General features: G+C 54.1%; 1 protein-coding gene across 1 annotated transcript; it reads left to right on the top strand.

The window, feature by feature from the left end:
* Window positions 1-28,146: 28,146 nt before the first annotated feature.
* NKD1 (NKD inhibitor of WNT signaling pathway 1) lies at window positions 28,147-109,603 on the top strand. Its single transcript, XM_047077398.1, has 10 exons — window positions 28,147-28,191; window positions 28,643-28,721; window positions 28,910-29,043; window positions 82,803-82,869; window positions 97,153-97,259; window positions 100,352-100,447; window positions 105,592-105,739; window positions 106,275-106,359; window positions 107,738-107,865; window positions 108,572-109,603. Exons 1-10 carry the CDS (start codon window positions 28,147-28,149, stop codon window positions 109,159-109,161), a joined length of 1,479 nt encoding a protein of 492 aa, XP_046933354.1. The 3' UTR covers window positions 109,162-109,603.
* Window positions 109,604-118,525: the final 8,922 nt, after the last annotated feature.

Raw genomic sequence — 118,525 nt, forward strand, 5'->3', positions numbered from 1 at the left:
CGGTGTCGAACATCTTTTCATGTGCTTGTTTGCCATCTGTGTATTGTCTTTGGTGATGTGTCCACATCTTTCGTTCAGTTTGTTTTTAATTAGGCTTTGAGGGTAATTTATATATTCTGGATACAATATAAAGGGGTTTTTAAAAATCGGAATCTGTTTGTAATATTCAAAGAGATTCCAGGAGATTTCACGTCAAAGTTGGCTTTCTGGTTTAAAAAAAAATGGGAAGATCTGACAAGGTTGAGGCCAGCATCCCATGTGACAGCAGTGGCTGAGGCAGGGTGGTGCCTGCGTCTTCATATTGGCTCCCTTCCCCAGCCTCCTGCCTGTACACGCCAGCCTGGCTCCCGCAGGCATTGGAGTTCGAGACCCTCTGAATGGTGTGTTCAAGGCTTGTCCTGTGGGTTGGCCACATAGACAGCGCCCCCTAGGGCTGAGTTCAGGCTTTGCACCGTTTTGCTTCCCATCTTCCCAACGACCCCTTGTCTGAGATTGAATCCCCAAAACCTACTTTTTCAAAAGAACACAAGGCTGATGCTCCTTGGACGCTTGATGTTCCCCACCTGGCCACCATGTGGTTCATTCACATGGTAGCTTATGTGGCTGGTGCCCCCTGGAGTTGTGCAGTGCACAACCCACATTACCATACGTGCCAGCCGAGGCCTTTGTCGCGCCCTAGCCCAGGCCTCAGGTGTTTATTGTTTGCTCACCAGACGGGAGGATGCTATGTAGCATGTACTGGAACCTGAAGTTGTCTCAAGACACCCTACCTTCTCGGCCTTTGGTTTTAAACTTATAAATTCACAAAGAGGATTATACAGGATGAGTGGTTCTTAAACTTCAGCATTTGCTAGAATCTCTTGGAAGCCTGGCTAAAACACGGATTGCCAGGGTTCCTGGGTGACTCAGTGGGTTGAGCACCTGACTTCTGATTTCAGTTCAGGTCATGATCTCATGGTTCATGAGTTCAAGCCCCGCATTGGGCTCTGTGCTGAGAGCTTGGAACCTGCTTGGGATTCTCTCTCTCCCTTTTCTCTCTGCCTCTCTCCTATTCTCTCTCTCTCAAAAGAAACAACAAACAACGACAACAAAACATGCTTTGCTAAGCTCCAAGAAATCGCATTTCTAACAAATTCTCAGGTGATGTAGATGCTCCTGGTCCAGAACCATGCTTTGGGAACCACTGTTCTAGATCATTCCAGAGGGAAGGAGAGAGAGAAGAGTGATTCTGAGTGGGAGAGGTTAATTTAGGGAGAGGAGGTCATGAGAAGAAAATGAAATGCCCTGAGAGAGGAAAGGGAGGTATGGGATTCTCAGGTCCCCAAAGGACAGAACCAGGGGAGAAGGCTGTGGCAGTCCCTCTGAGTGACATGGCTACACCTGGGCTGGCTGGATCGCGGCCCCGGGCCTTCGCAAAGGTGCTGCACCCAGGTGAGGCTCAAGGCGGCAGAGGTGCAGCCTTGGGGGAGTGGGGGGAAGAGGGGGTGGGGGGAGGAGGGGGTAGGGGGAGGAGGGGAGGAGAAGGCGGGGAGGAGGGGGTGGGTGGGCCCTGCAGGGCTGTCAGGCTCTGCCTTGGGCTGGAGACCTGTCAGAAGTGATCAGGACCCCGTGTCTAGTCAGGCTGCTGGGATAGTGCTTGGAATCTTGTTTAATTTGATTTTAGAAAACCAAAATAAGGACTTTATTTTACACATCGAGATCATGGAGTAAAATTCATAGCTGCCGTCCATGATTTCACTGTGAGCGCCTCTGCCTTCACAACTGCAGGGGTTTTAGCCAAGGATACAATAATTCCGGGGTGCCTGGGCGTCCAGCTTTGGCTCAAGGTCATGGTCTCAGTTTTTGGGTTTGGGCTCTACGTCGGGCTCTGTGCTGACAGCTGGGAGCCTGGACGGAGCCTGCTTCAGATTCTGTGTCTCCCTCTCTCTCTGCCCCTCCCCCGCTCTCTCTCTCGCTCTCTCTCAAAAATGAATAAACATTAAAAAGAAATTAAAGGAAAGATAAAACAATTCTTAAGCCTGCAGAAACCCATGGTGGAAAGAAGTCAACAGATGATGAAAATCAGTTTGTAAATAGCCTGCAAAGTAGAACCGTCAAGAGGTGGTTGAAACTACTGCTCGTTCTCCCTACCTCGGAATCTGTGTAATATCGTAGTGATCAAAGGTGCAGAGGTGATCAAAGCACGAGACAGGTGCCGAGGGTCTGCTGTATCGGGCACTATGGGCAAGAATTTCCAAGTACATTACATATTTTGAATCGCCCCACAGCCCTGTGAGGTAGGGATCTATTGCTCCCATTTTATAAAGGAGAAACTGAAGTCAGTAAAAAGCACTGTGTCTGAAAGCACACAGCCAGGGGCAAAGGCAGGATTAGAACCCAGATCTGTTTTACTATTTACGTTGTGGATTATACGCTGTGGGAGAGGATAATCTCTCAAATCACCTTAAACATAAAATGGCTCTCCACAGGAAGGGTACGGGGTGACGGCAAAGGGCAAGGGCTGGGGGTGGCCTGGACCTCAGCAGGCTTCTCCCTGGCTCTCTGGGGCCATCTGGCCTCTGTGTCTATTTCTCCCCGCACATCAATTTCATCCTTCTTTCCTTTGGACACTGCATCATCTGGCTTGCCTGTGGTCCAGTCTTGGTCAGCCCCAGCGACTGGATCCCAGTCCCTACTCCCCAGGAGGGAGGAGCCGATGGGTCCCGCTGGGGTCAGGTGTCTCCCACTGGTCCAACTGGCTGTTTCAAGGGAGGACGTGGTGGTCAGGGGAAGGAAGTCTAGCCCTGGGTGAAACAGCTGTCCTCTGAGCAGGTGGCCCCCATGTTGTATAGGAAAACGCAAGGCTCTGAGACTAATCACCCAGCTCGCGATGCACTGGGAATGAAGGCTGCTTACTGGGTTTTGAGCCAGGCAGACGGGGGTAGATCCCTTGGCCCCACTGTGTAAACTCGGACAAGTTCTAGAGCCCCTAAAGCCTTGGTTTTCTCAACTGTAAAATGTAGAAACTGTAACCATCTCATAGGATCTTTGTGAAGAGTGGGTAATGTCTTGCTCCTTGCACGTAATAGACCTTTAGTGTTAACATCACAACATCCCTACGTATAGGAAGGCACCTTTGGGGCTGTTACTTTTCCAAAATAGCTCTAGTACCAAAATATCCAAATAGAAGAGGACAGATAAGTGCTAATTCCCTGTGTCTTGTACTTCTTGATTCTTTGCGTCTATCATCAACCTCTGGGGGGACCTCAGGCTGGCTATTTGAATGGCACAGGGCCTCAGTTTTCTCGTCTGTAAAATGGGCACAATTATTTCCTCACCACCCCCTACCATCTCCAACAGCAACGCAGAGGTTCCTGCAGGCCCAGGGATGCACAAGAAGGAACTTCAGGGGAATCGATACTTTACAGCAACAGGTTATTATTATTTTTTAAGGTACCTGAAGAGACTTGAAAACCCCTATGCCCCAAGGATCAGGAAAAACCTTCAGAAAACTGGTTATCTCATTTCAGTTATAGATGCCCAGTATTGCCAGATCATCTGATTTTTAAGGAGAAATTAGAAGGAAGATACTTGATTTAAGGAATACTTGAGTATCTGGTCTATTTTAAAAATCATTTAATATTTGAATCAGTACTCATATCAAAAATCATCATGGGGGTCAAATAAGACACTCCCCGGGGCCACCAGTTTGAGTCCCCTCCCCCCACCCCCTCCCACATCAAGGCAGGCAGGGGGTTCGGGGCCTCGCTGCGAAAGCTGTCCCCCCACTCAAGCTCTGGTCCAAGCCTCTGGCCAGGCTACAGAGGCGGCCTTCCCCCAGCCTCCTCCCTGCCTGGGGCCAGGGATGACTTCAGCTGGAAGACAAAGGGGCCTTCATGTTCAAAGGCCGGCAAGACGGTTCATCCTCCGTCCTCCACAAACAAACAGGGAGGCTTTGATCTGGGTGGGGGTGGAAGCTGCAGCTCCAATTAGGAGATCAGCCCGTGCCTGGGCTAAAGAATGTTTGTAATAAAATAAAAGATCTAAGTGACGGTAATGAAGGGTAATAGAAAAATGGTGTCACTCAGGATTCCCCCTGAGCTGTCCCATTTGAAGTGGATGAACCGACTGGTGCAGGAGACGGGACAAAGGGCCGGTCCGCCGGTCTCTCCCTGCCTTCGCCCTCACCCCCACTCTGGGTGCACGTAAAAGGGCCACCGGGAGAGACGGCATGGCCGTGTTTGCGGAAGCATGTCCCTCCTCACCTTTGCGGACATTGCCACTATCACCCAGGGGTGACCACCCTCCTTCCTTCAAGACGTGCGAGTCAAGACCTTCCCCAGGGACCTTCCTACCAGGAAGAAGTCCCTGCTGTCTCGGCCTTTCTTCTCCTTATCCTGCTGTGAGTTGCTTCACACTCCGGAAGCTGATCCATGGGGTTTGGTCCTGCAATATAGCAGGGCTTGGGCTATTTCTTGCTGGAAACTTTTGTTGAGGGCAGAGGCACTTGCAGATTGGGGATGGCAGTTCTTCCTCCCGTGCTGACGTCCACCGTAAGGATGGAGGAAGGTGCATGGAAAAGACTGAGCTGAAGTCGATGGTTTGATATGTAAGCTTACACAGACAGAGGCACAACACATCAACTGCTTTATGTTCGTCATCGGGGCTGCTATGTATGGTTGCCCGGATCATGCACTGCACAATCCTAGAGGATGCCATTTATTGTTTAGGGAGTAACTATTTCCCTAATTCCATTTCTCTTCCTGATAAGGCTCAAGGCAGTCGTTTTGGTTCCCAGATAAGGAAATTGAGGCTCGGAGGGGTTGCATGATATTCTCTAGGCAAGACAAGTAAGCTAGGAATGTGGGTCCTGCTGGCCAATGAAGCCCTTGTGTTACCACATCAGGATACGACACTGAAGGTGATGGCCCAGGATAGGAATTTAGAAGGCACGCTTCTCGGGCTGTATCTTTATTAATTCCTTGAATCCTTCCACATCCTGGTGAGGTGGTAAGTGATTGTCATCTCCGTTTTCCAAATGAGGAAGCCGGGGCAGAGGTTGGGCTGGAGGTAGCTTGCCCAAGGACATTTAGTAAGCAGAGCTGTGGGTACTTGAAGGCAATGGGCTGGGTGCTCAAAGCCCGTGATGTTACCCACTGTACTATCTTGCCATCATCGTGACCCTATTTCCGGCTCCTTGGTCCGACGTGGTTTCTATCCCCTTCCAAACTGGTGATTCCATTCGTCTGAGAAAGCCTGGGGGTAGAATATGAATTCCATCCCTGACCACACTTGTCCCCCTCCACGACGGCAGGGATCCCTGAACAGAAATTTCTGGGGGCGATGGGGTCTTGCTCCTTCTTGACCACATCATCCAGCACCCCTCTCCCTGCTCTATCCGGAGGCAGCAGACATCACTCCCGCTCTCTCCTCCTCCCTCAAGGGGGTCCTGCTTCTGGGGAAACTGCCTGAGTACACCCGGATTTATCGACCATGTATGAAGCAGAAGGCAGCTCTTTTTTTTTTTTTTAATTTTTTTTTACATTTATTTATTTATTTTTGAGAGACAGAGTGTGAGCGGGGGAGGGACAGAGAGAGAAGGAGACACGGAATCCAAAGCAGGTTCCAGACCTCACGCTGTCCAGCACAGAGCCGGACGCGGGGCTCGAGCCCACAAACCGTGAGATCGCGACCTGAGCCGAAGTTAGACACTCAACCGACTGAGCCACCCAGGTGCCCCCCGGAGGGCAGCTCTTGCCTCGACGTGGAAGTCCTTTTAGCTTTTATTTTATTTTTTCTGTTTCTTATTAGTAGTTTCAACTAACCTGGTATGACTTGACATGGGTTGCCTCCCAACTAGCAGAGAGTAGACGTCATGGGGGGACATTAGCCTCGTTCCTGTGTGTTCAAGGACACGAGACACGCCTTTTGAAGAAGACGGGACGACTCCCAGGGAGCAGCAGTCTCCCACCCTCCTGGTGGTTCCAAGGGAGAGGGACAAGGCAGGTGGCTCTGGAACCAGGACTTGGATTTAGCCCTTAAAACAGAGGAGGTCACTGAGCCTGCAAGGTCGGGCGGGTCCCCCTCAGAGCAAGGACAAGCAAATCCAGAACGCCCCTCTGGAGTCAGCTCTGGAGCCACACATGTGTAGTTTCCTCCTGGCCGGCTGCAGACTTAAAATCCGCCAGACTTTAGAAGCTCTTGAGTTAGGTTCAAATTTCACAATCGCCACCGGCCACAGAAGCCAGCTCCTCCGAGAAGAGGTGGAGATCTGCCCCTTACCCCACTGGCTTGGCATTCTGGGGGGAAGGTTTGAGCGCGTAGAACGACATAGGCCACTCCGTGGGCCACGGCAGGGGTCTTCCAGGGTAAATCTGACCGTATTCGGGTCTTGCCCTCCCGGCGGTGAGCGCCTGGTACCCCCTAAACTGCACATTCACACACACCGCTCAGGCCCCCTCCCCTCCAGGTTTGCTCCTTCACGGGCACATCCGGTCCTGGGTCCCGGCTACCTCTACCTCAAGGCTGACACCTGGGCAGCTCCCGCCTCCCCATCCCGCCGGGTGGGTGCTCTCCTTTGTCAGAGACCCCCAGAGTGAGAGTGAGTTGTGGGGGGGGGTGACACATAGGGGTGTGTTGCGCCCATAGGGAGGTATGTGAGCACGTGTGCCTTCTAGAGAAGGACCCCCAGGCAGCGGATGCCGGATTGCGTGGGGTGGGGGGCAAAGGAGCTGGGCAGGGCCAAGCAGGGTGAGCTAGCTAAAGAATAAAATCGATTCTCCAGGATCTTCATTAAGGGAACGAGAGCTCCGCCCACTCCAGACACATCCCACTTTCACGCATATGTTACCGGGGAGGTTGGTGGAGGCCCGGAGGGGGCTTGAACCGGGGCCGCTCTGCTCCTAGCTCTCCTGGGTGGGGGGGGGGGGGGGAGCAGGTGTCTGTGACAGCTCACCCAGGGTCCTCCTGCCAGTCAGTGCCCTGTCTGCAGGCAAAGCCAGGGTCCGGCTCTCTTGAACCATTTCTTGCCGTGTGCCCCCGCCCCGCTCGCACGCACGCGCCCTTCAGGGCCTAATTTCTGTCATCTGGACAGGAAGGGGTGTGTCCGGCTGGAGGCGGTTTCCAAACCTCAGTTTTCCCTGCCAGCATCTGCCCCCTGGCCCTGGCAAAACCAGAAAAGGGAGGACAATGCAGTGGGTTGTTCGTACATCTAAATGCATTCCGTTTAACGGACTTGCCTTTCTTCTGAGAGGACGCCCTTCTTCTTTTTTGAGATTTAAATGCCCTTTTAAAAATCAAACGATAGACCGATAGACGCCGGACGTGTGTGGGCACGTGTGCACGTGTGTTTACATGCATATATATATATATATATATATATATATATATATATATAAAAGCAGAATGGCAAAAGGCAGAGTGTTATCGAAGCACAGTCTGAGAACGCCCGGAGGTCTCCCTAGGACCCTTTCGGGGGTCTGCAAGGTCAGGACTATTTTCCTAATGATTCTGAGCTGTCGTTTTCCCTTTCCACGCCAATGGTGCAGGAGCAATGGTGGGTAGACCCACTGATGCTGGAGCATGATGCCCTCACAGTTAACACAAAACACCGAGGGGCGCCTGGGGGGCGCGGGTGGTTAAGCGTCGGACTCTTATCTCGGCTCAGGTCCTGATCTCACGGTTTGTGAGTTCCAGCCCCGAAATGGGGCTGTCAGTAGAGAGCCTGCTTGGGATTTTCTCTCTCCCTTTCTCGTTCCCCCTCCCCGGCTCGAGTGCTCTCTCTCTCTCTCTCAAAATAAATAAATACATAAGCAACCATTAACAATGACAACAACACAGAAAGAGACAGTATCACTGAGGAAGGTCCTTGAGGTGGGGACATGGATTAATATGTGTTAATTTCTTGACCCTCGAGACAGCCATTTTAATATTGTCGGTCACCAAATGCATAAAACATTCCTCCTACAGACTGAAATACAGTAATTGTCTTAAGGAGAAGTCTTTGCGTGGTAGGCTGAGTTGTGAGCTGACCTAACTGAACACCGCTTTTACTTTGAGAAAAAAAAAAAAAACTAACCGAGAAATTATGGTTATTGCGACTTGAGTCCTGGCAGCCAGTAAATGAAACGTGTGTCACTTCAAGGAAAATAATGGAGAGTATTTGCTGCCAATGATAAAATTCAAGCTTTCAAATACCTGGAACGGAATGAGTGTCTGATAAATGCTTCTGTCCCTCTCCCTCCCTCCCCTGCTTCTTTCCTTCCTTCCTTCCTCCCTTCCTTCCTTGCTTCCTTCCTTCCTTCCTTCCTTCCTTCTTTCTTTCTTTCCTTCCTTCCTTCGTTTTTTCCTTCCTTCCTTCCTTCCTTCCTTCCTTCCTTCCTTCCTTCCTCCCTTCCCTCTCTTCATGGTGGAGATTAGCTCCTCGGCCCTGGATGGCGAGGCCTCTGAGAATTTAGTGTGAGCAGGGAGAGGAGGTGTCAGTTAGGGCACAGGGTAAATTGCCGGAAGAATAGTGTCTCCAAGTACAGCGACTTAGATAAGACAGAAGGCTCTTCTGCCTACGTAAAAAACACCAAGATGGGGAGTAGTCTGGAAGTGGAGGGCAAGTGGACTCCGTCAAGTGGGTCAGGGGCCCAGGCCACTTCCATCTGGCTCTCTGCCCACCGCATGGCTGAAGCTGGATCTTGGCCCCCTGTGTGTGCTCTAACCCGCCAACAGAGGGCAGGTGCACGCATCCCCGGCAAGCAGGGCCACACTTAGCTGCAAGGGAGGCCGGAAAGTGGAGGCTCTCGCTGTGTGGCCTTTCTATTTCTAAAACAAATACGGACAGAGATGCTGGGGCGGGGTTAGCTGTTTCTGCCGTGATGGGTGTGGTGCAGGACGGGAGAGGAGAATGTGGAGAGAGCAGGACGTGGCATCTCTAGGCTCCCACTTCAAAGAGAGGCTCACAAGGACTCAGCACCCTGGCACTGATGCCTCTTCCCACCTTGTCAGTCTGTGCAGGTGATGTGGGCCATGTGCCCTCACGAGTGGCCACGCGCTCTCACAAGTACCCCAAGCATCTGACCTTGTTAGACCTAGAAGGGACCTTAGAGATGCACCCTCATTCTATAAAAGGGGAACTGAGCCCCAGAGAGGGGGGAGACTCTTGCCCAGTGGCATACCGTGAGTCAGGGGTGCTACCAGAACCAACTCTCCTTCCCCTGGCCCGTGGCCTTCCTGCCGCACCGTGCACCCCTCCGCCATGTTGCACCCCGCCTGCTTGCCCCTGGGTGCTCCACGTGACTCCATGCCCGAGCTGACCACCCAATTCCTTCTCCTGTGTGACCTTGAAAAGCACCGGGAAAGGAGTTAAGCACACGAAGAGAAGAACAAACAGAAGGATGTAGCTGACGGAAGCTACATCCTGAGGAGGGGTTTTCCATCCCTTCTCACGTGTAGATCCCTCGAGATCCTTTTGGCAGTAGGAGCAAAAATCCCACTCAACCCTGCTTACACAATTAAGGGGGAATTTATTGGCTGACGTACCCAACAATTCCGTATTTTTGGGCTGGGTCGCTTTCCACACGCCACTTCCGGTACCAATTTCTAGATCACGTGAGGTGTCTTGTTGACCAGTGGCAGCCCCAGGCGCTGGCTCACCTGAGCCATTTGGGCCTTCCATTGGAACCCCCCACAGAGGACTGGAGAAAGGACTGGACAATTTGATCTGGAGGCTGTATCTCAGAGGATGTCAGAACAAGGGATCTGTCAACTTATGCTTTGATCGCAGCCAACTTCCACCCCTGAGATCAAGGGCCAGGTCTGGGGAAAGAAATTCTGATGGCATGCCGACCCCTGTCTGAGGTCACAAAACGGCGTGGCGAAGAGGGGGAGACATGCCCGATAGACAAAAACATGGTGATCACAACCTCCCATCTCCCCGTGGGGGGACACTGTCATTCCCTGCGTTTATGGGGTCATGCCATACGGTTATGGCTTTTATTCTCAAGTTTTAACTTACAGATACACACACAGCCTCTGTCGAACAGGAGGCAGTACATATATATAGTAGTGAGAAAATCTTGACCCAACATTCAGTAACCATATAACCTTGGGCAGGTTAGTCAACTTCTCTGAGATTCCGTTTCTTCCTCTGTAAAACGGGGGTGAAAACTCCCTGCTGTCGAGATAACGAAAGACAGAAGGCACCGAAGGATCTTGAAGTGGAGTGGCAGTCAATCAACAGTGGCGACATTTATCACTGCGGTCTCCCTCCCTCTCTACTCTCTTAGGTTGGGTTCCCGGGAGCAGCTCCCAAGAGGAGGGAATGTGTAGGAGGTGGGGAAGCGGGGCCAGGAAGGGAAAGTATCAGTTAGGGCACAGATACCCAAGCAAGCATGTGATATCGAGGCCGTGATAGCAGCAAAGCAGGGAAGTGATCTCAAGCAAGCCTGGGGTATTGAGCAAGGATGTCATATCAAGAAAGGGTGGCGGGTCAAGCAACGATGGATTTGATATCAAGGATGTGATGTGATATCAAGCAAGGATAGGGCATCAAGCAAAGCAAGGATGGGCTGTCATGCAAAGACCTGCCGGAGGGTCACGGGGGCTCCCTTCCACCTGGGTGCCCCGGAGATGTATGCGTCATGCCTCAGAGTTGCAGAGGAGCGAGGGAACAGGGGTAGCGATGCCCTCACTCTGCTGGGTGTTGGCCGAGTTCTCCAGTCGCCTGAAGGGAGCTTGCCAACAGCGAGACACAGGTTCTGGCGATCGGGACTCAGGGCGCACATCGGGGTCAGGCAGAGGGGTCCGAGGAGACATGGGCGGACCTACCGGCCTCAGCAGCTCTTTCATACTCGCCCAGGAAACCTGAAGCCGGGAATGATTTTCATGGTGAGGCCAGAGTTAAAGAAGGCCCAGGGGCAGGTCCAGCAGCCTCCGTTCTCTGGATCAGAGCTCACCCACTCTGGCTCCAGGGTGCACCCCTTGGAGCTGCCAAATTGCAAAGCACTTCCAAACAGGAGAATCAACGTGCTCAGCTCAAAAGCTGGAGGTGGTTATTTGAAATACCGACCTGAGGAATGAGGGATTTCGACCCCAGAGGCCTTTGCACTGTGGCCTTGCACCAGCAGGCGCTAAGCTGGACCAGGCACATATATATACATATATATCAGCCCAAGCTCAACTCGTATTCCTGCTGCTCGAATTTTGAGGGTATAGAGAGACGCTGGAATTTCTCAATTGGCAAAAGGCCTCCCTGCTCAGGTGTCCTCCCAGTGTCTCCTAAGCACCTACCAGGCACCAGGCACTGGCCTCAGCCCTGGGAAGACCTCAGGCCTCACAAATTCATCAGTGACTCCAGTTGCGGCTCAGAAAAGACAGGCAGACCACGTGTGTTGGAGTGCCAAGGAGAGGATGCCACTTCCCACCTGGAGAGGGGGGAGGCCTCAGGGAAGGGATAGATTTTGAGCTGCCCTGAGAAAGGATCTGAACTCACTGAATTGGGAAAGGGAAATCAAAAGGGCCTCAGTTCACTCACGGCCTAGAGCAATGTTTTAGAATATTCTAGAATATTCTAGAATATTTTACTCTTTATTGAGAAACATTACCAGGGCACTTGTATGTTCTAGGACAAGTTCAGGAGTTTTTATATTTGTAAAAAGTATGAAGGTCCAAGGGATGTTGGGGATTTGGGCTCCCTAGCATCTGACCCTATCCTCTTCAGGAGTCATATATCTGTTCTTTGTCTTCTAATGGCTAAGGCATGACTGGGCCAATGGGATGCTTCCCCCTTCAGAGAAGCAGGGGGAGCCAGAGATGCCCACCCTGCCAGCAGCGGCCTAAGGATCCAGCACCCAGAGTCCAGGTAGCCAGTGGTGGTCTGTTTCTCACCTATGTGTCTTCTGACCCTGGTCCCAGCTGCCTGACACTTCTTGCTTCCTGCCTATTTTCTCAGTCTGATTTTACAGCTACCTGTGAGTCCCTTCTCTGTTAGGATTAATCAAGGTTAGATTCTGCTTTGGCACGCAGAGTCCTGACAGGTCCAGAAGAGAAAGTGAGATGATAAGGCCGGAGAGAGAAATGGGAGACTGACTGATGAAGGCCTTGAATGCCAGGCTAAGCATCCTTTTGGCCAGTCGTTCTTTTTTTTTTTTTTTAAGTAGGCTCCATGCCCGACGTGAGGCTTAAATTAAACTCACGGCCTTGAGATTGAGAATCACGTACTCTACCGACTGAGCCAGGCAGGTGCCCGTAGGCCCGTGGTTCTTAATCGGGGATATGCTTCAGAATCACCTGATGCATTAGTTAGATATGGCTGCAATAATGCTGCATAACAAGCGAGTCCATGAGGCATATGACAGCAAAGATTTCTTTTTCTCACTACAGGTCTGAAAACCAACTGGGGTGACTGATGAACCTGAGTAGAATTGGCTGAGCCAGACTAGGGGTTGGATTCATATCTGCTCTGCGTATCTCTCATTTGGGGACCCAGGCTGAAAGGCTATTTGGGGCAAATCCTTCACGGTGAATAGTAGAAGTGTGAGAGGGAGGGGTGGAAATACGAAATGCCTCTTACGGCCTTGGCTTGGAACTGGCACCGTGTCACCTCTGCCCCTATTCGACGGGGCAAGATAAATCCCACGGCCAAGTCCTGCCTCCTGGGTATGGGAGAGCCTCCTCCGCTCACCGTGAATTGTTCAGAAGTAGACAAGGAAGAGCCGTGGACAAATCGTTTCATCTACCACACCAGCGGTGTTTCCACAATCTGATACCCTGATTCCAAGCCCTCGAGTGGAATATCTGTATTTTGAAAAACCCGGTCGTTCTGATGCACACTCCCGTGGGGTATGTCCTCCTTCTGTGGACAATGAGAAGCCATTGAAGGCTTTGAGCAGAAGCAGGACATCATCAGTCCTGCGCGTGGGAAACGGCTTTGGCCAATAGACGGATGTGGAGGCTGGGACATCAGTCGGTGAGCGTGTGGTTGCCTCTGAGCCAGAGGAGACGATGAAGTCTTGGGCCTGGAGTTCAAGTACGTCTGCTGTGTCACAAGGCACCATAAAACTCAGTGGCTCAACGCAGCCACCGTTTCATTGTCTCTGGTGATTTGAGGGGTTCGCCGGGCTCAGCGGGGACAGTCTTGCTCGATGTGATGTCGACAGGGACCCCAGTCATCTGGGGACTCTCTTATGTTAGACACCCACAATGGCCGTTGTTGCTGGCTGCCGTCTGGACACTCAGCCGGGGCTGTCTGCTGGCACGCAAACATGACCTCTCCATGTGGCTTGGGCTTCTGGCATCGCGGCTAGGTTCTGAGAGGGAATGTTCCAGAAGCAAACATTCCAAGTGGGAGAAAACAAGAGCGGCTCACCACTGCCACCATACACTCTGTTGGTTCAATGGTCACAGGCCAGCCCAGACTCAGGGGGAAATAAGCAGCTCTGCTTAACAGGGACAGTGACAAGTAGGGACAGTGACACATAAGAGTGGCCATCATCAATCAGTCACACCTGGGCGGCGGCAGTGTGGAGGGAGGGGCTGCAGATCTAAGAGAATGGACGCAACGTGGCACCTCATGGGTCATGGAAGGAAGAACGGAGATGCCCAGAAAGCCTGGCCCTGGGGGTTTGTCAGGGTGGCTATGGGGATCTCACGTGGAGTGGCCCCTCTGTCATGTATTGTGTTCCCCGGGAGGGATGGCAACGGTTTTCCTTTATCCTTGGAGGCCCAGGGCCATCTGGAGAAGGGGGTCTTCTGGTTCTAGTCACCAGGAGACAATCCAAAAATCATCTTCGTGAACACTGAGACCAGGCCTCGGAGGGCAGCCCCGGATCAGAGTATGATACAGACTTTTCTTTTTCTTTTCTCAACCTCTGGCTCCCTCACAGCTTTCCTTCAGATCTGTGGCTTCTGGTCTCCATGTTCACCTGTGTCACCAAGGACGGTTGCTCTCTGGCCACTCAGATTGTTCAGTCTCTCATTCCTGTGTCTCTACTGTTTTCTATTTCCCTTTCCCCGGGGCCAATTTCATGGGGTCAAGTCTACCCATTTGTGCATTGGAGGGTGGAGTTAGGAGGATATTCTGCCTTCCTCAGGTAAGATAATGACTCCTGTTCCCTGCTTTCTTTGGGGGCCTTGTTCCTTCCCATCCAATGCTGTGGTTGGGGGTGGAGCCACCACTCAACTCCATCAGGCCACAGGGTTGGTTGGGCACCTGACTCAAGTTGGACCAACCAAACGCCTGTAGTGATTGGTTCAGAAATGTGCACATGACCCACCCTGGACCAATCAGAGTCCTTCCCCAGGATTTTTCTCTCCTGAGCTGGGGAAGAATAATTCTGTTTTCACGCTGAACACAAGGTTGTTTGGTTATAAGTCTGAAGCTGCTCATGATCTGTCTTCCCAGTACCTGGGTTATGTGACCTCATAAACTAACTTTTTTCTTTCTTTCTTTCTTTCTTTCTTTCTTTCTTTCTTTCTTTCTATTTATTTATTTATCTTGAGACAGACAGCATGAGCAGGGGAAGGGCAGAGAGAGAGGGAGAGAGAGAGAGAATCCCAAGCAGGCTCTGGACTGCTGTGGAGCCTGACGCCAGGCTCGAACTCATGGACCGTGGGATATTTACCTGAGCCGAAACCGAGAGTCGGTCGTTTAACCGACTGAGCCACCCAGGCGCCCCAAGCCCATACATTTCCTTTCTGCTTGGGCTACTTTCAGTTGGGTTTTGTCACTGCCGTTTACAACCAAAAAGTGCTAAAGAAAACATTATTTTTTGGTGTTTTCATGAATGACAATGATGACGGCGATGACGATATGATGGTCCGTTTTATCGCAGGTCTGTTATTTGCAGGCTCTGTGCCAAGTGTTGCACACATTGGCTGGTGATTCACCTTGGTCTGTGGTTATTTGCATGCACGGTGACACTTCCCATGAACCTAATCTCCTCTCCGAGATTGGGTTTGTCCCAACACTGTGTAGTGCACCCAGCTTGGTGCCTGTCCTGCATGAGGTGTAGGGCAGCCTGATGACAGCCCCTCAGTGGGTCACCTCCGACTTAGCGTTCGGTGTGACGTGAACAGGGTGGTCAGTGCAGACGTTCTGTTACCGCACAGATTCCACAGGCCACCTGGGTTTGGTCCTCTGGCCAGAAGTTGTGTGGGGCCTGATCTTTGGGAGGTGGGTGCCTAAAAGTGGAAAGGACCCCCCCTCCAGCGCCTCCTGCAAACCCAAGCCTCAGTTCCTCCTTCCCTATTAGTATGTTGACAGCTGGCTCCAGAATTCCTTCTGGGGACGGTGAGGAACCGTGAGGAACTGTTCATTTCTACTAAGTCACTTGGGCTGGAGGCGAGACCTCCCCAGGGCTCCAGCTGGGGGTTCACATGGAGGCTGGACAGTTGGCACGTGGAGGAAGAGGTGACATCTACACCGGCCCTGAAGGATGAGCAGGGGCCCGGAGTGGAGAGAGTAGGGGGCAGAACAGCAGAGAGAGGGCATGGCCTCAGGAGCCTGCTTGGGACTCTCTCTCTCTCCCGCTCTCTCTGCCCCCCTCCTCCAGATAAATAGGTAAACTTAAAAAACAGAAAAACCTGCTAACTTGAATGGAGAGCCAAGGTTACCTTGACTTTCCAGAGGGACCACAGCTTTCCTCTGTTTAAAACCTTATTTATTGTGATCTTGTGCCCATTGTCTGGGTTTTTGGTGAGGCCCAAGAGCTTTTCAGCGGTTTGCTAGTCCTCTGTCTGCCCCCCTGGACCATCTAGGCCCCCTGCATGCTCTTATGTAGACAGGTTAATGTTTAGGGGACGAGAAGGAAGAAGATGGGGCGGGGCTCCCAGGCCCCATTCTCAGTCCCTCCTTCCTCTCCCCGTCCCCCCACCCCAGACATCCAAGACTCAGCATGTGACGACAGAGGACAGCAGGTAGTATGGGCCCCACCTCACCTCACACAGTGTGGGACCTCGGTCACCTTCCTCCCAGGTCGTAAACAGCAAAGGTCGACAGTGATGTGCAGCCTGGTGAATTCTTGAAAGATGGTCTGATGCCCGATGAAACTGAGAGCCACGCGAGTGTCTATGCAGGAGGGAGGCCTGGCCCATCCTGAGCATGGTTCCCACGGTGGGAGGTCACAGAGGTGATGTTCTTGACGACAAGGCAGCATGAATGATGGATAACGTCTGTGGAGAGCCCACCCTCAGCGGGGGGAACTGCAGACCATTTTACAGACGGAGGAAGTGAGGCCGAGTATCCAGCCAAGGCCGCTCAGCTGGCAGGTGAGGAAGGCAGAGCCATATCGAATAGCCTAGAATCCCTCTCCAATCGTTTCAGCATGTTCCTTTCTTAGCTGTAATCCCCATACACAGATGAGAAAACTGAGGGCAGATATGGGAGACAGGAAGCACTGATGCTCTGCGTGGTCTTGGTTTCCCTCGGGTACCCACGGAAGGCAGAAGGTCTGGGTAAAGGAGGGACTCATTTCTTCACCAGAAGCAAGATTTGTGCCGGGAAGAAGGGTCTCAGGGGAGGCTTCAGACTCAACATTCCTTGGCTGAGCCCCAGGCCTTTACACAGACGTTGATAAACACTTGATTTGTCATAATTTTTTCTACCACTGGTTGGCATGTACAGTTGCACAGTGTACACACTGCCCAGCTTGAAGCGTTATGTGGGCATAAACCTGGACGACCCATCTTGCAGTACGCCAGGGCTTGGCTGGCAAGCAGTGGGAAATCCAGTCTCTGCAACTGTGTTGAGAAGCTCCATTCCTTTCCTTGAACCTGTATCCTCATCTACAAAGTGGAAACGATAATCAGAGTCCCTTCATTTCCAGGGGGTTGTAAGGACCACGTGGGATGACAAAATGCCCGTAGCCCTTCACACAGGGCCTGGCAACAGTGGGCTTTCAGTACAATTTAGCTTCTCACACTTGTCTCCTTGCCTGGTCGAGGGCAGGCAGGAGCCCCACCTGATTAATTCCTGCATCCTTCCTGCCCAGCCTGGTCCCGGCACATTGGAGAAACTGGGTACCCCTTTGCCAAGGAACTGAAGGAATAACATTAATTGGGGGGACACCGGAGCATCAGGCACCGGGCTGGCATTGCCACCCCTAGTTTTCCCTTTAGGAGAGAGCCTGGGACCGGGTCTGAATTATTACCTTCCCTCTCCAGTGTTCATTGTCTCTGGATGAGTTTACCTAAGCAGAGGGTGAAACTAGTGACCACAGGCTGGGTTCCCGTAGGGATGCATGCTCCCTATGGCCTGCGCCGCACTTAAAATCTTTACAGTTCGTGGGGCACCTGGGTGGCTGAGTCAGTTAGGCCTCCGACTCTTGGTTTCGGCTCAGATCATGGTCTCACAGTTTCGTGAGTTCGAGCCCCATGTCGTGCTCCACGCTGATGGCGTGGAGCCTGCTTGGGATTCTCTCTCTCCCCTTCTCTCTCTGCCTCCCTCCCCACTCGTGCTGTCTCTGTCTCTCTCGAAAATAAATAAATATACTTAATTTTTTTTTTTTAACAATTCATGGCCAACTTAAAAAATTTCGAAGATTTCATTTAGAAACCCGGATTCACAGCTCCTTTTGAAAAATCCAAAGATCTAGCAGCTCCGGGCCCTCGGGTGGTAGCTGGTGTTGAGCTGCGGCTGTCTCTTAAGGCTGGGTATGTGCCACCAGACCTCCCTGGCCCCTGCCCTTCCCTTATGTTTCCTGCGCTTCCCCGGTGAACCTGTGACCAGCGCCCCCCCACCCCCGGCCTTATGGAGCTCCTGTGCAGTCCCAGTGACCTCTCAGACCTTGGTTTGGCATACCAAACTGTGCCGGGGCCTTCCTCCGTGTGATGCGTGTACTTTACTAGCGAGAATGTGGAGGTGCTCTCCAAATGAGCTGGCCAACGCTCACAACCCAGCCTGCATTGTAACCATCCTGTGGACCTTCTCTCCCCCCCCCCCCGCCGCCCTCCCTGCCTCCCTCCAGTCAGCCAGGCTGCTGCATTGTTTTGGGACGCAAACATACACACGTTATTAGAACCCCAGATCAAAGGCGGCATCCCACAGCCTGCCTCTCAATGGTCCCTTTGTGCAGACAGAAGCCTGCACAAAGTCAGAACCCAGGGACAGAGGGAGGGGCTGGGGAGGGGGGCGCTCAGTACAAAGATATTTGTCACCCAGAGAAGTCCGCAGATCATGAAGCTAAAAGGGGCGCCAGGTGGAGGATGCACCCCCAGTAGCTGTGGGAAGATGCAAACAGAGGAGAAAACACCCATCCCTGCGGTTTCAGAGGGGAGGACAGCCGCGGCCCGTGGCCCAGTGCATGGCCCCCATCTGTCCCCCTGCCCTGGCTGGGAGCGGAAGCTGCTTGGAGCGATTGGGTGGCAGTGACCCGTTGGGCACAGAGTCAGAAGAAACAAAAATGATGTGGGAGGGGCCTGGAGAAGACCCGAAGAGGCCATGGGGGACAGTGTCCCCTCCGGTCAGATGGGTTCATGTGCTGTCATTCCTGCCTACAACAGACATTTTTTAAAAAAATAAATCATTGTTCCACTATATGCTAACTAACTTGGATGTAAATTTTAAAAAGTAAATAAATTATAGAAAAATAAGCTTGTTTTCATGTTTACTTATTATTATTATTTTTTTAATGTTTATTCACTTTTGAGAGAGAAAGAGAGAGAGACAGACAGAGTGCAAGTGGGGAAGGGGCAGAGAGGGAGGGAGACACAGAATCCGAAGAAGGCTCTGGGCTCTGAGCTGTCAGCCCAGAACTCATGAACCGTGAGATCATGACCAGAGACAAAGTCAGGTACTTAACCGACTGAGCCACCCAGGTGCCCCAACTTACTATTGTTTTTAACGTTTTATCTATTTTTGAGACAGAGAGAGAGAGAGAGAGAGAGAGAGAGAGAGACAGAGCATGAGCGGGGGAGGGGCAGAGAGAGAAGGGGACACCGAATCTGACGTGGCCCCAGGCTCTGAGCTGTCAGCACAAAGTCCTATGCGGGGCTTGAACTCATGAACCGCGAGATCATGACTCCAGCCTAAGTTAGATGCTTACCTGACTGAGCCACCCCGGCTCCCCTATGTTTGCTTATTTCTGAGAGAGAGAGAGAGAGAGAGAGAGAGAGAGAGACAGAGAGCACAAGTCAGGGAGGGGAAGAGAGAGAGGGAGACACAAAATCCGAAGCAGGCTCCAGGCTCCGAGCTGTCAGCACAGAACCTGAAGCGGGGCTCGAACCCACGAACTGGGAGATCATGACCTGAGCCCACGTCGGACGCTTAAACGCCTGAGCCACCCAGGCGCCCCAACATTTCTAAAGCCCGTACTGTGGGCCAGGCATGGAGAGGTGAGGCCGGCACAGACCCGACGAACTCAGGCTCAGGCCCCCACGCAGAGAGCCGGCTTCTCTGCTGTGACCAGGGCATCAGGGAGAGCTGGCATCCGCCAGGGCCCTGCGCTGGAGGCCCTAAGCGTTTCACACACATTGTCTCGTTTATCTCTAGGGCTGGTTGGAACAAAGAAGTACTTTGAGAGTTCAGCTGCTGAGCCAGGAATCTGCCAGCCTGGGGGCGGTGCAGGCGGTGGTGAGCAGGTACGAGAAGGATTACCGGGAAGAGAGGGGGTTTCTCTAGGAGGGGAACCCACGAGGACCGAATGGAGTCCAAGAGGTCGCGGGGGTGCTGAGATTCTAAGAAGACACTTGCTGACCCTTAGACTTGGCAGGGTCCCAGGGTTCTATTCTGTTCTCTGTCTCCACTCCCTCCCCAGGGGATCATGTCCAATGTCAGGCTTTAAATTGCTTCTAGATGCTCGTGATGCCCAGGTGTATCTCTCTAGCCTGCAGCTTGCTTCTGAACCCTAGGCTCTTGGATCCACCTGCCTACTTGACCTTGCTGCTTGGCTATGCAACAGGCCTCTTCCAAGTAGCCGCTCAGACGGAGCCCCCGGGGTTCCCTGCCCTGCGCACAGCTCCATCTGCAGGCTCCCTCCTTCCCAGGGATCAGGACAGGAGCTCTGGCATCTTACACAACTCCTCTTTCTCTCCCCCACCCCCGTGTCCACTGCATTAGCTAACCTCATTGCCTCTGACTTCCAAATACAGTCATATCCTCCGTCTCACCTCCTTGGCTGCTATCACTCAGGTGTAAGCCACCATCATGTCACAACAGCGTTGCTGCAGTCACCTTGTCACTGGTCTCCTTGCTTCTGCCAGGCCTCATGCTGCCACCCCCTAATCCACATTCTGCTTGAAGCACGGTAGCCCGGGCACTCCAGGTCACAATTCTCTGTCGACCCCCTCTCCCTCAAGTAAAGCTGAAGCCCTTGGCAAGGCCCACAAAGTTCTCAGGATGAGCCTTCCCACCTGGCAAGCTCAGCTTCCCCTCCCCCTTGAACATCCCATCCCCACACCCCCATGCTTCGGAGCCACAGCCCACCTTGTACCCAAAACATTCACATTATGTCCCTGCCTCAGGACCTTTGCACTAGCTGTTCCCTGCCTGGATCTGCTTTCCCTCCAGTATCCTTATGCATCCTTATAGCTCCCTTCTTCATTTCCAAGTCTTCACTCAAAGACTACTCTCTGACCACCCCCCCCCCCCACCTAAGATTGCAAACCCTTCCTTGGTATTTCTTCTCCCTCTTTCCCACTTGATTTTTTCCCCCATAGACACACCATTTATTTCACTGACTTATTTTTGTCTGTTTTCTTAACATAAGAGCCTGGTATAAATTAGGCCTGCTTCACATCTTTGTGGAATGACTTAATTAGTAAAAGAGAAACACGTTTATTTCTCGGGTCCCCCCTCCCTGACTTCTGTCCCTCCTTCTCCAAGTCCTGCTACTTCCTCAGAGAAGAAGCAGGTTATAAACCCTCGCAGCTGCTGCGAAGGCATGGCTTTCCTGGGCTTCAAAGGCGGTCTACAGACCAGCGGCAGCAGTCGGATCTGGGAGATTGTCAGAAATGCAGATTCTCAGGTCCCACCCCAGACTGCATTTTAACAGCATCTCAGGGGATTCGTCTGCATGTTAAATTCCAAGGAAGCCTCCTCTCTAGCCCCCTGAGAAAGGGGGGCCAAGGGCCTGTCAGGGACCCAAGGTCAGAACACGCAGGCAGAAGTAACAAGGTTAAGAGCTGGGGATAGGCGGTCTCGGGGACTGAGACAGTCTGTCGCGTGGCTCTCTCCACCTGGTTTGCTATCTCTGCTTCTCTCTGCTCCTGCTCCTGCTTCTTTTTGCTTGTTCCTTGGCTCACGTGGGCCCCAAGGAGCCGCTGCAGGCCCCGGGGCTATGGAGCCCTTCGGTTTTGGAGACCGCCAGCATGCCGACCACAGGCCCTGGGCCTCTCACTTCAAATTCTGCAAAGAGATCCTGGCTCATGAGTCAGGCGTCCAACCAGCTGTGGCCAAGGAGTGAAGGGGCCACGGGGTACCAACATGGCAGCAGGGCCCCCCTGAAGCTGCGCTCTGTGGGATGGATGGAGAAGATTCTGGTGGTGGTGGAGGCCATGGAGGAGGAGGGGGAGGAAGGGGAGGGGAAGGGAAAGAGGAGGAGGGAGAGAGGGCCGGTGAGGCCAGCTGGCCATGAACTTCCCTGTAGTCACCCTCTTCCTTCTTGCCTCACACTGTGGCCGTGGAGCCTCGTGCACAGGGGTGTCCAACTGCCCAGAGGCCTGGAGGTGGGCGAACACGTCCTGAGACACGCTAAGTGCCCACCGTAGACACACGCGGGTGCATACCTTCGGGGGGCCTTCCCATGCCGGCTCTGTGCTCACTGAGTTTCCTTCCTGCCACCCTCGTAGGCTAGGCCCCTGGATTAGGACTTGGGATCTCAGATCGGAAAGATTCTTAGGAGCCGTTTAGTCTGGCATTTTCCAACGTGTGTTCCACGAACATTTGTTTGCGATCAAGCTTCCAATAAAGGGTTCCCCAGTTAAGTGAGTTTGAAAAACACTGCTTGTGATGTCGTCCTCTTGAAGAATGACAAAACTCCGTTGCTTACTGAAGGTTCTGACAGGTCCTGCAGAAAAGGAACTTATCTCCCCGTGGCTAGGCCAGGGCTGCCCAAAGTTTCACATGGAGCCCTTTCTTTCACATAAGGATAGCATCTCACAATTCTGGTGTTCTCCATGGGACCTGCTTTGGGAAATGCTGATTGGCCGGATCCTTTCTTCTATTTTATAGACATACAGACTGAGTGTGGTGAGTAGGCCCCAGACTGACAGCATGTGACTGAAAAACAAAGGCTTGGGAAGGTGGAAGTTTCTTTCTCCCCCTTTTTTTTTTTTAAATGTTTATTTATTTTTGACAGAGAGAGACAGAGCATGAGCGGGGGAGGGGCAGAGAGAGAGGGAGACACAGAATCGGAAGCAGGCTCCAGGCTCCCAGCCGTCAGCACAGAGCCCGACATGGGGCTCGAACTCATGGACCGCGAGATCATGACCTGAGCCGAAGTTGGCCGCTCAACCGACTGAGCCACCCAGGCGCCCCTCTTTCTCCCTTTTGTGGAAAGAAGTCTGGAAGTAGACACACAGGTAAGGCAACTGGGAGGGCTTCACAGAGATGCGGAAGAAGGGCTGAGAGGCAGGGATTGGAGGAGGGCAGGACCTCACCAAGGAGCAGCCTGCTGAAGCCAGGCGCGCGTCCTCCCTCTCCTTCCCTTCCGGGAAGCCCGTGCTCTGAACTTGCTGAAACACCCCGGACCTGGGAGAGGCTGGTGGCACAAAAATCCAGTTCAGTTCAGCTAATATTTAGGCTCGAGTAGCTGTCTTTGGAGCCTCTTTCCTGTACGACTTGAATCGAGTGGCTTGGGGACCTCACCCCTCGTTCTGGGGGAAGCCCAGCCTCCTTTACCTCATCTCCAAGGACTGACGCTGGGGCGGCGTTCCTCCTGGCTGCGCCCGGCTCCCCTCCTTCCCCCGGATGAACACTTCCACTCTGCCGACGACCTGTGTGACCCGTTGCCCTATGACGACCGATGTTGGGCCCGTTCCTTCATTCTGTCCTGTGCCACTAACCCAGAGACGTGATTAGGGTTTTGCCCAGGTTGGGAGCGACCGAGGGCCATCCCACCATAGAGGTGAGCAGGTGACGCCTGCCGATCTCACGTTATACCTCACTGTCCTGAACGTTAACTGGCCGGCCCCTCCTCACCGGACTGCCCCTCCTTTGGCCCCTATTTATTGCCCTTCTCTCGTGCTCCTTGGTTCCCCTGACATGCTTTCCTTCCTTTTCCTCGTGGCCATCTCCAAAATTCTTGCGACTTTCTCGTGCAGACCGGTTCACCTCTCCCTTCCTTACGCAAACGGGGTTTGCAGGCCACTTAGCAATGCCCAATCTCACTGCGGGAGGGCGGGATGAAGCAGCCCAGGGACCGGGCGTGGGGGGGAGCCGGCGGAGTTGGGCATTCATTTTCTCTTGAGTGTATCCCAGGGCATATTCTTGGCAGTGTCCTATCTTCTCACTGACAGCGTACCCTGGAAGGGGGAGGGTGGAGGTGGGGCTCAGTGGGCTCTTCTCATTCCATCTAGAGCGCCTCCTATGGGCAGTGATGGGTACTGCATCCAGAGACGCCAGTCGGGCAAACCCCCTCCTTTAAAGAGCCTAGACTCTGGGAGGAAAATTTAGTACCATCATTAAAAAAATAAGGAGTGCCAAACCGAGAGGCAAGGGAGGGGACCTTGGCTATTCAGAGCTCTTCAGGTTGGGAAGTCAAGGAGGACTACTTCTAGGAGGTGGCATTTGAAGGGAGCCAGTGCTTTAACCTGGGGACAAGCGTGGGGGTGACCCACCAGGGTGATGTGGTTTTTAAAAGGAAAAAAAAAAAAAAACCTCCCAGCTCGACATCTAACAGATTTCACCTAAACCAGCCTTGCTAAATCTCAAGCCCCATGAAACCCGTTTCTGTTATAATCTCTCTCTCTTATCTCTTCCTTCCCATCCTTTCTCATTCTCCTCCCCCAAAGGATGGGAAATCTTCAAAGAAAAAGATGTGTCACTGTAAGTATTCAGCCCAAGAAGTGGGCCAGATAAATTATTAAAACACATAAAAAGACAGTGAGTCGTGGGGCGGGGAGCCAGCAGAGGCCAAATAGCCACCCCAGGTGGACGGTGGGTCCGTGGCCCCCCTGGGAGCCCCTCCTCGGAGTCCTGGACAGGCTAAGGTTTCAGCGCATGGCCCACCTCTCTGGTTTCTCGCCCCGGGGCCAGGTTGGTGGGGGTGGTGGTGTCACGATTCCAATGGCAGCCAGGTCCCCGGCGCCTGCCCGGCTGGGAAGGGCCAGGCTGAAGGTGGAGGGGGGCCTTTGTGTCTGGGCTGGACATTTGGGATTTACTTCCCCCAAGACTCAAACTGGTAACTGTGGAGTTTTAGTTCTTGCTTTTATCTCTTTTTGAACTGTAAAAAGAAATTCCCAAGGGGAACAGGGGATACTTTTTTCTCATGAAAGAAGAAAGCCATGACCGGTTTAAGGAAGTAACCAACTTTTTGAGCACTGTGAGAAAGAACGCGCAGACTTTTGCTTTGATTTAGATGCACCCTGGCACCGGTGGGGGGTGGCGATGAGAGAGACCAAGAGCGACCCCAGTAGAATTCCGTTTCCTCTGGAGGGGGTTCATAGGAGGCCTCCTGCTCTGAATCAGACCCTCAAAACCCCCACCTCCCTCCTGCTCCTGACTCCCCTTCTCCTGCTCTGCTTTTTCACTTTCCTATTGCTGGGTGGGTCGGGGGAGTCCTCACTTCGGCAATATTGACATTTGGGGCTGGGTAATTTTTTGTTGTGGGGGCTGTCCTGTGCATCATTGGATGTTTAGTGGTGACTCTCTGCTAGGTGTCCTAGCAAATGTCCCGTGGGGGGCAAATTGCCCTCAGTGGAGAGCCGCTGCATAGCTGGCATGTCACCTTCTGACTTAGTGCATGCACTATGTTCCTGTTTGTTAAGTTTATTGTTTCTTGTCTCACTTCCTCTCGGTAGAGTGGGAGCTGGGGATTGTTTTGTTCCGCGACGGATCGTAAGTGCCTAAAACAGGGTTTGTCACAGAGCTGCTACATCATCAGAATGGGTCTCCAGATGGGGGACTCGCTCTAATGGATGTGAGGCTTAGACTGTGTTGGGGCAGGCTCGTATAGAGAAAACAGCCCGGCCGATGGAATCTACAGGCTTCGGTTCAGTCCTCACCAGGCCACCGGCTAGCTGTGTGACCTTGGACAAGTGACTTCACCTCTCTGAGCCTAATGGTTTCCTTTCTTTTTAAAGCAAGTACAAGCCTGCATCAGACAGTTGTGGTTCTGAGGGCTATGCCTGACTCGGGATGATGGCTGGCATATGGTAGGTCCTGGGTAAAGAAGTGCAATATAAAAAGGCAAAAACATTACTTTGGGGAGTCCCAGGACTCCTCAAATGAAACCAGCCTGCTAACAGCATTAATGTACCTGCTTATAAGATGAGCCTTCATTTTCACCAAAGAGGACGGATTTGGAGGATAGAAGTAAGACATTGGTGGGTGAAGAAATTTATCACTCTGGAGGCCCATGCCGTTCCCAATGTCCTTTTGTGACATGTAGATGCTCTGGGGCTATGACGCCCAATGCAGTAGCCACCAGCCACACGCGGCCATTGATCTCTTGCAATGTGGCTAGTCTGGGAGGAGATGCGCTCTAAGTGTAAAATACACACCAGATTTCAAGCAATTAGCGCAAAAGAAGGAATGTAAAATATCTCATTATTTGTTGAAATTATAATATTTTTGGTATATTGGGTTAAATAAAATATATTATTAATCTCATGTTTCTTTTTGCTTTCTTCTGTGTTGATGAGTAATATGGCCTATATATTTTTTCTTTTAGTGTTCTTGCAGGCTTCTAAAAAATTTTACTTTTGGGTCACTTGGGTGGCTGTCAGTTAAGCACCACACTCCAGCTCAAGTCATGATCTCCAGGTTTGTGAGTTCAAACCCCTGCGATGGGGCTCTGTGCTGACAGCTGGGAGCCTGGAGCCTGCTTCAGATTCTGTGTTTCCCTCTCTTTCCGCCTCCCCCTGCTCATGCTCTCTCATACTCTCTCTCTCTCTCAAAAATAAACATAAAAAAAATTTTTTTAGGGGCGCCTGGGTGGCTTAGTTGGTTAAGTGGCCAACTTCGGCCCAGGTCATGATCTCAGGGTTCCTGAGTTCAAGGCCCGTGTAGGGCTCAGTGCTGATAGCTCAGAGCCTGGAGCCCACTTTAGATTCTGTGTCTCCCTCTCTCTCTGCCCCTCCCCTGCTTGCATTCTGTCTCTCTCTATCAAAAATAAAAATTTAGGGGCGCCTGGGTGGCTCAGTCGGTTGAGCGTCCGACTTCGGCTCAGGTCATGATCTCACGGTCTGTGAGTTGGAGCCCCGGGTCGGGCTCTGTGCTGACCGCTCAGAGCCTGGAGCCTGCTTCGGATTCTGTGTCTCCCTCTCTCTCTGCCCCTCCTCTGCTCATGCTCTCTCTCTCTCTGTCAAAAATAAATAAACATTAAAAAATTTTTTAAAAATTACTTTTATTTTAATTTTTTCTTTTAGTATAATTAACATACAGTGCTATATTAATTTCAGGTGTATATAGGAGTCAACAATTCTACATGTAACTCAGTGCTCTTCGCGATAATGCGCTACTCTTAATCCCTGTTTCTTTTTACTTAAAAAAAACGCGGCTACTAGAAAATTTAGCTTTACACATGTTGCTCACATTATCTTTCTTGGGCAATGCCGCTCTAAGGAGTTGGCAAAAAGGGCAGACTTGAGCCTCCATTTTACAGACCTGAAAACTGAGGCTCACGCAGAGAACTCAGTCCCGGGGGCAGAGCTGGTCTTCTCACTCTTCTCACAGGGTTTTCTTTCCCCATGCCCAGGCTGACGGGTACCAGGCCCAACTTGACAGGCCCACCGTGTCCCCAGTAGAGCAAGCCATTCTCCCTGACAGCCACAAAGGTGGGGTGGAACCCCTTGATGTCTCCCTCCGCTCCGCAGAAACTTCCCCAGACAAAACAAACAAGCCCATGGGTCTGGCGAACTGCAGCGGGGAGCGGAAACCAAGGAAGATCAAAGGCCCAGCGGTTACCCCCTTCCGGGCCGCTCAGCTGGCAGCGCGCCTCGACCCCAGGAGGGCACCCACGGGCACCGGTATGAGACATCCGAGTGATTGGCTGGCAACTCGTGGCTTTCGGACACTTGTAGCCGCCAGGAGTGGGCCGGGCTCACAGTAGGCTCAGGCGCGGTGGGCCTCCTCTTGGACTCCCAAATCAAAACTTCCAGAGGGGCGGAGGGAGGGGGAGACATGGGTAATAAGCGAATCCTTTCTGCAAAAGTCAGGTCGTGGGAAGACTGGGAAGGGGCCGCGAAGCAGGCTCGCAGCAGACCCTTAGCGCCCCAGCAGCTTCTCCTTTTCCGACCTCAGTTTCATCACCCGTAAATTGGAGCCGCCGAGTCCTGCCCTGCCCTCCTCCAGGAAAAATAGAGCGGAGGGAAGGCGCAGTACTGTTAGTGGAGCGGTGGTTCTGGAGAAGGCAGGACCCAAGAGGGTGTCTGTCCCAATACGCCTGCTGGCCAGAGGCCCGCCCCCTACTCCGGTCCCGAGTCCTCGCTTCTCCGGTCCCGGGTCCCGACCTCCTCGCCCCCTCGCCCCCTGGCCCCCCGGCCCCCACGGCCCTCCAGCTCCCCGCGCGGGGCTGAAGACCGCAGCCTGGAGGGGGGCGCTGTGTCCGCCCGGCGGCGCCTGGCCCCGCCCTGCCCCGCAGCCCCGCCCCCCGCCCGCCCCCCGCCCGCCCCCTCCGCGGCCCGCCTCGCCTTTGATGCGCCGCGCCCGGCCAATGGGCGCGCGGGGAGGTGCGGGCCGCGGCGGCGGGCTGGGGGCTCCGCGCGCCCGGGCGTCAGTCGGGCCGCGGCGACGGCGGCAAGAGCGCGTCCCGGCGCCGCCTCGGGCTCCGCTCGGCTCGGGGTTTCTCCAGGAGGAGGAGAGCGAGGCGAGGCGCGGCGAGCCGCCGGCCCCGCGGACCGGGCGCATGGCTTAGGGACGCCCCCGCCCGCCGCGCCCCCAGCATGGGGAAACTTCACTCCAAGCCGGGTCAGTGTCCCCGCCCGCGCGCCGGCCCCCTGGCCCCGGCCGTCCTCGCCCCCGCGATTGCTAACTCTCTGCCTCTCCTTTCTTTCCGGCTCCCGCCGCCGCCGCCGCCGCGCGCGATGTGCCTGCAGCCGCCGTGTGCAAGCGCAGGGAGAGCCCGGAAGGTAGGGGCGCGCGGGGCACCGACCGGGGGATGGACGGGGAAGCACCGCGGACCGCGGCGGAATGGCCTAGCTCGCGGGATCTTATTACCAGGGCCACCCCCACCCCCTACTCCGGCCACCAGTTCCACAGACCCGCTCCGGGAGCAGCCTTCTTGCCCCCCCCCCCCTTTTCTGTTCCATCCACCCGCTCCTCTCCGTCCTGTGCTCTCTCTTCTGACCCCCAAGCCCTCCTCTCGCCGTCCCCGCCCTCCGCGCTCACTGCGCCCCCTCTTCAGACTCCTAAGCCCCTTCCCCCAAGATTCTGCCCCCTCTCTTTCCGGCCCTCAGCCCCTTCCCCCGAGATCTGGGCTCTTGCGCGCGCTGCTTCCCTCTCCTCACCCTCCGTTTCCCTCTTCCCCTCATCCCGTGCTCATTGCACCCATCTTCTGATCCTCACCCCTCTCCTCCGCAGTCGCGGCCTCCGGCGCTCGCTCTTCTGATCCTCAGACCCTTCCTCCGGGGTGCTGCTCCCCCTTCGCGCACCCCGTTAGGTCCCTGCTCCTGGGGCTTCGCTGGACCCCTTTCTCCTGATTACCTGCGTCCCTTTCTCGGATTGTGTCCCGGCTCTCAACTCCCTCCTGGCCCCCGCTGCCTCTGCCGCGCCCACTCGCCCTGCTCTCTCGGGTAACTTTTCGCCCAGGGGCCAGACTCAGGGGGCTTCGTGTCTTCCCCGCCCCAGGTGACAGCTTCGCCGTGAGCGCCGCCTGGGCTCGGAAAGGCATCGAGGAGTGGATCGGGAGGCAGCGCTGCCCCGGCGGCAGTTCTGGGCCCAGACAGCTGCGGGCGGCGGGCACCGTTGGCAGAGGAACCCGGGTACGATCCCCTCCTACCCTCCTTTCAGCCTCAGAGACGGGCCTCCTTACCCACCCACCCCAACTTTTAGCACCCTCTTGGCACAGCTTAAGTCCAGAAGCCCCTTCTCAGCTGCCCCTGCCCCCCTAACATGACCCTGTACCCCCATGTCTTGGGGAACCTTAGAGGTGGCACAGGTGATGCAGTCTCCCGCCCAGCTGGGGAAAGAGGGCTGTTTGGGGGGAAGGTCCTAGGTGACGAGGTGGTACAGGTCCAGTCTGTGGGCAATCTTGTCTGTGCTGGAGGGACTTGGGGGCCTGCTCTGACTTCTTACCTTGTTTCTGCGCCAGCATTCAAAGGTGGATCTGGAGGGGGGTGGCTAGTAAGACAGGGAGGGCATGAAGGAGGGGTGTCTGGGTGGAGGGCAGGACTGTGGTGGCCTCCAAATGTGTTCCAAGTGTCTGTGGCGTTCATCAGTACCATCTGCCCAGGAACCCCCAGTAGAAAGGGCTGTGATCTGGGTAGCAGAGTTTGGGGGGCACTGAGACCCCGTCATTTGGCCCACAGGGAGAGAGAGGGTCTCATTCCACTGCAGCCTGGGCCTTGCCCCAATAGGTCCCCGAGGCTGGAGTTGTTCCTGGGGGAGCAGTAGACGTGACAGGGGAGCGAGTGAGTCAGGCCCCAGCTCCTGGCCTGGGACTGGTGTTCACAGATGTCCTGTGAGCTCTGGAACTCTGCACGGGGCTTTCAGATGGTCTGCGTGGAACTCGAGCAAGCCAAGGATCAAAGGATCAATCAACTTTTTGATGTGACATTTAATTTTTTTTTTTAACTTAGAGGGGGAACAGACTGAGTCTCAGGTCTGGTTAGTTCTTTGGTCTCGTCCATGGGCTAGGGAAGGGCCTGGGGAGTCTTTGGAGGTGTGCGTGTGTTTCCGGGCGGTGGCACCTGGGCTCTTTGCAGCAGCCCCGTCGCAGGGGGCCGGTGTTGGGAGGTGAGCCTGTGGATAAAGTCGACTCTTGTCATACTTCTTGTATGAAGTAACCTCTGGGTCTGGGAGAAGCCCCTGCCTCCTCCTCTGGTGGCTCGCTTTAGCTGGGGGCTTTCTCTTCACCATTTTTCTTCATCTGTTGGCTGGGCTGGAATTGGAGCTGCTCTCCCCTAGGAAAGGTCAAAACTTGGTGGGTGGGGGGCACTGCGGTTGGGGCCCTTGAGAAACAGAGCCACAAACTTCCCTTTCTTCCCCCAGCGTTTATAGTTTTTGATCTACTTACTTATTTAAAGCCCAGTGAAAATGATCCGATTTAGCCCTATGAACAAATGCATTTGTAGCTCAAGACAGAGGCCAACTGAGTGGATTTCCATTCATCAAGTTTTGGGTTTTTTCAGCCTGTTTATTTTTACAAAGTATTCCTGCAGAATGACATTTATTTGCAGTCCCCCCCCCCACCTTTTTTTTTTTTTTTTTCCTTTCCTCAACTGCCAGGCAGCTTGCTCCATGCTTTAGGGGAAACTTGAAATACAGCGAGGGCTTACTTCAATTGACTTTTATCTTCAAAGCCATAACAAATGTTACCCGCATGTTTTTGGTGGGTCTCCTTGGCATCCAGTCCTGGAGGATGGGAGGGAGGAGGAAGGAAGGAGAGGAAAACAAAAGTCTGTCGTTTTTAATTAAATAGTAGTGTTCCCAGCAAGAGGAATGTGAGCCAGTAAAAGTTGCCATTGGGGGAAATGAGGGAGGGTGGGGAGGGGGCCCCAGCTTAAGTCTGTGGCTTTGGTGAAGTCACGGAATTTTGTTGCCTGGTTTCTTCCCCCAGCTGAGGACAGCGTGGGGGTGGTGCTTGCCCCCTCCCTTCCTCGCCCCCCTCTCTCGGAGAAACACTGAGGGGTCATTAATGTTTGTTCAAAGCACTTTTGAAGATGTGAGACACAGAGCCATCAGCGTGACATATGTTAGTGGTGGCGGAGGGTGGGCCCCGCCATCCAGGATATTAAGGGGAGGAAGCCTCTGCTTCTTTGGGAGTTATGCTTGGTGACTAGGTCCAGACACCTGCGTTCCTACCAGTCCCTGGCCCAGCCACCGCATCTGCAGAGCGGGTGCTGGGGAGCCCACCCTGGGAGAGGTCAGGGTAAGCCCAAACGTGTAGGCCTGCATGGTGGGGGCCTGTGCAATGATTTCAGGTGGTGCCTCGAGGAATGTTTGTTATCTTAATAGTGAAGCGCTGCTTTTCCCAGGAAAGGTAGTAACTAGGACATCAAACCCCCGATTTCACGGATGTTATCGCTTAGGATGAAGCTAAATTGAAAGAGAGCGGTGAAAGTTGATTCCGGGAAAAATATTAAGTACAAGTGGTCAAAGTCGTGACTGTGGAAACAGGATGCTCAGAGTTTGGGAAACACCGAGAAATGGTAAGTAAGACAGCAGTGAGCAACCTTCTGTCCAGTTTAACTCCCATGATTCCCAGTGGCACAGAAAGGGTTCTTCCATTAGCGCAGCGGGAGGTAGGGTGTGGGCTCCAGAGTCTGCCGGATTCCAGGGGCTGTCAGAGGTCCCCCCACCAGCTCCAGGCCCGGCTTGGTGGTGGCCTCTGTCTTCACTCCTTCACATGGCCTTTCACCAGAGTGGCTGGAAACATATTAGTGGTTCATCCAAGTAGCATTATTATTATTGCGATGAGAACTAATTATTAAGTGCCACGTGTATGTCAAGTACTTTGCTTACATTATCTTACTCCTCCTTATAGCCCTATAAAGTTGCCAGCCAGCTTGTGTGAACTCTTTCTCCCTTTCTGGAGCACTGTCTAGACCACAAAGGCCACGTGTGGTAAAGCCCTGTGCTGGACCATCTGCCCCGAGGGCGCCACGCTTCATGTCCAGAGAGATGGCATGCTGACCCGCTGCTGAGTACTTTGGGAAGAGGCAGGCTGTGGGGCAGGCGGAAGGGGCCCCTGCTTGCCGTCTTCCTCCCTGACCGGGTCTGAGTAGCTTAGTAAATGTTTAGGGTGGGTCCCGGTTGCATGCAAGGTCCTGGGATGTGAGAGGGTGACCTTGCTGGCACCAACCTAAGCCTGACCTCCCGAATACAAAAATAAATGAGGTCAGGCTCTGCCACCAGAGCTGGTCACCTTGTATAAGCCATACCTAAGCTCATCTGCAAAATGGGTATAATAACATTCCTATCCCTGGCAGGGTTATGGCAGATGACTCCTCAAAGAGCTCAAAAGGGAGAAAGGTACCGGGAGGTTTGCTGAGGCACTGGTGGGGGTGGAGACGGGAGCCCAGATTACAAATCCAGAGGTTTCCCACCTCCCCTGCCCGGCCATACCGTATAGAAGCACTTGGAGGGACACAGGCTAAGGCCGGGGCTTCCGCTCTTTCCGGGGGGACATGACAAACTTCAAGGAAACTGGAGCTCAGAGGAGAAAAGCGATGAGAAATGGGAGGTGTCCACGTTACGAGTGAAGAACAACAAAGCGAACAGTTTATATGCCAGACAACAATGTGCTAACCAATTAGAAATTTACATAAGCATAACCTCAAAGAGATAAAGAAGGATAGTGAAACGTGAAGCTACAACAGGCAGTTACAAAAGAGAACCAATTGGAACTACTGGGTCTGGAAAATGTAATATAATATAATGAGCGAAGTAAAAAAGCTCGGTAGGTGGAAGGAACAGCTTAATGGACCCAGAGAGCCTGATAGGAAAACACCTGGAAAAGCAGAATCTGCTCCCGCGGCGTGTATGTGCGAGAGCATACGTGAGTGTGGATGCCCAGATTTAAGGCGGTCCCCTCCCCACCTGCCCCCACCCGCCCCCCATTTGGCCCTTTTGTTCTTTTATGGCAAAACTGCCTGAAGAAACCGGCTGAGAGCCGTGGTGCCGGTCGGCCTGCCTCTGGATCGAAGGTGGCTGCCAGGAAGGCTGGTAATTTGATTAGGGGGCACCTAGCGCATTTTGATATTGGGGGACGATTGGGAGGGTGCAGGCCGGGCTGGAGCCCGCGGGGACGTGTGCGGATGGGTGATGGGGTTGGAGGCTGGCTCCTGGCCCAGCTGCTGCCCGAGTTGCCGGATTCCAGGGGAATTACCCTTGAATGATACCAGTTGGCACAATTAAAAGGCCCCATGTCTTCACCATATGGAAAGCGTTAGGCCTCCTTACGTGGTTTCAAAGCTATGTGCCGGGAGGTACACTTGACATTTGAGGTAAAGCATAAATTAAATATTTGGTGTTTCAGAATTAAAAGATGATTTGCTTTGAGGCTGGTGGAGGCCTCTGGGCCTCCACTTGCTGGCATCTTTGGGTTCTCCATGGAGGGTCTCCTCTGTCCGTGGCACCCGGGACTTCAGAGCCCCACCTGGCAGCTTTCTTTACCCCTGGGGAGCAGGGAGGAGAGACTGGGGAAGTCTGAACTGGGCAGGGTGCTGGGGGGGGCTTCTGGTTTCCAGTAGGGCTTGGGTCCCTCAGGGTGGTGCCTGGGGTGGGCGAGGGCGTCATACTCTGAAGGCTTAAACGAATCTCTGTGATGTGGTCTCTGGGAGACTTCGAGGAGCGTCTCATCCTGCCTTCAAAACTCTTCTTCTTTGAGAAGAGAGTTCCCCTGGGCCAGGCCGGTGCGTGTTCTGTTTCCTTGAATTCAGGAAGAGCCCCTCCTTCAGCACGTCAGCTATTAATTATGATTAATAATGAATTGTTATTATTAACTCCCTAGCTGTACCAGGCATCGAGGACATAGTGGCACAGAAAAGAGATGTGGCACCTGTCCTCCTGTGGCTTCTAGTCTAAGAGAGGAGACAAAAAGAATCCACACATAAACAGCCAGATTAACAGGCAGCAGGCCTTGGGAGAAGCTGTGTGAGTGACATTCGAGCAGAGACCGGAAAGGCCGTGAGGAAGAGGGTGTGGGAGCGGCAGGTTGGTTTTCGCGCAAGGAGTAGCCGACCGAGGCCCCGGGCTTGCTATTGTCCCTGAGAACTGGGTGGTGTTTGGGTTGGGATGGTGGACCCCAAGGGGCTTGCAGCCTGTGGGGACTACAGATCTCTCCTGGTGCTCAGTCTTTCTGAAGAGCCCTGTGCATGAGTGGCTCTTGGCATGTTTGAGCCACCTGCCCCCCTGGACAGGTATGTGGGGTAGAACCGGGTGGGTAGTCAGTGTGCCCCCCGCCAGCCATTAGCTTGCCCCTTAGATGTGATTAATGTGGATTGTCATGGACGTGGGGACTTGGGGGCTTTACTCCAGCTGTTTGGATGGATTCATTGCCCCTGCTACCCTGAGGGGAGAGGAGGGGTGCCTGTAGGGCCAGAAGCCCAGTTGTGGGGGGATAGAGGGGACCTGAGGGGTGGGATTGGATTGGCTGCTCAAGGCAGAGAGAGGCACCCCACGGGCTAGGGGACAAGAGCCAGGGACAAGCCAATCCCAGAGAACGGTTGTGAGCCTGTGCCTGAGGGTAGAGGGTCCCTTGCCTTGGTTTACCAGATGTGTCTGAGGAAAGAGAGTGCCGAGGAACCCTGTGGTCAAGGGGCCAGTGCCCTGGCCAAGAAGAGATCTGCTACCTCTGGTGAGCCAGGCACCCCCCCCCCCCCGCAAGTACTAGCTTGGGGGGTGCTTATAGTCTCACTTGCTGGCTGTGAGTTCCCAGTGTGCTTCGATTTAGAAACTTTTGGAATTTTTAGGTCGCTTGTTGGATTCCAAAGCAGGCGCTTCCGGCTGCCTCCCTGACTTCCCTTTTCTTTTTCACTCACACATGTTCTTTTTGTGGCTCTTGTCTCTCACAGACATTCTTTCTCTTCCTCTCGCTCTCTCTCTCCCCCTCCCCTCCCCACTCCTCCGCCCTCTCCTCCTCTCCCCCTCTCCCCGAGGTAGGAAAAAATTCAGACTCTCACAAACAAAATATCTGCCATTCCATCTGAGGGAGAACTGAGGCAGGAGCCCAGAATATCCTGGAAGAAACGCCAGAGAGAGCTGAAGGCCTCAGTTGTTTAATCTGGAATCTTTGATGTCACCGGGCTCCGTTTATCCTGGGAGGCTGCCTGCCTCTTTAGGGCTGGCTTCAGACTCTCCGCATGAAGAATGGCCGAGAGCCTTCAGGGGCTGGAGGAAAAGCCTGATCACTCCCTGAAGGGCAGGCCTGATGATGCTGCCCCCTCCTGCCAAGCCCAGGTGGGGTGGAGAACCTTTTCCAAACAAGCACTTCCAGAGACATAAGTAATTCTTTGATAACTTCGCGGGGAAGCAGAGGGGGCCCTTTATCCATGTGGGCAGCAGTCACAGGGCTTTGCGAGGAAAAGCTCAGGTCCCTCCGTGGGTCATCCCTGGCCCCAGAAAGGCGGCTCTGCCTACCCGGGCGTGCCCCGGGTGTGAGTTTGTTTAGAGGGCTCCAAGGAATTGGTCTGGGCTTCACTTTCCATACGTGTGGAGCCACGTGGGTGGCGCCCTGTGTGCGTGGCCTTGTGTGTGGCTGCTGCCTTTCAGAGGACCCAGGGGTCCTGGGGGGTGGTGGGAGGGGGCTTCGCAGTGGTGTGGCCTCCCCTCCCTCCTCCAGGCCTCAGGTTTTCCAGCTGAGAAGTAGGATAAAATTATTTATTATTATTTAGCAACTATGAATGCATTTTATTCAAGTCGGTCCTGCATCTGTGCCTTAGATGTTGAGTACCTATTTTAGGCCAGGTATACATTTGCTCTGCCAGTAGAGCTGGTACTTGGTTCACGGACTGTATATACTCTAGTAGGAAAAGGAAAATAGTTTTAAAAACAAATGACACAATTGAAGTTGTGATACGTACCTCGCAGGAGGAGTACTGGGTGCTTTGAGAACATGGATTTGGGATCAGAGTGAATCTGGGTGGCCGTTCATTCCCTAGGTGTTCGAGTGTGCTTACGATGTCGTGGAAACTAGGAAGCATAAGGCACGGTTCCCGCCTCACCTAACCTCGAGTTTAGCGGAACTAAACGTTCATCTTTGCCTCCCGTCCGTTTTTCTTATCTTATTGCATTGGTTAGAATCCCCTTTACTATTTAATAACTGTTTGCTGCGTATCGAGGTCAGAAAGCTTTTTTTAACTCCTGGCTTGCTAATATTTTTGAAACCGGGAATAATGATTGAACTTTGTCAAGTGCTCTTGGGGCGTTCTCATCCTTTGCTAATGTGATAGATGATTCAGATGCGTGATTTACATCACTAGACTTCCTCGTGTTCAACTTCCTTTGCATTCCTAAACTCCATCTTTCTTCGTCATGAGACATTGCTGTTTTAAAATGTTGCTGCATTGGACCTGCTGATATTTTCCTCTGGATTTTGCATTGGTACCCATGTAAGATGGGTTCATAGTTTGGGAAGGTGGATACTGCACAATGGAGACAATATTAGCGGAGTGTTGGAGGACACTCTGGGGGCTCTGAGAGTCTGGAGCAGGGAGCGCCAACTGGCCTTGGGTAAGAGGTGGCCTTGGAGGAGCTGTGATTTAGGCCCAGAGGTGAATCGAGGAAGGGGTGGTGGAGAGCAAGGCAAGGGGAAGGGCCGTATAATAGTTTAAGAATGTCTGCTAGATGGGCCAGCAGCGAGTGAGAAAGCCTTGGAGTCTAGAGGGCAGTTCATTTGAGATGCTGATCGCGGTTCATTTGGCTGAGGAGGGATCACCTTCTGGGCCCGGGGGCCTTCTCAACCACGTTATGGACCTCAGTCCTTGTCTAGAGGGGAGGCAAGTGGCGGGCCCTAAGTGAGGGGCCAGCGGGACAGAAGTGGGGGAGTGCTCATGCAGGGGAAGAAGGAATGTGGAGACCGGTTCTCGGTTGTAAAAATACCGTGGAGAATAAAGAGGAGTCAAGTGACTGTATCTTCTGGGCTCAGTGAGAGATTCTGGAATGTCTGCATTGGTTCAGGCATGACACTTGGTTCTCAGAGGATATCCAGGGGGCCCTTGAGGAGGCCACCAGCAGCTGGAGGACCAGGAGTAGGAGAGCAGGACGCTTCAGCAAACTGGTCGAAGGGGGTCGGCTTCCTGGGGGCACAGAGCAGCGTCGAGGAGGGCAGGGAATGGACGGGGCTGGGGATAGCAATAGAAGAATCAACTCCAGGCCTCAGTTTCCTCATCTGTAAAGCGGGGATGGTGAAAGTACCTGCTCCACAGGGTGCTTTTGTGGGGACTCAAACTGCAAAATGGTTCTAACTGCCTGGCACGTAAGTAAGTGCTCAGTACAAGTTATAAGGCCGTCAAGAGGCACCGGGCTTTGGAGATTTGGGGAGGACTTTTTGAAGGAGGTGGCATGTGAGGAGGGCTCTGAAGGATTTTGAGGCTGAGGGCAGGGGTCAGAGTTCAAAAGGGAAGAGAAGTCATATTAATGAGCGCAGCAGGCTGGGTAGAGACCAGCGTGAGGGGTGGGGGCTGGTGGCCCCTGGGGGGCACCCATCCTGTCTCAAGGGGGCAGCACCCCTCAGCTCCAGCCTGCTGACCAAGGTGTGGGAATGTGGCCCTGGCCCTGCCTTCTGATCATGAAGAGAATCCAGCCATCTGGGCTTTTTTTTTAAAGTTTATTTATCTATTTTGAGAGAGAGAGAGAGAGAGGGAGAGCAAGCGTAAGCAGGGGAGAGGCAGAGGGAGAGGGAGGGAGAGAATCCCAAACGGGCGCCGCGCTGTCAGCACAGAGCCTGATGTGGGGCTCGGACTCAGGAACCGTGAGATCGCGGCCTGAGCTGAGGTCAAGAGTCGGGTGCTTAACCGACCGAGCCACCCAGGTGCCCTCCAGCTGTCCGGCTTTTTATGTGAAATCATTCTGATTTAAAGAGGTTATCATCAACGGAATACCATTTTTAGAAATAGTTTCTTTGGGCGGGCCCGGGCCGCTAGACTTGGCCTGTTGCGCCCTGGCCTGTGAGATGAGACGTCCGTGGGGTACAAGTGTGTTCCTGGTGATAGCGTATACGCACAGGTCTTAGGCTTTACATGCAGCTTTTGCACGTGTTGTTCCCCCGTATGGTGCAGGTGAGAGGTGGGCTCAGCAAATGGAAGTCCTGGGTCCAGCCTTGCAGAGCTGGATTCGGGCTGCGTCCGAGCAGAGAGTGCAGCCCAAGCGAAGGCTGGGTGCTGGGGAGTCGGGGACAGTATGTTTTAGTTTGGCCGAACGCTCTGGGAGGAGCAGGTGGGGGTGAGCACAGAGAGATGTGGGTTGGGCCGCTTGGTGGACAGCTCTAGTCCATATTTCAAGCTTGCTTTGGTTCGCTTGACCTCCATTAGACCCGCCGTCCGGTTCGGGCCCCTTTGTGCTGAGGCCCGGCGTGTGCGCAGAATAGGTGTCGGAGGTGTGACTTTCGGAATCAGACTCTCTGTGTCCGAGTCCTAGCTGCGTGTCTCCCCAGCCGGGTGGCTCGTCTCTGGTCCTCAGTTTTCACATCCGTGGGATGGGGAGAGTCCTGGCTCCTAGCTCATGGAGTTGTTCTAAGAGCGAGATGAGTTAGTCCCTCTCGGCAAAGTAGGGAGAGGAAAGCAGGTGTCTCTTCTCTTACAGCTTTCCGGTGTCGCTTGCTGATGATCGCCCGCATGTGCGCTGCACGTGATGCGGAAAAGAGCAGGCCATGGTGGGCAAATAAGGAGCGGAGGAGGGGTATAGCGTGAGAGGGAGAGAGAGGGAGACTCCCAAGCAGGCTCTGCACTGTCAGCACGGAGCCCACTGTGGGGCTCGAACTCACAAACCGTGAGATCGTGACCTGAGCCAAAACCAAGAGTCGGACGCTTAACTGACTGAGCCACCCGGGCGCCCTGATTTTATTTTTTTGTTGATTTCGCCTTTCTGGCTGGATGGGAGGTAGGGGGGAAGCCTCTGGAGCTGATTGGCTGGCCTGCTGTGTCCTGCCCCGGGGCCCCTGGCCTCGAGTACTGCTCTGGGGCCCTGGAGAGGCTGGGGCAGAGCATAAAGGGCCCCTGTTGCCTTCAGGCCACAGGTAAGGGCTGGGGAAGACCGGAGCCTCCCAAGTGGACTCAGGCCCAAGGATGTTTTTCTAATTCCAGAAGGCCACGCATGCTGGCAGGCCCCTCACACAGAGGCTTTGGCTTCCAGCAGCTCCCCTGAGTGGGTCTGGGGGTGCTGCTGAGGGATGCCACGGCCAGTCTACACCTGGCTTCTCGAGGGAGCCCGGTTACAGGGCAGTTTTTGACCTAAACTCTGTTATTTTACCCTTCTCCCCCCCAGTGATCTAGAGCGACTTCAAAAGCAAAAAGAGGATGTAAGAAAACTACTACAGACCAGGAATGAAGTTGCCCTTTCAGTGGGCACTGGGGACTCCCTTCTTGTTCCTTTGCCCTGGAAATTCCGAAGAGCCTGGTGCCTCGGTTGGTCTTGGCACGTGCCTTCGTTTTCAGTGTTCTGTGGCTGTAGCCTCAATGGGGCTCCTAAGTGCTCAGTATACTCTGCACCCCACGCTGAACCATCTGCTGTAGGTCAGGCCCTGAGCCAGGCGCTGTTCTTACCACTCAGTTCTCACAGCGCCATTGTAAGGCAGGTACTGGGATCGTCCCCATTTTACTGCTGGAAAAACTGAGGCTCGAAAGGAGTCTCCCTCCTTGCCCAAAGTCACTCGGTGTGGAAGTGGAATCTTGCTCCAGCAAGATTCAAATTCAGGTTAATCTGGTTTTAGAACTGCCTTAAATCGTTATAGAGGAGATTTTTTTTCCCCCTTAAGCTATATGTGATAATCCCCTTCGTGGCTCATGAAATCAATTTAGTGACCAGCATTAAAAAAAAAAAAAAAAAAAAAGAATAAAAACAAGAGAGAACAATGACCAAAGTGAGAGGAAATACTGCTTTGTGTAACTTTGTGTTTAGTTTGTAGGCATGGATATTCATGTCTATTGATAATAGATGGATAGCTAGATCAATCTAGGTCTATGTATATCTACATACATATCTATACTCAAATCCATATATAGGGAGGCCCATTCTAAAATGTAATTCTTACTGTGGGTTGAGGTGTTAGGAGACACTGATGTTTGGTCACTGGTACAGATTCTGAGCCTGGATACCCTAGGTCAGCTTCTTACTAGCTGTGTGACCTTGGGCAAGTTCCCTAACTTCTCTGCACCAAAGTTTTCTGTCTCAGCTTCAGGGTCTTTCGGTTTGCTGACTTTCTGGTCACAACAGATTCTCCCAGGATTGCCAGGGGTGCTCTCTTGCCCACCTACTCCCTTTGCTTAGGGCATGAAGAGAACGAGGCGTCCTTTGCGGGCCCCCACGTCCTCCTCCTGAGAAACCAACCTCTGAGCAGCAGCTGCATCCTGCAGGAACACGTGGCTGAATCTTTAGGGTCTGGACAGAGTACTATGTTGTACGATTTGCTTAACATTATGCACTTTGGGATGGACCAGGCAGGGGCAGCTTGTCTGTGGCTCCACGTGGCATAGTTGGGGTGGCTCAAGCAGCAAGGGGCCAAGAATTCCACTTGGGTCATATGTCCGGGGCCTTAGCTCCCTTCCACGTGGCCTCACCACGTGGTTAGCTTGGGCTCCCTCAGAGCATGGCGGTCCAGGGTAATCTGCCTCCCTACATGGTGGCGGCCTTCCCGGGAGTGCAGAAGTGGGAACTGCCAGGCCTTCTGAAGGTTCGGGCCCGGAACTGGTGACCCCACGTTCTCCTTGTTAAAGCAGGTCACAGGTTTAGCCCGGGTTTAGGGGAAGGGGCAAAAATACTGGGAGGTGGGATTTCTTGGGGGCCACGAAGGTAGTCTTGCAGAGAGGATGTGTCTTCTGGAGAGAAACTGCCCAGTGGCTGAGTAGGAAAAAGGACTTCAAGGTGTCCATTGGACTTAGGAACCTGCTGCTCACAGCCGGGTGTGACGGGAGTTTGTCTTGGCAGAATGACAGCAGAGGCAGGACAGGCCTGGGTCCTGAGGGACTGGGGAAGCCTTGCACGTGAGCCGAGCACATACTCGTGAGAACATCCTGGGTTGCGTTATTTGCAAGAGTGAAAAATGTGTAATGACTCAGATATCCATCACCAGGAGACAGGCTAACAACAGACCATGGGGTAGCTGGGTCACGGATTTCTCTGCAACTGCTAAAACCAGGGTGAGTTAGGGTGGGCAGTGGGCTGACAGGAAGGAGGCCCTGAAAGGCTCCTGAATGAGCAAAGCAAGAGCAAAACATAAGTATAACGGGGTCCCGTTTTTGCGGGATGCAAAAATCTATTCAGGCCCGTGTCTGTTTACAGGTGCACAGAGAAGGATCTGGAAGGATACACTGCCAAAGGCTGCTTCCCTAAGGATTGGGGTGGTGGGGGGTGGTGGGGAGAGAAGGAATTTCAGTTTTCACGTTATACGTTTCTACATTGTTTGATTTTTTTTTTTTTTTTTTTTGGTCCAGTGAGCATGGGCTACTTTTGTATTTTTCAAAAAGCCAATACATTTTAGAAGAGAATGAGAGATGAGAAACGGATCACATGTGTGGGAACTCTGTGGAGAAGCTTTGCTGGAGAGGGTGGAGAGGGAAGATGGTGGGGGGAGGGGGGGATGTGGGGTTGGGAAGGGTGCAGGGCACAGTCGAGGACCATCTGCATCAGAACCTCCCGTGTGCGGTCTGAGATGCGGAGAACTTGGGTCTCCCTCCCCCTGGAGGCTCTCTGAATCCAAGCCTCTCTGTATTGGACGACACCTGTCCTGGCTGGACCCTGTAGGAAGGGCTGAAGGGGGAGGGCTGAGGCGGGGAGGGCACTGCCCATCTGGAGGGCTGGAGGGGTGGAGAAGGGGGCATAGTCCCTGACTCCTGACGAGCTCAGTCAATGGTTCTGTTTCTCTCTGTGCATTTCCCCACGGCTGTGGCTCTGTAAACCTATATGTGGGCTTAGAGCTTTACTGGCAGTTATGATACCTGGCCTTTCTTTCAAGACCTGCCAGGACCCTCGATTTATAACTGGAAGGAAGGAGATGTTAAAAGGACCTCAAGACTAATGCCGTCCGGTAGAACTTTCTGTGATGATGGTGATACTCTGTGTCTGCACAGAGGAATCATTAGCCACCTGTGGCCGTTGAGCACTGGGGATGTGGCTTCTGTGACTAAGGAACGGAATTTTAACTATATCGTATTGGAATTAATTTAAATGTAAATGTAAATAGCCACATAAGGCTAGCAGCTTCCTCATGCACAGCGCAGCTCTGGACCAATGGAGAAAATCCTGTGCTCCAGCACATCAGGCTGACCCCATCCTAAGGGGGGAGGGTCAAAGGGGTTATTTGCAGCAGGTGGTGGTGGAAAGAGCTCTGCCCCCAGAAAGCGCTGCTCTGCGGAAACCCTTCTTGGGGTCTTTCCAGACCCTGCTCCTTGGAGGCATGGCTTCCTTCAGCCTCGGAGGGCCACTGCTTGGCCACTGCTGCGTGGGGGATGGGAGAGATCGTGGGGTCCTTCCAGGTGGGTGGGTTGGAGCATCTTCTCCTGGTGTCACAGATCAGGACTTCCTGGCCTTCTCAATCTGCAAGGGCCTTCTTGACATCTTGCTTCCGGGGCTCTTAGGCGAGGACTTGCCTGCTTGGCTCTGGTGTGCGGAGCTGGGAGGCAAAACCCACTCCTGGGGCAGGTGCCAAGAGGGGCCATCTTTCCTCCAGGAGGAAGGGCCAGAGCCTTATGGTCTGCAAAGCCTTCCTCGCAGTCATTTGTCAGGCATTTAATGTTTCCAGAACGGAGGAAACTAAAGCCAGACTGCAGAGTCCACAGGGCAGGTTTTGCGTGGCCCGGCACCGTGTCTCAGGGCCTTTTGCTCCAGAAGCGTCTGCCAGGTGGATGAGGCTCAGACGGGCTCACGGCTTGGTCAGGGGGTGCACGGCCCCAGAGGGCCAGGAGTTAGGGTCCGGTCCACACCTCCTTGCACAGAGCCGTGCTGCTCTGAGCCCTTGAAGAGAGCCTCTGCTCACGTCTCCCCTGCCCCTCAGAGAGGGTCCTCATCTTTTTCCTTTTTGTTAATGAAGCAGTGTAAAAAGAAAAGAAAAGAAAGAAAGAAATTCAAAGTAGTAGTGAAAGTTATGTAATAAAAAGGAAGCCTCCTTGCCATCTCCACCACTGTCCTGCCAGCGCCCTCTCTCCAGGCATCTGGTTCCGGTTCCTTGAGGAGCTTCTCGCCTCACTCTGTGTGGACGCGCCCTTTTCCCTTGCAGATAGCACAAACCCTCTTGGCCAACAGGACTGGGAAGCACTGGTGTTTGTAGGTTGATTGGAAAATGGAGTTAAGGTGGGAAATCATGAAAAAGTGATAGAGGAGACTTTGTTTTAACTTCAGTTGCCTGTCGGTAATCTTGCTTTGTTAACAGTGTATCTTGAAATCAGTCCTTATCAGTACATTTAATCTTACTGCTCCTCATGGCTCTCAAGCCTTCCATTCTAAGGATGGACCATAATTTGTTGCACTGATTCTCTGTCTTTGGGCAGCTAGGTTGCTTATGGGCTTTGTGCATTTCTGCGGCTTCGCTTCTGTACACACACCTCTGCCTCGACATACACACCCGATGTGATTTCCAGGTGTGACTCTACCATTTTCCTGGCAAAGCCAGAGTTTCTCCCCTGGGCTAATATTTTCAAAATTCAGGGGGACAGCAGCTTCAGGGGTGGGGGTGGGGGTTGTTGTGGTTAAGTCAGTATAACCTTTCTTGGGGTGGCTTAGTCAGGATCCCTTGGATTTTAAACCCACTCCACTGTTTCGTACAGAGGTGTGTTATTGGCCTGTGTTAACTCCAACTCCAACTCCAGAGAGTTCCAACTCTGTCCCGGGTCTGTGGTCTGTGCCTTGCTCTGCTTTTCTTGGGCTCGGCTTTGTTCTCAGGCAGACTGTCGCCAGGTGGTGGCAGTTTGGCACCCAGTGCTCCGGGCTGCTGTTCTAGGCTGGAAGAGAATGTTTCAGCCAAAGCCCAAGCTGGGCTCCCATTGTTTTGACTTGGCTCACAAGCCTATCACAGAACCATGCCTCTGCCTCTGATGGTCCTGGGTCACGTGGTCATCCTGGAGTGAGGGCTGGGATCAGCCCCAAACCTCAAGGGCGGGGGGGGGGGGGGGGGGGTGGGCGGTTCCCTAAAGAAACACCTCACTGGTGCACCTGTGAGGAAAAAGCACACCGGATGGGCGAAACCAACAACATCTGTGCACAGCCTGGTCCCGGGAGTAAAACTCACTGATTGCTGCTCCTGTCAGCAGCTGGCCAGCGTGGGTGGGGACAGAGCAGACGACAATTAGCTGCCTATCTGGGGAGAGCTGCTCCTGGGCCCTGGTAGTTTGCCACCTCCTCCATGCAGCCCACATGGGCCTTTCTTTCAAACCCCTAGCTTCTCTTTTGAGAGACCCTTTTGAGAGTCTGCTAAATCTGATGGTGTCATTCGCTTCACAGAAATGCTCTTTTACACCTTTAATTCCAATTTCAGGGCACCCGTAACCTCCCAGTTAAGAATCTCTGCCTAAGTTTGTATGGCTTTTTTGTTTTTAACCTCATTATTTATGCATTTTTTTTCTTACGTGGGTCTTCTCCTAATTCCAGGGACCACAGAGCTTTGGATCTGGGTTTTGGATCTGGGTTCATAGGCAGCTGTGGTGACCGTATTGACGTTGGGTCTTAATTTTCTCACCTGTAAAATGAGAGGGGGATAAAAGCGCCCACCTCTTGGAGTCGTTTTGAGGATGAAATGAAATCATGCACGTAGCAACCTAAGGCTTGGCTTGTAGTAAGCCCTCCGTAACCATGCTCTCCAACCCAGTAAGGCCGCCAGAGCTGCTGGTAGGTTCTGGAAGATTCCCGGGAAGCCCCACTCCGTCTCTCGGGGGTCCAGCACAAGAGCTGGAAGGCGCTTGGTTGCTGTTTGGTGGATGAAGAGGTTCAGAGAGAACATCTCTGCTGAAGAGTCGCTGGGGGCCGATCACCTCTGTTTCCGTTTGGAAAAACTAAGGCCTAGGAGGCCTCCGTGACTCATCCAGGTGTCTTGCGGCTGGTTTGGGTTCGCTGTGAGTGCCGTTACATTCTCATCTCAGGACACCCCTCGCTTATTTTAAAAACTGTGTCTCCTGCCCGCCAAGGTCAGGCCGCAGGTGACGGCTTAGCTGTGCATTAGGGGACTTGAAGGAGTTCTCTGATCTCAGCAGCGCCCCGGTCCGTGGCTCCACCGCCTGCCTGGCTGAACACCAGGTCTGGGCTGGCGGGTATTGTTCTGCAGAAATGCGAACTGGTGCTTTGCTTTGAGAGTATTAAGACACAAAGTCCCTGTGGTTAACAGCAAATTAATCACAGTATTAAGGAGGGAAGGTCTGGGTAGACATGACTTCACGAGCCTGTCGTAAAGTCTGCCGCTGCCATGTTTCACTCTCCAAGATTTTTGACTTTCAGAAAAGGAACCGCAGATAGAGTTACCAAGTTTTACAGAAATATTTTTACTGGGCAGAAGATTGCTTTATGGTGAGAGCTGGTTATTTCAGGAGACAAGCAAAGAGCCCTTTATTCTCACGTTCCGTGGGAGGAAAATATTATGCTAGGAAGCCCGCTTCTTGGATGGGCCCTTGGAGAGGCTGGGCCGCATTTCTGGAATCGGGAGTGGGTGACACCAGATGGGGGTCCGGGGCGGGGAGGGGTGCTGCTGGGCAAGCACCCACCTTCTCTCACCCCTCCCCGGGCATTTGGGGGCTTTGTTACGCAGATGGAAGGAAGCCTAAGGTCACAGAGCAGGGAAGGGATGTGGCAGAGGTGGGCTTTGGCCTGGGGGCGCGAGGCAGAGAGGGGAAGAAGGCGGGGTGGCGCGCCAGCGTGTGAGACCCCCGGCTGGCGAGAACGCACGCCCGGGTCAGAGCTGTCTGCTATTTATCAGGTGTGTGACTCTGGGTCCACAGCGATCGGAGTGTCCTTTTTCCAGGCGCAAGGTGGGGCCTCCTCAGTTATCCGGCACTCGGGCCCGGGAGGTTAAAGCGAGAGGACCCACGTCCGGCATTTACTCATTTACTCAATCCGGAGCGTCCGCAGTGATTACTGGAGGCAGGGAGACTGGCCTTCCTTCCGCCCACATTCCAGAACCATCTCATCCTGCCGCTTCTTTGGCTGGTGCTGTCCAGTGCAGCGGGCGTGTTTCCTGAGTCCCGAAGACTTCTGGTCTGATAACGCCCGCAGTGAGGCGTCTGAAATCTGGGCCACCCCAGCCGGTTGGAGACTTACGGGCCTCATTCCTGGAGCTGGTCAGGATTTCAGTTCACAGAAGGGACTGTTCTCTCCCGGAAATCAGGGGAAAAGATACTGGCTTGGTTGGACCCGAGGAGGATGGGTTCGACCTCCGTGAGCTAAGACTTGGTTCTCCCCTTCCCCCCTTGGTATAGAAGAAGAATGCCTGTCAGAAGTTGTGTTTGTGCCTGGAGCTGCCATGTCCCTGATAAGGAGACAGCATCCTTGCCCCCTTCTTGCTTCTGACCAAAATCCCTTTTAAGTTGGGCGGTTGGAGACGGTTGATTTATTTCGTTCTCTTCCTCACCTCCCTTTCAGTATTTAGAATGTGAGGGAGAGTTTATCTTGTTCTCCAGGAGATGTATCGCTTCAGCTTTGGAATGGCATCCAAGTTTACAGAATGGAGTCTGGTGCCCAGTGCCTTCTGGTAAATATTTTGGGAAGCTGGATTCCGCTGGCATTATGGCCCGTGGGTTGGGCAGCGGGTGCTTTTCCACGGCCGGATGATTGGACCCGGACCCTTTTTATACAATGCCCCACGCACGGGCTACGCGCTGAGGCATCTGAGCGCCCAGAATCCCTGCCTCTCAAGGGAAACAATATTGCTTTAGCAGGGTGATTAGAACTCTGTCCACTATGGTAACGGTTCTTGAGAATGTGAGATATGGCTGGGCTGGATTGAGAATGCTTAGCAGATTTCAAAGGCTTAGTATAATAACAAAGGATGTAGAATTTGTCAACAATTTTTACATTGATTACATATAATGATAATACTTTGAAATGACAATATTTTAGCTACATTGATGAAATTTCATTATTTAAAAAATATTTTTTAATTTTTATTTATTTTTGAGAGAGAGAGAGACAGAGCATGAGTGGGGGAAGGGCAGAGAGACAGGGAGACACAGAATCCAAAGCAGGCTCCAGACTCTGAGATGTCAGCATAGAGCCCGACGCAGGACTCGAACCCACGAACCGCGAGATCATGACCTGAGCCGAAGTTGGACACCCAACCAACTGAGCCACCCAGGCGCCCTGATGAAACTTCATCATTAAAATTAATTTCATCGGTTTCTTTTTCTTTAATGTGGCTACTGGAAAAATTTAAAACTATATATACATATATATATACATATATATATATATATATATATATATATGTATATATATATGGCTTGCGTTTGATTCCTATCAAGCAGCATTGGTCTAGATTCTAGACCATTCTTGATGATATTGCCTCCAAGTAGGCAAAACTTGGTTCTTGGGGTGGGGGCAAAAACTTGATACTCTTTATAGGTATGAAGCACAAATATACATATAGATCTACATAAATAGTTACACAGTATATTTGTGGTATTAAAATTTGAAGTGATTAGGAAAAAAAGTCTTAAGTAGGCTCTGTATGGGGCAGGGGGCAGATAATGAAGCCTGAGAAGCCTTGCTACAGGGACAGCCAGACCTGAGTCACATGCTGGCTCTGCCTCTTATTAGCTGTGTGACCTAGGGTGAGTTCCTTAACCTCTCTGTGCCTCTGTTTCCTCATCTGTAAAATGGGAGGAGAGATGGTACTTACCCCACAGAGCTGTTGTGTAGATTAAATGTGAAGCCCTTTGCTCAGTACCCAATAAATAGGGAAGTTATTGTTAATTCTTACTCATATGTGATAAGCGAGGCTTCTGGAGGCAGAACCGAGGGCAGGGGCGTGGGTTGCGGCGGGATTTCTCCTTCTAGAACTTACAGAGTGACCATAATGTCTGTTCTCCTGTTTTTCCATCTGGAAATGTGTTGCTGGGCAGACCTTAACATATGCACAGCGCTTTGCACTGAGCGCAGCATGTGGCTTGGGGGGTATTTGAGCGCTGGTCACTCCCACCCCCAGCCATACCAACACCGTGCCGGGCACTGGGGGGTTCACACTGGGGGCTGTTCATCAGTGACCTTTGCCGGGCTTGTGGCAGAGGCTCATGGCCGCCTCTCCTGGGCAGGCGGGTGTCCAGCTGTCAGGGCCAGGCCGGGGTGGTGCTGGACATTTTCTCCCTGGGGCCACCTGCAAAGGGAGAGCCGGGAGGAAGGTGGAGGGGTAAGAGGGGCTGACCACTGACACCGACAATTGGATTAAAATTCCCTTTCAAGGCCTTGGAAGTTGTTAGTGACATGGACCCTGGCCTGGGGACCGCTGCCTTTCCATAGTAAAACCAAATTCCGTCTTCTGAAATCACAGTTGAGAGACACAGATGCCAAGGCTCTGCCTTCTGTGCGAGGAGGTGGTGCGAGGGGCCGGTCAGCAGCACGGTGGGGGTGGGGGAGACCTGTTGGCCGCTCCCCCTGCTAGATGCCCCGGGCTTCCCGCACATGATGGCCTTGGGGGGCGAGTGGGGGCCTTGGGAGTCTCAGGTGGTCTGGAGATCTTGGGTACCCACTGCTTGACCCCCCCCCCCCCATGCCACTCACACACCAAACATAACCTGTCCAAACTGGCTCCCTTCATCTTCCTGGGAAACCCACCACTGGCCCTCCATTCACCTGCTGCTCCATTTGGAAGCTGGAGGTCATTCCCAACTCTTTCTCTCAGCTCCACACTGCATAGCTGACAGATGGTCACTTTTGTCAATTCTGTGACTTAAATGCATCTCAGATTTGCTGCTCGCTACTATCCCGGTCTGGTCGAGGCCACCCTCATATCTCACCTGGAAGGTTCCAACAGCCCGTGATGTTACCTTCTGTATTTCAGCCAGTACACATTGGGATTTTGCAGAATCATGCCCCTCCTTAAATCCCTACCACGCCTGCCTGAAGCCTTTAGAAGAATGTCACATCCTTCCCATAGTGGACAAGACTAAGTACCATTTGCCCCTCTCCCCCTCCTTGCCTCCTACGGCCTTCCCCTCGCTCCCTCGGTCTCAGCCACTCTGGTCCTTTTGGAACACACCCATCACACTCTGACCTCAGGGCCTTTGCCCATGCTGGCCCCTCTACTTGAGATGTTCTTCCCGATACAGTTTGCCTGGGTCTTCCTTCCTTGCCATTTAGGACTCAACTTTCACATCACTGCCGCAGAGCAGCCTCCCCTGAGGCCCCACTCGAAATGAGTTTCCTTCCTCACTGCTGCTCCTTCTCATGACACCCAGCTCCTTCCACTTCTTGGGGTGCTTATCACCGTTGGTCATTAGCGATTATTCACGCGACGATTGAGTGGCAGGAACATCAGCTGTGTGGTGTCCAGGGCAGTTACTCTCAACCCCTGTAGCTCTAGGCCCAGCACAGCGCCTGACACATCGTAGGCACCCATTAATACTTGCAGAATGGAATTGCTTTGCTGTGTACTTTGGACACAGCCCTTCCCCGCTGGGCTTCAGCTACCCCGTCTGTGAGTAGTGGAGAGGGGTAGCTGGACTCAGTCACTTCTAACTTGTTCCCATCTTGGGTATTTTTTGGAATTAACTGGTGCTTCTTCCTTTACCCCATATGTTACTTTGGGCTGGCTGGAAGGCTGGCTGTTACAGGTCATGTGCCCCACCCCCTTCCTTTGTGCTGTAGCCAGGCTGGGGCTCAGGGGGTCGACCGCGGCACCCCGGGAAAAAGAGACATCCTCTGTGCCAACTAGTGCATCCATAAAAATGGGCGCCCACTACCACCATCATGCTGCTGCTTCGCAGCTTAGAGGCAGCGTGGCGTTGGGGCTTGAGCGAACCCTGAGTCAGGCAGAAGCGGATCCAGAGCCGGTCTCTGGCCCGCCCAGCGAACACTGAGGTCAGAAGGGGTGCCGATGGGCTGTGCGGAAGAGGGTACAAAGAATGGGCTCTGGGGTTCAGAGGAATTTGAATCCTGGGTCTGCTTCCTACCAGTTATGTGGCCTGAGGCAGCTTTCCTGATCCTTCCGGGGCCTCGGTCTCCCTGTCTGTAAAATGGGACTACCAGTTGTGTCTGCTCACCAGGGTGTATGAGTTCAGTGAAGATCTTGCACGTGAAATCACAGTTGAGGGACACAGATGTGTCTGTGCCTGGCATAGGCAAGGTGCTCAGTAAAAGCTCCTTTTGTTATGACTAATAAATATTCCCTTAAAGATCGCTTTTTGCGAGGGAGAAGGAAACAGCAGAAGGAAACGTCTTTCTAGAAATTTCTTTCACCCATGGAAAGGTCTTCGGTATTTTCGTCCTAGCTGGAAAACCCTCACCCCTACACACTCAGCATCACCCTGTCCCCGTCCCTCCGTGGTCCCCCTGCACCCGGTCTGGTCACCAGGTGACTCATTAGTTACTCCAGCTGGAGGGTTGCTATGGAGACTTCCTTATGCCGAAATTGCCCTGTGGCTGGGTGGACATCCGGTGATCCTGGCCTAGGGCGGAAGGGTGACGGCCAAGGGGACAAGGGGAGGCCCGGTCTGGAGACTCTGGGCATCCATCCTTGCCGTGCAGCTCGAAGGCGGATGCTGTTGGGGGAAGGGCCAGCAGGTGCTTTCTGGGGTCACATCGGCGTTCTGCCTGCTCTCTGCCCTATGGACGCTCATCTTGGCTCAGGTCTAGGAGAGGGTCCTGTCCTGACGGCCCTTTGGAATCCGAGACCCTTTGCAGATGTGCAGTTTCCTGGGGGGGAGGGGTCGGGGGGGGGATAACACCCTCTCTGAACGTCGCCTCTGAGCCCTCTGGGATTTTTCTGGCAGCTGGCCCTGTGTGCATCAGACTAACCTGGGGAAATTCAACAAGTAAATAACTTCTGGGTTCAACCCCCGGCAAGTCTTACTCACTAGGTGTTTGAGGACCCCTGTGGAAACAGGTCAGGCTCTGTTCAGCCCCAGGGTCTGAAAGGGGGAGGGGCAGCGGCCCAAGGAATATCAGGGTGTTGTTGGCACAGCTGGGGGAGGGGTGCCTGGCCGCACGAGCGACAGCTGTTGACTATATATGTCTGGGGTGCAGCCCAGGAGTCTCTTTTTAAAACACACACACACGTGTGCGTATGTATGATACGTGCATGTCGGTACATAATGGATGTCTAAATTTTGCTTGACGTAGGCACTCTCACTTTCATGTTCTGGATGGTAAAACTGAGGTTCGGAGTGACAAGGGGCCTTCTTCCAGGTCAGTATCCAAAATGAAGCTCGGTATCGGATCCAAACTCCGGGCTGTTGTGCCTCATCACTGCCTCTCTTAGGACTCAGTGTTCCTGCCTGTCAAATGGGAACACTCCACTTGCCTTGACCACCTCCTGGGTAGACAGCACTTGGAGAGCGGGACCGGCCATGGGGAACCGGGTGTGTGTGAGTCACCCCTCCTGACTGAGGGGGAGCTCCTTGGAGTCAGGGCTTGGGGCTGAGGTGGCCTGGGAGGGCCTGTTTGGTTTCGTTGACATTTCCGAGAGATGCTGGGCCTCACTGGTGCCCTGGCTGAGCAGACACAGCCGTCTCCCCCCAGGGACTAAATTTAGGATTCCTCGGCTCTTGGCTGGGCCTCCTCTTGTTTTTGGAAAGTCTCCATTTTGTTCCTCCTGCTGCCTGCGGGCGGCCGAAGCCCAGCCACGGCCAAATGACTGTCCTGCCTGCTCTCCACTCACGCTCTGGCCTGAATTGATCTTGTCGGAGTTAATTAGCGGCTGGCCTTGCAGGCCTGGCCTCCAGCGGGCAGGAGGGGCTGTGCTAAGGGTGTGCCAGGAGCCAGGGGGTCCCCTCCCCACACCCCTACTCACCGCCGCCTCAGGCAGAGGCCCTCTGAGGGAGGCTCTGGGCTTTTCTTTGGCACTTGGTGAGCAGATGCCTCCCTCTCCCTTTTCTTCTGAGCCCTGTAAAAATAACAAGTTAAAAGACCCTCAAGTTTGAACAGTAAAACCAAATACATGAAACCAAGCTGTTTCCATGTGGGGGCCACGGACTGTGAACACCCAAGTTTGAAACTTCCTCTCTTCGGAATTTATGGAAGCCTTGGAAACTTTTCCTTTTCCCTTTAAACATCAGAATTGGCTCAGGGCATTCTTTAAAAGCATAACCCTGGTGCCGCTCACAGCTTGATTTAATACAGCTTGAATACAATAGTAACTTCTGAACCCGGCTCTCTTCAGAGAGCAGGAAAGGTGTTTCATGACACCAGTAAGTAGGCTTTTTTTTTTTTTCTCCTTTAGCCAAGAAGTATATTCTAAGATTTATTAGATTCTCCACTGCCCTCCCCCTAGTAACCCAGATTTTTGCTAGAAGTAAAGGAACCTTGCTCAGAACAAGTTCTTTAACTAGGGGCTAGAAGATGCGCGACCAGTCCTCTGGGGGAAACGTTGGCACTGAAACATTCACCAGTGCCCAGAGGCCGGCTGTTTTTATAGGCAGGCGGTTCACAGGTATTTGCTTCACAGACCAGAACCGCTCAGGGCCCCAGCTTTAAGAGCATCAGCAGGAGGGTAATTGTATTTCGGGGAGAAGGGGTGAAGTGTGGGGGTGGGTGGGATGTTGGCGAGGAAAGTCAGCTCTCCTGCAAAGGGAATCCGCTCTGGGTTTCTGGGGACGGATGGGTTTGCCGGCCTGCATTTCTGGGAGGGGGCATTTGACAAGCCAGCGGTGTCGTGACAGTGTTCCCCGAGAAAGAAGTCAGATTCCGGATCCGCCTCTGCCTCGGTGGTATGGGTCTCACGTCTGAGGGCTCCTTCCCGAGGGCTGCGGGGTCCGAGTTTGGCTTTTAGGGAGCCCCGGGGCTCTGGTGTTGGGAAGGGGGTTGTGTCCTTTCTCGTCTTCCATCTGGACTTAGCAGAAGCTCGGCTGGAGCCCCGCACACATGTTTTTTTTGGCTCTCGTAGCACAAAACAATTATTTTAATTAGTTGCCAAAATCTAAAAATCAGGACATCTCACTTAAAAGTCCAGATATGAGAGGACTGAATTTTGGTGTGGTCACCACGTGTTACACCAGTTAGAGCGGGGCATCCAGTGGGGGCAGAGGCGTTTGGCAAGGTCTGCGGACATTCTCGGTTGTCAGACCGGGCGGGGGGGGGGGGGGGCGGGGGGCATCTGGTGAGTAGAGGCCAGGGGTGCTGGTAGATATCGAACAGTGCACGGGACAGCCGCACGACAAAATTATCTGGCCCCCGCAGCACCAAGGCTGACAAACCCTGCTATGGGGCAGCATCTGCAAAGCCCGCCAACTCCGCTCCTGGCTTCTAGAAGGTTCTGAGTTCCTGAGATTGGTTGCTGGCTTCACAGCTTATTCCCATCTTTTGATCTTTTGTTCAGAGTTGGGACTGGATGCTGGTGTGCCCTCCCTCCTCCCGGGGCCCTGCCTGGGTCCCCAGACAGATGGGTGCTTGGCGTGTGGAATGACCACTAGGCAAGCCTCAGAACAGAATGTACAGGAGCAGCTACCCCTGAAGGTGTTCGGCCCCTCCTCCCCCCCCTTCTTCCCCAGGCAGCGAAGATGCAGACCCCTCAGTGGTAGCGATTCCTGGTTTCAATGCCAGTAACTAGTGATTAATATGCTCATCGATCCACAGCTAAATTCCTGCGATCAAGCGGTGGTCTGGAGCGGAAGCGGTGCCTGTCCGTCCGTCATCATGCTTCTGGGTGTCTTTTATGGACAGGGCTGGATTGGAGAGCTCACTTTGAGACACTGGAAGTCAGCCTGAGAGAGGCTGCTGGTTGGCGTGTGACTCCCTGCAATTCGTGTTAAGGGGTCCCCAGAGGGGCACCCTGAGCTGTGGGAGGGACAGCATCAGCACCCGCTTCAGGAAGAGCCCAGTGTAGTGGGAGGTGCAGAAAGGGATTCCTGGGAAAAGGTGTGAACTATTCCAGAGCAGGAGGGGGTGGTGGAAAAAACAGGAGCTTAAATCAACACCCAGTCCGCCTCTCCCTGCTGTGTGACCCTGGACCAGTCGCTGAATCTCTTCATCCTGTGGCCCTCGCTTGTCAGTGCACATAGGGAATGCCTTTCTGGCGGGTTGTTGAGTAGGCAGAATACACTTGGTAGGTAACTTTTTTTTTTTCAAAATAAGTTCTCATAAGTCATTGAAAAAAATTTTTTAAACGTTTATTTATTTTTGAGAGTGAGACAGAGCATGAATGGGGGAGGGGCAGAGAGAGAGAGAGAGAGAGAAAGAGAGAGAGAGAGACACACACACACACACACATAGAATCCGAAGCAGGCTCCAGACTCCGAGCTGTCAGCACAGAGCCCGACATGGGGCTTGAACTCACAAGCCGTGAGATCATGACCTGAGCCGAAGTCGGACGCTCAACCGACTGAGCCACCCAGGCGCCCCAGCCCATTCTTGATCAAGGTGGTAGGCATAACTGAGCACCCAACAGTCTCAAAGTTCACCTCTATCTGGGGGCATTCAGGTGGGCTGCATGTAGGAGGTGGTAGCTGATCTGACTTAAGGCGAATTTTTCCTGCTTTGGTCGTCGCCTTGAGCTGCTCACTCTGGTGAGGACCTGTTTTCTTGACCCATGGCATTTTTTTTTCTTTCCTCTCCCGTTTTAGATGGGGTGACCCTAGTTGTTGTAGCAAATAGACTCTGACGTTGGGGTGGCTCATTGTGCTAGGATTTTATTTATTGTGCATGTGCCAGGTATCTTGTTTGGAAGGTGACTCTTGCCCGGGCAGTGATTTAGTGGCCCAGGCTCTTTCCATCTCATAGCTCAGGCTCTCCAAATCCTTTGCTTCTAGCTGGCAAAATTCTGGCGTGAATTCTTTCATTCATGAAAGAATGAAAAAAAAACTACCCACTCCTTAAGATCCCTGACTGTGAGATGGCCCGTGGCATGAAAGCACATGGCCCTGCCCCAATACAGTGGGTGCTGGGAAATACAGTTCTGTCCGGCCAGCCACCTCCCAGTGACAAGCCCACACCGTGGAAGGGGAGCATGAAACTTTGGGGGCAGGTGTCTATCTCTCCAGCCCCCGCTCGCACCCTTGTATCCTTTGCAGGGTCTCTCGGTGCCTGGGCCTCCTTTTCTGCGGATTTCCTCAGCTGGCCACGTCTAGCTCCATGTTCCGGGAGCTTCTGCCCCTGTGTTCACGTGGAGTGGCATGTCCCCTGGAGGGCTGCTGGTGCGTTGCTAGGAGGGTCACACCCAGGTTCCGATTGGATGGCCACCCTGCATGCACTTCTTGCACTGCTGTGGCTGTTGGTCGGATTCTGAGAACCATTCCTCATGGTTCTGAGGGTGCCCAGGAGGCCTTTCTGCAGGCCTGTGGTCCTGGGCAGCCGGGGATCTGGTTGGGGTACAGGACTAGGCTGTGACTGGGTCATGGCTTTCATGATGCCTCGTCTTATCAAGTGTCTCTGGGGATGCATGTGTTGCTAGGTCACCCTGCAGACGTTAAAGTCTGTCCATGGGCCTCATCTGTGAGAATGAAATCAACACATACTCAAATAAAACCCTGGCTGCCCATGACACGGGCCACTCCGAGGGTCTACCGAGTCCCTCGCCGTGTAGTCGAACCTGCTACACACACGTGCCTTCAATCTGTCCCATGGGCCACTCCTTTGTTGGTCTCTCCAAGTTGGTTTTCTGTTTTTATTTTTGGCTTGAGAACATAGCATATTTTTAAAAACAGACCTGAGTGTTATGGCACCACGATGGGTCTGTCTTCCTTCCTTCCTTCCTTCCTTCCTTCCTTCCTTCCTTCCTTCCTTCCTTCCTTTCTTTTTCTCTTTCTTTCTTTCTTTCTTTCTTTCTTTCTTTCTTTCTTTCTTTCTTTCTTTCACAGAGACAGAGAGAGAGCACACACACAGGCAGGGAAGGGGAGGAGAGAGAGAGAGAGAGAGAGAAAAAGAGTATCTCAAGCAGGCTCCACACGTATGGAGCCTGACATGGGGCTTGATCCCACAACCCTGGGATCATGACCTGAGCTGAAATCGAGAGTCGGACACTCAACTGACTGAGCCACCCAGGCACCCCCAGGTCTTCTTGGTGGCCTTGGCCTCTCATTGTGTGCCAGCTCACAGCTCACCCCTTCCTGTGTGTAACCAGGGCGAGCCCACGCAGAGAACGGGGCCTCTTGCTTGGGGTGGAGCCTTTGCAAAGGCAAAGCCTGCAATTTCAGGAGGCCCTCGGTACGTCTGATGTAAGCACAGGTCCACACAGGGAAACATAGTACCCGTGCTGGGTGAATGTAAGACACAGTACCCGAGATAGCAAGAGTGCTCTCATCCCACAGTTCTGCCTGCCGACACCAGTTTGGTTAACGTTTGACTCCCTTCCTTTTGGCAGAGATTGCAACTGGGTGGCCTGAATCTCATCCCTGGGAATATTTTGCTTGACCGGCTCAATTAGAAAACAAATGGATCAATGGCTTACAAATGGAGGTTTTCATTTACAAGCCCAGATTTCTGAGTTCTTGAAAATTGGAAAAGCTGGTAATACTAGCATCAGCTTCTTAACCTGGCACCGTTGAGCTGGAGCAGAGTGTGGCTGTGCCTTTGGACACGGTATACGCCTCCCAGAGCCCCGTGGCACCCGCCAACCCTGTTTCTCTCTGTGGCCCATCATCATTGCTCTTGCCCGTGTTTTCTTATACACATAGGTTTCTCTTTAATCAGTTTTTCTAGTGCTTGCAAAGAAAAAAAGTTGCTATCAAAGATGGAGGGGGGAAGATGAACCAAGATGGTTCTCAGAAAAATGACAACATATTGCTTCCTGGTGATGAAAGGTTCTGTATGTTTCCTATGTGAATATTAAACGTGGCCCGCTTCATTCATTTAAATAACCTAGCCCCAGTACTGCTTCCAATAGGACAGTATTTCCTCACTGCAGTATCCCGCTGGGAATTCTGTGGGGGTAAAAGATGCTATGCTCAAATAGGTTTGGGAAACAGTAGATCTAATAACCAATTAATAAGTTTCTTTGCTGCGGGAATTCTCAGTGCCTTTATTGTGCCGCGGTACACGACGGATCTCAAAATGGGGTTTTAATATAACCTGGTGTCCTTTCAGGTTGGTGGCCTGCTTCCCCATCTCCTCTGGCCAGGAGCCCTTTGGGAAGCAGAGCGGTCGGGTTTGAGTGCTCTCACACTGTTAAGTGAGGTCTCTTACGTTCACCCAGCCTTGCGTACTGCGTATCCCCCGCATGTACCTGCTCTTACGCTGGACGCACGGAGGGCCTCCCAAGGATACAAGCTTTGCTTTTGGTCTTCTGCCAACTCCCTACCAAGATTTTGAGTCCTCCTTGCTGTGTGGGGCCCCTGCCACTTGCTTAGAGGCAACTTGGAGTGAAGAGCTGTCTGAATGGCTACTGCCCAGTCCCTGTGGTCGGTTTGTAGCTCTGGGTCTTTTGTGGGCTTCCACAGAGCTGGTGGTTGTTTTCTGCTCCAGGATGACGTTGGGCTATTTTGCAACAGCTCTTAGTCACCGTGAGTCCACGAGGGCTCGACGAGTGGGATCTGGGGAGGGTGGAGTCGGGTGTGGGGAGATCACCCGGTTGATCTCGCTGAGCCGCGTGTGCCGTAAGGTGTATTTCTTGCCCGATGACGCATTCGTCTCTTTGCCCGGCCATAGTAAGGCAGCTCCGGGACCAGATGCCAGCCTTGATCTGTGGAGCTCCCTGGGCTGTTTGTGAGCAGGCCAGAGTGTGTTGCCTGCCCAAGGATGTCTCAACTAATTAGTCCATTAGAGCCGATGGGCCTCAGATCATGAATTTGGAGCTGTCTGCTAATTATGCCTTGAATGTGATTTTAGTTAAACGGTTAAGGGCTCCCCCCGGGCTGCCCTCCCTACAAGCAGTCCCTCAGGCCTCTGCCTAGAGCCCTTGCCAAGATGCAATTCTTTTTTGTCCTGGGAGAGAACCTCCCCACCCAGGGCCCAAGGGAGACTGGCTCTTGCAGGGGCTCAATTCCAGACCGAGGTCTTTGCAAACAGTATGGTGGCCTCACACCTCCCGGACATCCCTGGGTATGTGCAGGAAACAGGAACAGTGGCCCTCGCTAGTCATGTCACACGTTCAGTCTGGAAGGGGCCTCTGGGCCTCCTGGTGACCCAGCAGGGATTCTGCGGTCCCAAGGCCGCTGCTTTCACCTTGCTGTTTATCCCAGAGCCACGTCTGGGGCACAACTTTTGGGGTTTCCAGCCCAGACGTGCCCTCAATGACCGCACTGGCAGCTCCGTGGAAGCTCCGGCCTCTGGCAGCCACACGAGACGTTCGGGGCCAACGAGCAGAGCTGCCCGGCTGAGCCCAGTCAATCCACAGCATCGTGAGACATTAGACGGCGGTGGTTTTAAGCCACCAAGTTCGGGGGTGGTTTGCTCTACAACAGCAGAAAATCAAAACGGACGGGTAGCTTCGTGTCGGCTTGCATGGAAGAAAGATGATGTGTCTCCTGGTATCCTGGTAGAGTGCTGCCTCGTAAGTGTGGGAGGGAGAAGGGCAGGACAGTAAGTGGTTTCGCTTGGGGGACACAGCGCACAGGTATGGCGCAGTGACCAGGGTCATGATGGCAGACGTGGCTCGATCCCTTCACGGGTCTTGTCAAGAGTTGTAGGATTCAAAGCCGCCTCTAAATACAGAAACCCTTTGAGAATCCCTCATTTAAAGGAAACCCCTTGATTTAATGCGTTTCTCACTCAAAATAGTATCACTGTTCACCCTGTGCCTCTCCTGAGGTTTATTTCCTATGTCAAAAGAGAATGGGCAGGGGAGCCTGGGTGGCTCAGTCGGTTAAGCGTCTTGATTTCCGACTCAGGTCGTGAGCTCATGGTTCGTGGGATCGAGCCCTGCATCAGGTTTTGCGCTGGTGGTGCGGAACCTGCTTGGGCTTCTCTCTCTCCTTCTCCCTCTCTCTCTGCCCCTCCCCTGCTCGTGCTCTCTCTCTCTCAAAATAAACAAACATTAAGAAAAAGAGAGAGATTGGGCACTGAGATAGCATATATATATGTATATATATATATATATATATGTGTGTGTGTGTGTGTGTTTTAACGTATAACTATGTGCTATGTATAAGTATATACGTAAGCATGTATATAAATAACTGTATGTATATGGTTAGCTCTTGCCGTGTAACAAACCACCCTATGACTTAGTGACTTAGCCGTGAGTTACTCCTCATGCAAGTATGCTTTGGTTGTAGCAGTTTCATTGGTCTGGGCTAGGCTGGGCTGAGCTGGGTAGGGCTTGCTCATGCTTCTGAGGACAGTTGGCAGGTCAACTGGCAGCTGCCTGGTCTGGAAAAGAATGGACTGGGACAAGGTGACTCTCCTTCACAAGCATTTCGCATTCCTCCAGCAAGTGAGCCCGGGCACATCGCGTCGTAGGGACAGAGGTCTAAGGCAGGAAGTGGAGTTCCCAAGTGCCTTATCAAGTCTCTGCTTGCGTCACGTTGGCTGCAGTCCCGTTGGCCAAAGCAAGTCACACGGCTAAGCCCAGATTCGGTGTGGGAGGACACCACCGAAGGGTTGTGGGTTGAAGGGAAGGGTGGACAAATTGGGACCGTTAGTACATCGGCTCGATGCAACTGGGCTGAGGGATCTTTTTTCCTGCCCACAGGTCCCAGAGCTGCTACTCTCCAAATAGGTGATTTAGTCATTACTCAGCCTGTGTCTTGGTTTTCTCATCTGTAGAATGGGCATAATAATAGAAGGAATGTTGCGAGGGTTTAAAAAGAAGATACATGTAAAGCCTGTGGCACAATGTCTGGCACAGGGTAAATGCCAGCAATGATTACAATTATCTGCCAACTTATAAGTGACCCTGTGTCACAGGCACGTGGCAATTGGTAGCTACTGGGGCTGATTGGTTTCTCTTCTTTGGCCTCTGAGGATAAACTAGGGGTCGGTTCTATCTAGGATGGCCCCTGCTGAGCCCATCTTTCCCTAACTCTGGGCAGGAGGGCCTTGTGACACCCCAGAGCCTCTCCTGTAGCACCTGTGTCCCTGAAGGCTCCAGGCTGTCGTCTGTAGATGGTAGCAAGTCCCAGACATCAGGAACAAGGGTGCCCAGGCTGACTGCACAGAGCCTCCTGATGAAGTGATCTGCTGGGGGGGCCCAGGCCGTGGCATTTTCCCCAGCCGCCTCCCCCCCCCCCATAAGAATCGAGGAGGCTCCCAGATTCAGGATATGCTGCTCTCCTTTGTTTCTTTTTCCTCAAAACTTGGCCTGTTCTGGCATTTTGTTCCAGGGGAAACCTGTCATTAGATTCAGATTTTGACCACGCAGTGCCTGCCACCACTCAGGCACCAGGGGGACCAAGAGGGGTGGCCACAGCCCCTCACTGTACCACACATGTGGCTGGCACAGGGCCTGGGGACACTGGCAATTCCAGTTCGGTCCACTCAGGGGCTGGACGGGGCCTTGGTGGGAGTGTAGGAGAAAGTGTCCCAGCAGCTGGGCTCTGTCAGCCTCGTGGAGACGTGGTCCCCGCCGGCCAAGGAATGCTGGGTCTGAGTCGGGGATGAGGCTGCCTTGGAAGCACATCCCGGGCCCTGGAAGAATCCGAGCGCCCTGGGCAGCAGGCCCGACTGGGGACTTGGGGCCGGAATGCCAGGAACCGAAAGCTGGCCTGACTTCTGAGGCTTGTGGAGCTGGCTCTCCAGAGGCCTAGCTGCCTCCAAGATCCAGCCGCCAAGCTTCTGCCCAGGCGGTGCCTTCCCCTCCTCCCCAGCGCTGCCCTCTTCGGCCTTGCTCCGTGCCTCAGCACTCCCCCTCCCCCCCTCCCAGGGCTGCACAGTGTGGCCCGTGCTGATTTTCTTCTCTTCTCTCCAGCTAGAATCTGGTTAAAGTAATAAAAATGATAGCAGCAGGATCACCAGTGATAACAACTACCATTTCTCGAGAGACTTCCGTCTGCCACGGACATGCCAGGGGCGCTAGGCTCGTTATTTCATTGAGTCTTTGTGCTACTTAATGAACGTAGCCGGTAAAGCTGGCTCTTCTTTGGAGTTACAAGGACGTTTCTGTCCACTTCTTGTGTTTATTCGTTGGATGTGCTCGCTGTGTGCCTGGTGCAGTTCTAGGTATGTGTCCGGAGTTAGGTGCCGTTACTCTCTGCATGTTCCAGACAAGGATCCGAGGCACGGCGTGGTCAGTTCATGGGTGGACCTGGGATTTCAACTCCAGCGGGCAGGCTCTGACCCTCGGCCGTGCTGTGTGCCTCAGAAAAGATTCCATGGCCTGACATTTTAGGAGACAGGTCCCCATCAGAGTTTTCCATTTTCACTCTGTTCCGTGACAAGCTGGGTACAAATTGCAGTTACTTGAAGACGCTTGTGAGTAGAGTCTGGTTAGCCAAGGCGTTGGGCCATGGGCGAACAAATAAGGATCTTCTTCAAGGGTTTTTTCCTGTTTGCCAAAACTCGGGTCATGGAGCCACAGAGGTATCTCCTTGCTTCAGAGGGAGTGAGGGGTGTCTGCCCGCCTCCCCACCCATCCCCAGCCAGGGGTCAGTTAGTTCTGCTTACTCTCTGAGGACCACCCATGCCACACGTCGGATCCAGGATGGAGATCTTTGGGCCGGAGGGTTAAAAATAGGCCGTATCCTCTGTTCAGACTCTTAAAGCCAGAGACTTCTCAGTCTCCCAGGGGCCACTGTTATCTACACCCAGCCCTTGGTGGGAAAGGGGGACATTCTGGTCTGCCTAGAACCCTGGGATTAAAGAGGAAAGTCCCACCTGTCAAGCCTGACTCCTTCATAAAGTAGGAATCCTCTCCAGTACATCCCATACAGAAGGCCACCCAGCCTCCGCTTGACTACCTCCTGTGACAGGGAGCTCATTATCCTGAGTCGCCTCTTTCTTTGTTGGAAGGCTTCAGCTCCCGGAAGGATAGAGACTCTCGGCCCTCCCGGCTGTGAGTCCTGCTCTGCCTTCAGGAGACACCAAGAATTGGCCTTCTTCGTCTGCTGAAGGGTGTGAAGGCAGGAAGCTGGCCTCTCCCACCATCTCTCACAGGTCATCTAGAGCCCTCAGCTGCTCCTTGAGTTCTTAACCTCTCCCATTGTGTTATCAGTTCTACTGCTCTGAAGCTGTGTGCCCTGGAGTAAGTTACTTAGCGTCTCTGAGTCTGAGTCTACGTCTTACAGTCTGTGAGATTTTATCTTAATATAAAATAGTCAGAGTCCTTACCTTAGACTTCTTGGCCGTGGTAAATGAGTTTATGCATATAAAGTACTTCATACAGGGCTTGCTGAGTAAATAAATATCGGCTCTAATTATGCAGTCATCTTTCTGGTCGTCCCCAGACCAAGCCTTCTCAAACTTGAATGCGTATATGAATTATGTGGATTTCATGTAAGTGTGCAGATTCTGATTTAGTAGGTCAGGCGAGGCCCGAGACTCTGCCTGACAACTTCCCAGACTGTGTGGAGACTGCTGCCCCTCAGCCCACTCTTTGAATAGCAAGGCTAGTGTAGTCACGTCTTCTTTATGAATGCAACTTCGTTTTCCAGGTAGGAAAACTAGATACCCTGTTCCAGTGATGCCGGAATCATCACCTCCCGTGATATAGATGCAATACTTGCAGTAATGCAACCTAACATTGTATTACTTGGGGCGGGGGGGGGGGGGAAGTACCATGTTGGATAACAAGGTAACCTTTGTCCTCTGGCTTCCAGTCTGAACCAGTGATTTATGGAAAAATTGTCCTGTGGTTTGCATTTATCCTTCATGGATCTGAAGGAACCTAAGGATCTTTGAGGGACGTGCCTCGCCTCTGGAATTCTCTCTGCTCCTGAACCTGGGACGTATCGTCTGACTAGCCAAAGCTAGTCAGTGAAGGGAGTTTCTCAGGGTCCCGTAGAGCGGAGCTCCTCATGACAGGGGTGGCCGGCTCAGGCGGGTCATGAGTGAAGCAGCCTGGTGTGGGTGATGGGTCGGTGCCCTGCTGCTAATGGGATTCCAGAACGTCCTGGTAACTTCCGCACACGGAGAGGACCACCTACACCTCTTTGCAGTTTCACTGCTCAGTTCATTCAACTTCCATAATAGAGAATCCGATTTTTCTTTAAGCTTTAAATGCTTATTTCAAGTTGAATTTCCATAAACAAGTGGGACAGAGAATACAACTTTAGAATGGCAGACCAGATCCCCTAACAGCAGATACATTGGTTATCAACTTATCAGTGCACATACCATTCAACTCCTTCCAAAGCTGTGGTGGTACTGTAACTTTAACCTGTGTTTCTTGGCGCCTTATCTGACTCTTCCGGACTGTGATCTGCTCTGGGCCGAAAGGAAGTGGCAGTCCAGCCTGGTGGTTAGATCCAGCACAGCCTGGGGCACCAGGTGGCTTGGGTTTGAATCCCAGCGCTGCCATTTCTTAGCCACTTGGTCACATTTCTTAACTGCTTTGTGCCTCAGTTTCCTCATCTGTAGAACAGGGAAAATACCAACGTCTACCTCGTAGTTGTTGTCACCATGAAATGAGCTCATAAACGCAAAGTGCCTCGGAGGGTGTCTGGCCCATGGTGCCGCACAATGTTTGGTGTCCTCCTGTTATGTTGTGATCTCATTGTGGTGAAATCTAGCATTTCCCAGAACCTGACATCACAGGATCTTGATTGTTGACTAGCTTATTCCTGGTGAGTCTTGGGTCTGGCGGCTTTTGCCAAGATGATTCAAAGTCAAGCTCTTGTTCTTCCAGCTAAGCTGCCTTCCCCCCTCCCCCCACTACTTAGAAAAGTACTTACTATAGAAAATTTCCGTCATATACAAAAGTATAGAGAATATGGAAATGAATTCCCTTGAAACAATTAGCCAGATAGAACAACTAATCAACTTTCTTGACTTTTTTTTATTAGAGAGAGAGAGAGAGAGCACAAGTGGGGGAGAGGGGCAGAGACGGAAAGGGGGGGGGAATCTCTGCTCAGCGTGGAGCTCGACGCGGGTCTTGATCCTGCAACCCTGAGGTCATTGCCTGAGCCCAAATCGAGAGTTGGATGCTCAACCAACTGAACCACGCAGGCGCCCCTCTTGACATCTTTTTTAAGTGTTAAACTTCACTTGTGGCATCATAGAGCTTTTTAAGGCTATGTCGTCCTCCTAGGTTTTCTTATTTATTTAAACTTAAAAAAAATCTTTTTATTTTTATTTTATTGTGGTAAGAACATTTAATATAAGGTATACCTTCTTAACAAATTAAAAAAATTTTTTTTAACGTTTATTTAGTTTAGAGAGAGAGAGAGAGAGACAGAGCATAAGTGGCAGGGGCAGAGAGAGAGGGAGACACAGGATCCGAAGCAGGCTCCAGCTCTGAGCTGTCAGCACAGAGCCCGACACGGGGCTCGAACCCACGAACCGCGAGATCATGACCTGAGCCGAAGTCAGACGCTTACCTCACTGAGCCACCCAGGCGCCCTACCCCCTTGCCCCCCGCCTTAACAAATTTCAAGCGTACAGTACAATATTGTTGACTATCGATCCAATGTTGTACAACAGATCTGTAGGCTAATTCACTGACTTAACTGACACTTTATGCCAGTTGAATGGCAACTTCCTATAACTTCTTCCCCCAGACCCTGGCAACCACCATTCTGCTCTTCGAGTCCATGAATTTGCCCATTTTAGATACCTCACGTAAGGGGAATCATGCAGTATTTGTCCTTCTGTGACTGGCTTATTTCACATAGCATCATGTCCTCGAGATTCATCCATGTTGCTGGATATTGCAGAATTTCCTTCCTTTTTAAGGCTGAATAATATTCTATTGTATGTGTATACTATGTTTTCTTTATCCATTCATTTATTGATGGAAATTTAGGTTGTTTCTATATGTTGGCTATTGTGCATAGTGTTGCAGTGAAAATGGGAGTGCTAATATATCTTCAGTATCCTCATATATTTAAAATGCTCAAAGAAGATGGGGTGCCTGGGTGGCTCAGATAGCTGAGCGTCGGACTTTTCAGGTCATGATCCTGGGTCATGGGATCTAGCCCCACGTTGGGCTCTGCGCTGAGCATAGAGCCTGCTTAAGATTCTCTCTCTCTCTTCTTCTTCTGCCCCTTTCCCCTACTCACACATGCTCTCTCTCTAAAAAAAGAAGAAAATAAAATAAAATAAAATAAAGTGCTCAGAAAAGAAAACTGCCAACCAAGATTACTATACCCAGCAAAATTGTCCTTTAGAAATGAAGGAGAGATAAAGTCTTTCCCAAACAAACAATAGCTGGGATCGGGGGGACACCAGACCTGCCTTATAGGAACGCAGAAGAGGAGTTCTTCAAGTTGCATTCAATAGCAATGCAATAGCATAAGAAAGTATAAATCTCCTTAGTAAAAATGTACAAATACAGAATACTGTAATGGCAGTGGGTAAATCATTTTGAATTCTATGAAAATTATAACACAAAAATATGAAAAATAGCTATAAAAATGTGTTAATAGATAGACAATAGATGTAAATAGGTGTAATTTGTGTAAATAGATGTAAATTGTGACAACAGTCACCTAAAGTTTGGCTGGGAGGGAGAAGTAGGTGTTGAATTTCTTCATGCAATTGAACTCAAGCTGTTAGCAGCTCAAACTACACTGTTAGGACTATGAGATACTTTATGTAAGCCCCATGGCAATCACAGAGAAAATTTTAAAATGGTATAAAAGAGAAACAGAAAGAAATCAAAGCACGTCAGTCCAAAAAAAATCACAAAACACAGAGGAAGACAGCAAGAGGGGGAAAGATGGACAGAAGAGCTATAAGAATTAACAGACGACAATGAAAAAAATGGCACTAGCGAATCCTTCCCTGTCAAGAATTAAAGGCAAATGGATTAAATTCCCCAATCAAAAGACCCAGAGTGGCTAAATGGATTTAAGAAAATAACCGGATTATGTGCTGCCTACAAGAAACTCAGGGGGTTTTGTTTTTGTTTGGGTTTGTGTTTCTGAGGTCCAGCATGCTCCGTACGGAAGTCCCGTGTGGCCAGCACTCCCAGCTCATTCCACTGGCCCGGTTGGAATATCCGCCTTTGGCATGAGAGGTCCAGTGCAGCCTCGGAAGAGGCCCAGTCCTTTCCAGGACTCTTGGGCTCAACTTCGTCTCCCATATCAATCCTTCTGTGTTTATTTTTATTTATTAAGCAAACATTTATGTGGGGCTTCTGATAAGCCAGGCACTAAGTGCTTTGCAAATATTGCTTTAATCATCACAGCAACTCCGGGAGGTTGATAATATCATCTCCCTGCAATACAAAGGAGGAAACTGAGGCACAGAGGAGTTAACAGCTGGAAGGTGACAGAACCAGGTGGTCTGGGGCAGAAGCTGGGCCCCACCCCACTCAGCGATGCTTCAGGATCCTTGTGGTGCAGTTATGAGCTCACGGCCATTAGGACTCAACCTATTGTAAAATTAGCCCGCTAGTCATTATTTTTGGAGATGCACATTGTCAAGCCGAGGCTGCTGGGGTCCTTCCTGGGGTGTTTCATGCAGGTATGTGTCTGCTGTTTCTCAGTCTGCGAGCCGCACATCACTTTCTGTCTGGGGTCACCGCAGCACTCCTGGAGCGGGGTGTTGGGGCTGAGAGACCGGCCTGTGAGACTGATCCAGAATCTGACTGAGGGACATGTTCAAATCTCATAAGTCTTTCCTTTGCTCCTGAGACAGACAGTCCTGAGAGACTGACCTGCCTGGTGGCTTTGTGAGTGGTGACGGTCCTATGAAGTGGCCTAAAAAGAGCAGAGGAGGGATGGAGGTCCGGGCCTCGCTGAATTGACCCTACCATGAGGCCACGGAATCATGGCCTGCTGTAGCAGGAAAGCCTTTGGAGACACCCTCTCGACTCCTCTCTTTATACAAATGGGGAAACTGAGGCGGAATATGACGTTCCCAGGCCAGCGTTTTTTTTCCTGCCATAACCGTTTGTGTCCCGGTGAGCAGGACTGGGAAAGTAGGGCAAAACAACAGGGATCTGAGTTGGTTGGAAAGAGGGAGCCACTGAAGGCTGCAGAGCAGGGGAGGGATCCCGTGGAAATAAAGAAGTAGTGTGCCATCCGGATTAGGGTGTGAGCCAAGGAGCTAGTCGGCAAAACATTTTCCAGGTAGCTGACCTCAGCCTAGGAGCCCGGCCGAACCAAGAAATGAGGCGGGCGAGGCCGCCCCGGGGTAGGCCGGGAGAGCTGTGTGGGCGGGGGCCCGGCAACCCAAGGGGACGCTGTCTGCTCACGAGTAGAACAACCCGGGCTGTGTGTGGGATGTCATGGCCTCAGTTTCGGGTTGGAGAGGCCCTTTGCACCTGCCCAATTTGCATTCTGGGCAGCGACTTGGCCGCCGCTGAGGACAGCTGGCTGAGGCTGCAGGGAGACGCCGGGCCTGTGTTTTGAGCAGGAGCCAGGGCTGGATTCTGGAACAGGCAGCCGGCCCAGGTCCAGTCCACACTGGCCCCTGATCAATGAAAACTGTCGTAGGGCCAGCACATTGCCGCCGTCACCGCCTGCGGGCCGCTGGGCTGGGCGGGGCCTCCCAGGGCTGCGGTCCCCAGAGCCCTCGGCTCTGAGAACATTATCAGCATGTCCTGGCCTGCCAGGGGGCGGGTCCCACCCCTGCCCCATGCCCTCCCTGCTCCGTGATTCACAGCCCCGTTCGTCCCTGCTGGCCATCTCACCCACGACGGTCCCGTCGACACACGGAAGAAACACGAGACCTGCAGACAGGAGGCAAAAGGAGAGTTAGCTGTTTACTTTTTTGGCTTATGTTTTACGCCTTCCAGGCACTGTGCCAGGTCGGTAGGGCCTTCAGTAGTGAGGAAATGTGGGGTCCCTGTCCTCCATGCGCTTGTCTAGCCATGTGGGGAGACTGGCGGTCCACAAGTAGTCGTACAGAGCGCCGAGGGCTGCAATGAGGGCATCCCAGGTGGTGGGGGGGGGACACAGAGTGGGGGGCCATGCCGAGTCTGGGGGGTCCTGGGCTGGCTTCTCCAGGAGGGAACATTAAAGCTGAGCTGGAAGAGAAGGAACGAGGTGGCAGCTAGGAGGAGAGAATAGTGGGAGTGGCCTGGGCAGAGGGCAGTGATGGGGAGACAGGGTGGAAGGCATTGACCACGGGGGTGGGTGCAGGTGGGCGAGGTCAGTTGTAGGTAGGGCTACTGCCGGCCCATTTATCCATGACACTCCTAGTCACTCCTGTTGTCCTGGCCTGGTTATTAATAGCTCCCCCATTCACTCTCAAAAGTGACCTGGTTTGGGCAGAAAATTGTATGGCTATAGACACAGATACAGTTAGTAGTATCCTCGTTTTGCAGACGAGGAAACTGAGGGTCCCAGAGGCTCGAGGAAGTAGGGCAAGGCCCTGGAATGGGACGGAGCTGGGATGGGATCAGGGCCTGTCTGACTTGAAAGCCCAGGCTTTCCCATAATCCCATGCCACCTGCCACAGTAAAGTGTAAAGTTAGAGACACAAGCAACTGAAATATTTGCTGAGCGTGACTCCACACAGCATCGTGCCAGGGTTGGTGGATGGCGTCAGAGGAGGCCAGATTGAGCAGCACTCATTCAGGGGCCTGTGACAGAAAACAAGCTCAAACTGGTCTAAGTAAAAAGGGGTGATTTAGTGGTTCATGTAATTGAAAAGTCGAGGGAGAGGACTAGCTTCAGGCATAGTTTGATCCAGGCACTCAGACAGTGTTGTCAGGACCCATTTTCCATGATTTCACCTCCTGGTTCTGTTTTCTTTTGTGTTGGCTTCTTTCTTAGACAGAATCTCTCTGTAAAGAGGTAAATGTTTTCTTCAGGGTCAGATTCCCACCCTCACATCTCATTAATGTCAGCAGAAAAAGAGAAGCTGTCAAAGAGAAGCATCTCTTTGACCCAAGCTCGGGTCATGTGTCTGGCCTTGACCAATCGCTATGACCAGGGATGTGCAGAGTTCTCACTGATCGGGCCTGGAACATGTGCCCACCCTTCTGGTTAGGGGGACAAATCAACCCTGTCCATACCTCATGAGTGAAAGTGGTGGAGGGCTAGGATTTCTAGGTAATATATAGAACAGCTAGTTTTATGAATTTCAGATAAACAACATTTTTTTCCATAAGTATATCCCAAATGCTGCATGAGTGCATCTGAGATTCAGATTTGAGTGTCCTGTGTTTTTATTTGTGAAGTCTGGCAAGCCTGTGGAGGGGTGGCTCTCCAGGGAAAATCAAGGTGTTACCAGAAGAAGGAGAAATGGATGTTGGGGGGATGGGGTGGGGAGTTGTTTGTCCAAATCACAGGTGCTCACTACGGAGACAAAGAGAGGGATAAAAAGCTTTCCTTCAGCCTTGGATTTCTCCTGAAGGTACATCTGTGAATCCAGCCCCAAGAGCTATGGACGTTCAGTGAGAGAAGTCCCTGGAGGATGAAGTGCTCAGGAAGGGCTCCCTGTACTTGAGTTAGGCCCCAGAGATGGAGAGAGGCATATATTGAAATGGGGGTGGGGTGAGTGGTGGGTGGGAGAAAATGTCTGTTTCTGTCTGCCAGTGAGACCTGAGTCCCGGCATGGGATGCCTGGCTCCTCATGTTGCTGGACTGGCTGTGGGGTGATCCCTTTGTCTGAGACGAACCAACCTGCTGGTCGGCCTGTCTGTTCCCTGTGAATTCACCAAACGTGTCCAGATTCCTCCAATCAACTGGTAGTTCAGTGAAGAGCCATCAGGTACCACAGAAGCAGAGCCTGAGACAAGGATCATGTGCAAGTGATTCATGAAGGATGTTCTCCCAGGGCAGATCAGGAAGGAAGGGGAGAAAGCACGGCAAAGGGAAGACAAGCTATGTGCAATTTCAGGAAAAATCTTGGTCTGAGCCTTAACCTGCAAGGAGCTCTGGAAGGTAACTTCTGGCTCAGAGTTGGCCCGCACTGGAGGTGAGGAAGCGGGGCTCAGGGCCACCTGGCGGAGGGCGGGATTGTGGCAGGGGTGGGGGGGGGGCAGTTCTCTGAAGGCCTCTGAAGATGCCTCCCAGGGGTGGGCTGCCGGTGGGGAAAGCTTCCTGAAGGTGGGTGTGGGTAGCATGCGGAAATGGCAAGGGATCGAAATAGGGGCCATAGTCAAAGGGTCTCGGGAAGTTGGAGAAACCTGTGCGCTGCGAGCACTTCAAGGGGCTCCCGATGCGAATCCGCTGCAACGTTTGAGAAATCCCACAGTGAGGAACCTGGGATCCTCCCCAAACTGCACGAGCCATAGAACCCTGCCTGTGGGGACACCGGTCTGAGTCTGCCCTTGTTGACCCGGGGCACCCGCTCCCTGCCTTCTGGTGGAGTGGAGGGGCTCTGCTTTTTATTTCTGGCCCCTGTGGGGGGGGACTGACTTTTGTTGGCTCTTGCGGCCCGCTTTGAGTGTTCTGGATCCAGATTGTGGCTGTGCCACGCTTTGCGACTGGGGGCAAGCGCTATCTCCTTTTGAGGCCTGAGTTTCCCCATGTGTCCTCCGAGAGGTTCTTAACCTGAAACGTTCGCAGAAAGGTTCAGCGTGCAGTTTTGTTTGTGTGGCATTTTCCTGGGGGGCCAGTCTTCAGGGGGTCTGGGCCTTCCCTCAGGTCAGAACCGCTGCACGAGGGCTCGGGTGTGGCCCGGATGCCTGCGGTCTGAGGGGCTGCCTGTATGCGTCTGCAGGCCACTCTTCCTCTGCGTCCAGGAACACGCCAGATGCCGTGTGTCAGGAGCCCTGGCCTTCCTCTCGGGGGTCTTGGTTCCTCCCGACTGTACTGCGTGTTCCTGCCTCCCCTTTCACAGCCTAAAAGCCTTCTCGTCTATAAGGGGGTGAGTGCTCCCTCTTGACCTCTTAGGGTACAGGGTGAGTCAGACGACCCGGGGACCGCAGTGGGACAAGGTGCGATGGACACAGTCACTGCTGTGAATGCCCTGTTGTCCCCAGGTCGAAGTGCATCCTTAGAACTTGGATGCCAGCCAAGGCTTAGCACCTCCTAGGCTTCCCTGGGCCTCTGGCGGGACCACTGTGGCGGCAGGGGTCCCTGGTATGACCCGTAGGAGCAGACAGCCACCTTTCGGATTCCTACAACCCCTCCCCCCCTTAAAAAAAAAAAAAGATTTTGGCTTGCCTGAGAATGGAAATAGTAGAATTTGGTGTGCAGCCGTCGGGGTCGGGAGAGAGAGAGCTGCCCTCCCCCGCTCCCAGCGACAGCCCAGTTTTATATGCTCAGCTGGCCTCTTGCCATTTCTGGAATCAAAGCCTGTCTGCATTACATGACCACAAAGAAGGGTCTTGCCAGCGCCCCCGGCTTCCTACGCACCCACAGCCAAGAGCACTGGGAAACAGTTGGGTTCCTGGAGGGTTCTCTTCGTGGGCTGTGCACGTGGTGGGGCCGTGGGAGGGGGCCGTGGGATCTGGGGTGCAGAGAGGCCTGGTACTCCTGCTTCCCTCCCAGATGGGATCTGGAAACCACCCATTTCACTGGAAAGTTTCAGACCACACCACCTGGCGGCAGACTTCTGTTTGCGAATCCTTCTCGAACCGCCGTGGGCCCCCAGTTCCGTTTGCTTGCGTGTGTCTTCTTCAAAACGCTTCCCGTCACTTCTGATTATAGAAGTAGTTGTGCACGTTCACAGCAAGCAATTGGACAATGTTGCATCCAGCGCCCAGGCCCAACCTCTGGGACCATTTTGCTGCCGCTCTGTCCAAATGCGCCTGTGTGACCGCGGTGCGTGGAAAACGCATGCGGATAATCTTCGTGGATGCGATCGTGTTCTCTCCGCTCTGTGGCGACTGCTTGCCTCTCTCAGGAAAAGTTTTTCTGGGTCCATAAACTTAGAACCGCATTTAGTTGTTTGACATGTATTCGTGGAGCGCCTCCTCTGTCGGGCAGTACTTGGTACGCCAGATGGTGATAAGTGCCCCAGAGGAAACTAAGGCAGAGAAGGGGTGAGGGAAGGCGGCGGGGGGTGGGGTGGGGGCTGCCATTTAAATAGAGGGGTTTGGGAGACCTCACCCAGGTGATGAGGTGAGCCAAAACCTGAAGGAGGGGAGGAGGAGAGGATATGTGGGAAAAGAGTTTCAGGCGGTGGGAACGGCATGTACAAAGGTCCTGAGGTGGGAGTGTGCCCGACATGTCTGCAGCAAGGAGGTGAGGGTGGCTGGGGCAGAATGCATGAAAGGGAGTAACAACAGGTCAGGTAGATGATGGGGCAGACAGGCTGGGTGGGGCTTTGTAGGGCATTAGGAGGACTTTGGAGAATGGAGGGGGAAGGGCAGAGACTAAGAAATGGTGGCCATCGCCCCAGTGAGAGAGGATGACCTCTCTCCCTGGCTTGGTGTGCACCTTAGGTGTGGAGGAGGTGAGGGCGTGTTGGGTTCGAGGTACGTTTTGGAGGCAGAGCCGGCAGGATGTTGTAGGGACTTGGCAGAAGGGTTGAAAGGGCAGCGGCAGGCTGACCCCTGCGCTGCTGGCCTGAGGAACCGGAAGGAGGGTGCTGCCCTGGTTGGGTGCAGGGAGGAAATCAGGGAGGCCGGCGGGAGTCAGTTTGGACGCGTGAAGTCGGAGATGCCTGTGGAACAGCTTGGTGAGTGTGGAGTGGGCGGTGAAGCCACATCGTTCCCTTTAGTGCAACAGCTTTAGAAAGCTCAGTGTCTTTTGAGTATAAGACTATTGCACGTTCTTGGCTAAAAAAGAGAGAAAGAGGAGGGGAGGGGATGGGAGTGGGGGAGAGACAGGACAAACCCAGAGAGTCCAGAAAGCTGGGCAACTGAAGGGGACGGCTCCCCGGCTGCCCATGCCTGCTCCCCAAGGGTAGCCACTGTTACATGCAAAGCATAGCGTGTCCTTCCAGAAGTGTTCTGGAGAATATGCCTCTTTTGTTTCGGAGCACAACAGGATTGGCCCCTCGGCGGTCCTCACCTGCTCTCCCACCAGCCGGCGCCTGGGACCCTGGGAGCCTGGGTTCCCGAGCAGTGCCGCTAACCCTTCCGTTCTTCCATGTCCGCCTTCTTATGGGACATTCAAGGCACGTCTGTGTCACAGGCCCATTTTATAGGTACGGACTTGGAGACTGACAGGCACAGATCTGGTGGCACATAAACAGTTAAGATTCCAAATGAACTGAGTCCTCAGGGAGACCAGACGTGTGACCCTTGATTCTGCCCAAGAGCGACATGGGGGGGCGGTTGGGGGTCAGCAGTCATGCTGGTTGGGGCCCCGGGGACAGGACTTCACGAGCGGGCAGTCAGCAGTTGAGGGTAGAGGGCTCCCCAGACCACAGAAACAGCCCAGGCAGGGGTCGGGAGACCCCAAGGTGGGGTCCAGCCTGTGAGGGGCCTGGGGAGAGGCCCTGGGAGCAGGGGTGTGGCAGGAGAGGGAGGCCTGGCAGGGGCAGACATCGGAGGGGCAGGACAACGGCTTCTGCAAGAGCTTTAGGGCAGATGGGGTGGCCTGAGTGTGTCCATGCGTGTGCACGTGTCCAAGAGAGGAGAAACGAGAAGCCAAAGCCCCTCACTCCTGAGGCTGAGAGAAACACGCTTCTCCAGGTCCCCAGGCCACACAGGGCTCCTGGCCGGGCCGACCTCTGCCCCGGGCGGGGTGCACATCCTTTCCCGCAACAAGGTGACCCCCGTCTATGGGGGCGCCGCTTTCCCGGGCGACAGATGACAGCGCTGTCAGTCACCAGCAGCCTGGCTCACGGCCACCCTGCTCAGCAGGGCGCACCCGCTGGCCCCTGGCAGCAGACCCGGGCCCTGTCCCAGGGCCAGGAGCCGCTGGCAGAGATTGCCCCAGCTGCTCAGCGATCCGAGGCGCCCCACAGCCCCCTCGGCCTCTCCTGTTATCAGCGCTCGGCTGCGTGGTGTGGCAGGCCAGTGGCGGGCAGCTCCGTGGCGTAGCAGGGTCAGCAGCGTGGCTGGCCGTGGGCCGGGCGGGGGGTGGAGGGGGGCAGAGACTGAGAAGCGCTGAGTGTCAGTCGCCGGCTGGAGCTGGAGGCCCGTGGGTGGCTGAGGTGCTCCCGGGTCCGGCTTTGATCAGCTGTGGGGCCTCCCTGAAGGCGGTGGGGGGTAGACAAGAGGATGGGAGGGTGGGGAGTGAAGGACAGGGGCCCCTGAGAGCAGAGAGGGAACAGCTGCGTGATGGCACGCTGGCCACCCGGTGGGTGTGCCGGGCCCTTTACACACGCAGTCTCCTCTCCCCTTCTAAGTGGTCCTGCTGGGCGGCCGCTGTCACTTCCCTGTTCAGATGGAGAAACCGAGGCACCGACGGGGAAATCGTTTGTATGAGGTCACACGGTATAGAACAGAGGGGCCAGGGCTCAAGTCGGACCCTCCTGTGAGTCACTTGACTTCTCCAACCTCCTGGCCGCGGGGGGTAACAATGGCACCCGGCTCTCAGGGCTGTTGGGAGCGGTTAGCGAGGCCCCTGATGTGCTGGCAGAACAGACCTCTTGGCACACGTCAGGTGCTTGCGAAAGAAATGCTGGTAATTATTATCATTGAGTCCTTTATGTTCCTGACCTCAGTTACTCCCACGCCCTGACAGGCCCATCGGATCCTGGTTTCCACTGTAGAAACTCCTTTGAACTGCCATCTAGTAGGAAAATTCCCGTCACGCCAACAGCAGACCCTTGAGGCCCCACGTCCCGCCCAGCCCCGGACAGTCTGCCTCGCGTTGGGTCACCTCCTCCTGAGAGCTCTGAAGTCCCAAAGACTGGAGATCAAGGCAGGTCCTGGGTAATGCCAAGCTCTGCTGTCTTCTCTTGGCATCAGTTATTTTAATCTGTGCCTAGGATTCATGGTCCCCGGACACCCGCTCTAGAGGAGGGCCTGTCCCGGGCGGGAGGAGCGGCCGCTGGGCCGTGAGAGCATTCCTGCTTCTGTCCTCGTCTGGTGCTTGTCTTATGTGGTGTCTCTTCCCCCCCCCCCCCCCACCTGTCCAGGGAACCAGCCTGATCACTGGGGGTGGGGGAGGGGGCAGAGGACTTCAGCTCTGGGCTCTTGAAACCTTGTAGCTCCCCAGGTGTGATCTGCGTTCTGCTGGGGGGATGGGGCTTGAGACAGGTCGGCGGACGGCTTGTATTTTCATGGTTCTGCATTTGTTTCACGTGGATTCTATTTTTGACGACCCCGACCATAACTCGGACATCACACCCACGATTTCACGGATCTTATTGGTAAGACTAGGTTTTTTTTTTTTTTTAATTTTTTTTTTTTATCAACGTTTATTTATTTTTGGGACAGAGAGAGACAGAGCATGAACGGGGGAGGGGCAGAGAGAGAGGGAGACACAGAATCGGAAACAGGCTCCAGGCTCTGAGCCATCAGCCCAGAGCCTGACGCGGGGCTCGAACTCACGGACCATGAGATCGTGACCTGGCTGAAGTCGGACGCTTAACCGACTGCACCACCCAGGTGCCCCAAGACTAGGTTTTAAAGAGAGAGAGAGAGAGAGAGGGCCAATTTAAAGAAAAACTTGAAGTACTCTTGGTCGCCCAGGTGGGACCCAGTTCTGGGGGCATTTGGGATGACGGCAGGTGGAGGCCGGCAGCTTGCTGGGGTGACAGCCCAGGAAGTGGACCTTGCTGGCCCGTTGCCGCCTATGGCTAGCTGTGTCTCCAGGACACGGGACTGGGCAAAGCCATCTTCGGAGGTTATTTGCACCCTGTAGGGTCTAGGGCCTGAGGCTCGGTGGAAGAAGGGATGTGGTGGCCCCAGGGCCAGGCCCCGGGTGGGAAGTCCTTCCTGCTCGGCTCTGCCATCCCAGCCCCTGCCCACCACCCTCCACCTTCCTGATAAGTGTTCCCTCAAGTCCAGAAAGCCGGCTCAGGCTGGAGTCCCTGGGATGTGGGGGGCAGAGGCTGGGATGTGCCAATGGGAACAGAGGGATTATATCTTGAGCAGATAAAAACAGTCAGGGAGAAATCCAAGGAATTTTAATTACCGCTGCACATCTTCGGAGTCTTGAAGGCCTGGTCCTTGTAGGCCAGTCATGCAGGCCAGCTCTGGGAATTGAGGCAGGCCACTTCTGCTCAGCCTCTCTGCCCTTCTCCAGCTGGGGGTACCCGTGGAGGTGCCCCCCTGCTTAGCAGGTGGCAGCAACTTCCTCCCTCTGGCCTCCGAGCTTGGCCGGGATCTTGGGCTCTGATTTTAGGGGGGCTGTAATGTGGTTCTGAAGGCTCTGGGGGTCACAGCTTTCAATGGCAAAGCAGCAGAAGCCCACCGTGAATTGCCGTAAGCGACGAGGGCAGCTCAGTGGCTTCTGTAACTGTCCCCTCCCCCAGGAAGCACAGGTGAGGGTGTATCTGGCCCCAAGGTTCATCCCACAGATACTTGCTGTTTACTATATATCAGGCACTGTTCTAGACCCAGTTGCCTGCCCTTGGGGAGCTGACTTCTAGAAACGACTTGGCCTAGGGCCTTGGACCAAGTGCCCTCCCCTGGGCACTGGTCTCTCTCTCTGTCCCTTTGTGAGTTCGCTTCTGGGGTACGCTGTCGCAAGCAGCTGGAGATGAGATTATACACAGCCTTGGCACCGGAGAAGACTTCTTTCCCGCCAGCTGCTGTGAGAAGCATCCCCAGGGGGAGGACTCTGAATTTGCTTAGCTGGGGGACAGGTGCTGGGCAGGCGGAGCCCGGAGCCCCCATTGGGGGCTACATGGCCACGGGGGGCTGCATTGCCCTCAGGGGAATGTCGGAGGGCTCTGCCCCACATGTCATTTGTTTGAGAAGAGGTGCTGTGTCTTTCTGGAAGCAGCTGTCAGGTCTAGGTTCTGCTGATGTCCAGGAGGAATAAGTCTGTTTCCCTCCCATCCTCGGGGAGGAGGGAACCCCCAGTCCCTCCTGGCCTGTCACTGGAGCCGGGGCCCCAGGAACCTTCCCATCCCCGGCCCTTCACCAGTGGTTACCTTTCAGCCCTGGTTTGCACGTTGCCTACCTTTCAGCCCTGGGTTGCATGTTGCCTAGGTTGGGGTGGAGTGGGGAATTCCTTAACCTCTCTGTGCCTCAGTTTTCTCGTCTGCGAAGTGGGGACAATAATGGCATTAGCTCAAAGGATTGCCCTGAGGATTAAATGCGAAGCGTTAAAAACAGTATGCCGGGTAGGAGGGTGTTTCCCAGTGTCTTTGAGGGCACGTTGGGTCTGGTGAGACTTTGAGCTTCTCTGAGCAAAGTTCTGGTAGCCATTTGACAATCAGAGTAGAAGAAGAAGTAGGAAACAACAGAGTGACTCTCAGGGACAGAAGTAACAAAGGTCCACAGGTTAAAGTGCACGTTGGAGATGGGGACATTGAGGCCCTGAAAGTGGATGGCCATGGCTTTCCTTCCACTCCTGATTCCTGCTGGGTAGGGGGACTGGAGCCCCAGAAGATCTCTTCTCAAGGGGACCATGAGCGTCATCCTGCACCCCCACCCCCACCCCATTCTAGAGACAAGAGGCCCGGGGCCGGGAGGGTTCTAACCCCAGCTCTGCCACTTTCTCTCCTTAAGTGACCTTGGACCAGCCCCTTAATTTCCTGGCTGAGCCCCAGGTCCTTCTTGTAAAGTGGGTTATTGTGTGGGGTTTTATTAAATTAGATTTTAGTGGTGCAAGTGATACATTAATATACTCATCTCAAAAATTAGACTGCTTCTGAGAAAGTTGAAGTTTCTCACTCTCCATCTCTCTTGCCCCTCCCTCCTGGGGGTAACCATGGGGATACGTGGACGTTGGGTCTGGTATTTTCTTAGATGTACAGGTAGCATTATACCCTTAACACTACTAAACTTAAACGTGCCTCCTTGCTGCTCTCATGAGAATGTCATCCGGGGGTGGACCCTGGGGCGTTGAACCACTGGACGTTAGGTTTTTGCAGGAATAAAAATGTAAGGATGTTCCAAGCACGTGGCAAAAGAAGGGCACTACAGAAGGAGAAGAAAAGCTCATGTGTAGTGTATCCCGCTACGTGTATTTTGTCTCCCTTTTCTCGTTGACTTTCTTTACATCTAAATCCCCATTTTACAGAAGAGCAAAGTGGGAGCCGGAGTGGTTAAGCAAGGCGTCTGCGGCCACTCAGCTGCTGAGGGTGGGCCGGCAGGGGCCCGGGCTCCCAGGTTCGGCCGGGTTCCGGGGACAGAGCATCCCTGCCCTGGACGGCCTGCCTGCCCGCGGCCGCGCCGGTTCCCCAGGCACGCCTGGCCGGGCTGCGTCTGTACGGTGTGCTGGGAAGAGGGAGCTTGCCAGAAATTTCCTGGGGCAGCTCCAGGGCGGACTACTTGGGTCTAAGGGTTACTGGGTGGCTGGGTCGTGCCCCCCACCCTTCTCTTCCCCCGGCATGTCCCAACCCTGTGCATTCTTGGAATCTATAAGTTGTGCCGTGTTCTGTGGGCACCAGGAGTTTTCTTTGAAACCCGTGGCACCAACATCTGTTAGCTCTTAGAGAACAGAAAGATTGGCAAAGGACTGCCGGGGCAGGCGGTGGGGGAAGATATTAAGCTCAGGAGTATGAGTCTCAAAGACAAAGAGGAAAAACCCTAACCGAACTCCAGCCCGCTCCCAAGCCCTGCTTTGATGTGGTTTCCCGTCCCTGGAGGCCTTATAAGGCCTCATGCCTGCAATTCTGGACTCTGGGTTGGTGTTGGCTGCACTTAGCACCCGGAGGAGCTGGCCTCTCTTCCTGGGGCCCAGCGTGGGGCAGAGGAACAGCGGTGCTGGGGCGTGCGAGGGAGGGGGCTCTGGGTCCTGTGGCCTGAAAGGCCACCAAGCCTGACCGCTGAGCAGGGGGCAGCCTGGCATCAGGCTGGGTGCGACAGGAGGCCTGGGGGTCCAGAGAGGCCTTTGATCAGAACTTAGAGCCTTGTCTGAGGCCGACTGTCCTGAGGGTCAGAGGAGAAAGGGCCTGGGACCAGGGGCCAGAATGATGGCCGAGTAGACAAAGCAGCAGTGAAGGGAAGTCACTGCATCCCAAGCCCCATACTGGGGCTTCTTACAGGGGGGCAGTGAAGGGTGTGGGCTCTGGAGCCAGGCAGCCTGCCTTCCATCCCGGCTCTGACACTGACTAGCTGTGTGACCTTAGGCAAGTCACTTAACCTCTCTGTGCCTCAGTTTTCTCGTCTGCGAAGTGGGGACAATAATGGCATTAGCTCAAAGGATTGCCCTGAGGATTAAATGCGAAGCGTTAAAAACAGTATGCCGGGTAGGAGGGTGTTTCCCAGTGTCTTTGAGGGCACGTTGGGTCTGGTGAGACTTTGAGCTTCTCTGAGCAAAGTTCTGGTAGCCATTTGACAATCAGAGTAGAAGAAGAAGTAGGAAACAATAACTACCGGTCTCATGAGCCTCAATCGTATCAGGTGTAGCGTTAAACACTTTACCTGCCGTGGCTTACTTAACCCTCACAACCCGCCCTGAGGCATCATGAGTGCTATCATCCCTGTGTACACGTGGGGAGGCCGAGAAAGTTCCCTCACCCAAATGATGCATCTTGTATGAAGCAGAGCTGGGATTTGAACCAGGGTCTGACCCATTCCAGTACTGTGCCTTGCACCTGCTGCACTGGGGCTCCCAGCGGGGCTTGTGGCCGTCGAGGGGTCTGAGCGCCTTCCTGAAGGGTGGTCCTGAGGGCCTGGCCCCAAACCTCGCAGGCGGGCCTCCCGGCCAGGGCCCTGCCAAGTCCCAGGCGGGGAGGAGCCGTGGGCCCTTCTAGTCGCACAGGACAAACAGGAGTACTTGTCCACCACCCACGGAGCCACTAGCCAGCCTGTTTTTCTTACACTTCTTTAAGTGTGATCCGTGGTCCCTGGCAAGTGCCCAGACTCTTGGCTGCCTCCGTCCCCGTGCCCACAGGAGCCCTGATTCCACTGCACAAGCCCAAGCCAGGCATGGCTCCAATCTTAGCTGATGATCCAGAGCCACTCGCCTGGCCCCTTGGGGCCTCCTCACTTAAATCCAGGGCTGTTGGGAACCCCATTCTCTGGAGGTTCTTGTGAGGAGTCTGTCAGTCAGTGCCTCATACACCAGGAGCACTTGGTAAATGATGCAAGTGGCTGTCATTACCGTTATGTCCTATCTCCTATGTCCCTGGAGGGTTGAGGGTGCTTTCTTCGTAGAAAAAATAATAATAACAGTTATAACTCTGAGTTTACAAATTGCAGATCATTTTTATGAGCGTTTATTCCTTGAGAGATAGAAAGCGCGGAGCCGTGGCAAAGATTGAGGGAGAGGATATACTCATAAGGTGCCTCGCACGGTGCCTGGCACTTAGGAGACGTGCGAGAAGGTCAGCTGTCCTATCGTTGCTGTGGTTCATCATTGTGCCCATTTTACAGAGAAACAGACTGAGGTCCCAAGAAGGCAGTGGCTGGCCAATGCCAGCCCGGTCCAAGGGCGAGCGAGGCAAGGGAGCCAGGACGTGATCCTGTGTCTGGCCCCACACTGCATTGCCTCTAGCTTAGCGATTCAAAGCTTGAAGACCACAGACACTGCGCGGCACTGGCCCCGGGCCGCCTGGCTCAGCGGATGAAATGAACGTTTGCCAATGTCGAGCTTCTGTAACTGCACAGTATGTCAGTGGACCGTGGTGCAAAGGAGCTCTCACAGGGTTATACAGAGCAGGGTAAGGTTTAGCAGGAAGAGGCCGACCCCGGAGCTTGCCAGAAGCCTGCTTTAATATGCAGAGATGTGTCTTTACTGTGTCAGAGAGCTTCGTCCTCACAGCAGACAGTTCTCAGAGTGCGTGATACACACTGTGAGGCATCGTTATCGGGGTTCCAGACGGCTGCTTTGTTGGGAGTGACGTTCGGAGTCTTTAAACTCCTCCAAGTCTGCCAATAAGAAGACACGTGCGCCCAAAAGTATGGGTCTGGCAGGTCCTGTCTGCCTTGCCTGCAGCGGTCAGGGTGGCGGGCCAAGGTCAGCACTGAGCCCCCCGCTTTCCAGAAGAGCCGAGCGTGAAGCGGGCTGTTGACTCCCTTGAAGACCGTCAGCTGCTCCTGTGAGGAAGTGCTCCTTTATGGGGAGATGGCATCCGTCTTCCTCTGGCATGAAAGATGGGCTCTAATTGGCTGCCGGAGCGTCCCAGCCGTCTAATGATGCCACCTGAGTGCGTCCCTTCCCTGTCACCAGCTCCCTGCTTCCCTGTCAACTCCAGTGCCGTTAACACAAACAGCCAGTTTACAAGCCCGGGAAGTGTTCGGTGATTATGATAATTGGCGGAGGAGGAGGGAGAAGCCATCCTCTCTCCAGGAATCAAGCAGCCTGGTTTTGAAGTCAGTGGGACCCCGGGAGTCTGAGTGGCCACATTTTCACAACCCGTAGGAAAGAGTGTGTGACGCCCCCGAACGATCTGAAAGGAGAGCGAGAGGAGAACACCGGCCCTGATCCATAAAATGTCAGCTGTTGATCCTTTAAAAAAAAAAAAAAGAAAAGAAAAGAAAAGAAGAGACTTAGCTCCAGCTGTGTCCAGTTGATAAGATCAGATATACAAAGCATTATTTTTGTTTGGTTAATCAAAGCAAGCCCTGATTTTTCTGTTAAGGATCTGAGGTGCAGGATTTTTTTTTTCCTTCTAATTTTTCAACGAGAAGGGTACGTTCTCATTTTTCTTTCTCTTTGCCCCCCCCCATTTTTTTTTTTTTTCAAAAAGAGAAGTTGGTGACAGCTGCTGAGCTTGGGCTTTTTTATTGCTTGTCATTTTGTGGTTCGAGAAATGCTGCCGTAGCATTGTTGTGGCATCTGAAGAGATAAGGCGGTATAACTTCTCAAACCTTGTCTCTCCCCCAGAAGAGGAGCATTTCCCAAAGTGGGTTCCTCGGAACACGAATCCCATGTGATGCTTGTGTAAAACAATCTCCATGGTCTAAATAGGAAGAAAATTGGGGAACGTAGCCTCAGTTACTACTTGGATACTCACAGTGTCCATTACCGTCGTAAATTCTTCAGTACGGGATCTTGCGTAACTTTAGAACAATCTTTTTAGATCACAGAACTCTTACGGGCAGAATACCAAAAAATGCAGAAGACAGTCTGGCAAATGCCGGCCCTGCTTCTTCCGTATCTAGAGTCATCCTGCAGGGGTGGGGTGAGATAGGCCGTACCTTTGTCGACATCCCAGAAATTTCCCAGCCTGTGGACCAACCAAAGTCCCCTGGCCAACCTGACCACATCTGAATGACAGCCTGAGCAGGCTGGTTGGGACCAAGTCTGTCATACGGGATAAGCCGCCAGGCATCCTCAAGGATGCCACCAGGCAAGGCATGTGCCAGGATCAGGCTGGTTTCTGGCAGGTGTGTGCACGGGGGACATGTGGCAGGCCTGTCTGAAGATCAGCCCGAGCCAAAGCATGAAGGTTTCTGAATGTGATGCTGAAGAGTTGGGGTTTATGTTAAGGGTAGTAGAGACCTCTCCTTGGGCGCTCCAGGCCCTCTTTGTAAACCCATGGAGACGGCCCACCCGGGACCCTCTGCTGGAGAATCGTTCAAACTGAGATCCCTTCTCGGGACCCACAGGGGTGGCTTGCTGGAGTCGAGTTGACCCCGAGGGGTAGATGAGGGACATTTTCTCATCTTGTCTCTGTCTTTTTCCAGGGCGGAGGGTGGAACTTCCTTTCTGAGGGAGAAGTGTGGTCGGGTATAGTATTTTATAGTGAGCTGAGAAAAAGTTACTTCCTGAAAAGCATGGTGATAATTCACTTTTCAAGTGTGATAGGATCCACCTCAGTTGACCTAAATTCCCATTGGAAGAATTAGAGCAGGACCCCCGCTTCCTTGTGACCAGCTGGGCACACGTTCATGACGTCCCAACACCAGGCTCCTACCTGACTCTGTCCAATTCTTGCTTAATGTCCCTGCTTTGTCTTCCTCTAGGAGCTCGTGGGTGAAATTTTCAGAGAAACGCTCAGTGAGGAGGAAGAGGAAGGCTTTCGGCTAGAAGGTACTGGAATCCATTGCTCTCTTCTTCCCAGGGTGCAGTGAGATGGGGAAGGGGCCATCTAGTCTACCGTGTGCCCTGTGTGCCCTCTGGAAAATCTGCAGACCAGGCGGAGGACTGGACCCTGTCAGTGGGGGTGAGTGGGGGTGAGAGGCAAGAAGGGAATATCGCCCTTCACAGGTCCAAGCCCAGAGTGGAGCCAGGCTCCCGAGGCTCACATCCTGGCTCTGCTCTGTATTGGCTGTGGAGCCTTGGACAGGTTGTTGGAGCTCAGCTTTCCCATTGGGGGGTGATCACAGTAGCGGCTCATTGGCCCCTCAAACTGTGTTCGGCACGTAGCTGATCTATTTCCCCATTTGTCATTCACATCGCTCAGCTGGAGCACGTACAAATGGCGCCCCACTGGCCGCTCTCCGCTCACTCTTGTCTTTGTTCAAGGGGAAGCACCTGTTGTGGAAAGGAGGCGGACACTGGAGCACCGACTTGACTTTGGGCAAGGCACGCCACCTTTCTGAGCCTTAGTTTCCACACTTACAGAACAGGAATGAGAGCCTTCTCCCTGTTGGACTCCCTGAGCTGATGCAAAGCATAGGTGGCATTGATTGGAAAGCATTTGCGAAGCGGGATAGCATTTCCGTTTTACGCTCAGAATCTGAGAAGAGAATCACTTCACTGGGGAAGCCTTAGGATGGTAGGGGCCTCGCTGTTGAGGTGAGGACAGGCAACTTGTAGGAGAGCTGAGCGTCTTAGGGGGATCTAGGCCTTGGGCCCCTGTAGAGCCTTGAGAGGAGAGCAGACAGTGCCAAGGGTTTCTCAAGGGGAGCCTGGGCCAGGCCTGAGGACTGTGGCCACATCCAGCTTGACAGTTGTCATAAGCATAGGGTCCCCCTGCTCAGCCCCAGGCCTGCTGCATCCAATCTACACTGTAAGAGACTCCCCAGGTGACTTGTGCACTTTGAGAAGCACTGTTTTAAGAGATCCACCCAGTTGCCCAGGATCTGGAGGCAGGCTGGGACCCAGGTATCTATCAGACTCAAATATGAGCAGGTCCTGAACCAAGGGTGGGGAGTCCCATGGATGGAAGGCTTTGTGAAGGCTTGGAGGTGTTTCCCTTGGGCGTGCTTGCTTGCAGATCTGGTGGCTGCACGCAGGGGCTCTGCAGCTCTGATTCTGTCATGCCCTGGCTCCCCTCAAGCCTCAGCTGTCATCGGCTCCATGGAGAGAGATGTCAGGAGTTGGTGCCGAGAGATCTGGGGAGTCAGATAAGGGTGTGCAGGGTGTAAGCCCTTAGGGACTGAGCTGATCCCGGACATTGATTACATGGGCATCAGCCCTCATTCCTGTTAGGTATTCATTTGCTCATTCGCACCATAACTCATTAGCAAGTTCATTCTCTTGTTTATCTATCCCTCCACCTGTTCCATCCATCGCCCATTCACTACGCATCCAACCACCACTCATCTGTCTGTCCCTTCGTTCACCTGTCACTCACCCACCCACTGGTCACGCCCCATCCATCCATCCATCCATCCATCCATTGCCTTTTCATTCTCCTCTCTACTCTCCTGTCACCCACCAGCCAGCCAGCTCTTTGTTATCACTCAGCCACCCATAATCCATACTCCACCCATGGATGGATTCAATCATCCCTTCATCCACGGAACCATCATCCTCCAATCATCATCTGTCTGTCTTTCTATCCATCATTTGTTGAGCCTCTAGTTACTGCTCAAAACAAGGCAGTTCTCTGTCCATTGAGGCTCAGTTTGAAACCATGTAACTGTTTTTTTTTTTTTTTCAACGTTTATTTATTTTTGGGACAGAGAGAGACAGAGCATGAACGGGGGAGGGGCAGAGAGAGAGGGAGACACAGAATCGGAAACAGGCTCCAGGCTCCGAGCCATCAGCCCAGAGCCCGACGCGGGGCTCGAACTCACGGACCGCGAGATCGTGACCTGGCTGAAGTCGGACGCTTAACCGACTGCGCCAACCAGGTGCCCCGAAACCATGTAACTGATTTCAAGTGAGGTGTCTTTGCCTTCAATCAGACATGAAATGGCCCGCCCATGGAATCCACTTCCCTCTGATGTCTGCATTCAGAGCATGCGTGCTGTTATAATGAAGTAGAAGGAACGTTGGCCCTGGCTCCCCTCCCAGCTCTGGTAGCGACCTGCTGTGGACTGTGGCCAGGTCCCTCCAGCTCTGGGCCCCCCTTGCCCTCTGTAACATGATGAGTGAGGATGTGGAGCCGGACTCTGTGGGTGCACGGAGGCTGTGGGCTCCTTGCAGGGAGAACGAACCCCTGAGACACGGGGAGGGCGACACTTACAAACATTGGTTGATGGATGGGGGATGAATATGAGGTGCCTGGGGGTCCCAGCTCCCGTTGGGGGAAAGGGTGTGAGGTTGGCATCATTCAGTCTGACCCCATGCCCCCCCCCCCTGCCCCAGCTGCATTCCTGGCCTTGAAGGGCAGCCTGGGCACCTTGCTCATTACTGATGATGTCTAGGCACATCGGTGCCACCACTGATGAGGGAGGGGGCTCAGGCCACTCTCCTGCCTCAGTTTCCCAACTAGGGGTCGGACTAAGTTGTCAGCGGTCAAGCTTTTCGGCCTCTTTCTTCAAGCCAAAGCTGACGCAGAAGCAGAAAATACAAAACACATCAGGTTGCAGAACGATGCAGCATGTCACAGTATGTTTTGTGTAAAAAAGGGCACGACACAGCACTCCGTATTTCCTTGCACATATGCGTGTGTACCGCGTGCATATTACGGGGTGGCTGGAGGCCTCGACACACAAAGACAGTAGCTCCTCTTGGGCGTGGGAGAAGGATACTAAAATCAGAAAGTGTGCACAAAGAGGACGATAGTGATGAATGTTCAAACTTTCACAAGGAGGATGAATTGAGAGACGAACCACAGCATTAAAAAGCGAGAGCACTGGGGCGCCTGGGTGGCGCAGTCGGTTAAGCGTCTGACTTCAGCCAGGTCACGATCTCGCGGTCCGTGAGTTCGAGCCCCGCGTCAGGCTCTGGGCTGATGGCTCGGAGCCTGGAGCCTGTTTCCGATTCTGTGTCTCCCTCTCTCTCTCTGCCCCTCCCCCGTTCATGCTCTGTCTCTCTCTGTCCCAAAAATAAATAAACATTGAAAAAAAAAAAAATTAAAAAAAAAAAAAAGAAAAAGCGAGAGCACTGCGTAGATGAAGCAGTTAAGAGCGAGACTGCTCTGGTGTGGGCCTGGGCTGCCCGCGTGGCCCTGGGACTCCTTGGGAGGATGCTGGGCCTGTGACTGCCTGTGGTGCCACGGTCGCCCTCGGCGCAGAGGCCTGAGGCCGCACCCCCCAGAATGGGGGGACGTGGCCACAGTAAGGGCAGGTGCTGCTGAGTCCCCGAGAAGCATCCACCTGGCCTGGGGGCGTCCCTCTGTGCTACCCGGCCAAGGGAGAGCACGCGGAATCCTGACTCTCTCCTTTGTCTTCCTGTTGGCCAAGTTCATTGCCTCTTGGCGGGCTGGAGGGCTGTTTAAGGGAGAAAAAAGGCCATCTGAGGCGTGAAGATAAAAAGAAGTCTTTTAGCCATCCCAGGAGAGGACGGCTTTAGCTCCTGCGTTGTTATGTAAAGCCGGCCCTAATCCAGCATCTTAACCGCCTTAACTGGCCAGCTGGGAGCTCGCGGGACGGCAGATTAAGTCTGGGCTTGGTGCGAGGCTTCCGAGCTCCTTTTGAACTGTGGAGAGAACAAAGTAAACATCAAAAGTCCCAAGCCAGGAGAGCTGGCTGGGCGTGGCAGGGGCGGACACGAGGCTGGCTTTCCAGGGGAGAAGGGGAGAGGGACCCTCCCTCTGCTGGCCCGGCTGGGGTCTGAGCATGGGCGGGCAGCCTCACTCGTCACTCCAGTACCCACCTGGCGTCCCCACCTCCCCGGCTGGGCCGTAGGACAGGCGGTGGCAGCCTGTGGCTTGTGGCCTGAGGTGCAAACGGGTGCCACCCTGGTTTGGCTGACCTGTGTCACCCTGAATGGCCCCCGGAAGAGCTGTGTTTGGGGGTGTCCTCTCCACTCGGCATAAGATGCAGCTTCCTCTCTAGGTCCCCTCTCTCCCTTCCACCTAGGGCTGTCCCCCTCCCTCCCCGTGCCTTGACTCACTTCTGCCCCTCCCCCTCTAGTATCTGCCCACTGACCCTAACACCGAGTCTGTTTCCTGTCTTCTGACCTCCACTTGGGGATGAAAGCAGGCAAAGAGCAACCTGCCCGGCATGTATGGAGAGCTGACTTCACAGAACGCCCATCAAGGAACCCTCAGGATGAGTGAAGTCAGGAGGCCCCTCCCTTTGGGGGCCCAGGTCCTCCCTCCAGGACCCAGGGCTGCTGGGGTGGGGGGCAGGCCTCCCTCTGCGCAGCCTGGGTCTGGCCTGACAGGGCCTATGGGATCCCCACTTCCCCAGCCTGAGGCTGTGGTAGAGTAGCTAGTCCTGCCCGGCAGGGCCGTGGTGTTGGGATTGAGGCCCTGGGGTCTGAGTGGCCCCACTGTGAGCTTAGGACCTGCCTGACTCTGGATGGGCCCCAAAGTTTGTCTCACCCCCACCCCCTCGGAACCCAGGGGAAGTACCTTCCTATCTTTATTTGGACCTTTTGGGAATTTGCAAGTCGGGCCCCAGAGCAGCCGGGCTTTAAACCACAACTCACTGGGTGACCTGGGGTGAATCCCTTCACTTCTCTGTTCTGCATTTTCCTTGTCGGGGGGTAATCATTAGCACTTCTTCCTCAGGGCTCCCGTGAAGACCGTGAGGTCATTTATGTAATATCAGAGAACGGCCCTGGTGCGGAGTAAGTGCCCGGTGTCTGTGAGCTGTCATGAGTCTTATTGTTTTATGGGTCTTTTCTTGAAGGGGAGCCAACTGGTGTTTATAATTATTTACCAGTCCAGATCAAAGAAGACCTATTTTCAAAGTTTCTTTAATCCTATTAGCATCTCTGAATGTCTCCTTCTTCTCCCAGTGCCTGACATAGAGTCTGGCATGCTGTAAGTGCTCAATAAATACTCACTGGAAGAATGAAGTCAACAGCATGAAGTCAGACAGTCCCCTCCCTCGGGCCACCCAGGCAGGTCCTGTGTACTCCCCCTTGTGGCCCAGGTCCGGCTGTCTCGGCCCCCAGGTGTGATGTGTCAACCACTCACAGACCCAAGGAGCCCTGGGAAGGCCTCTAGCCCCCTTCATTTGTAGTTGGCGAGCTGAGGCCCAGAGAGGGGACGTGAGCCGTCTAAGGTAACACAGCAGACTGAGAATGGAGCTCAGGCCTCTGACTCTTGCTCATTCAGGGAGTATTTAGCTGAGCATCTCCTGCAGGCGTGGGGCCCTGCTGAGTCCTGGGTGCTCGACCATGAACCAGGTAGGTGGGCCTTACTGGCAGGGTGCTCACCTGAGGGAGGCAGGTAGTGACTGAATAATCCAGAGAACGGCCGTGCAAATTTCTGGTAGTGGTAAAATGCCGTGAGGGGTAGATTGTGGCAAGGCCTCTCGGAGGAGGTGACATCTCAGCTGAGGAAGGACCAGCCTTGGGAGGATGTGAAGGGAGAACAGCCAGGAGGAGCAAGCAGAACCCCAAGGTGGAAGGAACTTGGGGTTTAGGGAAGAACAAAAGGGAGGCCTATGTGGTAGGAGGAGCCACTGGGGACAAGGGTGGGCCAGCGGGCAGGGGTGGGACCACACGCTTGGGTTTTACGCTGCCTTTGAAGAGAAGGCATAGGCGAGTGCCAGCTTCTGACATCCGTTTTAACAAGATCCTTCTGGAAAGCGTGATGGGCCGCGTGTGGGGAGGAAGGAGGCCATGGAGATGGGGCATGGTCACAGTAGTGCGGGTGAGAGGTGATGACATCGCCCAGCGTCGGGGCTGGGGGGCTGGAGGGCAGTGGGTGGCCCTGCGGGTAGAGGTGAGAGAGGGGAGGTAGGTGAAGAAAGACGGGATCCCGGGTTCGCCTTTGACGTCCGGCTTAAGGACGGAAGGCAGCGGTGGTGCCGCTTCTGACGTGGAGGCTTAGGCGGGTGACAGTGGAGGCTTTTTGTTGGGGGCACATTGGATTCAAGATGGCTGTTGGACATCCAGGTAGAGAGGCCAAGTAGACAGTTGGACACTGAGTCTGGAGGTCAGGGAGCAGCTGGGGGGAGAAAGAGAGGGAGGGAGGGAGGGGACTTCTAAGGACGCCCCCACAGGCGGCTCCGCACCACTCCCTGGCAGGGCCGGTCAATCGGTGGGGCTGGCCGGTGGTTCCCTGGAAGCCCGAGACGAAGAAGACACGACTGGTGAGCAGCGGGGCCCCCCCGACGGAGGGCAGGCGGGCCACACCCCGCTGGCTGCCGTGTCTCAGTTCAGAGCCTGTGCTCCTGCGAGTGTCAGCGAGGCCCGACTCCACTGCGCGGCAGTCCCCCCAGAAGCCCGGGTGTCGGCGGTGACAGCAGCTTCTCTCAAGTCTGTTCTTCATAAAAGCTCAGCTGGAACAGTGGAAATTCTGACTTGTGTCAGATACCGAAGAGGCTTTAGTAGTTTCAAGTAGCTCGGGGTTAGATTCTAAAAGTTGGATTTCATCACATGTTTTAACTTGGGCGGGGACCGAGGGAGAGTGGAAGGGACATGGTATTTTTAGCCCCAAAAGGCTTTTTTCTCTTTCCTGCTCCCTCTCCCGGCTTCCCCCCCTCCCTCCCTGAACAGATGTTTCGTCTCAAGCCTATACAAACCTCAAAGCAGAGTGGCCATCAACCTTATGCTCTGATGAGGGAAAAGGCCAGAATGCTATTTGTTGGGAAGGGTTGTTTCCTTTGTTTTCTTTTTTCCTCTCCTCTTTCCCCTTAGTCACAACCGGTCCTTAAAGAAATTCTCCCTACGGTAAAGTGCACCCTGGGGAGGCAGGATTGTGAAGAAAAACACCCTGGCTGGCATTTCTGGTCTCAGGAAGGGGTAGACACCCGCTGGTGGAAAGTGCCAGAAGCCACCTTGGAGAATACTCATCATGTCAATTCCTGTTTTGGTGGTGGTTTTTCCTGACAAGCAGGGCCTCAGAGTGATGGATAGTTAAGTCAGGATTCTTTGGCTTCTTTCGACATTCAGCCCAAATTTGCTGAAGCTTTGGCTCACGATATTGAAAAATTCTAGGGTGGATCTTGCCCAAAAAGGGCCAGCTGGATCTGGGAGCTCAAACCGTGTCATCCAACATGCACATACTCTCGCTGCCTTCCTCCCGTCCTCTCTCCCTCCCTCTCCGTCACCGGTGCCCTCCGCCCCTTTGTTGGTCTGTCCTGCTAAGTGGGAAGGATGGCTACCCAGCTCTAGGTGCTCACATTCTATGAATTCAGCCATCACAGGTGATAGAGAGCCCCCAAGTCTCACTACGTCTCACTTTGCTGGCGCAGGTGGATCTAGGTTTTGTGGGACCCGAACTTAATCCGGCTTGGGGGCCTTCTTTAAGAAAAGAAACACATGATTCTTTTATGGATTTATTTTTTTGTATGATCCTTTTATAACTTTGAACCAGATTATATATGTGTCCTGTTAAACCTAAATACCTGTATCTCCAACTCAGCCCTCCCTTAGCTCGATTCCAGAAATGCCTGTGTTCACCCCAACTGTGTGACACAAGAGGATGTACAGAAGTCAGAATGGGAAGAGACAGGGGTCGTAGCTGACTGGGGTTAAAATGCCTAATTGGAAAGTGTCAGAAAACCAAGTGAGCATGTGAACACATTGCTTAGGGCCTGTCCCACGCAAGTGAGGGGCCTGCAAGCTTTCACTCCATTGGCTTCAGGACGAACTCTCCTGTTATACTGACCAAGGAGCGGCCACAGTGGCCACCGGGATGAAATATACCATGTCGGGTCTGGGCGCTGGGTGCACCCCCGAAGCTGGAGTCGAATCAGCCCTCTGTAAACCAAGTGGATTGGGATGGGAGGGGGGTGGCCACCGGAGGAAACCCAGATGCTCAGAAGGAGGAGCATGGTTGCGAGACAGGCAGGAACAGGTGTCAACGATTGTGTGACAGAGTGGAGAGACCAGTGGTTGGGGAGTCAGGAAACTAGGCTTTTAGTTCTTCTGTTTCTATCCCTTCTGGGTTCAAATCCTGGTGCTGCCACTTACCGTCGTTTTGATGGTGATGATGGTGTTGGCGGACCTGATGTGGTGCGACAGGCACTGTACTGTATTCTGGGGCCACAGCGAGAAGCTAGGATGAACTGAGTAATGATAACGGCGGTGTAAGAGAGTGTCACTGAGCAGGGAACCCTAACCTAGCCCCCGGGGGTATGCAGGCACCATCTCCCAGGTTGGAAGGCCTAAGCTGAGGACCTGAAGGGTGAGTAGGAGCTGGAGAGCCAGGACAGGCGTTCTTGGCAGGGATAACAGTGTGAGAGCACGGCTGGGTCAAAAACTGGAAAGCGATTCCGTGGGGAGACAGGGCTGCGAGACAGCGGCGGGCAGATCGATCTCCGCAGGGAAATGGCTTGATCCACTTTGCTTTTTGAGTTTAGTTTCCTCTTTGGTAAGATGCAAACAGTAACCTATCCTGCCTGGTGTTACTTAGAGGCCCTGATGGAGTAACGCGCACACCCACTAACTCCACCAGCCCGCGGCTGCGCTCGTTGACAGACAGATTTGTGTGTCTCTGGGATCCTTGCTCCCTGAGGAGAGCCTCGTGCAGATAACACAAGAAACCATTTGGCCTGGAATGTACATATGATACCTTTCTCTTTTTACTGGCAACAGATTTACGCGCCTAATTATATTTGGCATAGGCTAATATTAAAATTCCTCTGCATTCCCTCTCGCAGCTGCTGGCGGAGGGCTGGGGAGTCAGAAACATCCTGGCGAGCCACCCTGAGACTAAAATATTTGCGGCAGATAATCTGTACATGGACAATTGGGAAAGGCCTGTGGGACATCAGGGCGGGGGTCCAACCTCCGGCAAGGAAGCTCTGGCTTGCGTTAAATCTTTACGTCGTATCAACTGGGAAGAACGTGGCAGGTAACCGGGCTAAGAGAGCCATGCCTTTGAGTGTTAGTGATTTCTGGCCTTTGGTGGGGTTGATGTAGTCATAACTGTGTTTCAGACTTGTCCCCTACTTCCAAAGTTTATTATCAACCAGGCCTTTCTGGATTGTGTTAAAGCAAGCTGGCATTTGCTGATACCGTCCAGGGTTGGGATTTTAGCCTAAGTATGGGATTCAGGATCAGACCTACCTCTTTCAACCACCCCCTTCCTCACTCCGGTTCCTAGTCTCAATCAGGCCAGAATTTATGGCGTGTTTGTTATGCAGGCTTCCTTGCATCTGCCTATGGGATTTGGTGCAGTTGAGCACACTGGGGTGGGATGGTTGCCCTGTGCATGGGTGGTACGTGTTGTGTGCTCTGGGCATCCCAGGGGCACTAGCCAGCAGGACCCTGGCTCCCACGAGACCTGCAGTCTGCCTGCCGGCATGTGGCAGGCTCCTGTGAAGCTGTCAAGAGATCCCAGATCAGATTGTGCAGAATGAAGGGCTAGTCCAGGTGGGGACAGACCGTGTTCTGCGCGTAACAAATGCATTCGTGCAAATTGGAGAAAGGAGCCCCCCCTCAAGACACCTTTCTGCCGTCTGTCTGAAAACTGTCACCAGCAGTACACAGGCATCTGGGGTCCAGCCTGTGAACGGAGTCCCCTAGAGTTGTGCAGTGCACAACCTGCTTCTCAGATGAGCCCAGGCCCCTTGGGGAAGAACGCTGAGGTGCTGGTCCCACCTGGGTGCCAGGGAGGGTGGGGCTGCGGGAGGGCGGGTCTGTTTTATTTCACAGCCTGAGTCTCACACTGTTTGGGTGGCGCCGGCTGTCAGCAGCTCTGGCTGGGTGGGCTGTGCCATCCGGCTCCCTGGGTCACTGCTATTTGCCAGGCTAAACAGTCTTGAGAAAGTGACCGTGGCTCTCCCAGCATGCAGTCCCAAATGAGCTGTTGATGCCTCCCATTGGGACTGGGGGTGCAGGGTGAGGGCTGGGAGTCTAGACCCCACGGCCACCCCCAAAGATCGCCCCCCACTTGGGTCTTTCCTTGCTTACTGACGCTCCCCTGCACTCTCTTCTTTCCCTCTCTTCCTCCCCAGCCCCCTCTTCTTTTTAAACTGGGGGAGGGACAGGGAAGAGACTGTCTTTGATCTCAGTGGAGGAAAAAAGTCTGTTCTGTTCAGGCTTTTGGCTAACACAACAAACAGTGTTTAAAATTTAACTTTGCTTAATTAATTAGTAATTCTGTTTAATGCTGTCTGATCTCCCTCCAAAAGGTATTTTGAAGCTTGAGAAGGGAACATCAAAGGGAGCCGGGTGAAGATGGTCAAGTAATGCATTTAATCTGGCAGTTGCTGGGGGTGGAGAGATGCCAGGTTGGGAGCTAATGTGGGAGAGAGCCATCATCTGGTAAACACAGCCAGCAGGCTCCTCGCAGCCATGGTGTGAGGAAGGACAGGGAGTAGTTTCCGAGGAGAAGGAGCTTACACACTGCCCCCCAGACTCATCTGAGCTGAGAATTGGTTTTAAGAAAGCAGAGTTGACATTTTCTCTCTTCCATGCCTGCTGTGTATGGTTGGGCAGGTTGTGTACTGCACAAGAGTTTCCAGTTAAGCAGGTGACCAGCAGGTGAAATCCAGCCTGCACCCTGCTTATCAGGGTACCCTAGTGGGGAGGGAGGGCTGCATTTACCTAAGTACAGTTCACCATCTTTTCTTTTTTTAAAAAAAAGATTATTGATTGATTGTTGAGGGGGAGGCAGAGAGAGAGAGGGAGAGAGAGAATCTCAAGCAGGCTTCTCGCTGTCAGCACAGAGCCTGACACAGGGCTTGATCTCACGAACTGTGGGATTGTGACCTGAGCTGAAGTCAAGAGTCAGACACTTAACCGATTGAGCCACCCAGGCGCCCCCGCAATCTTTTCTATAAAGGGCCGGGAGAGTATATCTTTTGGGCTTTATGGGCCATACGGTCTCTGTCGTGACTCCTGAACTTTGCGTTGTAGAGTGAAGCACCCACACACGGTGCACATGAGCGTGTCTGTGCGCCACTCAAACTTTATTTACAAAAATAGGCGTTGGGTGGGTTTGGCTCCCAGGGCGTCCTGCTCTCTTATCCAAAGGTACTTCACAGACACTGTGAGCCCAGAATATAAACCCAGAATACGAGTCTTTGAACTTGAAGGCTTTGCTTTCCTCCTTAGTCTATCCCTTTCCTTCCTTCTTCTCCTACCTCTCCTCCAGCCCTCCTTTCTTCTTTGAAATTAGCCGGATGGCCTGCTGTTACTGTGAATGATTAAAGAGTGATCAGAGTGCCTCTGAAATTATGCCCCCCAAAAGATCATCTCTGGGGGGAAAAATCCGCTGGGCTGAACAGGAGTAAGAGACAGAGAAAGGGCTCGAAATCTGGAGCCAAAGTCCATCTTGACAAAAATGCCATTCTCTTTGCTGGTTGGTGGGACCTGGGCAGCCCGAGGTGAGCACCCTTTACCCTTGCTGTGCCTGCCCGTGAGCCTCGGGGTTGGTGGTTAGAGGGCGGTTTGTTCTGCACATGGCAGGTGGGGCCGGGGGCTAGTTGATGCTGTTTGGTTTGAGAGGGTTCACATGTGGGTGTAGAACTCACAGGAGTTCCAGTCCCTCCCTCTGACACTGGGGTCCGCCAGGCTTTCTGACCAGCTCTCTGGTACCTCCTCTGGCCATTGGGCAGGGGACAGTGACCAGGTGAAGGGCCTTTGATGGGGACAAAGGGTGCTGACTGTCCTTGTTCCCGGCCCCCAGGGCTCTGGGCAGGGTGGCTCCCAGTCTCCCCCCGCCCGTCGGTGGCCAGCCCCATGGGTGTCCGGGTGGTTTTCTGAGCTGGGATGGGATGAGGGACCCCCTGGTGAGGAGAAGGCAATCCAGACCACACTCGTCCTTAGAGAAGACACATAAAGAGGGTGAGCGGTGGAGGAGACGTTTTTTCCCACATCCCCCCCTCCCCCGCCCCGGGTGAGGAGAGAGGAGGGGAGAGGAAGGGAGGAGGGCCTGTATGTAGGGAGGGGTGCTCCAGAAAAGGAGAGAGCAGGGACAGAGGTTTCTTTTCTTTGGGTTTTATCAAGTGGAACTTGAAAGGCAATGTTGAACCTGAAGGTGGTTTTCTGATAACTTCTCTTTGAACTTGAAGTTTGGCTTCGATAAGCTTGGCTGGCTTACATCTCCAGCCGGGACCTCTGTGGAGGGAGCTGCAGCTTTGAAGATGGGGCTGGCCTTTGTTTTTCTTTCTTCTCCCCGCCCTGCAGGGGGGCTGAAAAGAAGATGTTGCAGGTCAGGAGAGCACCATGGTTTCTCCAGTGGGGCGGTTTTGGGCTGAGGGGGGGCACTGGGATCTGGGCTATCCGCAGGGCTCATGGGTCATCTCCATCATTTGCAAAAGCCAGTGTTTACTGAGCACCTATCGCCCGTAAGCTGCTGTGCTAAGTAGGCACTTTTCTCACCGTGCCCCCCTCCTCCCCATAACTCTGTGGGGAAGAAACCATCTCATCCCCATTTAACATACGAGGAGACTGAGATCCGGAAAAGTCCAGCGCCTTACCCCAAAGTTGCCCAGGCCAGTCAGCTGCAGGGTCAGGATATGGACCCAGGACATCGGTCCTCACAACCAGGACACTCCTGCCGAGCTCACTGGCACCCCCTGGAGGTGCTGGGGGGCTCCTAGAGCAGACGGCTGGGCATGGAGAGAGACCCAGCTCCCCGACTCGCTCAGACAAGCCTCTTGACCTCTTTGCCTTCTTTTAAATAGAGGTGACAGCAGTGCCTACTTATTTGTCGCCTCGTAGAAGCGACTCTGCCTTGTACCCTGTCTGGTTCCATGGTGGCGGCTGCTCTGGCCCAGCGGGTCGCCAGTACGGGGGAGTCAGGGTGGCCTAGGCTGTGTGCTCGGCTGTCCTCGGGTCACTGGCTGGTTGCCCACTTGACTGTCCCGGGGCTCGGGTCACACTGGAGTGGCACACCTCCTGGCCATTGCGGTCTCTGCTTTTGGAGGAGCAGGGAGGGCAGGGCCTGGTCTTACCCAGTATATCAGAAGCAGCCAGCGTCGGTCGCCTTCCCCCCCATCAGGTGCTCCCTATGTCCTCCTTGGCTGCATTCTGTGAAAGCACCAGAAGGGAGCTGGGGTCTGCGACTGCAACTGGGGAATGGTTGCCCTGACAGCCCTAGAGAATGGTTGCCTTGCTGTGGGGGCATCGTGGGCCGGGGGGCTCCCCGCGTCTCTCTGGGTGTGCCCGGAGTGAACAGAAAGAAGGGGGCGCTCAGGCCCAGGCGGGAGGGGAGCTATGGATGGGGCCAGGTCAGTCGGTTGCCGCCACGGCCTTCCTGTCCCCGCCTGTCTGGACTGGTGACCCGAGCGTCCTTATCGTCAGCTCCTCCCTCCCTGTCCTGCTCCCCATCCCAGGCTGCCTGTGTTTGATAGGATGCTTCTGTGTCCTTTTGTATTCCAGAAGCCTCAGTTTTGAGAAAACTTAGCTAACAGCTGTGCTGATTCCCAAGAGATTGAGTCGGGGCGGGGGGCAGGGGGACATCATTCCTCCATCACTACTAATCACTAGGACCCTGTGTGGTGGCCCTAGGCCCTTGGCCTTTCACAGTCATAGCTCATTCAGTCCACACAGGGATCCTCTGGGGAGGGGACTGTTATGATCCCCGTGTTACAGCGGGGGAGACTAGTTGAGACGTCTGGACAAGTTCTGTGACCCGCCCTGGGTCACACATAGTGTCAGAAGGATCCGGGCCCAAGCAGAGACTAACCTCCCCTGACTGGCTGAGAGAGGCGCCGCGCTCCCCGTTTCCCTCACTCCTCCTGACCACGCACCGGTGTGCTGGGCGCAGGCAGGCGGCGTCTTTGAGGAGGCCAGGATGTCAGCAGGGAAGGCAGCGGGACTGTGTGGAAAGCGGCCCTGGTCTGCGACCCCCCTCTGTGGTCTGGCACTGCCCTGGCCGGCTGCAGGCTGCTTCTCTGAGCTGTAACGTTGGGGCAGGGGATGGAGGTCTGAGAGGCCCACTGGGTGATCTGAGAGGCTGGCACAGATGCATCCTGGGAGCGGTCTGCCCTCGGGCAGCCCTGGATGTTATCAGAGCCCAGAGAGCACAAAGTCATTTGGCCTCCACACCGGTGGGACAGGAGGGGCCCGGCACCCTGGCGGTCCTGCACACGGTCCCCAGAACAAAGCCGGGGTGGGTACGGGGGCCCCACGGCCCTGCTGGGGACTGTCCTCATGCTTTTTCCCCTGCCGTCCCCGCAGTGGCCCTGCCTCCCGAGAAGACAGACGGGCTGGCCAGTGGAGACGAGAAGAGGAGGGAGAAGGCGAGTGAATCTTGCCCGGGTCCCAAGAAGCAGCTGAAATTTGAAGTAAGTTTCCTTTCCTGGCGCGGACTCTGGAGAGAAGGGTTTTCTCCTCTCAGTGGTACTTTTCGAGGAGGGAGGCTGAGGCCCTTCCAGATGTGAAGGCCCTTCACCTCCTGTGTGAACAGCGGTCCTCTGTGGGAGGTTTGTCCTGCCACGTCTGGGGCCGCCCCAGCTCAGCACAGGCCCTGAGGACTCCCCGCTGCCACCCCACTCGGCCCTGGCCCCTAGCCGTGCAGCGTGGGGTGGTGGCCAGAGGGCCCCGCTGGGCTGTGGCCCGGTGGTCCGGGGGAAGGACGCGAGCACGGACGGGGGTGCAGCCATTACTGTACGAGGTGACTGCCTCCCTCTCTGGGCCTCAGATTTCCTCACCAGTGAGAGAAACAATTCCTGTCCAACTCCTGGGGCCTGTTCTCATCATGGGCTGGTGCCCAGGGGGCAGGAGGGCTTAGGCAGGTCCCTGACCCTATCTGGGACTCAGTTTCCCTGTGTGGTGAACAGCACAAGGAACACGCCCTCCCAGAGCTTGCAGTCTGTCTGTCCTGCCCCATCCCAAACAGGGTATTAAGCTCCTCCTTTGCACCGAGCAGGGCCAGGTGCTTGGACAGCAAAACCCAGGCCTATCGGCACGGCGCTTTCCGGAAGCTTCTCTCTGCCCTCCTTTCCCCCTCCCTTCTTCCTTCTCTACTTTCCTCCACGAGACCACATATAGCTCTGGAACCAGGAGGCTAGGGTTCTCTTCCTAGCTCTGCCACTGCCCCACTGGCCTCACCTATGAAATGGGGGGTAGGAGCGGTATCCATCTTATCGGGGTATTGTAAGTATGGTGAGTTAATGCATCTAACGTGCTTAAAAGGGTGTCCAGTCTCACAGAAGCACTTTCCTTCTTCCTTCCGACCAAGCTTGATTGACAGCTGCTGGTTACCAGGGGACCCAGCAGTGAACTGGGCAGGGCTCCTGCCCTCACAGGGGACAGACCCAGTAACTGCACAGCCGGCGATGTGATGGGGACCTAGGAGCACGCGGAGGGGGTGGTCACCTGAGTCAGGCTGGAGGGATGCGGTGTGACAGACTTTTTGTGGAGTGGTGGCTGCAAGCACGGGTTGGAGAGGACGAGTGTCTGAGTGGAGCCTCTGAGTGCAGGAGTAAGAGTTGCGAGAGGTCATGACACGGAGCCTTTGGGGTAAAGAGAGCACTTGAGGCCGAGGGAATAGCAGGAGCAAAGGCCCAGAGACCTGCCGGTGCCACACGTTGTGTGGGACTAACAAGCTGCATTGTGTTGAGCGGTGACGGTGGGGACTCGGGGGGATGACACGGGAGAGGGTGAAAGACAGGTCACAGCGGGCCCCAAACTCAGGAGCTAAGGTGGGTGAGCACAACCTGGTCGGGGAGCTGAGGTTGCCAGCTTCCGCCCTGGGGCCCACCGGCGTCCCTAGTGTCTTCCGGGGTGGTCGGCAGCTCAGAGGGCAGGCTTCTGATGTCTCGCTTCCCTGGAGGCCTGTTTCTGGAAAGGGCTGGGTCGACTGCCTGGGACTCAGCCAGGGCCCATGAGGAGGATTCACCTGAGAAGTCCCAGTAGTGGGGGCACGAGGACAAAAAAATGCACATGACAGAGCTTGAGGGAGGTGGGGGTAGGGATAGTTACTCAGCCCTGAGCTGTCTTCGGAGCTGAGCACAAGGGCCAGGGAGAAGGAATCGGGTAACCGCTGTGTGTGTGTGCGTGTGTGTGCGTGTGTGTGTGTGCAGGGCAAATGCTGTGCTACATGAAACGGTGCCTCGCAGAGCAGAGTGGCCACTTGGCAGGTATCAGACGGGCATGTCACAACTGAGGGAAGGCCGACTTTGAACTCAGCGTGGGCCGCCCGAGGACTGCTGGAGGGAACTGGCTTCGAGCTGCAGAGGCTGGGGGCAGGGACGCCGTGCGCGGGCACATTCCTGCCTGCGTTCAGAGGCCAGGTACCACCCCTCTCTGGGGGCGCCGAGCCTGTCTTCCTGCAAAAGGAGAGGGGAGCGGAGGCAAGATGTGGCACAGAGTGGTCTGGGAGCATCGTCGCTTGTTTTTATGGAACGTTGTGACTCTCTTTTCCAAAATAGCCCGCCTTTCTAGAACTTTCTATGTGGTGTTCCACTGGCCCCTGTATACGCACTGCCAGTGACCAAGCTCACCACCTCCCAGCTCAGGTCCCTGTGGTTAGACACGCTGGGCTGTGTGAGCGATGATAATGAAGTCATTGTTAACATTACGTACATCCTATGTTAGCACTACAGCAAAGATCACAGCAGCTACTACCATTAATTGGACTTCTCTATGTGCCAAGCAGTTCCACGCTTTTCCAGTTCCGTCACTGTGGACCCTGAGGCAAGGACTTGGGAGGTGATCCCAGGGAGCAGGAATGGAGGGAAGCCAATACCAGTGGGTTGATGGGTGGATCCCCGCCAGGGCAGCCGGGACTCAGACACAGAAGCTGGATGCTTGGGGTGGGAGGTCGGGGAACTGTCCACCATGGCTGCAGGGGAAAGTCGAGGGGATGTGGGGCGGGGCACTTCATGCTCCCAACAGCCTTAGGAGAACAGTACTGTCCTTTTCCATGATTTATATGAGGGGAAACTGAGGCACAGAGAAGCCATGTCCAGGGTCACACCGTTGTGGAGGGCTAAGCACTGGCTGGCATCTGGGGCTGACCTGGAGCTTTACCTTTTAATGCTCACCCTCTCCTGCCTTCCGGGTCAGGTGTCCACCCTGGGAGTCCTGCCATAGCCTCTCATTACTGGGCCCTGTGTCTTCCAGTAACTTCTGTCCCTTGGTCCAGGTTTAGTTTCCCTGAGGCCACAAAGAAGCCTCGTCTCACACCCCTGACTCACACCCCTGGTGTTTCCTTTGCCTCCAAAGACCCAGATGCGGTCTGGCACCCCTGTGGGCATGCCTCCCTGGGCCAGACCTCCGGTGCCCAGCCTGGCCTCCCCTCTGACCCCTCACGTCTCGGTCATTTTGCTCTTCCTTCACACAAGGTCTGGGGAGAGCAGCAGGGAGGTGGCAGCCCCAGAACCTGGCCCCTGGGCGCTCCAGCCACGTCCATGTGTTGTCTGTTCATGCCCAGGAGCTACAATGTGATGTGTCTGTGGAAGAGGACAGCCGGCAGGAGTGGACCTTCACCCTGTACGACTTTGACAATAATGGCAAGGTCACGCGCGAGGTGAGTGCACGTGGCAGGCAGGGGGCCACTGGCCATGCCCTCGAACACTCCTGCCCCTTCTCCTTCTCCTAAGGCCGGTCCTGCTCCCACAGGCAGCCTGACGGGCAGTGGTGGGGCGTGGGGAGGGGAGCAGGGCCGCTGGAGCTTCAGGGAGACCTGGAGGAATGTCCCAGAGCTGCCTGGTGAGTGGGCAGAGGTGACAGGAAGGGGCGGCTGGCTCCCTGGGACTCAGGCCAGGCGCTGCTCCCACTAGAGAAGGGGAAGGTCAGGAGGCAGGTGCCTGAGGTCCTGCCTCCTCCCGTCTGTAGTCCCAGAGCTGGGACCACCCCAGGCCACCTCCCACCTCAGCCGGTCTGCCCGGGAGCTGGGGCCAGGGGGGCACACAGAGGCCAGGTGGGTCCTCCCTGCGCCCATACAGGAACGAGCACCCCCAGCCCCGAGGGCTGTGTCAGCGGCTCTGTGCACGGCCGTGTCCCAGGCCTGTTCTTCGACACCCGTCTCCCTCCGAACACCTGTGTCTCTCCCCTCGGCCCTCCTGCCACGCCTCTCTCCTCCCTGTGTGCCTCTCACCCTTCTCCCACGCCTCCGTCTGAATATTGAGCACCTGCTGTGTGCATCCACTGTGCCCTAGGTGTGAGGACAAGGTCAGGGGGGACAGTGCAGACAGAGTTCCCAGCCTGTGGCTCTGGCAGCTGCTTCGGGAGGCAGATCCCAAGCAGTCACAGGACAACCGTAGGCGGTGACGTGTTCAGTGAAGGAAGTAAACAGTGCGACAGAGAGGGACCAGTGTGTCTAGGGAGGCCTCCCTGTGGGGACAGAGTCCCGGGCTTGGACCCAGCAGGAGTGCTCCGGGTGTTTAAGGAACCGGAGGAGACCGGTGGGTTCACCAGGAGACATGGCTGCGGCCGGAGCTGGCAGGGCAGGCCCTGGCTTTGAGCCCTGGTGCTGAGGGAGGCCACTGGTGGGTTAGTTTAAGCAAGAGCATGACCTGGTCTGAGTTCTTGCAGTCCCTGCCTCCCTTTTACCCTGGACCTTGGCATCACCCCTTTTGCCTCCTTATTTCTTTTCCTGCTGTTCCTCTGTGACATCGTCTCCCTGGAAGCTCTGGTTTCCAGACGTGTGACCCGTTACAGGTCTGCAGAGGGGTCCGAGATTAGCATGGCTGGCCACCTCTGGCTCGCCAGGGCATCAGGGGTGTGCCCAGAGAAGCTTTGCTGTCTTGTGTCCCTACCTGGTGCAGGGCTGGGGGTTTTCTTTTCTGTGGGTGGTGCAGGAGAAGCTCCCAGAGGGGAGACCTGGCTGGAAAAAAGGGTGTCTCTTCCTCAGCCGGGGCTTAAGGAACGTTAGAACAGGGGGAAGAAGCCATGAGTGACTTTTAATAACTCAGGACTCCTTGGGACATACGTGACAGAATCCCAGCAAACTGGTATAGGTTAAAAATAATAAGAATAAAGGAATATATTGGTTCATGTAACTGCAATGTGGTCCAGGGCACTGACTTCAGGCACGGCTGGATCTAGCTGTCCTCGCGGCTCTGTTTCCTCTGTGTTCCTTCATTGTCTGGCAGCCTTTCCCCTGGCCAGTAGCAAGGTGGTGGCTGACATTTTACTCTCTATCTGAGACTCTCAGCGACCCCCCCACCCCACCATGCGGAAGTTCCAGAACTGAATTTCACTGGCTCCGATTGCCTCGCACGAGTGGCCCTGACCCGGTCGTTTTTGCCATGGGTTTGTGATGTTTCAGATGGCCTATTCTGGGTCAGGTGCTCCTTCTGGAGCCCAGGGGAAGTTGTGTGATACATGAGCCACACAGACTGAACGTGAACGTGCGTTTGGCTCATGAAATAAAATCAAGGGGCTGTTATTAGGGGATCGTGGGCAGGCAAAGACCCCGAGAGGGGCCTGGGTACTTGGGAAGCAGCGAAAACCCTTCCTGGCTGGACACCTTGCTCGTGGAGGCTGGGGATGGTCCAGGTGAACCCCCGTCCCCTCCAGCTGTGGTTCTGTGTGTGAGGGGTTATGGTTTTTCCAGAGTCAGAGCCACCGTTCTTCCCCATCCTGTTTGGGAATATGGCAGCCGTGGTGTAATTATCTTCACAGGGGGACACACTGCAATCTGGAAACCTGGTCAGGCGAGCTGAGTTGCGGAGGCCCCGAGCTGTTTGTTAAGGCCACGCAGGCCGCCAGGCCGGGCTTCTCAGGGGTGTGGCGGCATTGCCCTCTCTTCTGACATGTGCAGTGGTGAAGGCCATGCCGCCTCTGGTCTGCCTTCTTCATTCCTTTCCGGTTCGGAAATGCCGAGGGGCCTCACGTGCTGACCGTAAAAGGGTCGCCTCCCCCCGCCCCGGCCCCCCAACCTTGGAGGCCTCACAGGAACCTGCTCGCAGACACTGCTGTCTGATTGTGCGTCTTGCCTTCCTTTACCCTTGGCAACCAGAGGAAGAGCAGGGAAGCGAGGGTTTCCAAGGAAGGTGCTCCCACCCGGCCTGGAGAAGGCATCGCTGGATCGTGTCTTCCTTCTGCTGAGGAGCGAGGAGGTTGGCTTCCGGTCCAGGGAGAAACCAGCCTAGTGTTTCCCTTGGTCTATTTTTAGCCCCAAGGCCACTCCTCAAACCTGGCTATAAATACTGGTCCCCTCCATACTCTCCGGCTGTCTGCGTGCGTGCTTCTGTGTGCGAGGGCAGAGGGGCTCCTTCCTCACCGCGGCTGCAGCCCGGAGCCGGCGTCTGGGCCAGCTTCCCAACTCGGAAGAAAGCGCCTGTTCGTTTGGGCAATAAATATTCGCAGGCACCTACTTCTGTGTGCTGGGCCCCGTGCAGGCAAGAGTTGATTTTTCAGCCGGGATTGCCAGAGCGTGCCGGTTCCTAGAGCCCGAATCCCTGGGCCTCCTGGCTTGGGATGACGCTCGGGGGGGATGATGTTGGAGGGCGTCACTTTCCTCCTCTGTAAAATGGGGATTTGACGCCTCCTTCTTGGGCTTCCTAAGATGGTAAGAGGGAGGGGGCAAACGTGGCTGTGCAGAGCAGCCCTAGGGAAGAAAGGAGGAGTCCCCTGTGGGCCTCGCCAGAGGTGGTGGGATTGCTGAGCAGGCCAGCAAGCCTGGGTCTCAAATTGGCCGCTTCCACAGATGTTCCAGCCCAGCCCCCCAGAAGGTTTTGTTAAAAATTAAGTTATCAGCCTGGGTGGCTCGGTCGGTTGAGCGTCCGACTTCGGCTCAGGTCATGGTCTCATGGTTCATTTGTTCGAACTCCGTGTTGGGCTCGCTGCTGTCAACGGAGAGCTGGCTTCAGATCCTCTGTCCCACACTTGTCTCTGCCCCTCCCCTGCTCACACACACACACACTCTCTCTCAAAAAGAAACATAAAAAAAAAAAATTAAGTTATTGCAGGCAACGAAAGTAAAAATAGATACGTTGACTACATCAAAAACGGGGCGCCTGGATGGCTCAGTCGGTTGAGCGTCCGACTTCGGCTCAGGTCGTGATCTCACGGTTCGTGGGTCGGAGCCCCGCGTCGGGCTCTCTGCTGTCAGCACGGAGCCTGCTTCGGCTCCTCTGCCCCTCTCTCTTCTCTCTCTCCCTCTCTCTCAAAAATAAACAAACGTTAAAAAAAACCATTTAAAAAGTTTGAAAACAAACCCCAAACCGAAAAGAGCAAGTGCCGCTGAGGAAGGGGCACGATCAACCCCGCGTGCTGTCGGTGGGGATGTGAGACGATGTAACTGCTTGGAGTCGGGAAACAGCACGGGGGCTCCTCGAACGACGACACGCAGAATCGCCACGGGACCCGGCCATTCTACTTGTGAGTACACACCCAAAAGCAGGGTCTCGAGGAGATCCTCGCGCACCGTGTTCACAGCAGCGTTCTTCACAACAGCCGAAAGGCAGAAGCCACCCAAGAGTCCGTCCACAGATGAACGGATAGACGCATCCACACAATGCAGCATTATTCAGCCTTAAGAAGGAAGGACGTTCTAACACGTGCTGCAACGTGGGCGCACCTCCAGGACTTTCCGCTAAAATGACAAGGCCAGTCACAAAAAGGCAAATACCGTGCGATCACCTGGAATGGCTTGTCATAGAGACGGAGGGTAGAATGGTGGTCGCCAGGGGCTGGGGAGGTGGGGAGCTGAGAAAAACTAAATGAGAATTATCCAGTATCAAAGAGTCCGAAGATTTAGCAGGAGATTCTGGACCTCCGGGGTGACCCTCACTCAGCTCACATGGCCACAGGGCAAGTCAGCTGTGGTGAGTGGGAGGCACCGTTGATGGGTACGGAATGAAGCGACGGCTGAGCCCGTCTGTGTTTACGAAGAGCCGCAGGGCAGATAACTGGCCTTCTGTGGGCCTGACCTATAGAGAGCAGACATCTCTTCCAGAGGTTTCCTACATCACGTAAAGCCGGAAGCCCCGCCTCAGACAAACGACCTTAGCGGATGCCCAGAACAAAGGGAGACCCCGTTTATCCCTGCATTCGCCGGTCAGAAGCGTCTGAGATGTTTCTCGGAGCATGGGTTGGACACCAGTGTTCTGGCTGAGGGGACAGCTTGAGGCCCAGAGACAAGATGAGATTTGCTCAAGTTCTCCCAGGGTATTTCATCTTTAGGGACACATCTGCTTTTCCATTTGCATTCAGAAGGAGCTCACCAGACCTGAAGCAGGTGCTGTGGGTGCCTTTCTTCCCAGCAAGATCGCTGACCTGCTTCTAGGTTGACCTGCTGCTGTGGTGGACAGTGCCCGCCATAAGACCTTTCTCTGGTGCCCGGGAGCCGGCTCAGCCTTTGCACGACAGCCCGGAAGCCCAGGGGCTAGAGCATCCCTGGGGTGGGGGTGGGGGTGGGGGCAACTCTCAACCACCGAGGGACGGGAGTTTGCCGCGGTGGGTTCCACACAGTCTTTCCGAGGGCCCAAGTGGACTGAGCCTGGTTGGCCACGGCCATACCTGCTCGGTCGGGGCATCCCCTGTTTGCTGCCCCCTTGCTTCTGTGTCCCAGGACCCCTTCTCAAATGAACCTCTCACGTGCAAGTTTGTGCCTTCGTCTTGACTCTGGGGGAGCCGGGGGGCTTCACCGGGCCCTCTGATTCCTGGGTTGTCGAGACACTGAGACCGAAGCCCCGGGTGCCTTTCTGCTTCGCTCCCCTGCAGGACATCACCAGCCTGCTGCACACCATCTACGAGGTGGTTGATTCCTCCGTCAACCACTCCCCGACGTCGAGCAAGACCCTGCGGGTGAAACTCACCGTGGCCCCCGATGGAAGCCAGGGCAAGAAGGGCATCCTTCTCAATCACCCTGGTGAGGGGTTGGAGGGCCGCCCGGGCCACAGGGGCCAGTCCACTGCAAGCTCTCGGAAGGATCACACCCCTGCCTGGGAGGAGCGGGAGCGAGTCCTGGGGGCTTCCACTGGGAGCGACTCTGTGGACAGGCGGGATTTGAGCGGGTCCTTGAAAGAGCAGGATCTGGATAGGGAAGGGATCACAGGTGGGGGGCCCTGTGGAGGCAAAGCCCTGGAGGGGCGCGTGGGCATAGCTGCAGCTACAGTGAAGGCTTGTGTTGTGATGAGCCTGGGCAGGGCATGGCCTTGAATGTCAGCTGAGGAGCCTGGGGAGGACGGGAGTCTAGCCGGGGAGACGGTAAGGGGACAAGTAGCCGCGAGACCCCCCTGTCTGGTCCTGGCTTGGCGAACCCCTTCCACGGAGCCACGGCGAGCTGCCGTGGGCCACTTGTCAAGGGCTGCATGCCAGGGAGCTTAGAAAACCCCAGCAGAGCCAGGAAGCTGGCGGACGCAAGAGCAAACCGCTCACCCGGCTCTTTCTGGGGCGGGACTCAGACCTGCAGAGCACGAGGCCCAGAGCGGAGACCAAGCCCGCCGAGGAGCTGCGCAGCTGGGAGAAGAAGCAGCGAGCCCCGCTCAGGTACACCGGTTGCGGGAGGGTGGACGGCAGCCCAGTGCACCTGAGCACATATGGAGCGCCAGCTGTGTGCCGCCTGAGTGGCGGTGGGGGGGAGGGCTCCCGACTGTGTTCTCTTCGGGGCGGGGTGGGGGGGGGCAGTGACTTCAGAGGACAGGCTCACAAATCAAGCTGAGGTTTTAAAAATAACTAAATATAGGTCCGCATTCCTTTGTCCCAAACGCTTTGGGCCCGAGATGTTTTGGCATTCAGCATTCGCCGGGTTTGAGACAAGGTGTTCTCGGCGTAGTTACATATTCTGTGTGGTGTCTGGGCAGCACCTTGGGATTTAGCGCACTGACATTTCCGCACGGAGCCGCGGGACTGTCCGCGTGAAGTGATGGAAAGGCTACAGCTACCTTCACATCCGGTTCGGGCAGCGTGGCTGCCTGACAGGTCATGAGCAGTCTTGGTCTTCGGGCTTTTTGGGTTTCAGAATCATGGCTAAGAAATTGTAAGGCCGCAGTTCTCTTCCGCCTGTTGTTATTTTGTTAACTGCAGGGAGGGAAGGGAAGAGAAGAGAGGAACGGCAGGCAGTATAGGAGGCGAGAGGAGGCCTCAGTGGCCCAGAAAGGCAGGGGCGGGGTGTCTGTACCTGTTGTGAAATGGAAAGGAAGTGGCCGGAATGTGAGAAGCACGAGCCCAGAGGGAAGAGAGAGAGAAGGCAGTCCAAGCAGGGGCCGAGGCTTGTTGTGGGGAGGGGGCTGGGAATCCAGGCATCCGGGCATGCAGGCTAGCTGTGCTGGGGAGTGGGGAGGGTGAGGGAGGTGGGGCTGGCAGATCAGAGAGCCTTGGAGGGGAGAGGCAGGGAACCCAGGCTCCCGCAGTGGGAGAAATGTGGCCTCTGGGGGCACCTCTGTCCCCACCCCCTTTCTTACACATGCACACACTGGTAAGGCCCATTCTGGGCTTTGGGGCCGGGTACAGAGCCTGCCACCCTCTGCGGCAATGGCTTGGGAGTTTCCGTCCACACCCTCTGGGGCTCCAGCCCTAAGAGGAGTTAGGCCTCTTGTCTGCAATGGGCACACATGGTTTGAAGCCTGACTTTGGGGCATCCTGAAGCTTTGACCAGTAACCTCTCACCTTTACTTTGGATCTGTTCAAAGCAGATACCTATCTGGTCCTCCCAGAAGGCCCAGGGAGGCCGGAAGAGGTCTTATCTCCGCCGTCAGGGAAGGAAATAGAGACACAGATTGCCGAGATGACCACTCCCTTCCCCTCACCCCCTTCCCAAGACCCAGAAGGAAATGAATGGAAAGTTCAGAAGGATTCCTCCTGGTGGCTCCCCAGGTAGGGGGGGGCGGGGCTGCTGCCCACCCACTCACTTGCTTCCTTGTCATAGGTTCCAGGGGGACAGCCGTCTGGAGCAGTCTGGTTGCGACCACCATTGCGTGGACGAGAACATTGAGAGGAGAAACCACTACTTAGATCTCGCCGGGATAGAGAACTACACGTCCCAGTTCGGGCCTGGTAAGGGAGCTCCTACACCTGCAGGGTGGGGTGGGGACAGGTACAGCTTTGATTGGACGGGTTACAGAGTCCTCTGGGAGGAGATGACATTAAAAACACTTAAAAGACTAACACGTGCACAAAGCTGAACAAAATCAAAGAGCATCTTGGGGCCTACAATGCAATGAACACAGTAGTTCTGTGCCCCTACCCCAGGCCCTTTGCCCTGTCCGATTAGCAACATACTGCTCTGTCTTCCTCAGCCGTTGACATGTGTTGACCCCTTGCTGAAATAAATGAAGAGGCGGCCCACTTCATTTCACGCCCCCACCCCTTCTCCCCTTCCTCCCACGTGTAATTCCTGTGTCGGTCACCTCTGTAAGTGAAGGAAGATGCCTGAATTTCCTTCGTGTTCCCATGACCTCGGACTCGTAGGAGGGTCTCTGTCTTCTCTTTCTCGTCCGTCTCCTGGAAGGGGAATGAATTCTTTTTAAGGACCCGACGAAGAAGCAGTTCTTCCCGTTTAGCAGATGGCAAAGTTCCGTTCCAGAGAGGTTCCTCCAAGGCAGCGAGGAGCAGTCGGGGCTGGGGGGGTGGGGGGGGGCGAGAGGAGCTGTCAGAACAGTTAGTGTTCCGGGAGCACTGGGCGTGGGCGTGGTTTCGGGGGCACAGTGTGGCACCCGCACACAGTAGGTGCTCATGAAATATCTGTTAAATTGGTTCCTAGGCTCCCCGTCAGTGGCCCAGAAGTCAGAGCTGCCCCCCCGCACCTCCAACCCCACTCGGTCTCGCTCCCATGAGCCAGAAGCCATCCACGTCCCACACCGAAAGCCCCAAGGCGCGGACCCGGGCTCCTTCCACTTCCTTGACGCCCCATTCGCCAAGGTCTCGGAGGTCCAGCAGCGGCTCCGGGGCACCCAGGATGGGAGCAAGCACTTTGTGAGGTCCCCCAAGGCCCAGGGCAAGAGCATGGGTGCGGGCCACGTGGCCAGAGGGGCAAGAAGCAAGCCCCCTCTGGGCCCCGCCGTCCCCGCGGTGTCCCCGGCCGCCCAGCTGGCCGCCAGCCCGGCCCTCCTCCCCACTCTGGCACCCCTCGGGCACAAGAAGCACAAGCACCGAGCCAAGGAGAGCCAGCAGGGGTGCCGGGGGCCGCAGGTGCCGCTGGCCGTGGGCGGCAGTGTCGTGGGGCGGGACCGCGTGAGGGACCTGCCCGCTGTGGTGGTGTACGAGAGCCCGGCCGGCCAGGCGGTGCAGAGACACGAACATCACCACCACCACGAACACCACCACCATTACCACCACTTTTACCAGACATAGACCCCTCCCCAGGAAGCCCCGCCCTGCCATATGAAGGACCCCCCTCCCCCTGCCCGCCCAGGCATTATTATTCTATTAATTATTGTTATGATGATGATTATTGTTATTAATAATTATTGTTACTCCACTAATATTCAGCTAGCCTCCATGTAGAAGATCTATGGAAACACAGAACTAAACTTTTATTTATATGTTGTGAGGACTGCATAACTTTACCCGAGAAATGACTCTGGGTTTGGAATTGGCCTGTCGACCGGCGGAGGCTCGCGCGGGCTCCCGAGCTGCGGTTTCCACGCAGGCTGGCCCACGCCCGTCCCAGCTCTGGGGGAGCCCCCAGCCAGAACGGTGCCCTACCCCAGTCTCTTCCAGGAGAACGCCCTTACCTGGCCCGCTTCCAGAGACCCTCGAAATCTCCGAGAAGATAAACAGCTGCTACCTCTTAGTATCATTCTGATTTTATTTTGCCCTTAACTGATTGTAACGTGCTACAAGGGATTTCAGCGGACTGCAGACGCGTGACCTTCCTGGCTGTCGTGGTTTTTTACGTCCCAACCTAGGAACCCTAGCTGTCCTTTCTGGCGTTCTCTTTCACGCCTTTCCAGTGGGATCACGTCCTTGCCCAGAACCGGTCCCCTCTTCTCTGCCATGCACAACAGGAAAATACTCTTCTGGTCCTCCCTTCCGCTTTTCTCTCTTCTTTAGAAAGATACACACACATATTTAAAGACTGCCCCCAAAACCAGCCTTCTCATTTTGGAAACCTCTGGAGAGGGAACCCAACCACAGAAACAACTGTGGTTTTCCAAGATCAGGCGCTTGTGTGTTGTTGGTTGTGGCCGAAGATGTAGAGACCTCGTGTTCTGCCGCTGGCAAATACACACGTTCCTACACGGTTCTCTATCGGAGCTCCTGTATCTACAGCCAGGTGCCATCTGTCCGTTTCTATGTATCTTTCGATAAATATACACTCTCAGGTACCTGTTCTGGTGTGCAGAGATCAGTGGCTTGCTTCTCTAGACATTTCCTGAGCCCAGATGTGACCCGGTGTGCCTCCTGTTCGGGCCACTCTCCATCAGATGCGAATGGTCACTTGCTTCTCATTGGCGGGTCCTTTTTTGGGGTTTGGGGTCTGGCAGATTGGGAGAGGCTTGCTGGAGTCTAGAAGCTTGGAGGGAAACGAGGACAGTGGCCGGAGCTGGGACCCTGGAGTGGTGTCCTCCACAGAGCAGGATTTTATCTGATAAGGGCCCGGAGAGACTAGGAAAAGGACCACTGGCAACTAGTCAGAGTCCCATGAGAAACAGATGACACACACTCACGTTGGGTAATTTGAGGGAATATTTATGAACTGTGGGCAGAGCCTCCGTTTCGAAAGAGTGCAGGATCGGGGGCTAGCAATGTGTGGGGCGGCTCCTGCCCCTGCAGTGGAGCAGAGAGGGGGGGCGTCATCCTCAGCAGCAGAGGGGTGGGGCTGGGGGGCCCCCTGAAGGAGCCGTGAGGGACCCTCACTCTGGGATGCAGCCAGCCTGTGGGGACCCTACAGAGAAATACGATGGATATCCTGGCTTCACTCCTTCCTGCCCTGCATCCTATCGAGACCCCATTGACTGAAGCCACTGGGAGCCGTGGGGCCAGAGAGCTGTTACTGGGGGTCACATGGACATTATTTCAGGGCAGACAGTGAGTGGAGGGACACAAAAAAAGGAATGGCCAGCTGCCTGCCTTTCTGCTGCTTGGTTGCCAGCTGGCACCCCCTCTTCCAGAGCCTCTGGTTTTGGTTTAATGTGGCTGGTAAGGAGTTGGTTTTGATAGTGAGCTCGGGGAGCACATCAGGCTCAGAGAGGTTAACTAACTTGCTTGCGATCACACAGCAGGTGGCAGAGCTGGGATTCTAGTCTCCCCGTCCCCCCCCCCTCCCTCCCCGTGATCCCTTTAACCACTGGAGCGCTTAACCACTGGATCAGGGCTTCCCTTGTTTTGAGTTGTGGGTTTCTATTAGCATCCAACTCAGTGGGAACGTAACCAAAGCAGGGAAGGCAGGGAAGCAGCTGGCTTGGAGGGGAGAGGAGCCAGGGTTTGAATGAAGCCCTCCCTCTCTGGGTTCGTACTTCCACCACTCGTCACCGGGAGGGGGCTGCTGGCCCTCTGAGCCCCATTACCACGTGGAAAAGCATCTTCTGCCCCGGGAAGCCCAGGGCAGGCTGCTGACTGGCCGGGCTTAGAGCCGGAACCGATTCCTGGGCCGATCCCCGTGGCCCACCTGGGGTCACATGTCCAACCTGCAGCAAGGGGGCGGGGTCTGTGCCAGAAGGAAGGAGAGGAAGGGTGCTAAGCAGGCAGACGCTGATGGGGCCCCAGGACCAGAACTGCCGCAACATGGAAAAGAAGCAGGAATTGTGTCCACACAGGGAGTATCTCTGCAGTGGCTTTAGAGCATTTCCTCAGCCTCTGAGAAGACGTCCCATTCCATCTCTCCGAGCCCCACGCCTGTCAGGATTCTATTTCTTAGTGACTGGGATTTATTTAAAATACCATTTTGAAAAATCGTGACAGGTGCACATGTTAAAGATTCGAATAGTTCAAAATGCTGTTCGGTAAAAAGTACACTTCCCTCCAGCATCCCTGACTCTACCTTCCCGGGCTGTTGAGTGAAGCCTGGTGGTTGAGGGCATAGACGTTGGGGCCAGGCTGCCTGGGTTCAAGTTCTGACTTCCTTAGCGTTGTGTTCCAAGTCGTACACCGTACTTCTCAAGCCTCAGTTTCCTCTTCATACAGGGGGATTATAAGAGACCTACCCCACAGGGTTGTTGGGAGAATTCAGTGAGTTAACATATGCCCGGCCCCTGGGAGCACTATGAAAATGTTAGCTGCCATTATTTACAAGAATAAATGCATTTATAGAAGATATCTCTCCACTTAAGTTTTGTTATTATTATTTTTTTTTTTGAAAAGACTTTACTTGTTTCGGAGGACTTTGAGGCTTACAACAAAATTGACGGGAAGGTTCAGAGATTTCCCATATACTGCTTACCTCATGCATGCACGGCCTCCCCCATAATCGACATCTGTCACCAGAAGGGTAACATTTTTTTTTTTTTTACCAAGGATGGACCTACGGGGACACACTGTAATGACCCCAAAGTCCATAGTTTGCCTTGCGGGGGTGGGGAGGGGGTCACTCTTTGGTGTTGGACATTCTGTGCATTCGGACAAATGTGTAATCACATATCCATCATTCTAATGTCATACAGAGTATTTTCACGGCCCTAAAAATCCTCTGTGCTCCTCCCATTCCTCTCTCCCCTGCCCCGTTTTGTTATTTTATTCAATATTTCAAACAAGATTTGAAACAGAAAACTGTGTAACAGTAACTGCAAACTTACCACCCAGATCTTACAAATGCTGACAGATTACAATATTTATTTCAGATCTATTTTTAAGAAAGAAAACACTGCCATTGCTGCTTAATCCCCTTCCCGCCCCCACTCTTTTATTTTTACCCAAGGAGTAACATAGTATTCATACTCAGGCACTTTTCTCTGTGACCTAATGTATTTGGAGAGCTTCCCCCCAGCGTTTATAGAGCTCGGACCCCTTCGCTCTGACAGCTGCTCAGCCTTCTGTTCTCAGAGGCCCTGACACGGACTTGTCCCATCCCCCCTACCGTGCCTGTGGATCTCTCATCCCGGCACTCAGGGTCCTTGTGCCCAGCTCGACCCGGTGCCCGCCAGCAGAAGCAAGAGCCACAGGACCAACACAGAAGTGCCGAGTTCAGGAGCATGTGTGATTTCGATGTGGGTGGATTACCAATGACCTCTGAGAGAAGGTGTACCAAATAATTAGAAGTGGAGGAAGAAGACAGAGGAAGAGGAGGGAGGGAGGAAGGGAGAAAGGAGGGAGGGAAAAACAACTAGGAAACTACAAGGGGTCAACCGCACTTCTTGGTGAGGCTCTGAGCACGTGTTCCTGCAGGCTGGTGTGGGTGAGTTTCGTCTTGTTTGCAAGTCTCCTGACATCCTTTGCAGAGGAGCTGTTGCTGCTTCCCCAGGACCCTGAGCTCTGAGCTCCCCTGGCGCCTGGAGAAGTTGGCGGGGGGGGGCGAGGACAGGACTCGGCTTTGCGGGGGGACTCTTTGCGCAGGACTCTTGCGCGCGTGCGCACAAGCACTGGCCAGTGGCTAGGATGCCGCGTTTCTGCTCGTCTGTCCCTGGGCCCTGAGGACAGTCGGGTGTGTCGGGCAGACAGCCGGGGTGAGGCTCGCAGCTGCCGGGGCCCCCCTCTCATCTCCTGGGGAGCACGGGGCGGGGGGGTTGGGGAGCCTGGGGGGGGGGGGGGGCTTGTGCATTTCCCGCCCAGCCGTGCCAATTACACTTTTTGGCAAAGGAAACAGCCGGGAGCGGTTTCTTTTGCTTCCCCCTCGTTGTTCTCAGCGTTTAGATGTCAAATCATTACAGAGCCGGAGGGAAGGCAGCCTTGGAGGCAGCAGGAGGAGGGCCAGGCTGCCTGCACCTCAAGTACGGTTCCTGTCAGCCGCCGCTACTAATGACCCCAGCTTCTGTGAGGCCCGTCAGCACTCGCGGGAATGAAAGGGGACCCCTGAGATATGCTCCGCGTAAGCAGACTGTGACCCCCCCCCCAGCCCCCCTCGCCTTCACCTCCTCATCGAAGGCGGGGCTTCAGCCAGCAGAAGTACCTGTGGGGGGCACACTCCAAAAGACCCCCACAGCAGCCTTGCCCTTGTCCCGTCCAGCCCCAGCCTCAGCCTCCACCTTCCCAGCCCCGCCTTTGCCCCCCAAGTCCCGTGGGCACAGCCCGGCTCCACCCCTTCTAGGTGCGCACTTGGCTGTGTTTCACAGAGTCAGTACCGGTGGCACCCACAGTCAAGTGCTCCTGAAAAGCCGCGGGGAGGGCACTCTTCCCCTATCATTAAAGTGTCATTACACCCTTGTGGGGGGCTCTGATCTGGTTTTTGGTCTTGTCCTCTTCTCCCAAACCAGCAGACCTGTGAACCCGACCCCTCTTCTCAGCGGCTTGTGGCCTTGAATGATTTTACTGATTACTGTATGTCTCTGCAAAAGGCTTTCTATGCTCAGCATCTTTCTTCCTTTAGCATGAGAAGGCGGATGAGTGTGAGACCCATTTTCTAGCGACCGTGGGGGGCGGATTGCGCTCAGGTCCTGGTCTCATGGTCCATGGGTTCGAGCCTTGCATCGGACTTCGGGCTGACAGTGCAGAGCCGGCTTGGGATTCTCTCCTCTCTCGGACCTTCTCCTACACGTGCACAAGCTCTCTCTCAAAAACAGATGGATAAACTTAAAAAAAAAGAAGAAGAAGAAGGTGACCCTGCGGAGGAAATGACACACAGAGCCTGGCCTAGATTTTCCATCTCCCACTGACCGTCCCGCGGGCTTCCTTTCCCTCCACCTTCTCCCCACAAAGGGGAGGAATCCTGGCGCGTTCAGCCCGTGAGCCTGGTGGCAACAAGAGGATCTCTATCTTGACCTGAGATGCTCCAGACGTGACTCTGGCATCGCCCAGCTTGCTGGGGTGGGGGTGGGGAAGGCAGGGTCGAATGTTCGCAACCTGTAAGTCTCACCCTGAGTGCTTCAGAATCACCCGGGGAGATTTTTTAAAAATGCCACTTCCTGGGCCCACCTCTGATGGTGCTGATTCGCCCGGACGGGGGTGTGGCCAGGCATCAAGGTGTTTGGAGCTCTCAGGTGACTTCCGGCGCAGCCAGGGCGAGGGCTCTGAGCCTTGCATTTTCCCCAGATGACCTCAGAAGGCCCCTTCGAAGGAAATACCTAACGTCAGGGGTCATAAGAATCTCCCAGGGAGCATGTTAAACGCAGATACCCCTGGAGAGTGAGATTATGTGGGTCGGGGGTGGCAGACATCATCGGTGCTGTTAACAAGCTCCTACCCCAGGGAGTGGTGTTACAGGTGGGCCCACAGGCCACAGTGTGAGAAGCCCAGCGGCCTGTGCCTCGGCACAAGCGGGGTGGAACCGTGGTGGGCCTACCTTAAGGAGTTTGTGCGCTAAGGTGTAAATGAGGCAGAGACAGCTCCCCAGATGCCTTTACCATGAAGAGCCTCCAGAAAGCCTCATGATGTTGGAGCAGGTGGCCATGACCGCACCAGAGGACAAAACCGGATAATTCAGTCACGGCCCTCTGGATGCAGACCGAGGTCTTTTCCCAGCTGCCCAGCCGCCTGGGCCCTCAGTAACCCACCGCCCCTCCCTCGGTTAAACCACAGGCACCCAAAGCAGCCAGATGTAGTGAGATTCCCAGGTGTATCTTTCAACCAGGATGGGTCCGCAGAGCCCCCTGGCGTGTGGACCACACGTTCTCCTTCCACTCTTGGCTCTTTATATAGAGGTGCAAGTGGCCTTTTCTCAATCCTCCCACTTTGTTTGGGGGCCCTTGCTCCCTGGGGGAGGCACTCGTGTCCTTGGTCAAAGCCAGCCTTGGGGAATAGAGGCGTGGTGCAACCCCCGGCTGACGGTCTTTGCAGTACTATAGACTTGGTTACCGGCAAGCTTATGGTGCCCCGCCCTGCCCCTACTCGGGTCTACACTGGGGGCCACTGCGCGCTGGCCCTTTGGACCCTTCCTGATCCCCCATGTCTGGACGGAAGAGGTATGCACAGAGGGGCATCAGAGATCTAGAAGAAGGACCAGGGAGGCTTATCCAGCCACGAAGTAACTGCCAATGTCTGAGGATGCACTGGAGGAGGAGAGCAGTCCCGGACCCCCTGGGCCACCGCTCAGATCTCAGAGGGACAGGCTGAGCCAGATGAAGGCCTTTGGGGACTGTGGGCGCTACAGAAGGATTACCATCGCCAACTCCCTGCCCTCATCCCGAGCTTTGACTTCCTCCTGCTCCACTGAAGTGACACTTTTCTAGATATTTCTCGTCGCAAAATTCTGGATGAGTCCGTCGAAGCTGACTTTTTTTCTATAACAGCAAGGCCTCGCTTCTTGTCGCCAGCTTAGCTGGTGCCCAGACAAAGGGGCGGGCAGCAGTGTGTGTCAGCATTTTGCTGCGTTTACTGGCATCCTCCTAGGCTGGGACATCTCTCCAGGCGGGGACCTCTGTACTGCCGGTTCCTGGAGCAGGCACAAAGTAGGTGGTCACTAAAAGGAAAAGATGGCAGGAAAAGGAAACGGAAGGCGGAAGGAGGGGACTGGGGATTTCACGGCCTTTATTGACCGGAGGGTTCACGGCATTCTCCTGCCGGTGAGTCCTCGACTGTGGAGTTTTACAAAGCGGTAACAGTTCGAATAAAAGTCTGGGAAAGCAACACAGCGTCACCAACTTCTCATTTCGCTAAATAAGACCGTAAAACAAAACAAAACCAAACAGAAAAGAAAGCCACGGTCTTTTACTGTTCAAAGAAACATTTTTTAAAAAGAAAAGACAAAATTTAGCCTTATTTGAAACGAAAACCCCCTCACTGCATTGGTATCCCCCCCTCCCCATCGGAAACCGGTGCAGATGTGGCTGAAGGTTCGTGGGGTTCGTGAACAACCAGCTGTTGTTGGGTGGGAGACTGCCCCCAGTTTAAAGGTAAGAGAACTGAGTCCGGAGGAGGCGTGTGGAGGCCAAATTGCCACTTGTTCCCAAAGCTGAGTCCAGACCGGCTCCGAGGCCCCCTTTCCGGTCTTCGGCCTGCACTGCCTGCTGGGGGGCATGGGGCTAGGCTGGCATCTGTGATATCTGGGGAGAGGGTTTCCAAGGCCTCAGTCGCGGGCCAGTGACTCTGCAGGGGCCGTTGTGGTGATCCTGCTTGGGCTGGCCCAGCTCGGCCACAGCCAGACTGTTTGAGGCCTGTCACTGCCTGTCCAGCAGTCAGCCATCCGCTGTGCCTCCGGGTGTATGTTGGAGGGGTGGTGAGGGCCTCTCCCACCCTTCCCATACCCTGCCTCCTCGGAGCCTCCTGGGTCCTCCTCCTCTACCGTCTGATCCCTCAGGCTATACCCACGGTGGCCCACCAGGATGTCATGTTTGACCCACCTGGGCTTTCACAGATTTTGAATTAATTTCCCAAATCCGAAGGTTTCACCTGAATATCTGGATTTTTTTTTTAATTTTTTTAACGTTTATTTATTTTTGAGACAGAGAGAGACAGAGCATGAACGGGGGAGGGTCAGAGAGAGAGGGAGACACAGAATCTGAAACAGGCTCCAGGCTCTGAGCGGTCAGCACAGAGCCCGACGCGGGGCTCGAACTCCCGGACCGCGAGATCGTGACCTGAGCCGAAGTCGGACGCCCAACCGACTGAGCCACCCAGGCGCCCCTGAATATCTGGATTTTTAGCTTTTCTCGTAAAGATCAAAAAATGGGATTCCACCAGGCCCACATTCCCAACGGGGCAGCAATCCCCAGGAACTATAGGGACGTCCCTTCAGATGGCACGTGTGCTCTCCGGTCGTCCTGGTCAACCTGGGGCACGTGTGCCTTCCTCGGCTTGCCGCCGTGGAATCCCAGTCCATGACCCCGAAGATGCTCAAGCTCCTTTGGGGAGTCAGCTATGCCAGTAAAACCTGGGTCTGCTCAAGGCAGCGTTTCAGATGCTAATGGGGGTATTTCAGGCATGGGAGGATTTTCATGGGGGAGATCTTTGGGGCCAGTTCTAGAAGTCCTCCCTCAGCACATGGCCCCATTCCTTCTTTAAGTGAGTCAGGGTTGGCTGGGGGCCCTTAGCAGAGGGTGCCAGCCCATGTGAGACCCTGCCCGTCACTGCTTAAAGAGGCAAAGTGGGTGGAAAGAGCCCCAACTCAAAAGACTCTGGTTGATTCCATCTAGCTGGGCTCCTTTGAGCTGACCATGGGTCAGTGACTTCACCTCTCAGAGGCTCAGTTTGCCTTTCTGCCGAGTGGGCCTGATGAGATCTGCTTTATTTTAGCTCCAAGGTCTTCGGAGATGTAAGCAAGCTGAGAAATACAAGAGGAGATTCTTACACCTTAAATTCCTTGAACAAATCCCCACACGCCCCAGCTTTCTTGGAAGGACAGCAGAGAGGCTGCCGAGGAGGAAGGGTTCTCAGGGTGGACACATAGGGAAGCCCAGCCCGGCCCTGTCTAGGCCTGGCATTGGCCGTGACTCCCGCCTCCCTGGGCTGCTTCTCACTGTTCAGGTTGGGAGTCTGGCCCTCTCCCATCTGCAGATCTGGGAGGATGTGGCTCCAGAGCCTCTGCGTATGACATCTGGTTTGGTGGGTGAAGTTTGAGGTGGTGAGGAGGTCCAGTAGCCAGGCCCCCAAATGAGGGTGTGGGGGCTCAGCTCAGCTGGTAGGGACTTTGAGGTCAGGCAAACCCTAACTGAGACCTGGGTCTGCTACTTCTGAGCTGTGTGACCAG

The sequence above is a fragment of the Lynx rufus genome, unplaced genomic scaffold (genome assembly GCF_022079265.1).
Source record: "Lynx rufus isolate CCGP_SWC_20201006 ecotype Redwood Valley unplaced genomic scaffold, mLynRuf1.p SCAF_16, whole genome shotgun sequence".
Classification (NCBI taxonomy): domain Eukaryota; kingdom Metazoa; phylum Chordata; class Mammalia; order Carnivora; family Felidae; genus Lynx; species Lynx rufus.

Excerpts from the sequence above, each read along its gene's own strand:
- NKD1 (XM_047077398.1), top strand. The coding sequence starts at position 28,147 with ATGTGCCTGCAGCCGCCGTGTGCAAGCGCAGGGAGAGCCCGGAAG. Across the intron at positions 29,044-82,802 it reads CCGTTGGCAGAGGAACCCGG|GAGCTCGTGGGTGAAATTTT; the intron begins GTACGATCCCCT and ends GTCTTCCTCTAG. Across the intron at positions 105,740-106,274 it reads CATCCTTCTCAATCACCCTG|ACCTGCAGAGCACGAGGCCC; the intron begins GTGAGGGGTTGG and ends GGCGGGACTCAG.